The 144,179-nt window shown below is 45.1% G+C and overlaps 1 protein-coding gene and 1 pseudogene across 5 annotated transcripts; one reads left to right on the top strand and one right to left on the bottom strand.

Annotated features, from left to right (window-relative positions):
• Positions 1–31,544: 31,544 nt before the first annotated feature.
• Positions 31,545–119,227, top strand: LOC311148882 (leucine-rich repeat-containing protein 7-like; the record flags this gene model as incomplete). Of its 4 annotated transcripts, none has more annotated exons than XM_084185890.1 (27): positions 31,545–31,739; positions 34,731–34,848; positions 35,044–35,122; positions 46,224–46,313; positions 57,038–57,094; positions 65,911–65,974; positions 70,455–70,529; positions 70,830–70,974; positions 71,930–72,002; positions 72,923–72,940; positions 74,184–74,313; positions 76,431–76,546; positions 77,470–77,539; positions 77,673–77,772; positions 82,703–82,827; positions 82,913–83,101; positions 83,278–83,412; positions 90,850–90,936; positions 95,430–95,541; positions 97,888–98,071; positions 99,110–100,895; positions 102,747–102,899; positions 104,052–104,171; positions 114,583–114,855; positions 115,206–115,298; positions 116,545–116,619; positions 119,120–119,227. In XM_084185890.1, exons 1-27 carry the CDS (start codon positions 31,551–31,553, stop codon positions 119,225–119,227), a joined length of 4,764 nt encoding a protein of 1,587 aa, XP_084042016.1. In that variant the 5' UTR covers positions 31,545–31,550. The 4 variants fall into 4 exon arrangements, with proteins under 4 accessions (XP_084042016.1, XP_084042018.1, XP_084042017.1 ...); XM_084185892.1 differs by having other exon boundaries at positions 104,052–104,175; positions 114,626–114,855; XM_084185891.1 differs by lacking the exon at positions 72,923–72,940 and having other exon boundaries at positions 104,052–104,175; positions 114,626–114,855.
• Positions 119,228–128,055: 8,828 nt separating this feature from the next.
• On the bottom strand, positions 128,056–138,040 carry LOC311149116 (leucine-rich repeat-containing protein 40-like; annotated as a pseudogene). The gene is made up of 9 exons: positions 137,898–138,040; positions 137,481–137,654; positions 137,157–137,247; positions 136,933–136,978; positions 136,659–136,764; positions 136,333–136,457; positions 136,064–136,139; positions 128,403–128,588; positions 128,056–128,161 (listed from the first exon to the last, which is right to left on the bottom strand). The product of its transcript is annotated as a leucine-rich repeat-containing protein 40-like (transcript).
• Between the last annotated feature and the right edge of the window lie 6,139 nt (positions 138,041–144,179).

The raw sequence follows: 144,179 nt of genomic DNA, 5'->3' as shown, positions 1-144,179 counted from the left end.
TTTCCTCCATTTCCGCTCGGCTGCCCGGAGCCCTCTTCTGTGAGCTCGCAATGAGTCGTCAAGCCACGGAGCAGGAGGGGAGGACCGAGCCGGCCAGGAGGATAGGGGACATAGAGAGTCAAAAGATGCAGAAAGGGAGGAGAGGAGGGCTGAGGAGGCAGAATCAGGAGATCGGAGGGAGAAGGATTTAGCAGAGGGAAGAGATGATAGGATGGAAGAGGAGAGAGTAGCGGGAGAGAGAGAGCGAAGGTTGCGACGGCACATTACCATCTAAGTAGGGGCAGAGTGAGTAGTGTTGGAGGAGAGCGAGAGAGAAAAGGATACAAAGTAGTGGTCGGAGACTTGGAGTGGAGTTGCAGTGAGATTAGTAGAAGAACAGCATCTAGTAAAGATAAGGTCAAGCGTATTGCCTGCCTTGTGAGTAGGGGGGGACGGTGAGAGGGTGAGGTCAAAAGAGGAAAGGAGTGGAAAGAAGGAGGCAGAGAGAAATGAGTCAAAGGCAGACGTAGGGAGGTTAAAGTCACCCAGAACTGTGAGGGGTGAGCCATCCTCAGGAAAGGAACTTATCAAGGCATCAAGCTCATTGATGAACTCTCCAAGGGAACCTGGAGGGCGATAAATGACAAGGATGTTAAGCTTGAATGGGCTAGTGACTGTGACAGCATGGAATTCAAATGCGGAGATAGACAGATGGGTCAGGGGAAAAAGAGAGAATGTCCACTTGGGAGAGATGAGGATTCCTGTGCCACCGCCGCACTGACCAGATGCTCTCAGGGTATGCGAGAACACATGGTCAGATGAGGAAAGAGCAGTAGGAGAAGCAGTGTTTTCTGTGGTAATCCATGTTTCCGTCAGTGCCAAGAAGTCGAGGGACTGGAGGGTAGCATAGGCTGAGATGAACTCTGCCTTGTTGGCCGCAGAACGGCAGTTCCAGAAGCTCCCAGAGACCTTGAACTCCACGTGGGTCGTGCGCGCAGGGACCACCAGATTAGAGTGGCAACAGCCACGTGGTGTGAAGCGTTTGTATGGCCTGTGCAGAGAGGAGAGAACAGGGATCGACAGACACATAGTTGACAGGCTACAGAAAACGGCTACAATAATGCAAAGGAGATCGGAATGAAATGAACTAAACATCTGGGAAAGCGAGAGAGCGGGGCCTCCCTCACGTTTCACTGAAACACTCAAATATAACTCTCCCAACTTCCACTTTAGAAATTATAATTGTAAACTACAGCGGTTCAATGTTTTCTAGGAATAGACTAACTTAGTTTATTAAGCTAGCTAACTTGGTACAGTATTGTTCCCTGAAAACCGTCCAGGGCACCGAATCCTATGACGCCATAGCCAACGAGCATGCCAGCCTCCAATAACACGGTTTAGCACCAATACTCGGTTACAACAAACCACCAGTGTGTTAACACACCAAGCAGATCATTCGTGTCCGTGTCTAACATTGTGTACAGTTTTGGGTTAGTTTTGACAGTTTGAGTGAGTACGTCGTCAACTTATTCAGCCAGTTAGTTAGCTAGAATAGTTAGCATACTAGCTAGCCATTGCTCTCTGCCAACAAACCAACCCCTCCTCCCACGGCACGAACACACAGAGAGAGCCAAGCTAACGTTAATTAGTCACCCATGTCCCGAATTCCCTTCAACGACTCTGGTTACCAGTATGTAAAAACAAAACACAAATCTAGGTTATAACTTACCCTTAGTAGCTACTGTTAGCCAGTTAAGTGCAAAGCTAGCCACTGAATCGATTCAGCCAGTTTGCGTCTGTCCCAACGGAGAGAAAGCGTGTCCAAATATTAAAGCTAGGTCATTCCAGCTATTGTTTAGTTAGCTATCCAGGTAGCAACAAGCTAGCTACATTTCGAGTACTAACTACCTAACGTTAACGCTTCAGATAATGAGGTTAGAAAAACAGCTGAATGGTAGGCAGCTAGCTGGCATAATTACAGGTACTCTTAAGTGTGAAATAACATTGGAAACAACTATCCACAGTTGCTAATAGTTACCAGTAGCTACCCGCTAGCTAGTCCAGGTAGTGGGTTAGCTAGCCTCGTGCTTCACCGGGCTCAGTCGAATACAATAATTACCTACAATAACCTAAGATAACTACCTAGATAAACTACCTACAATACCTAACTACAATACCTACCTACAATCTAAATACATGGTTTAAGCTTTACTCGACACCATATAAGCCAAGCTTACCTCCCGCCAAAGAGAGACACAACCTCACCCGACGCCTCCTTCCGCATTCGGAATCCCAGGTCAGATGGGATTGCTCCTTACTTGTAAACTGTGCAGAGGAGAGATTTATTCTTCTTCTTTTTTATTTTATTTTTATTTAACCTTTATTTAACCAGGCAAGCCAGTTGAGAACAAGTTCTCATTTACAACTGCGACCTGGCCAAGATAAAGCAAAGCTGTCACGAATTCAGCCGAGGCTGCCCCTCCTCCTTGCTCGGGCAGGCTTCGGCGTTCGTCGTCACTGGAGTACTAGCTGCCACCGATCTGTTTCTGTGTTCCACTTGTTTTGTCTTGATTGCACACACCTGATTCCCATCACTTTAATTTGTTTCCCTATTTTACCCTCTGGTTTCCTCATGGTGTTGCGCGTGATTGTTCGTTGTTTTGCTGTCTTTCTTGTGAGCTGGTATTTTTCTTCCCTGCGTGGAAGATATGCTCCGTTACTTTTGTTAAGTAAAGTACGTTGTTTACTAAGTTCTGTGTCCTGCGCCTGACTCCGTCCTACCGCTACACACTGACGCATGACAAAAGCAGTGCGATTAAAAACAACAACAACACCGAGTTACATATGGAATAAACAGAAACAAAACGTACAGTCAATAACACAATAGAAAATCTATAAAATCTATCTACAGTGTGTGCAAATGTAGTAAGTTATGGAGGTAAGGCAATAAATAGGCCATAGTGCAAAATAATTACAATTTAGTATTAACACTGGAGTGATAGATGTGCAGAAGATGATGTGCAAATAGAGATACTGGGGTGCAAATGAGCAAAATAAATAACAACGTCAATAACAATATGGGGATGAGGTAGTTGGGTGGGCTAATTACAGATGGGCTGTGTACAGGTGCAGTGATCGGTAAGCTGCTCTGACAACTGATGCTTAAAGTTAGTGAGGGAGATAAGTGTCTCCAGCTTCAGAGATTTTTGCAGTTCGTTCCAGTCATTTGCAGCAGAGAACTGGAAGGAATGGCGGCCAAAGGAGGTGTTGGCTTTGGGGATGACCAGTGAGATATAATCCTTTCCCAGAGTTCTGAATGTTATGGCCCACTGCATCACCACTGGAATCCTAATTAAACCATGCAGTTGATTATTTTCCAATGCATCGTTCCCCAGCCTGCTTTCTAATGCACACTGGTGACCAGCCTTTCATCACTTTAGGTTCACACACGTCAACATAAAATCACTATTCTTATCTGATGAAAGACAAAAAACTTTTCATCGTTCCTCTGTTGGGTGTGTGATGTAAGGTCAGTAGTTTAGCAGGAGCTCTCCTCTGTCAGTCCCAAATCATGGAGGTGTCAGTAGAGAACTTCACTGATTAAGTGTAACAAGATTTTGATCACCAGAATCAGTTTTGTAGATCACCAGTCAAAAGAGTCCGTTTTGTAGATCACCAGTCACTCTCAGGGTGAAGTTGGTGCGAGGAGGAGAAGAAGAGATCTGAATGCTCTCCAACAGAGCCATTTTTAAACTTTATTTTCGATTATCTCTGAAAGTGGTTCTAGGCCACTCAGGAGAATGAGGTGTCATGTGATGCTGCCTGAGCATGCAGGCTCTATCTACTACATTAGCTATGCACTGGAAAGTCGTCGATAAACAACATTATCTATTTAATTATTTCTAAGTGGGCTTTTAAGTTTTGTTTTAATGTTTATCAAGGCCCTGTATTAATTATTTCCTCTTAACTGCTGCTGGGCAGCAACCAAGTCCAAGTGTATCAGCGTTGTTTGTTGCAGTCATCTATAACACCGGCGTAGATCACTGTAGTGGTAAAACAGATTTACAAAGCCTTGTTGACGACATGTTCTGAAGCCACAAGCACTAGTTACTGTTGTGCTGCGTATCAGGCCTGGACCACTCTATGGTACAGAGACTGTCTGGTGTCAGGCCCATTGTTGTCTAGCATGGACCTGATTACTGCTGCCTCAATGAGATTGCAGGCTGTTTCAGCTACCTCCACCAACTTCCATGTTTCCACACACACACACACACACACACAAGGTTCCCCTCTCAGGCAGATTGGGATGTGAAGTGGGACAGGCTTAGTGTACAGTGCATTCGGAAAGTATTCAGACCCCTTGACCTTTTCCACATTTTGTTACATTACAGTCTTATTCTAAAATGGATTAAATTAATTGTTTTCCTAATTAATCTACACACAATACCCCATAATGTTAAAGTGAAAACAGGTTAAAAATAAATAATAATAATAATAATACTGAAACCCTATACAGACCCTTTGTTATGAGACATGAAATTGAGCTCAGGTGCATCCAGTTTCCATTGATCATCCATTGATTCACCTGACAGAGCTTGAGTGTCACGATCGTCGGTAAGAGAGGAGGACCAAGGCGCAGCGTTGCAGGCAAACATACTCTTTATTTAGCGATATTACAACAAAATAAACACAAACGATAACGTGACAGTTCACGGTCTAACACAAACCAACTCGAAACAAGATCCCACAACTAATGTGGGAAAACAGCCTCTATAAGTATGGCTCCCAATCAGAGACAACCAGCCACAGCTGACACTCGTTGCCTCTGATTGGGAACCACTCTGGCCAACACAGAAATACCATACCTAGACTCCCGACATAGAAAAACAACACATAGATCTACACACCCTGGCTCAACATAACAGTGTCCCCAGAGCCAGGGCGTGACAGTACCCCCCCCCTAAAGGCGCGGACTCCGACCGCGTCAACCAAATACCACAGGGGAGGGACCGGGTGGGCACTCCGCCTAGGCGGCGGATCCGGCTCCGGGCCTGATCCCCGCTCCCTCTCCAACCCCCCAAAGTACCCCTGGTCCGGTCTGACCCCGCTGGCCGGAGCTGGACTGCACACTGGTGGAGCGGATTGCTCTAGCTCCGGCGTGAAGCATCTGACCGGTGCCGGACCAGGCGTGCCGGACTGGACCAGGCGTGCCGGACGGGACGTGCCGGACTGACGACGCACACCACTGGCTTGGTGTGGGGAACAGGCACGGGCCGTGCCGGACTGACGACGCACACCACTGGCTTGGTGTGGGGAGCAGGAGCGGGCCGGACCGGGCTGGCGACGCGTCCCATTGGCTTGGTGCGGGGAGCAGGAGGGACCGGACCGGGCTGGCGACGCGCACCATAGACCTGGTGCGGAGAGCAGGAACAGGACGGGCCGGGCTGGCGACGCGCCCCATTGGCTTGGTGCGGTGAGCAGGAACAGGACGGGCCGGGCTGGCGACGCGCCCCATTGGCTTGGTGCGGTGAGCAGGAAAGGGCCGGACCGGGCTGGCGACGCGCACCATTGACCTGGTGCGGAGAGCAGGAACAGGACGGGCCGGGCTGGCGACGCGCACCATTGGCTTGGTGCGGGGAGCAGGAAAGGGCCGGACCGGGCTGGCGACGCGCACCATTGACCTGGTGCGGAGAGCAGGAACAGGACGGGCCGGGCTGGCGACGCGCACCATTGGCCTGGTGCGGGGAGCAGGAACAGGACGGGCCGGGCTGGCGACGCGCACCATTGGCCTGGTGCGGGGAGCAGGAACAGGACGGGCCGGGCTGGCGACGCGCACCATTGGCCTGATGCGAGGAACAGGAACAGGCCGGACCGTACTGGGGACACACACCACTGGCCCTATGCAGGGATCAGGAACGGGCCGGACCGGACTGGTAACACACCCCAGTACCTCTCGCCGTGCCTCCACACTTTCCTTCCCCTTTAATACCAGTGGCCCCCGTAACCTGGCGGCCTCCTCTGCCAACCCGCTGGACCGCTCTATCGCGGCCTCCTGCTGCCCCGACGTCCACGTCGTGAGCCCCCCCCTAAAAAATTTCTGGGGGTCTCTCCTCCCTGTGGGCCAGGCCTAAATTGTTCTCGCCCAACTCTGGCTCTTCTGCTTCCAACTCCAGCCATTCTGCTCTTCATTTGGTTTGACCCAGTCGAGACTCTTCCTCCACTGTTCCCAAGTCCACCCTCTCTGCTCTTCATTAGGCTTGACCCAGTCGAGGTTGCCACGGAGATCTGCTAGCGACTCCCCTGGCGATGGCTCCTGGACACGCTGCTTGGTCCAGTTTTGGTGGGATCTTCTGTCACGATCGTCGGTAAGAGAGGAGGACCAAGGCGCAGCGTTGCAGGCAAACATACTCTTTATTTAGCGATATTACGACAAAATAAACACAAACGATAACGTGACAGTTCACGGTCTAACACAAACCAACTCGAAACAAGATCCCACAACTAATGTGGGAAAACAGCCTCTATAAGTATGGCTCCCAATCAGAGACAACCAGCCACAGCTGACACTCGTTGCCTCTGATTGGGAACCACTCTGGCCAACACAGAAATACCATACCTAGACTCCCGACATAGAAAAACAACACATAGATCTACACACCCTGGCTCAACATAACAGTGTCCCCAGAGCCAGGGCGTGACATTGAGAGGATCTGCAGAGAAGAAGATCAGCATACTCCAGAGGGGGTGTCATATTGAAAAGTCAGTACTAAGTGATCATGTCAAATATAGTAATTGATACAAATAAAATAAAATATTTTAGCTGAACAGCGTACCACTTACCTTAAAACCCACATACCATTGCATTACTTTACTTATAATGGTTTGGGACACCTGGGACCATCACGTGACCTAAACTGCCAGGGGAGCATTACACAATGTCCCAAGAACGTCCTACAAACGTCTTCGGGGACGTCCCCGGGACAAACCGGGAACTAGACAAAACCTCAAGGGGACCATGACACAACATCCCAAGAACGTCCTCGGGACGTCCCCGGGACAAAACGGGAACTAGACAAAACCTCAAGGGGACCATGACACAACGTCCCAAAAATATCCTAAAATGTCCTAGGGGATGTCCCCAAGACAAACTGGGAACTAGACAAAACCTCCAGGAGACCATGACACAACATCCCAAGAACTTCCTGAAAATGTCCTCGGGGACGTTCCCGGGACAAACCGGAAACTAGACAAAACCTCCACGGGACCATGACACAATGTCTCAAGAACGTGCTAAAAACATCCTCAGGGACATTCCCGGGACCAACCGGGAACAAAAAAACATCCATGGGACCATGACACAACATCCTTTATCTGTATGTGCTCTGCCTGTTTCCTCCTAATGGAGACATGTCATAATGCTTCTCTTCAGATTAAGTTATCATTCCTTAATGTTAGAAACTACATTTTTACTTTAGTAATTTACATTTACATTTTAGTCATTTAGCAGACGCTCTTATCCAGAGCGACTTACAGTTAGTGAGTGCATACATTTTTCATACCGGCCCCCGTGGGAATCGAACCCACAACCCTGGCGTTGCAAGCGCCATGCTCTACCAACTGAGCTACAGGAGGCCAAACTACTGCACTGTTGGAGGTAGGAACACAAGCATTCCACTACACACACAATAACATCTGCTAAATATGTGTATGCGACCAATAACATTTGATTTGATTTGACCTGGGTCAGCTGAGTGATTGTTTCTCTGAATGTTGTGACAGGGTGAAATGGATCAGTACTCCACTATAGTTGCCTGTTACTCTCTGGTAGCCTTGCTCTGTTCATTCACATAGCCGGTGAACAGATGTTGTGATGAATGATGACAACACAGCTTCACTGAAGCCCTCAACCCACCGGTTCCCTGCCTGCCTGCCCACTGACCTGCGAAAGATCACAGCAGCAAAGTACTCCTCCTCAACAACCACGTTTACTCAAAGAGCACAAATTCCCTCTGCCTGTCTGCATTGTGAGAGGGCACGGCATTATCTGCAAGGACACTGGCTAAGGAAAGATATTCCGGTACATCAAGGCTTGTTCACTTGCAGATGTTACATTTGAATACATTCTTGTCATAGGAAATCATTTTTGGCAATTAATTGTCCCCTGTGCCTCAGTTGGTAGAGCATGGCGCTTGCAACGGCAGGGTTGTGGGTTTGATTCCCGTGGGGGACCAGTACGAAAATGTATGCACTCGCTACTGTAAGTCGATCTGGATAAGAGCATCTGATAAATGAGTTAAATGTAATGCTCAGTGTTGATAACAGTGATACCTTGGTTTGAGTGCCACAGAACAGTCCCAAATGTCAGGAGGTGTTGCCAGATTCCAGCAGGGTGAGTTACCTGTTCTAGTTTCCTTTCATCTTCTCTGTAAAGGTCTGGTGTCCTGGATCTGTCTCCATTATCTTGAGCGTCCCTGGCTCCCAGGGCCCGATCAATGTGACCTAAAATACAGCACCAATCACCACCATCCTCAGTCCTAACTTTAATGCTCAGCATTGCACTCTCTCCAGACATTTAGCTGTTGTCAACACTATTACAGTAGTGCACACAACAAGCTCATTTTAAAAATAGACTTTCTAATGTAAAGGGAAATAATTCCATTATAAAAGTATCTACGTAAATGATTATTACCTAGACATGAATTGATGTTATAGCCTCTCTGTACTGTGTGTAAAAGCACTGTGCTGTATGGTTAAAGTTCCTCCTTAGTCGCTACACCAGTGGCAGGAGTAGGATACTCCCGTCTCTGATCTTTTTCGGAAGTGAGCTCCTGTTCATGTCAGGATTTGAACATAGGCCTGCTTCTCAAGAGAGGACAAAGTGTATCCTCCCTGCATAGGAAGCATACTGCCTTTGCCAAGAGACCGGTATCTTTATGGCACAACATAGCGTGCTTTTACCCTGTAATAATAGGTTGTTGGTTCATGCCCTGTCTGGCTGTTCCCCCATATTCACTACACCAATTCACCCCAAAATGTAGTCTTTCTCTATAGTCAGTGATAGATTCCCTCTTTCTAGCAATGGAGAGTGCGACATCATTATGCTCCTGTCCCTGCCCACTCTCATGCTCAAGGATCCTCTGCAACAGAGGCAGAACTGGGCCATGGATCACAGGCTTTTTGCCAAGAAAAGAGAAAAAACAAAAGGGGTGGTGAGATTGGCCTCAAAAGAGGCACACTCAAATATAGCTAAATCCCTCAGTGCTGTACCATACGATGAGGTTGTTGGTAATGCTAGAATGTTCTAACCAGCTTTTTGTCACTCACTTCAAGGCTTGGATATCTCCTTGGTTTAAGAGTCCGTGACCTGACTGCTATATTTAAGAACACAAATGATTCAGTTTTAAGCCATGAAACCTCTCTCCGCACTTGTAATTCAGACAACTGAAGCCAGTAAATCCCAAGTATTCAAGGACATTCTCAACTTCACTTCACTGAGTTTAAAAACGTTCTACAGTGAATGGTCCCAGGCTTTGTGATGTTGAGCATTTTGCCTGTAATTATTGCAGAGGCCTATGGTCTGACATTTGCGTGAAGAGTCAGAGTAGTAACAGATGATTCCTTCTAACCACCTAGAGCTATAAAGGAGGATGGGCAAGCAGGCAGGCAAGGACCAGAGTCCAAGTGAAACATGAGGGTGCGTGTGTATGTGTCTGTTCAGTGTGGCTAAAACGGTGACCTATTTAGTGTGGCTAATTAGGCAATTCTGCAGCCGACCAATGGCAGTGCCAGTATCTATGACTGCAGAACCTTGCATACAGACTGCAGCCAATAGTAGACCTGAGCCTTATTTGCACTAATGTTTTCTCAAAGTGAATAGCACACCTGGTGATTGAACATATGAATGTTGTTGTGATGGTAAATACACTACATGACAAAAAGTATGTGGACACCTGCTCGTCGAACATCTCATGGGCATTAATATGGATTTGGTCCCCCCCATGAAAAACAGCCCGGGTGTTTGAGTAGGCTAAACTAGCTAGCTGCATTCGCTAGCTAAGTTAAAGTGAAAAAATTACACAATGAAATATAGCTAGCTCTTTCTCTCTTGCTTCTCCTTCATTTTTAAAGAATTGTATTTGTTCAAAACTGTTCAACTATTGTCTTTCTCATTTAGTCAACTACTCACCACATTTTATGCAGTGCAGTGCTAGCTAGCTGTAGCTTATGCTTTCAGTACTAGATTAATTATCTGATCCTCAGTTCATGCTGCAAGAGCTCTGATAGGTTGGAGGACATCCTCTGGAAGTTCTCATAATTACTGTGTAAGTCTATGGAAGGGGGTGAGAACCATGAGCCTCCTAGGTTTTGTATTGAAGTCAATGTACCCAGTGGAGAACGGAATCTAGCTGTCCTCTGGCTACACCATGGTGCTACCCTACAGAGTGCTATTGAGGCTACTGTAGACCTTCATTGCAAAACTGTGTTTTAATCAATTATTTAGTGACGTGAATATGTTTAGTATAGTTTTATCTAAAAAGGATAACTTTTTTAAGGTTTCACTATTTTTATGAAATTTACTGAGGCCCGTCCTCCTCTGAGGAGCCTCCACTGGATGACTCACGGCACGGTACACGACAGGATTTCCCTTGTTCAGTCAGACTATTATTGTAAATCATTGCGTTAAACCCACTGAATTGGTCATTCTACTTGGAGTATTTTTAAGTGATGTCAGAGTTTTTAGAAACAAACTGCCTTTGAGGTTGACCTGGATTCTAGGATTAGAATAGCTCAGTCAGAAGCCCAGTCCTGTTATGTAGCATATATCTTCATTGTCTAGATCTACTGTAGACTGAGTGACCTTTTTAAAACGGTATCACAGTCAAGACTGCATGGCATCAGCTTCCTGCCCGCCTTCAACCAGCTACACAGTCATTTATTTTATTTTTGTATCACCAATTGAGGGTGTAGTCCGTTTTGTAAAGTTGCATGTAGAATTATCAGTGTTAATCTTTCATCTCTATCCGCACAGATGTTTGTTTCTGCAGCCAGCTGTGGCTGTCATAAAGTGTAATATGAATTATGAAACCAAGATTTTCTCTCTTGCAGTTCAATGTTCTTTATAGACAGATGCTGTTGTATCAACTGATACATGCTAGATATGATTTGCTCCAGATCAATGCAGTATATCGATATCATCGTTGGAACCACATGCAGTATAGTATGTTCAAATCCATATTCCATTGTAAATGATGATGGTGTTGACTGGCCCATGATGAGAGGAGAGGCAGCTGTGATGATCTCATTCTGAAGATGCCTAGTCCCTACACTCTGCCACTGCCTGTGTGTCTGTGTTTGTGTGTGTGTCTGAGAGAGCATCAGAATGATAGACTGCAGTAGACCCTTTGGCACCATGTTTAAATGGAGAGAGCCTCCACTCTCATGATGTATGGCTCTCTAAGGTATGGAGTCAGTCCACCAATTATTTTATGGCTGAGTCTGACTGCATTTCATGTTCTTGAGAGTCTTACAAATAACCTCTCAGCAAACATGTGTACTACTACTAACAAGTCATTTTACATTTAGAAATGTGAGACTAGAGATTCTACATGCCTTTTATGGACAATTATATCATATTTTCTTAGATAAAATGTCATATCCGGTACTATCAATGTACACCCATGCTAGGGGTTAATTTCAAATGAATACTTTTAATGGTTTTGTATATTTTATGTGTTTACACAGTACATGAGTAGTTTTACTCTAAGTGGACTATAATTTTAATTAATGTATTACAACTGTTGGTTGGATACACTTTGAATCTTAAAGTGAATCCTTCCTAAGGGTGTTATCATGTAGATGTGTTGTTGGAGGTGTCACGGTCGTCTATGTCGTCTAAGTATGACCAAGGCGCAGCGTGTCCAAGAAACATGACTTTATTAAACAAACGTTATCGAACTACCAAACAAAAGACGACTCAATGAAGTCCACGGTACACTGACCGAAACGGAACAAAAACCCACCACCCCAAGGTGAAAACACACAGTATAAATATGGCTCCCAATCAGAGATAACGAGCCGACAGCTGACACTCGTTACCTCCGATTGGGAGTCACTGACCAAACACGGAAACAAAACCAAAACCAAACACAACAAATGAACACACCCTAACCCAACACAACCAAATGAATACACCCTGGCTCAACCAACACAGTCCCGGAGCCAGAGTGTGACAGTACCCCCCCCTAAAGGCGCGGACTGCGACCGCGCCTCAATACGGGCTAAACAAGGGAGGGCTGGGCGGGCATACCTCCTCGGCGGTGGTTCTGGCTCCGGTCGTGGTCCCCACCCCACCATAGTCACTACCCGCTTTCGTCGCCTCCTCCAACTGACCCCCACCGGATTAAGGGGCAGCACCGGACTAAGAGGCAGCACCGGACTAAGGGGCAGCACCGGACTGAATGGCGGATCCTGGCTGGCTGGCTCTGGCGGATCCTGGCTGGCGGAAGGCTCTGGCTGATCCTGTCTGGCGGAAGGCTCTGGCTGATCCTGTCTGGCGGAAGGCTCTGGCTGATCCTGTCTGGCGGAAGGCTCTGGCTGATCCTGTCTGGCGGAAGGCTCTGGCTGATCCTGTCTGGCGGAAGGCTCTAGCGGCTCCGGTCTGGCGGACGGCTCTGAAGGCTCATGGCAGACGGGCGGCTTATGCAGCGCTTGGCAGACGGACAGTTCAGACGGCGTTGGGCAGACAGGCAGTTCAGGCGCCGTTGGGCCGACGGGCAGTTCAATCGCCGTTGGGCAGACGGGCAGTTCAGGCCCCGTTGGGCAGACGGCAGACTCTGGCCGTCTGAGGCGCACTATAGGCCTGGTGCGTGGTGCCGGAACTGGTGGTCCCGGGCTGAGGACACGCATCTCAGGGCTAGTGCGGGGAGAAGGAACAGGCCGGACCGGGCTGGCGACGCGCACCGTAGGTTTGGTGCGAGTGGCAGGAACAGGCCGGGTCGGGCTGGCGACGCGCACCGTAGACTTGGTGCGGGTGGCAGGAACAGGCCGGACCGGGCTGGCGACGCGCACCGTAGGTTTGGTGCGAGTGGCAGGAACAGGCCGGGTCGGGCTGGCGACGCGCACCGTAGACTTGGTGCGGGTGGCAGGAACAGGCCGGACCGGGCTGGCGACGCGCACCGTAGGTTTGGTGCGAGTGGCAGGAACAGGCCGGACCGGGCTGGCGACGCGCACCGTAGGTTTGGTGCGAGTGGCAGGAACAGGCCGGGTCGGGCTGGCGACGCACACCGTAGGTTCTGTGCGTGGAGCAGGAACAGGCCGGGCTGGGCTGGCGACGCACACCGTAGGTTCTGTGCGTGGAGCAGGAACAGGCCGGGCAGGGCTGGCGACGCACACCGTAGGTTCTGTGCGTGGAGCAGGAACAGGCCGGGCTGGGCTGGCGACGCACACCGTGGGCTTGGTGCGTGGAGTAGGAACACACACCACTGGCCTTAACTGAGGATCAGGAACGGGCCGGACCGGACTGGTAACACACATCAGTCTCTCACGCCGTGCCGCAACAACTTCCCTTCCTGTACTCGCCAATGGCTCCCGTAATCCGATAGCCTTCTCTCCACGTCTCCCTGTGGCAGCCTCCTGCTGCCCAGCCGCCCAAGCCATGTGCCCCCCCCAAAAAACTTTTTGGGGTTGCCTCTCGTCCATCCGACGATGGCCCTGCTGACGCCGTTGCTCCTCTCCTGCCAGGTTCTCCCCCTTCATCGCCCTCCGGTACCGGACGGCCTCCTCCTGCGTAATATGTCCCCAGCCGAGGAGGACATCCACCAGCGTTCTCTCCTGCGGGTGTTCCCGTATACGCTGCTTGGTCCTTTGATGGTGGGTTTTTCTGTCACGGTCGTCTATGTCGTCTAAGTATGACCAAGGCGCAGCGTGTCCAAGAAACATGACTTTATTAAACAAACGTTATCGAACTACCAAACAAAAGACGACTCAATGAAGTCCACGGTACACTGACCGAAACGGAACAAAAACCCACCACCCCAAGGTGAAAACACACAGTATAAATATGGCTCCCAATCAGAGATAACGAGCCGACAGCTGACACTCGTTACCTCCGATTGGGAGTCACTGACCAAACACGGAAACAAAACCAAAACCAAACACAACAAATGAACACACCCTAACCCAACACAACCAAATGAATACACCCTGGCTCAACCAACACAGTCCCGGAGCCAGAGTGTGACAGGAGGATTAGACTCCATTTAGCTTTGCAGACACCCTGAGGTGAAAATACCTATCACAGATAATCCAAACATATAGTTGGAGCCCGAGATAAAAGGTTAATTCAATGTCCTGTTATTGATTAGCTCCTGTCTAATACAGTTGTGACATTCCCCTCATTAAGCTGTGTACTTAACACCCTGCCTCCAATGCTGGCTAGGCCAAACTTCTTGGAGCTGCAGAGATGGAGGGCTCAGTAACTTGATCTGACTCTGCTCTCATTCAACTGCTCTCTCCCTCCTACTGCTAGTTAGAGGTATTTTCACACGCTCTGCTGTCTGACACATCCACATCCTGGTCTACCACACTAGGCTATATAGTGTGGTGTAGCACTGGTCTACCACACTAGGCTATATAGTGTGGTGTAGCACTGGTCTACCACACTAGGCTATATAGTGTGGTGTAACACCAACCCCACAGCACCAAGGCTATTGAAATGTATTTCTAAAAAGATGTTCACTAGTGTGACTGACTGGGGTTTGAACCCGAGTCTCCTGCACACCACAAGACTGTATACGTCTGCTGAGTTAAGCTGAGCCATTCCAATAGCACAGACATAATTATAAATTCTCTTCAGGAAATAGTATGCCTCATACATGCTGCTGTGTGTGTGATTCATACCCATTTTAATGTTTCTAAATGCAGTTAAACCAACAAGAAGTCTGTTTCTGGTGACTTTGTGTGCCCTCCATAGTCTTATCTGTAAACTGCTGTAATCCACTGTTGACTAATGTCCAGCTGGAGAAGCTTGTGTTGTATGACTGCACATTGTGACTGAGCCGTGCAGGCCTGACTCCTCATAACCTGGCTGGGACTTCCACAGGGCCCTGTTCCCAACCCAACCCAACCCAACCCAACCCAACCCAACCCACCCAACCCAAGGGCCTCACAGTGGAGGTAGGGGACCAGTCTAGAAAATCAAACAGGCCCATGCTGCTTCAGAGGGATGTGCTGCTCACTGTTAAATAAACTGCATCTCCTCTGACAGGGCAGGAATAGAGTGAGTAGAACAAGTAGGGGAGCTGGATGAGAGTTAGGCATGCTATATTTGTACGAACTTCCCTCTTGTGTGTATCCCTTGAGAAGTATGTAGGCATACAGTTGAAGTCGGAAGTTCACATACACTTAGGTTGGAGTCATTAAAACTCGTTTTTCAACCACTCCACAAAATTCTTGTTAACAAACTATAGTTTTGGCAAGTCGGTTAGGACATCTACTTTGTGCATGACACAAATAATTTTTCCAACAATTGTTTACAGACAGATTATTTCACTTATAAATCCAGTGGGTCAGAAGTTTACATACACTAAGTTGACTGTGCCTTTAAACAGCTTGGAAAATTACAGAAAATGATGTCATGGCTTTAGAAGCTTCTGATAGGCTAATTGATATCATTTGAGTCAATTGGAGGTGTACCTGTGGATGTATTTCAATGCCTACCTTCAAACTCAGTGCCTCTTTGCTTGACATCATGGGAAAATCAAAAGAAATCAGCCATGACCTCAGAACATTTTTTGTAAACCTCCACAAGTCTGGTTCATCCTTGGGAGCAATTTCCAAATGCCTGAAGGTACCACGTTCATCTGTACAAACAATAGTACGCAAGTATAAACACCATGGGACCACGCAGTCGTCATACCGCTCAGGAAGGAGACGTGTTCTGTCCCCTAGAGATGGACGTACTTTGGTACAAAAAGTGCAAATCAATCCCAGAACAACAGCAAAGGACCTTGTGAAGATGCTGAAGGAAACAGGTACAAAAGTATCTATATCTACAGTAAAACGAGTCCTATATCGACAAAACCTGAAAGTCCGCTCAGCAAGGAAGAAGCCACTGCTCCAAAACCGCCATAAAAAAGCCAGACTACAGTTTGCAACTGCACATGGGGACAAAGATCGTACTTTTTGGAGAAATGTCCTCTGGTCTGATGAAACAAAAATAGAACTGTTTGGCCATAATGACCATCGTTATGTTTGGAGGAAAAAGGGGGACCTTGCAAGCTGAAGAACACCATCCCAACTGTGAAGCACGGGGGTGGCAGCATCATGCTGTAGGGGTGCTTTGCTGCAGGAGGGACTGGTGCACTTCACAAAATAGATGGCATCATGAGGAAGGAAAATTATGTGGATATATTGAAGCAACATCTCAAGACATCAGTCAGGAAGTTAAAGCTTAGTCGCAAATGGGTCTTCCAAATGAACAATGACCCCAAGCATACTTCCAAAGTTGTGGCAAAATGGCTTAAGGACAACAAAGTCAAGGTATTGGAGTGGCCATCACAAGCCCTGACCTCAATCCTATAGAACATTTGTGGGCAGAACTGAAAAAGCGTGTGCGAGCAAGGAGGCCTACAAACCTGACTCAGTTACACCAGCTCTGTCAGGAGGAATGGGCCAAAATTCACCCAACTTATTGTGGGAAGCTTGTGGAAGGCTGCCCAAAACGTTTGACCCAAGTTAAACAATTTAAAGGCAATACTACCAAATACTAATTGAGTGTATGTAAACTTCTGACCAACTGGGAATGTGATGAAAGAAATAAAAGCTTAAATAAATCATTCTCTCTGCTATTATTCTGACATTTCACATTCTTAAAATAAAGTGGTGATCCTAACTGACCTAAAACAGGGAATTTTTACTAGGATTAAATGTCAGGAATTGTGAAAAACTGAGTTTAAATGTATTTGGCTAAGGTGTATGTAAACTTCAGACTTCAACTGTACGTGTTCATATTGATGTGACACTTTGACTGCTTTGGGACTTCTTCTCTGTGTCTCCATTCAAAGGAGCAATTCACAAAGTTGTCAACCTTCAACTTGGGCTCAGCCAGCTGTTGCAAATTCCCAACGCTGCTAGACACTACAAAATCATGAAAGTACATATTAATTGACTGATGTCTGAATTGTAGGTGGCAAACAACATACCTTGCTAAGCGATGCTAACAAATTATGACAGAGGGCTTTGGGGTTGTAAAAGTAGAGCTTTGAGTGTTTCAAACGAGTTCAACTGCTCTAGTGTTTCATTACAATGTTTTGTCTTTTCTTTTGCTGTTACTTTTGTTTCATTTATTCTCCATGCTGGTCTCCGCCCCAAACCTGGCTGTCATGAAGCATGCCTCACTGAGACCTTCCTAACCTATTTATGGCTCATGATGTGACATGACATACACTGTATATACAAAAGTATGTGGACACCCATTCAAATTAGTGGATTCGGCTATTTCAGCCAAACCCGTTGTTGACAGGTGTATAAAATCGAGCACACAGCCATGCAATCTCCATAGACAAACAGTGGCTGTAGAATGGCCTTACTGACGAGCTCAGTGACTTTCAACATGGCACCGTCATAGGATGCCACCTTTCCAGCAAGTCAGTTGGTGAAATTTCTTCCCTGCTAGAGCTGCCCTGGTCAACTGTAAGTGCTGTTATTGTGAAGTGGAAACGTCTAGGAGCAACAATGGCACAGCCGCGAAGTGGTAGGCCACACAAGCTCACAGAACGGGACCGCCGAGTGCTGTAGCGCGTAAAAATCGTCTGTCCTCGGTTGCAACACTCACTACCGAGTTCCAAACTGCCTCTGGAAGCAACGTCAGCACAATAACTGTTTGTCGGGAGCTTCATGAAATGGGTTTCCATGGCCGAGCAGCCGCACACAAGCCTAAGATCACCATGCGCAATGCCAAGTGTCGGCTGGAGTGGTGTAAAGCTTGCCATCATTGGACTCTGGAGCAGCAGTGGAAACGTGTTCTCTGGAGAGATGAATCAGGCTTCACCATCTGGCAGTCCGACGGACAAATCTGGGTTTGGCGGATGCCAGGGATCGGTGTGGAATAACTTGACTGGCCTGCACAGAGCCCTGACCTCAACCCCATCGAACACCTTTGGGATGAATTGTAATGCCGACTGCGAGCCAGGCCTAATCGCCCAACATCAGTGCCCGACTTCACTAATTCTCTTGTGGCAGAATGGAAGCAAGTCCCCGCAGCAATGTTCCAACATCTAGTGGAATACCTTCCCAGAAGAGTGGAGGCTGTTATAGCAGCAAAGGTGGACCAACTCCATATTAATGCCCATTATTTTGGAATGAGATGTTCGACGAGCAGCTGTCCACATACCTTTGGTCATGTAGTATAAGTGTTACCGTAAACCATCATTAAATGTAATCTCACGGTCTAAGCTAAGTTTATGACAACCTTGTATAGTAGGCATTATGACAGAACATTCACATAAAACTTTACATATCATTTGAATATGTACGATTAGACCTACACGATGCATGGAGATGCCAGCTAGGGAGCAGAGGGTGTGTGTTTTAATACTGGTAGCCTAGTCACTGTGTCCCACTGTGTCTGCCTGTCTGTCTGTCTGTCTGTCTGTCTGTCTGTCTGTCTGTCTGTCTGTCTGTCTGTCTGTCTGTCTGTCTGTCTGTCTGTCTGTCTGTCTGTCTGTCTGTCTGTCTCTGTCTGTCTGTCTGTCTGTCTGTCTGTCTGTCTGTCTGTCTGTCTGTCTGTCTGTCTGTCTGTCTGTCTGTCTGTCTGTCTGTCTGTCTGTCTGTCTGTCTGTCTGTCTGTCTGTCTGTCTGTCTGTCTGTCTGTGTCTATCTTTCAGTCATTGGGCCTTGCTCTGCACAGGCTCTGTGAATAAGCCCCAGTGCTACGAGGACCATTTACAGATTACTTGATTTATTTCCCATAAACCCAATTTCCTTCATGTCCATTGTAATCTTTCATTATTTACAGCCAGGCAAGGCATAGCTCTCAATCCCTCCCACAGCATGTATCCTTATTACCATATTGTTCACAGAGGAAAAAGCCATTATTTTTTAGCCTTCTTCTCTAAACCAATAATATGCTGTAAACATTGGATATTTTATATGGTGCAGTCGCAACGTTCTCTGGATATCTTAATCAATGCTAATTTGCCTTGGCTCCTAAATGTGTGTAATATTGACTGTCCTATAAATAAATAAATGTCTCTATAAAAGTACATGTTGACCCTTTAGGTATGGTTACCTTGGTAACGGATTGGAGCTTTTGTGAGGAGCTGCACATGTCACGTTGGCTGCTAGCTGACACTGGGGAATTCAGCTGTTGACTACACATGCATTTTTAATGAGTATGTACAGTGTTCTGCTGTTCCACATTTCCTGGGAGAGAAGCTTCGCTCTCCGGAGCCATTAACATAGACACAAATGACAACTTTAATTTCAAGGAAAAGACCGAGCTGGCTGTTTATTAAAATCTTCAGCCAGGAATAACTCCTCTTTACAGGCAACATCTCCATTGATGAGTATATTCTCTGAAATGTTCTTGAAAAGCCAACAAAAAAATGCATATTTTATTTCTTAAAAGTTTAAACCATTGAGGAGGGGGGGTTCTAAGCTGACATATGGTGAATGCACCTGTGCGTCAATCGACTCTAGATACACTATATACACAAAAGTATGTGGACACCCCTTCAAATTAGTGGATTTGGCTATTTCAGCCACACCTGTTGCTGACAGGTGTATAAAATCGAGCACACAGCCATGCAATCTCCATAGACAAACATTGGCAGTAGAATGGCCTTACTGAAGAGCTCAGTGACTTTCAACATGGCACCGTCATAGGATGCCACCTTTCCAACAAGTCAGTTTGTAAAATTTCTGCCCTGCTAGAGCTAACCCAGTCAACTGTAAGTGCTGTTATTGTTCTAGGAGGAACAACGGCTCAGCTGAGAAGTGGTAGGTCACACAAGCTCACAGAACGGGACCGCCGAGTGCTGAAGCGTGTAGCGCGTAAAAATCGTCTGTCCTCGGTTGCAACACTCACTACCGAGTTCCAAACTGCCTCTGGAAGCAACATCAGCACAATAACTGTTTGTCGGGAGCTTCATGAAATTGGTTTCCATGGCCGAGCAGCCGCACACAAGCCTAAGATCACCATGCGCAATGCCAAGTGTCGGCTGGAGTGGTGTAAAGCTTGCCGCCATTGGACTCTGGAGCAGTGGAAACGCGTTCTCTGGAGTGATGAATCACGCTTCACCATCTGGAAGTCCGACGGACTAATCTGGGTTTGGCGGATGTCAGGAGAATGCTACGTTCCCCAATGCATAGTGCCAACTGTAAAGTTTGGTGGAGGAGGAATAATGGTCTGTGGCTGTTTTTCATGGTTTGGGTCCTAGCTTCCTGCCATCCAGGACCTCTATACCAGGCGGTGTCAGAGGAAGGCCTTAAAAATGGTCAAAGACTCCAGCGACCCTAGTCATAGACTGTTCTCTCTGCTACCGCACGGCAAGCGGTACCAGAGCGCCAAGTCTAGGTCCAAGAGGCTTCTAAACAGCTTCTACCCCCAAGCCATAAGACTCCTGAACATCTAACCCCCCCCCCCCCCCCCCCTTTTACGCTGCTGCTACTCTCTGTTTAACGCTGCTGCTGCTCTCTGTTTATTATCTATGTATATTCACTTTAATAACTCTACCTACATGTACATATTACCTCAATTACCTCGACAAACCGGTGCCCCCTGTGATGGGTGATTTGAAGGAGTCAGGCGCAGGAGGGTAAATCACAGAATAACAGGATTTATTCTGGAATACAGAGTGCGTCAAAACAGTCCGGTGCGCACTGGAACCAACAAGGCACACAGGGAAAATAACCCGGCAATACAAAATACAAGGAGCTCAACCGAGCTTCACTCTCCTCACAATAAACAATCACACACAAAGACAAGGGGGCAGAGGGAACACTAATACAGGTACTGATGAGGGGATATGAACCAGGTGTGTGTAATAAACAAGACAAAACAAATGGAATGATGAGATGAGGAGCGGCAGTGGCTAGAAGGCCACTGAACCAGGAGAGGAGGAAGCTTCGGAGGAAGTCGTGACAGTAACCCCCTTGACGCGCAGCTCCAGCAGCGCGCCGACACCAGCCTCGGAGACGGCCAGGAGAACACGGAGCAGGGCGAGCCGTATGGTGATGGTGGAAATCCCACAACTGGGAGGGATCGAGGATATCCCTCACCGGGACCCAGCAACGCTCCGCCGGACCGTACACCTCCCACTCCACGAGGTGCCCGTCGCCTCGAATCCAGGATGGAACGGACGGAGTACGCTGGGGGCCCCTCGATGTCCAGAGGAGGCGGAGGGACCTCCCGCACCTCAGGCTCCTGGAGCTGACCAGCCACCACCGGCCTGAGGAGAGACACATGGAACGAGGGGTTAATACGATAATCTGGCAGGAGTAATAACCTATAGGTAACCTCGTTTATTCTCCTCAGGACTTTGAACAGCCCCACAAACCGTGGGCTCAGTTTCCGACAGGGCAGGCGGAGGGGCAGATTCTGGGTCGAGAGCCAGACCCGATCACCTGGTACAAAGACCGGGGCCTCATTGCGGTGGCGGTCAGCATTGGCCTTCTGAAGACGCACGGCGCGTTGGAGGTGGACGTGTGCAGCGTTCCACGTCTCCTCCGCGCGCCGAAACCAGTCATCCACCGCAGGAGCCTCGGTCTGGCTCTGATACCACGCTGCCAGAACCAGTTGATAACCTAAAAAACATTGGAAGTGCGTTAGGTTAGTGGAGGAGTGACGGAGAGAGTTCTGGGCATATTCGGCCCATGGCAAGAACACCGACCACTCCCCCGGCCGGTCCTGGCAGTTGGACCGCAGGAACCTACCGACATCCTGATTCACCCGTTCCACCTGCCCATTAGACTTGGGGTGAAAACCAGAGGTCAGGCTGACCGAGACCCCCAGACGTTCCATGAACGCCTTCCAGACCTTGGATGTGAACTGGGGACCCCGGTCAGACACTATGTCCTCTGGTACCCCGTAGTGCCGTAAGACGTGTGTAAACATGGCCTCCGCAGTCTGCAGGGCCGTGGGGAGACCGGGCAGAGGATGGAGGTGGCAGGCTTTGGAAAGGCGGTCCACAACGACCAGGATGGTGGTATTACCTTGAGAGAGGGGAAGATCAGGAAATCAATACTCAAGTGGGACCATGGCTGTTGTGGAACTGATAAAGGCTGTAACTTACCCGCTGGGAGGTGCCTAGGTGCCTTACTCTGGGCGCACACCGAGCAGGAGGAGACATACACCCTCACATCCTTAGCGAAGGTAGGCCACCAGTACTTTCCGGTCAGGCAGCGCACTATACGACTGATACCTGGGTGACCAGAGGAGGGGGACATGTGTGCCCAATAGATCAGACGGTCACGGACAAGAGCAGGCACGTACTGCAGCCCAGCTGGACACTGAGGTGGAGATGGCTGTGTGCGTAACGCCTGCACTATATCTGCGTCCATCGCTCATACTACCGGCGCCACAATGCAGGAGGCCGGGAGTATGGGGGTGTTGTCTCTGGGCCTCTCCTCTGTGTCGTACAGCCGTGACAGTGCGTCTGCCTTCACGTTCTTCGTACCTGGGATGTATGATAGTGTAAAATAGCCTCCTCGCTGCCCGGATGTACTCCAGGTTACGGTGGTCCGTCCAGACGAGGAAAGGGTGTTTCGCCCCAGTGCATCCCCACGGTCAGGGCTCGGACAACAGCCAACAGCTCCCGATCACCAACGTTGTAGATCTGCTCTGCCGGGCTGAGCTTCTTGGAGAAGAAGGTACAGGGGCGGAGCTTGGGTGGTGTGACTGAGCGTTGAGATAGGACCGCATTTACCATGGTTGGAGTCAGCCAATTACGCACGGCTGAAATGCGATCTCCCTCCATCTCCACACCTGAGGTGGTAATGCGGTATCCGAGGAAGGAGACGGACTGTTGGAAAAACAGACACTTTTCTGCCTTGGTATAAAGGACATGTTCCAACAGTCGGGCCAGCACTTTGCGAACCATGAACACATGCTCAGCGCGCGTAGCGGAATACACCAGAATGTCATCGATGTAGACCACTACACAGCAACCAAGCATGTCCCGAAACACCTCGTTCACCAGGTATTCGTAATGCCCCGTGGTTGTGCTGAATGCTGTCTTCCACTCGTCTCTTTCTCGGACACGCACCAGGTTGTACACACTCCGGAGATCTAATTTTGTGAAGAAGCACGCCCCATCCATTGACTCGATCACAGATGGAATGAGGGGTAGAGGATGACTAAATCGCATTGTCCCCTTGTTCAGTGATCGGTAATCAATGCAAGGGCACAGACCTCCGTCTTTCTTCTTCACAGAAAATAAACTTGAGGAGGCGGGCGAAGTGGAGGGACATATAAACCCCTGGCACAGGGACTCGGAGATGTATGTCTCCATAGCCTCCGTTTCAGCCTGTGACAGGGGATACACATGACTCCTGGGAGGCACAGCGTCTATCCAGAGGTGTATCGCGCAATCCCTCGCCCGATGAGGTGGTAATTTGGTTGCCTGCATTTTGGAAAACGCGTGCGCCAAATCGAGGTATTCGAGGGGAATGCGCACGGTGGAGGTACTGTCTGGACTTTCCACCGTTGTTGCACCAACGGAAACACCTAGACACCTACCCTGACACTATCGTGACCACCCTGTGAGAACCGTCTGCAGCCATTTAAAGGTGGGGTTGTGGAGTGCTAACCAGGGAAGATCTAACACAACAGGGAAATCAGGAGACTCAATAATAAAAAAAAGTGACTTGCTCTTTATGAGTCTTGTGTGTAACCATAGTGACTGGTGCTGTAACCTCCCTAACGAACCCGGACCCTAATGGTCGACTGTCAAGTGCTCTGATGGGGAGTGGAATGGATAGGGGAACCAATGTAATGACTAGACTATGTGAAAATGACCTGTCCATAAAGTTCCCAGCTGCGCCTGAATCGACCAGCGCCTTACACTGGGGAACTACAATGTAATCAGGAAAGTGGATGGGTGGGGTATGAATGAGAGTGGGTGCTCAATACCTGGGGTGACGCGAGAGTGCCCTGCCTGCCGCCTCCAGACCCAAAAGAACGCTGACGCCATTGTGCAGTGAAATGTCCTCTCGTGCCACCAGAGTGACACTGGCGCTGTCGTCCTCCGCTCTCCCGGATCGCCGCTCCACCCAGCTCCATCAGCTCGTGATCCGGGTTGGGGGGGTGGAACGGGCAGGCCCCCTTCAGGATGTCCTTTGGCCGCCAGCAGGTTGTCCAACCGGATGGCAATGTCAACCAGTTGAGTGAAGGACAACATGGTGTCCCGGCAGGCTAGCTCCCTTCGGACATCCTCCCGTAGATGGCACCGGAAGTGGTCGATGAGGGCCCACTCGTTCCACCCGGACCCAGCTGCTAGAGTCCGGAACTCCAGGGCGAAGCCTTGCTCGGTCCACGTCCCCTGCCTCAGGTGGACCAGCCACTCTCCCGCCTCTCTACCCTCGGGTGGGTGATCAAAGACAGCCCGAAAGAGGTGAGCGAACTCCCCGTAGTCGTTCAACGCGGCTCCTCCTTCATTCCATACCGCGTTGGCCCACTCCAGGACTTTCCCCGAGAGGCTGGAGACGAGGGCGGACACCTTCTCCCGCTCCGTTGGGGCCGGGCTGATGCTTGAATAGTATAGCTCCAGATGGAGGAGTAATCCCTGGCAGAGAGCAGCAGTCCCATCGAAATCCCGTGGTCGGGATATATGGATCCCTCTGGGTGCTGGGGTGTGGCGGGCTGGATCCGGTCTCCCAGCTGGTCCCGACAGATCGGGTCCTCTCCTCTCCAGGCGTTGGACGACCTGGAGAACCCGATCCATCGCTTCTACCAAACTGGCTAGCATCGTCGAATGCTCCCGGACCCGTGCCACGACTCCAGGCATGTGCTCCTCTCCTGCTGACTCCATGGCAGTGTGTGATTCTGTGATGGGTGATTTGAAGGAGTCAGGCACAGGAGGGTAAATCACAGAATAACAGGATTTATTCCGGGAATAGAGAGTTACGCAGTAATGCGTAAAAACAGTTTTGCGCACTGGAACCAACAAGGCACACAGGGAAAATAACCCGGCAATACAAAATACAAGGAGCTCAACCGAGCTTCACTCTCCTCACAATAAACAATCACACACAAGGACAAGGGGGCAGAGGGAACACTTATACAGGTACTGATGAGGGGATAGGAACCAGGTGTGTGTAATAAACAAGACAAAACAAATGAAATGATGAGATGAGATGAGGAGCGGCAATGGCTAGAAGGCTGGTGACGATGAACGCTGAAGCCTGCCTGAACCAGGAGAGGAGGCAGCTTCGGAGGAAGTTGTGACACCCCCGCACATTGACTCGGTACCGGTACCCCCTGCATATAGCATTGCTGTTGTTATTTTTACTGCTGCTCTTTAATTATTTGTTACTTTTATTTCGTATTATTTTATATTGTATTTTTTTGTGATTTTTTTTGGTATTCTTTCTTAAAACTGCATTGTTGGTTAAGGGCTTGTAAGCATTTCACTGTAAGGAATACCTGTTGTATTTGGCGCATGTGACAAATAACATTTGATTTGATTTGATTTGCCTACAGCGGCCTTTCTCAATAGCAAGGCTATGTCTGTACATAGTCAAAGCTTTCCTTAAGTTTGGGTCAGTCACAGTGGTCAGGTATTCTGCCACTGTGTACTCTCTGTTTAAGGCCAAATAGCATTCTAGTTTGCTCTGTTTTTTTGTTAATTCTTTCCAATGTGTCAAGTAATTCTCTTTTGGTTTTCTCATGATTTGGTTGGGTCTAATTGTGTTGTTGTTGTTGTCCTGGGGCTCTGTGGGGTCTGTTTGTGTTTGTGAACAGAGCCCCAGGACCAGTTTACTTAGGGGACTCTTCTCCAAGTTCATCTCTCTGTAGGTGATGGCTTTGTTTTGGAAGGTTTGCGAATTGCTTCCTTTTAGGTCGTTGTAGAATTTAACGGTTATTTTCTGGATTTTGATCATTAGCGGGTATCGGCCTAATTCTGCTCACCATGCATTATTTTGTGTTTTACGTTGTACACAGAGGATAGTTTTGCTGAATTCTGCATGTGGAGTCTCAATTTGGTGTTTGTCCCATTTTGCGAATTCACCATAGTGCCCTCAAAGCTCATCACTAAGCTAAGGACCCTGGGACTAAACACCTCCCTCTGCAACTGGATCCTGGACTTCCTGATGGGCCGCCCCCAGGTGGTAAGCGTAGGTAACAACACATCTGCCACACTGATCCTCAACACGGGGGCCCCTCAGGGGTGCGTGTTCAGTCCCCTCCTGTACTCCCTGTTCACCCATGACTGCATGGCCAGGCACGACTCCAACACCATCATTAAGTTTGCAGACGACACAACAGTGGTAGGCCTGATCACCGACAACGACGAGACAGCCTATAGGGAGAAGGTCAGAGACCTGGCCGTGTGGTGCCAGGATAACAACCTCTCCCTCAACGTGATCAAGACAAAGTAGATGATTGTGGACTACAGGAAAAAGAAGAGGACCGAGCACGCCCCCATTCTCATCGATGGGGCTGTAGTGGAGCAGGTTGAGAGCTTCAAGTCCCTTGGTGTCCACATCACCAACAAACTATTATGGTCCAAACACACCAAGACAGTCGTGAAGAGGGCACGACAAAGCCTATTCCCCTCAGGAGACTGAAAGAATTTGGCATGGGTCCTCAGATCCTCAAAAGATTTTACAGCTGCACCATCGAGAGCATCCTGACTGGTTGCATCACTGCCTGGTATGGCAACTGCTCGGCCTCCGACCGCAAGGCACAGAGGGTAGTGCGTACAGCCCAGTACATCACTGGGGCCAAGCTTCCTGCCATCCAGGACCTCTATACCAGGCAGGGTCAGAGGAAGGCCTTACAAATTGTCAAAGACTCCAGCCACCCTAGTCATAGACTGTTCTCTCTGCTACCGCACGGCAAGCGGTACCAGAGCGCCAAGTCTAGGTCCAAAATGCTTCTTAACAGCTTCTACCCCCAAGCCATAAGACTCCTGAACAGCTGATGAAATAGCTACCCGAAGTATTTGCATTGTCCCCCCCCCCCACCCCCTTTTTTACGCTGCTGTTACTCTCTGTTTATTATCTATGCATAGTCACTTTAACTCTACCTACATGTACATAAATTATTACCTCAATTACCTTGACTAACCTGTGCCCCCGCAAATTGACTCTGTACCGGTACCCCTATATATAGCCGTGCTACTGTTATTTTACTGCTGCCCTTTAATTATTTTCTATTTTTATTTTGTACTTATCTATTTTTTACTTAACACAATTTTTCTTAAAACTGCATTGTTTGTTAAGGGCTTGTAAGTAAGCATTTCACTGTTGTATTCGGCGCATGTGACAAGTAAAATTTGATGTGATTTGATTTGGTTGGTGAGCGGACCCCAGACCTCACAACCATAAAGGGCAATGGGTTCTATAACTGATTCAAGTATTTTTAGCCAGATCCTATTTGGTATGTCACATTTTATGTTCCTTTTGATGCCGTAGAAGGCCCTTCTTGCCTTGTCTCTTAGATCGTTCACAGCTTTGTGGAAGTTACCTGTGGCGCTGATGTTTTGGCCGAGGTATGTAGACATTTGACTTCAGATTCTCTCGCCCCATTGGGAATTCTCACATACACAGGCAGCTGAGCCTAGAGTCCTGCAGGTCTGATCTGTGTGTAGAGGCCCTATATAATCAGTATTATACTTCTATGAGAGGCCCTCTGGCTGTAAGCTATGCAGCCATAGTCATCAGAGCAGGGATTCCACTCAAAGGCTCTGATTAGGAGACACATGAAGCTGCTGGGTATTTCTAAGGGTATTTTGAGCTATCTCACTTGCTTAATAGATTTGCTGCTCAGACAGCCTCTTCCCTGCGTCTTGATTGGCTGCTGACACCTCTCTGACCTATCTGTGGGTGTGACCCCTGATGCTGTGTTGTTGAGAAGAGAAGAGGAGAGGAGAGGGAACTGGCAGCTGCTGCTGTTTTCCTGGAAGTAGGAGTGGGGAGATGATAGAGGGATTTCACTGTGACCTTGTCTGATATACTCCTGAGAGCCCGGCTCCATACAGAATTTATGTCTCCCAAACTGAAATGTCATTAATCTCCCTGCTCTGCTCTGCTCTACCCTACAGCATCTGGGAGAGAGGCACTCCGATTGAAACAAGGTTGTTTGTCTCCTTTACAATGGGACTGCAGAACAATACAAAGACTAATACATGGAGAATGTGGCTTCTGGAAAGCAGGTTGTTCTGCCTGTGCCATTTCTATTGTTTTTGTTGTTGTGTGTTTTGGGTGGAAAACAAAAAGGAGTGGTGGGCGTGGTCTGTTGGCTGTGAATCATCACCCAGCTGCCCCTGGTCTCAACCTGCTCTGCTGACAAAATACTAAACTTTGTAAGTTACAGTAAACTCTTGATTTGTACAGGGACAATGTAATTCACGGACTACTTATAGTTACATAGAGCAGCCCAATGTTTGGGGACAATAACAGCTTTACAAGATAATTGCTGCATCTTGGTATTTTTTGTGGTATTTAATGTGGTATTTACAAGGAATAAAACCGGAAAAACTAAAAGGATGAACAAGTATCTTGTTAATTTAATTTTCCTGTGTTTGTGATGCTGTGACTACTATGGGACTTAGTTATCAGCAGAGGCTGAACAATGGCTGTATTGATTGAGCTTCAAAGGATTGAGTATAATAGAAAAACGTTTTAGTTATCACAAGGGTACATTCACATTTTTACCACTATTTTATCAGAATTTTCATTTTCATGGGGGAATGATTGACTTCTATTTACAAGACCCCTCTAATACAACCTCCAAGAGAGAGGAATATGGCCTTACAGACACTATAAACTCAGACACAGCTCAGATCTTACCTCGTCCTTACATGGAAATAGGACACACTTACATTCAAACTAATTATCTTAAATAATTTTGAGCGCAGATGGCAGAGCAGCTAATTATTTAGTGCAAATTGTCTTCACACAAACATGTTCCTCACAGTGTTCGTTGGCGCAGTGGGGATGTGCAGGGAGCCTATCAATATTTATTAGTGAGAGACTATTCTATTGCTGACTGAGCACCAACCCATAATGTCATGATGTGTGATCCAGCACGTTTTGGTTTCAGAGCAGTATCTGTTTATTGCATGTTCATAAGTCCACCCAATGTTGGGTGGATGGTATGAAGGATGTAGCCGTACAGTGAGGGAGTAAAGTATTTGATCCCCTGCTGATTTTGTACGTTTGCCCACTGACAAAGACATGATCAGTCTATAATTTTAATAGTAGGTTTATTTGAACAGTGAGAGACAGAATAACAACAAAAAAATCCAGAAAAACGCATGTCAAAAATGTTATCAATTGATTTGCATTTTTTAATGAGGGAAATAAGTATTTGACCCCTCTGCAAAACATGACTTTGTACTTGGTGGCAAAACCCTTGTTGGCAATCACAGAGGTCAGACATTTCTTGTAGTTGGCCACCAGGATTGCACACATCTCAGGAGGAATTTTGTCCCACTCCTCTTTGCAGATCTTCTCCAAGTCATTAAGGTTTCGAGGCTGACGTTTGGCAACTCGAACCTTCAGCTCCCTCCACAGATTTTCTATGGGATTAAGGTCTGGAGACTGGCTAGGCCACTCCAGGACCTTAATGTGCTTCTTCTTGAGCCACTCCTTTGTTGCTTTGGCCGTGTGTTTTGGGTCATTGTCATGCTGGAATACCCATCCACGACCCATTTTCAATGCCCTGGCTGAGCGAAGCAGGTTCTCACCCAAGATTTGACGGTACATGGCCCCGTCCATCGTCCCTTAGATGCGGTGAAGTTGTCCTGTCCCCTTAGCAGATAAACACCCCCAAAGCATAATGTTTCCACCTCCATGTTTGACGGTGGGGATGGTGTTCTTGGGGTCATAGGCAGCATTCCTCCTCCTCAAAACACGGCGAGTTGAGTTGATGCCAAAGAGCTCGATTTTGGTCTCATCTGACCACAACACTTTCACCCAGTTATCCTCTGAATCATTCAGATGTTCATTGGCAAACTTCAGACAGCCCTGTATATGTGCTTTCTTGAGCAGGGGGACCTTGCGGGCGCTGCAGGATTTCAGTTTTCTTGGTGACTATGGTCCCAGCTGCCTTGATATCATTGACAAGATCCTCCCGTGTAGTTCTGGGCTGATTCCTCACCGTTCTCATGATCATTGCAACTCCACGAGGTGAGATCTTGTATGGAGCCCCAGGCCGAGGGAGATTGACAGTTATTTTGTGTTTCTTTCATTTGCAAAGAATCACACCAACTGTTGTCACCGTCTCACCAAGCTGCTTGGCGATGGTCTTGTAGCCCATTTCAGCCTTGTGTAGGTCTACAATGTTGTCCCTGACATCCTTGGAGAGCTCTTTGGTCTTGGACATGGTGGAGAGTTTGGAATCTGATTGATTGATTGCTTCTGTGGACAGGTGTCTTTTATACAGGTAACAAACTGAGATTAGAAGCACTCCCTTTAAGAGTGTCCTGCTAATCTCAGCTCGTTACCTGTATAAAAGACACCTGGGAGCCAGAAATCTTTCTGATTGAGAGGGGGTCAAATACTTATTTCCCTCATTAAAATGCAAATCAATTTATAGCATTTTTGACATGCGTTTTTCTGGATTTTGTTGTTGTTATTCTGTCTCTCACTGTTCAAATAAACCTACCATTCAAATTATAGACTGATCATTTCTTTGCCAGTGGGCAAACGTACAAAATCAGCAGGGGATCAAAAACGTTTTTCCCTCACTGTATTTGTCATGTGTCTTTTCTATTATTCAATGTATTAAAGATGACTGTGCAGTGTGGGTAGACACATAGACTAGAGGTCTTACACCTACAGAGTTATTTCAGCTAGTACTACCTTGTTAACATACTTTGTACATTTTTGCAATAGTGAAAAAGTCAAATGGAAAATCTATGCCAACAGTAAATTGTATGAGCCCTAATATTTACCATTGACTTTCCCCAGTAAATCTCCTTTGCCCAAGAAATATAGCTATAGCAGTTGTTGTCAAGAGCAGAATATGACATTTTTAAATGTGTGAAATGACTCTATACTTCACCTTGGTGAATTAGTAGTGTGTGGGACTGGCAGTGAGGTATGCTGGTATTACTGTGCTGTGTAACAGTGTGAATGGAGACTTTGACTCAGGTTGGCTAATTGCACTTAACTTTATCTGAGAAAATTAAGTGTGGTTCAGCATGGCTGCGGCTAATTACATTTCATCTTCTGCGGTGCTGTCCTGACCTAATCAGGAGGCTGGTCAGGCGAGGGCCAAGCAATGGGGAGATTATTTAAAGCAGAGTGGGTCAGAGGAATGCTCGGCTAGTTTATGTTGTCTCACTTCTCTCTCTCTCCTCCCTCTCCCCGACCCCTCCCCCACTACAGTGCAGTGTCTGGAGATGACGACTAAGAGGAAGATCATTGGGCGCCTGGTGCCGTGCAGGTGCTTCCGGGGTGAGGAGGAGGTCATCTCAGTGCTGGACTACTCCCACTGCAGCCTGCAGCAGGTGCCCAAGGAGATCTTCAGCTTCGAGCGCACGCTGGAGGAGCTCTACTTGGACGCCAACCAGATCGAGGAGCTGCCCAAGGTGGGTTCTGATGGGGCTGGGGCCTGAGGGCCGGGCTTGGGCCTGAGGGGCTGTGGCCTGAGGCCTGGGGCTGAGGCTGTGGCCTGTGGGCCAGGGCTGGGGCTGAGGCTTGGGTCTGAGAGCTGGGGCTGGGGCCTGAGGGGTTGGGGCTGAGGCTGGGGCTGGGGGGATGAAATGGGTGAAGTGTAGAAAAGGGGCTCTATAAAGCCAAGTCATAGTTAAGACCACACAGCCATTCCCTTGAATTTCCCCCACATTACAAAGCATGGCATAATTATTGATGTCAACATTATCTGTCTCTCTTCATGTGGCGCTCAATGTTGATTGTCTAAATAAGTTGCCAAGCCAACCAAACCCCCACAGAACAAAGAGTGGCGTAATGACCTTCCTGTCTGTAAATGAGCTGTTAATAAAGCAGAGAGCAAAACACACACAGAGATGGAGAGAGAGAGAGAGGGAGAGGGAGGGGGAGAGGGAGGGGAGTGAGGGAGGGAGGGGGAGAGTGAGGGAGGGAGGGAGGGGGAGGGAGGGAGGGAGGGAGGGAGGGAGGGAGGGAGGGGGAGAGTGAGGGAGGGAGGGAGAGAGAGAGAGAGAGAGAGAGAGAGAGAGAGAGAGAGAGAGAGAGAGAGAGAGAGAGAGAGAGAGAGAGAGAGAGAGAGAGAGAGAGAGAGAGAGAGAGAGAGAGAGAGAGAGAGAGAGACTATGTGATCAGGAGAGAAGGGGGTTGGGGCTGAATAAGCACCATGGACAGCTCCCAGTCAGTGAGAGAGCAGTTTAAGAGTTTCTTTCCAAAATGCTATATTTTCAGAAATGTTGGTAAATTAACTTTTATTTTTTAAAGAACTTATGAAAGAGATTGTTTTTTTTCTTCACTTCAATGACAGACATGTATTTGTTTGAAATCTATCACTTGATGGTTTCATTTCAGAGAGACAAATAATCATGTTTTTTTGCAAAACGCTATATATCCGACTCACTCTCAGAGAAATACGTAGTACTGCTAGGTTTTACATAGTCAAATGTAGCAAATAACTACATTTTTTATAAAGAACTGTACAATTAATATATTTGTGACATCAATATTTAAGAAAAATATGTTTAAAAAAATGAATCAATACAGTAATCTGTATGTAAAACATTTACATTTGACATTTTAGTCATTTATGCAGTAAGTGCATTCATCTTAAGATAGCCAGGTGAGACACCCACATATCACAGACAAATATACAATATACAAAGTTCATTCCAGCTAAACAATGGAGATGTAGAGTTTTGTAAAAAAAAAACATTTTATACACACAGTTAAAATATATGAATAAAAAGTAATATTTCACACACACATGAAGGTACCCATAAGCAATCATTTCTGATTTAAAAAATACATGTGTGAAAAATTGGTGGATATAGCGTTTCGAAAATAAACTCTTCAGTTTCTCATAGAGCAAAGGAGTATATGGGGGATAGTTGCTGTGGCACTCTGCGTCTGAATCCCCCACTCAATGGACTTGCTGACTTTTATCTAACCTTCACATTGAATAGAAGACAATACATTCAGTGAATGTAGCTTTCATTAATACTTTCCAAGGAGATCTATTACAATCTAGATTATATTCTGTTCTGACAATAGTGTCTTTGTTTGAAATAGAAACTCCTGGATGAATACATCGTAGCATTTAATACAATTATGACATTCAATGAAGTTCAATACAAAATTGTCTGAATGTGTACAGTTATATCCTTCAGAGAGGTTCAGTGGAATTACTTAATTATTATTAGTTTTATACATTTCACAGTGTATTGTGTTCATCAGCCAACTCCCAATTAGATGCATTAAGTTATGAACAAATCAAGGTTTTCAGTGAGGTTTGTTCAGAGTCCAGAGTGGTTCCTCACAGGGTTGTGTAAGAACCAGGCATTGATAGATCCAAAGTGTGTGGTCTTTTATGTAAGTGTGGCTTGTGTATATCAGAGTGATGCCTTGGGCAAGACTGGACAGCGCTGGCTCTCCTGATCCTCTCCAGTACCCATTGTTGTAGATACTCCCCCTCTGGCTATTATAGCTCTTAAAGAGTAATGGCCTCTCATAATGGGCCTGTTACAGTAATGTCCTCACTGGACTGTAATGTCTCCCTGGCTGTGTCTCAAATGGCATCCTCTTCCCTATGTAGTGCACTACTTTTGACCAGAGCCCTATGGGCCCTGGTCAAAGGTAATGTACTGTATATGGAATAAGGTGCCATTTGGGATGCAGACCCTTAGAACTTCTCCCTCTCTAATCTCTCCTCTACATGGAGAAAGGAATGGACTACAGAGATGGGAGGAAGCGCTTGTTGATACTTTATTGGCTGGCTTTGTTTATTCGTTTTCTGTACATTTATCAATGTAAAAGTTGATCTATTCATTATTTATGTTAGAGTTAGAATGGTAATTGTTAACCTGTTATCTCAAACATACTGCATACGGCATGATGCACATGCACATTAACTCTGCATAGCACCCTTTTCACCTTCTACCTCCCTCCCTCCCTCCCTCCCTCCCTCCCTCCCTCCCTCCCTCCCTCCCTCCCTCCCTCCCTCCCTCCCTCCCTCCCTCTTTCTCTCTATGCTTTCTCTCTCTCTCCCTCCCTCCTCTATGCTCCATCTCTATCTCTCTCACCCTCGCTCTCTCTGAGGAGGACTGATGTGGCTCTCTCCCTCCCTCCATATGTAGCTGTGGAGTACTAATGTTGTCCTAGAAGGTTACTCAACAGAGAGTTGCTGCTCTTACAGTGAACAAGAGGAAACATGTCAGAACATTGAAAGAGATGTTGCCTCAGCGTTTCTCTCATGTTTCTCATTTAATAACAGCACAGCAGGATCATTAGAGACCGGCCTTATTGAAACTCAATGCATGAAATCTCACGAAGTCTACACTCTTTCAACTCAGGAGGCTAAGAGATTGATATAACACCAGTATAACTTGTGTTTCTGTTCTGCCCCTCTCTCTCCATAGCAACTATTTAACTGTCAGGCTCTCCGGAAGCTGAGCATACCTGACAATGACCTGTCAAACCTACCAACCACCATAGCCAGCCTTGTAAACCTGAGGGAGTTAGACATCAGTAAAAACGGTAAGCGAGTGAGATGTGATGTCCACAGGAATCTCTGCTAGTTTCTATTCTGATATATTCTAAATTGTTGACTCTAAACTGATACTGTCACTCTAAATATTAGCATGATGTACAATATGACGAGGCATGAGTGTTAAAAATGTGTGTTCATTTGTTATGAATGACAAACATGTTTCCATTCCATTCCATCTTTAGGTATTCAAGAGTTCCCAGACAACATTAAATGCTGTAAATGCCTATCTGTTGTGGAGGCCAGTGTAAATCCTATTACCAAGTAAGTGAAGAGAGAAGTGTATCATTGTGGTGGAATGGCTGTAGTCTATAGGGACAATGGTAATGTTGTATTATCAATGCCAACAGCTGTGTCTGTTGCTACAGTGAGGGAAAAAAGTATTTGATCCCCTGCTGATTTTGTATGTTTGCCCACTGACAAAGACATGATCAGTCTATAATTTTAATGGTAGGATTATTTGAACAGTGAGAGACAGAATAACAACAAAAAAAATCAGAAAAACGCATGTCAAAAATGTTATAAATTGATTTGCATTTTAATGACGGAAATAAGTATTTGACCTCTCTGCAAAACATGACTTAGTACTTGGTGGCAAAACCCTTGTTGGCAATCACAGAGGTCAGATGTTTCTTGTAGTTGGCCACCAGGTTTGCACACATCTCAGGAGGGATTTTGTCCCACTCCTCTTTGCAGATCTTCTCCAAGTCATTAAGGTTTCGAGGCTGACGTTTGGCAACTCGAACCTTCAGCTCCCTCCACAGATTTTCTATGGGATTAAGGTCTGGACACTGGCTAGGCCACTCCAGGATCTTAATGTGCCTCTTCTTGAGCCACTCCTTTGTTGCCTTGGCCGTGTGTTTTGGGTCATTGTCATGCTGGAATACCCATCCACGACCCATTTTCAATGCCCTGGCTGAGGGAAGGAGGTTCTCACCCAAGATTTGACGGTACATGGCCCCGTCCATTGTCCCTTTGATACGGTGAAGTTGTCCTGTCCCCTTAGCAGAAAAACACCCCCAAAGCATAATGTTTCCACCTCCATGTTTGACGGTGGGGATGGTGTTCTTGGGGTCATAGGCAGCATTCCTCCTCCTCCAAACACGGCGAGTTGAGTTGATGCCAAAGACCTCGATTTTGGTCTCATCTGACCACAACACTTTCACCCAGTTCTCCTCTGAATCATTCAGATGTTCATTGGCAAACTTCAGACGGGCCTGTATATGTGCTTTCTTGAGCAGGGGGACCTTGCGGGCGCTGCAGGATTTCAGTCCTTTACGGCGTAGTGTGTTACCAATTGTTTTCTTGGTGACTATGGTCCCAGCTGCCTTGAGATCATTGACAAGATCCTCCCGTGTAGTTCTGGGCTGATTCCTCACCGTTCTCATGATCATTGCAACTCCACGAGGTGAGATCTTGCATGGAGCCCCAGGCTGAGGGAGATTGACAGTTATTTTGTGTTTCTTCCATTTGCGAATAATCGCACCAACTGTTGTCACCTTCTCACCAAGCTGCTTGGCGATGGTCTTGTAGCCCATTCCAGCCTTGTGTAGGTCTACAATCTTGTCCTTGACATCCTTGGAGAGCTCTTTGGTCTTGGCCATGGTGGAGAGTTTGGAATCTGATTGATTGATTGCTTCTGTGGACAGGTGTCTTTTATAAAGGTAACAAACTGAGATTAGTAGCACTCCCTTTAAGAGTGTGCTCCTAATCTCAACTCGTTACCTGTATAAAAGACACCTGGGAGCCAGAAATCTTTCTGATTGAGAGGGGGTCAAATACTTATTTCCCTCATTAAAGTGCAAATCAATTTATAACATGCGTTTTTCTGGATTTTTTTGTTGTTATTCTGTCTCTCACTGTTCAAATAAACCTACCATTAAAATTATAGACTGATCATTTCTTTGTCAGTGGGCAAACGTACAAAATCAGCAGGGGATCAAATACTTTTTTCCCTCACTGTATGTGCCAAGCAACAATCACAGATTACTTCAATAAAAAACAACCATGAATATTCCTATGAATATGCTTTCTGTCAAATTGGCTGTAGAAATAATGGCTAAACAAAAAAACAAAAAAATGGTCACCTCATGGGAACTTTTAAATTAACTGATAAAAAAGAATGAGGAAAATAACTACATGGGAGACTGTTGTATTTGTGTATCTGAGGCTTTTGTCTGAATTGAAATGTTTAGCATAGAAGAATAGAAACAATGTCATCGCTGTTTACGTAAGACATTTCTTTCCTGCATTGTGTAAATACTGTATGCCATTTGTTAAATATTGAGTAGTTTCCTGTCCTTACAGAGGGTAATGCAGGTCTCTCTGGTAGTTCTTGACATAATGTGCTTCATGCTATAAAATACATTGGACAACCAGAAGGGAGTTACCCCTGAGCAATACGTCATACATTTTGCATTTGTTGTTGGGAAATCATAGGTTGACAAATAAATGGGTCCTCGTAGACTTCTAACTGCCTCTCTCTTTCAATTCAATTCAATTCAATGGGGCTTTATTGGCATGGGAAACATACAGTGGGGAGAACAAGTATTTGATACACTGCCGATTTTGCAGGTTTTCCTACTTACAAAGCATGTAGAGGTCTGTAATTTTTATCATAGGTACACTTCAACTGTGAGAGACGGAATCTAAAACAAAAATCCAGAAACTCACATTGTATGATTTTTAAGTAATTATTTTGCATTTTATTGCATGACATAAGTATTTGATCACCTACCAACCAGTAAGAATTCCGGCTCTCACAGACCTGTTAGTTTTTCTTTAAGAAGCCCTCCTGTTCTCCACTCATTACCTGTATTAACTGCACCTGTTTGAACTCGTTACCTGTATAAAAGACACCTGTCCACACACTCAATCAAACAGACTCCAACCTCTCCACAATGGCCAAGACCAGAGAGCTGTGTAAGGACATCAGGGATACAATTTTAGACCTGCACAAGGCTGGGATGGGCTACAGGACAATAGGCAAGCAGCTTGGTGAGAAGGCAACAACTGTTGGCGCAATTATTAGAAAATGGAAGAAGTTCAAGATGACGGTCAATCACCCTCGGTCTGGGGCTCCATGCAAGATCTCACCTCGTGGGGCATTAATGATCATGAGGAAGGTGAGGGATCAGCCCAGAACTACACGGCAGGACCTGGTCAATGACCTGAAGAGAGCTGGGACCACAGTCTCAAAGAAAACCATTAGTAACACACTACGCCGTCATGGATTAAAATCATGCAGCGCACGCAAGGTCCCCCTGCTCAAGCCAGCGCATGTCCAGGCCCGTCTGAAGTTTGCCAATGACCATCTGGATGATCCAGAGGAGGAATGGGAGAAGGTTATGTGGTCTGATGAGACAAAAATAGAGCTTTTTGGTCTAAACTCCACTCGCCGTGTTTGGAGGAAGAAGAAGGATGAGTAAAACCCCAAGAACACCATCCCAACGGTGAAGCATGGAGGTGGAAACATCATGCTTTGGGGATGCTTTTCTGCAAAGGGGACAGGACGACTGCACCGTATTGAGGGGAGGATGGATGGGGCCATGTATCGCGAGATCTTGGCCAACAACCTCCTTCCCTCAGTAAGAGCATTGAAGATGGGTCGTGGCTGGGTCTTCCAGCATGACAACGACCCAAAACACACAGCCAGGGCAACTAAGGAGTGGCTCCGTAAGAAGCATCTCAAGGTCCTGGAGTGGCCTAGCCAGTCTCCAGACCTGAACCCAATAGAACATCTTTGGAGGGAGCTGAAAGTCCGTATTGCCCAGCGACAGCCCCGAAACCTGAAGGATCTGGAGAAGGTCTGTATGGAGGAGTGGGCCAAAATCCCTGCTGCAGTGTGTGCAAACCTGGTCAAGACCTACAGGAAACGTATGATCTCTGTAATTGCAAACAAAGGTTTCTGTACCAAATATTAAGTTCTGCTTTTCTGATGTATCAAATACTTATGTCATGCAATAAAATGCAAATTAATTACTTAAAAATCATACAATGTGATTTTCTGGATTTTTGTTTTAGATTCCGTCTCTCACAGTTGAAGTGTACCTATGATAAAAATTACAGACCTCTACATGCTTTGTAAGTAGGAAAACCTGCAAAATCGCAGTGTATCAAATACATGTTCTCCCCACTGTATGTTTACATTGCCAAAGTAAGTGAAATGGAAAAACAAAAGTCAAATAAACAATAACAGTAAATATTACACTCACAAGTTCCAAAATAATAAAGACAATTCAAATATCATATTATGTCTATATACAATGTTGTAACAATGTGCAAATAGTTAAAGTACAAAAGGGAAAAGAAATCAACATAAATATGGGTTGTATTTACAATGGTGTTTGTTCTTCACTGGTTGCCCTTTTCTTGTGGCAACAGGTCACCAATCTTGCTGCTGTGATTGCACACTGTGGTATTTCACCCAATAGATATGAGTTTATCAAAATTTGAATTGTTTTGTAGGTCTGTGTAATCTGAGAGAAATATGTGTCTCTAATATGGTCATACATTTTGCAGAAGGTTAGGAAGTGCAGCTCAGTTTCCACCTCATTTTGTGGGCAGTGTGCACATTGCCTGTCTTCTCTTGAGAGCCAGGTCTGGCTACGGCGACCTTTCTCTGTAGCAAGGCTATGCTCACTGAGTCTGTACCTACACTACCAGTCAAAAGTTTGGACACAGCTACTCATTTAAGGGTTTTTCTTTATTTGTAAAAAATGTTACGTTGTAGAATAATAGTGAAGACATCAAATCTATGAAATAACACACATGGAATCATGTAGTAACCAAGAAAGTGTTAAGAGCCAGTTTCTTCATAGCGCTTGATGGTTTTTGCGACTGCACTTGAAGAAACTTTCAAAGTTCTTGAAATGTTCCGTATTGACCGACCTTCATGTCTTAAAGTAATGATGGACTGTCGTTTCTCTTTGCTTATTTGAGCTGTTCTTGCCATAATATGGACTTGGTCTTTTACCAAATAGGGCTATCTTCTGTATACCCCCCCTACCTTGACACAACACAACTGATTGGCTCAAACGCATTAACTTTTAAGAAGGCAGACCTGTTAATTGAAATGCATTCCAGGTGACTACCTCATGAAGCTGGTTGAGAGAGTGCCAAGAGTGTGCAAAGCTGTCATCAAGGCGAAGGGTGGCTATTTGAAGAATCTCAAATAAAATATATTTTGATTTGTTTAACACGTTTTTTGTTACTACATTATTCCATAAGTGTTAATTCATAGTTCTGATGTCTTCACTATTATTATACAATCTAGAAAATAGTAAAAATTAAGAAAAAACTTTGAATGAGTAGGTGTGTCCAAACCTTTGACTGGTACTGTAGTCGAAGCTCTCCTTCATTTTGGGTCAGTCACAGTGGTCAGGTATTCTGCCACTGTGTACTCTCTGTTTAGGGCCAAATAGCATTGTAGTTTGCTCTGTTTTCTCATGATTTGGTTGGGTCTAATTGTGTTGCTGTCCTAGGTCTCTGTGGGGTCTGTTTGTGTTTGTGAACAGAGCCCCAGGACCAGCTTGCTTAGGGGACTCTTTTCCAGGTTAATCTCTCTGTAGTTGATGGCTTTGTTATGGAAGGTTTGTGAATCGCTTCCTTTTAGGGGGTTGTAGAATTTAACGGCTCTTTTCTGGATTTTGATCATTAGCGGGTATCGGTCTAATTCTGCTCTGCATGCATTATTTTGTGTTTTACGTTGTATGCTGAGAATATTTTCGCTGAATTCTGCATGTAGAGTCTCAATTAGTTTTTTTGTCCCATTTTGTGAATTCTTGGTTGATGTGTGGACCCGAGACCTCACAACCATAAAGGGCAATGGGTTCTATAACTGATTCAAGTATTTTTAGCCAGATCCTAAATGGTATGTCACATTTTGTGTTCCTTTTGATGGCATGGAAGGCCCTTCTTGCCTTGTCTCTCAGATCGTTCACAGCTTTGTGGAAGTTACCTGTGGCGTTGATGTTTAGGCCGAGGTATGTATAGTTTTTTGTGTGCTCTAGGGAAACGGTGTCTAGATGGAATTTGTATTTGTGGTCCTGGCAACTGGACTTTTTTTAGGACACCATAATTTTTTGTATTACTGAGATTTACTGTCAGGGCCCAGGTCTGACAGAATCTGTGCAGAAGATCTAGGTGCTGCTGTAGGCCCTCCTAGGTTGGGGACAGAAGAACCAGATAATCAGCAAACAGTAGACATTTGACTTCAGATTCTAGTAGGGTGAGGCTGGGTGCTGCAGACTGTTCTAGTGCCCTTGCCAATTCGTTGATATATACAGTACCAGTCAAAAGTTTGGACACACCTACTCATTCAAGGGTTTTTCTTTATTTTTACTATTTTCTACATTGTAGAATAATAGTGAAGACATCAAAACTATGAAATAACACATATGGAATCATGTAGTAATCAAAGAAGTGTTAAACAAATCAAAATATATTTTATATTTCAAATAGCCACCCTTTTCCTTGATGACAGCTTTGCATATGCTTGGCATTCTCTCAACCAGCTTTACCTGGAATGCTTTTCCAACAGTCTTGAAGGAGTTCCCACATATGCTGAGCACCTGTTGGCTGCTTTTCCTTCACTCTGCCGTCCGACTCATCCCAAACCATCTCAACTGGGTTGAGTTCGGGGGATTGTGGATGCCAGGTCATCTAATGCAGCACTCCGTCACTCTCCTTCTTGGTCAAATAGCCCTTACACAGCCTGGAGGTGTGTTGGGTCAATGTCCTGTTGAAAAACAAATGATAGTCCCACTAAGCCCAAACCAGATGGGATGGTGTATCGCTGCAGAATGCTGTGGTAGCCATGCTGGTTAAGTGTTGCCTTGAATTCTAAATAAATCACAGACAGTGTCACCAGCAAAGCACCCCCACACCATAACACCTCCTCCTCCATGCTTTACGGTGGGAACTACACATGCGGACATCATCCGTTCACCCACACCGCGTCTCACAAAGACACGGTTGTTGGAACCAAAAATCTTAAATTTGGACAAATTTCCATCGGTCTAATGTCCATTGCTCGTGTTTCTTGGCCCAATCAGGTCTCTTCTTATAATTGGTGTCCTGTAGTAGTGGTTTCTTTGCAGCAATTCGACCATGAAGGCCTGATTCACACAATCCCCCACGATCAGTTGATGTTGAGATGTGTCTGTGACTTGAACTCTGTGAAGCATTTATTTGGGCTGCAATTTCTGAGGCTGGTAACTCTAATAAACGTATCCTCTGCAGCAGAGGTAACTCTGGCTCTTCCATTCCTGTGGCGGTCCTCATGAGAGCTAGTTTCATCATAGCGCTTGATGGTTTTTGCGACTGCACTTGAAGAAACTTTCAAAGTTCTTGAAATGTTCCTTATTGACTGACCTTCACGTCTTAAAGTAATGATGGACTGTCATTTCTCTTTGCTTATTTGAGCTGTTCTTGCCATAATATGGACTTGGTCTTTTACCAAATAGGGCTATCTTCTGTATACCCCCCCTACCTTGTCATAATACAACTGATTGGCCCAAATGCATTAAGAAGGCACACCTGTTAATTGAAATGCATTCCAGGTGACTACCTCATGAAGCTGGTTTAGAGAATGCCAAGTGTGTCCAAAGCTGTCATCAAGGCAAAGGGTGGCTATTTGAAGAATCTCAAATATAAAATATATTTTGATTTGTTTAACACTTTTTTGGTAACTACATGATTCCATATGTGTTATTTCATAATTTTTATGTCTTCACTATTATTCTACTAGGTAGAAAATAGTGAAAATAAAGAAAAACCCTTGAATGACTAGGTGTGTCCAACCTTTTTACTGGTGCTGTATGTTGAAGAGGGTGGGGCTTAAGCTGCATCCCTGTCTCACCCCACGGCCCTGTGGAAATAAATGTTTGTGTTTTTTTACCAATTTTAACCGCACACTTGTTGTTTGTGTACATGGATTTCATAATGTCGTATGTTTTTCCCCCAACCCCACTTTCCATCAATTTGTATAGCAGATCCTCATGCCAAATTGAGTCAAAAGCTTTTTTGAAGTCAACAAAGCATGATAAGACTTTGCCTTTGTTTTTGTTTGTTTGTTTGTCAATTAGGGTGTGCAGGGTGAATACGTGGTGTGTCAAATGGTAATTTGGTAAAAAGCCAATTTGACATTTGCTCAGTACATTGTTTTCACTTAGGAAATTTACAAGTCTGCTGTTAATGATAATACAGAGTATTTTCCCAAGGTTTCTGTTGTGGTGAGTGATTTTGAAGGAGTCAGGCGCAGGAGGGTAAATCACAGAATAAAAGTGTTTATTCCGAAAACACAGAGTACGCAGCAATGCGTCAAACACTCCAGTGCGTAAAACAGGCGCACTGGGAAACAACAAGGCACACGGGTGAAATATCCCGGGGAAACAAAATACAAGGAGCTCCATCGAGCTAAACTAACCTCCACAATAAACAATCACACACAAAGACAAGGGGGCAGAGGGAAGACTTATACAGGTACTGATGAGGGGATATGAACCAGGTGTGTGTAATAAACAAGACAAAACAAATGGAATGATGAGATGAGGAGCGGCAGTGGCTAGAAGGCTGGTGACGACGAACGCCGAAGCCTGCCCGAACAAGTTGAGGAGGCAGCTTTGGAGGAAGTCGTGACAGCTGTTGACGCATATCCTACGGTAGTTATTGGAGTCAAATTTGTCTCCACTTTTGTGGATTGGGGTTATCAGTCCTTGGTTCTAAATATTGGGGAAGATGCCAGAGCTGAGGATGATGTTAAAGAGTTTAAGTATAGCCAATTGGAATTTGTGGTCTGCATATTTTATCATTTCATGTAGGATACCATCAACACCACAGGCCTTTTTGGGTTGAAGGGTTTGTATTTTGTCCTGTAGTTCATTCAATGTAATTGGAGAATCAAGTGGGTTCTGGTAGTCTTTAATAGTTGATTCTAAGATTAGCATTTTATCGTGTATATTTTTTTGCTGTTTGTTCTTTGTTATAGGGCCAAAAAGATTGGAGAAGTGGTTTACCCATACATTTATGTTGTCGTAATTGTGCCTAGGGGGGCATATGGGGGAGGGAATGCTGTCTCCTCCAGGTAGGTGTTTGTCCCCCTGTGTGCTGAGGGTGTCAGGTTCTTGTCCAGCTCTGGCATTTAGGTCGCCACTGACTAGTACATGTCCCTGGGTCTGGAAATGATTGATTTCCCCCTCCAGGATGGAGAAGCTGTCTTCATTAAAGTATGTGGATTTTAGTGGGGAGATATAGGTAGCACACAGGATGATACCATCAACACCACAGGCCTTTTTGGGTTGAAGGGTTTGTATTTTGTCCTGTAGTTTATTCAATGTAATTGGAGAATCCAGTGCGTTCTGATAGTCTTTAATAGCTGATTCTAAGATTTGTAATTGATCATGTATATATTTTTGCAGTTTTTTCTTTGAGAGCAAAAAAGATTGGATAAATGATTTATCCACACATCTCCGTTTTGAATAGATAACTCTTCGTGTTGTTTTTTGTTTAGTGTGTTCCAATTTTCCCAGAAGTGGTTAGATTCGATGGATTCTTCAATTACATTGATCTGATTTCTGACGTGCTGTTCCTTCTTTTTCCGTAGTGTATTTCTGTGAAGGCATAGACTTTCTGGGTCTCTATGTTTTTGGTTGGATAGGTTTCTCAATTTCTTTCTTAGGTTTTTGCATTCTTCATCAAACCATTTGTCATTGTTGTTCATTTTCTTAGGTTGTGTGCTTGACATTTTTTGATTTGATAGGGAAGATGAAAGGTCAAATATACTGTTTAGGCTTTCTACTGCCAAGTTCACTATTACAGTGAAATGTTTTGTCCAGGAAGTTACTTGAAAGGGATTGAATTTGTTGTTGCCTATGTTTTTTGGTAGGTTTCTACACTACTTTCCTTCCATCTATAGCATTTCTTAATATTGTGCAGTTCCTTTGGCTTTGATGCCTCATGATTGAGTATTGATTGCCCTGTTCAGGTAGACTGTGATTTTGCTGTGATCTGATAGGTGTTAGAGGGCATAGGTCTGATCTGGGGAGGCCTAAATAGGGTGTGGCCAGGGTTTGTTTGGGGTGGTCTCAGCTGGTTGGGTTGTGGCTGGTGAAGCTGTGGTCTGGGTGTAAGTCCTGTTGGCGTGGGTTCTCTCGGTGCAGGTCCTTTGGGAGGGGGTCTTGCAGGTCTGGGAGGGTGTCTCGCTGGTCTGGGCGGGGTGTCCGTTGCACTGTTGCTCCTGTGTGAGGTGCTGGGGCTGCGGTTGAGGGTGACGTCCTTCAGGGTCCTGGCAAAGGTTGGGATTGCTGCCTTGTAGAGGTGGACCTGGTCATAAAGGCTGTTCAAGTCCTGGGTGGAGTGGTGGGCCAGGTAGACATTAGGTTTTGAGGCATAGTCCCGGGAAATGCTTGCGTTCACCCGCTGTATGGTGGCAAGGTGAATGTCTTTTCGTGGTAGCAGTGTGGAGATAACCGCTTGTGCGTTGGGGAAAGTGGAAGAAGCTTTTTCAATCACTCCCTTGAGTGCTGTGGCCACCCTTTCCTGCTGGGCCCTCAAGTCGTTTGTGCCTGTGTGAATTATAATGTGGCTGGGCGACCCTAGTCTTTCCTCTGATAACAGCTCCAGGGCATGCCTAGTGTTTGGGCACCAGAGTTGAGCCACTTTGTGTTTGGGAAAACGTTTATTCTCTAATGTATTTGCTATTTGAGTCAATGAGGAGCACAATTTCTAGCTTTTGTGTGTCCCTAGTGGATGTGTGGGGGTTGTCAGGAGAGCTATCAAGGGAGCTGACAGGGAGGGGGGTGGGGTCTGTTGGGTTGGTGGGTCCTGTGTTGTCTCTCCCATTGTGGTGTTGAGGTTGTGGTCCGGGTCTGAGGTGGGCTGTTCTGCTGGCTTCTCTGGGGGAGTGTCCTGCTCTCTGTCACACCTCAGCTTTCTCACCTCCTCCTTCAGTGCTGTTAGCTGTGCCATGTGTTCCTCTTCCTCCTCCTTCACTGCTGTTAGCTGTGCCATGTGTTCCTCTCCCTCCTCCTTCACTGCTGTTAGCTGTGCCGTGTGTCTCTCCCTCCTCCTTCACTGCATTTAGCTGTGCCATGTGTTCCTCTCCCTCCTCCTTCATTGCATTTAGCTGTGCCATGTGTTTCTCTCCCTCCTCCTTCACTGCATGTAGCTGTGCCATGTGTTCCTCTCTCTCCTCCTTAAGTTATCTCACCTCAGTCCGGAGTGCAGCCAGCTCTCTGACAGCCGTCCATCTTCTTTTTGTACTTATTCAGTTCAGTGTTATTTTTAATATCCAAGTGGTACTGTACTGTGATGACATCTGCACAGGGATACTTTCTCTCTCTCCCTTTCCATCTCTCCACTGCAGGCTCCCAGAGGGCTTCACCCAGCTCCTCAACCTGACACAGCTCTTCTTAAACGATGCCTTTCTGGAATACCTCCCCGCCAACTTTGGGAGGTGAGTTCAGCCAATGGACTCCCTTGTCCTGGGGCTGTGGGGCCTAGGGCACTCAGCTGCAGAAGGAGAGGCCCTCCTCTGTGTATGGATATGGTTTGGAGCTTTTATTCAGTTACAAGTATGCCTGCACACAACGCCTGGTAAACGTCACTTGCCTGGGGCTTCCATTAATAAAGCAATGGGTTTAGAGACAGATTGATATGTACTGGGGGGGAGGGGCTGATCCAACTCAAGGTGTCATTAAAAAATGCACCCCCCTCCCTAAAGGTACAAATATTTTCACATGACCCTTCCCTTGTACTGTAAAAATTAATTTCATAGAATTAACTCAAAATAATATTTACGACCACAAATAACAATAACTTTAGCGACCATGTGTTTATCAACGTGGATATCAACTTTGCCACTTCAGCATGCTTTTGTGGCACAGTCGATACCACGCAGGGCTACGGTCAGAAGGTTGAGGGTTCACTGACCACCACAGACTCTCTCTCCCTGCCTGTTTCATTACACTACGATCAGAGCCGGCTGCAGACAGTGATCAGCTGGGGGGAAATTAGATTTTCAACAGTTTGATACCACATTTATAATTATATAAAATATATGCAACACATTTTCCACCAACAGGTTTCTGTGCCAATGCACCACACAACCAATAAACAAAGCGTACTGACTTCGGGCACTTCAATATCATGGTTTGTGTTTTCAACACCACAATAAATAGACTATGTCAATTTCGACAAACAGAAAATAATTCCCTCCCTACCTTATAGGCTTACCCAGTATCAAAGGCTTGGCTTGACAATCTCTGAATGTCATTAAACTTTTTGGTGTTTTGTATCAGATGTCTCTTTCCATTCACGGCTGCACAGTTTGGATTGATTGATTGATTGATCAGGGATTTATTTCCATTGTGGTCCCTATTTTTTTTTACATTAATACATATACAATTACATATATACAGACACATTACAGAGATAGAGATAAAAAAAAATGATCAACCTCCAGATGAGTATGAGGGGGGAGTTTAAGTACAATTCTTACAAGCTTGTTTGGCTGGTAGCTTATTCTTTAGATGTTTGGGGCTGCTGGTGAATAATGATGTGCAGGCATAATCAAAGTAACACTGAACTAGCGCACTTGCCAGGGTCTTTAAGGTGTCTATAGCTAGGTTTCCATCCAATTGGCGACAGATTTTAATGTGAATATTCTAAAATCTTCATAAAAACAATATGTCATTTCAGAGTTTCCTTTAGGAAAATTTGGCGCCAGACAACATGACAGGGAATATTTTAATTTACCGGACATTTAAGAAATGTAATGGACATCTATATGCATTCAGATACAACCTGGCGCAGCCAGCGCCATCAATAAACGAGGGACGTTGGCCAAATGAGTCACATTTATTTTCCTAAAACAATAATTGTCCACCTCACGGTTCAGCTGTCAGAGATGAGCACTAAATGTGTCAGGGCATTGCACGCAAAGGCCTATAGGTAGAAAAGGTGCACATTTACATTTACGTAATTTAGCAGAAGCTCTTATCCAGAGCGACTTACAGTTAGTGAGTGCATACATTTTCATACTGGCCCCCCGTGGGAAACGAACCCACAACCCTGGCGTTGCAAGCACCATGCTCTACCAACTGAGCTACAGGGCACAATTGTCATACTTGAGTAAAAGTAAAGATACCTTTAAAAATGTAAAAGTGAAAGTCACCAAGTAAAATACCACTTGAGTAAAAGTCTAAAAGTATTTGCTTTTAATTATACTTAAGTATCAAAAGTAAAAGTAAAAGCATAAATCATTTCAAATTCCTTATATTAAGCTAACCAGACGGCACAATTTTCTATTTTATGTTTGTTTATGGATAGCCAGGGGCACACTACAACACGCAGACATGATTTACAAACGAAGCATTTGTGTTTAGTGAGTCCTCCAGATCAGAGCAGTAGGGATGACCAGGGATGATCTCTTGATAAGTGCGTGAATTTGACAATTTTCCTGTCTGGCTGAGTATTCAAAGTACTTTTGGGTGTCAGGCAAAATTAATGGAGTAAAAAGTACACTATTTTCTTTAGGAATGTAGTGAAGTAAAAGTAAAAGTTAAAAAAATATATACATAGTAAAGTACAGATACCCCAAAAAACTACTTAACTAGTACTTTAAAATATTTTTACTTAAGTACTATACACCACTATATACACTACCAGTCAAAAGTTTGGACACACCTACTCATTCAAGGGTTTTTCTTTATTTTTACTATTTTCTACATTGTAGAATAATAGTGAAGACATCAAAACTATGAAATAACACATGGAATCATGTAGTAACCAAAAAAGTGTTAAAAAAATCAAAATATATTTTAGATTTTAGATTCTTCGAAGTAGCCACCCTTTGCCTTGATGACAGCTTTGCGTTCTCTCAACCAGCTTCATGAGGTGGACCTGGAATGCTTTTCCAACAGTCTTGAAGGTGTTCCCACATATGCTGAGCAGTTGTTCGCTGCTTTTCCTTCACTCTGCGGTCCAACTCATCCCAAACCATCTCAATTGGGATGAGGTGGGGTGATTGTGGAGGCCAGGTAATAATAATAATAATATGCCATTTAGCAGACGCTTTTATCCAAAGCGACTTACAGTCACGTGTGCATACATTTTTACGTATGGGTGGTCCCGGGGATCGAACCCACTACCCTGGCGTTACAAGCGCTGTGCTCTACCAATTGAGCTACAGAGGTCATCTGATGCAGCACTCCACCACTCTCCTTCTTGGTCAAATAGCCCTTACACAGCCTGGAGGTGTGTTTTGGGTCATTGTCCTGTTGAAAAACAAATGATAGTCCCAATAAGCGCAAACCAGATGGGATGGCGTGTCGCTGCAGAATGCTGTGGTAGCTATGCTGGTTATGTGTGCCTTGAATTGTAAATAAGCAAAGCACCCCCACACCATAACACCTCCTCTTCCATGCTTCACGGTGGGAACCACACATGCAGAGATCATCCATTCACCTACTCTGCTTCTCACAAAGACACGGTGGTTGGAACCAAAAATCTCAAATTTGGACTCATCAGACCGAAGGACAAATTTCCACCCTCTAATGTCCATTGCTCATGTTTCTTGCCCCCAGAAAGTATCTTCTTCTTATTGGTGTCCTTTAGTATTGGTTTCTTTGCAGCAATTCGACCTTGAAGGCCGGATTCACGCAGTCTCCTCTGAACAGTTGATGTTGAGATGTGTCTGTTACTTGAACTCTGTGAGGTGCAATCTGAGGTGCAGTTAATTGCTGATTTCTGAGGCTGTTAACTCTAATGAACTTATCCTCTGCAGCAGAGGTAACGCTGGGTCTTCCTTTCCTGTGGCGGTCCTCATGAGAGCCAGTTTCATCATAGCGTTTGATGGTTTTTGCGACTGCACTTGAAGACATTTTCAAAGTTCTTGACATTTTCCGGATTGACTGACCTTCATGTCTTAAAGTAATGATTGACTGTCATTTCTCTTTGCTTGTTTGAGCTGTTCTTGCCATAATATGGACTTGGTCTTTTACCAAATAGGGCTATCTTCTGTATACCCCCCTACCACAAGACAACTGATTGGCTCAAATGCATTAAGAAGGAAATAAATTCCACAAATTAACTTTTAACAAAGCACACCTGTTAATTAAAATGCATTCCAGGTGACTTCCTCATGAAGCTGGTTGAGAGAATGCCAAAAGTGTGTAAAGCTGTCATCAAGGCAAAGGGTGGCCACTTTGAATAATCTCAAATATAAAATATATTTGCTTAACACTTAACACTTAACCACTTTTTTGGTTACTACATGATTCTATATATGTTATTTCATAGTTTTGATCTCTTCACTATTATTCTACAATGTAAAAAAATTGAAAAACCCTTGAATGAGCAGGTGTGTCCAAACTTTTGACTGGTAGTATATACGTATATATATATATATATATATATATATATATATATATATATATATATATATACAGTTGAAGTCGGAAGTTTACATACACCTTAGCCAAATACATTTAAACTCAGTTTTTCACAATTCCTGACATTTAATCCTAGTAAAAATTCCCTGTCTTAGGTCAGTTAGGATCACCACTTTATTTTAAGAATGTGAAATTTCAGAATAATAGTAGAGAGAATGATTTATTTTAGCTTTTATTTCTTTCATCACATTCCCAGTGGGTCAGAAGTTTACATACACTCAATTAGTATTTGGTATTGCTATTCAATTGTTTAACTTGGGTCAAGCGTTTCGGGTAGCCTTCCACAAGCTTCCCACAATAAGTTGGGTGAATTTTGGCCCATTCCTCCTGACAGAGCTGGTGTAACTGAGTCAGGTTTGTAGGCCTCCTTGCTCGCACACGCTTTTTCAGTTCTGCCCACAAATGTTCTATAGGATTGAGGTCAGAGCTTTGTGATGGCCACTCCAATACCATGACTTTGTGGTCCTTAAGCCATTTTGCCACAACTTTGGAAGTATGCTTGGGGTCATTGTCCATTTGGAAGACCCATTTGCGACCAAGCTTTAACTTCCTAACTATAGATGTTGCTTCAATATACCCACATAATTTTCCTTCCTCATGATGCCATCTATTTTCTGAAGTGCACCAGTCCCTCCTGCAGCAAATCACCCGCACAGCATGATGCTGCCACCCCCGTGCTTCACGATTGGGATGGTGTTCTTCAGCTTGCAAGTCTGCCCCTTTTTCCTCCAAACATAACGATGGTCATTATGGCCCAACAGTTCTATTTTTGTTTCATCAGACCAGCGGACATTTCTCCAGAAAGTACAATCTTTGTCCCCATGTGCAGTTGCAAACCGTAGTCTGGCTTTTTTATGGCGGTTTTGGAGCAGTGGCTTCTTCCTTGCTGAGCGGTCTTTCAGGTTTTTTCGATATAGGACTCGTTTTACTGTGGATAGAGATACTTTTGTACCTGTTTCCTCCAGCAGCTTCACAAGGTCCTTTGCTGTTGTTCTGGGATTGATTTGCACTTTCCTCACCAAAGTACGTTAATCTCTAGGAGACAGAACGCGTCTCCTTCCTGAGCGGTTTGATGACTGCGTGGTCCCATGGTGTATATACTTGCATGCTATTGTTTGTACAGATGAACGTGGTACCTTCAGGCGTTTGGAAATTGCTCCCAAGGATGAACCAGACTTGTGGAGGTCTACACATTCTTTTCTGAGGTCTTGGCTGATTTCTTTTGATTTTCCCATGATGTCAAGCAAAGAGGCACTGAGTTTGAAGGTAGGCCTTGAAAAACGAGTTCTAATGACTCCAACATAAGTGTATGTAAACTTCCTACTTCAACTGTATATACTCACTGTCAACTGAGTTTATTTTCAGCAAACTTAACATGTGTAAGTATTTATATGAACATAACAAGATTCAACAACTGAGACATAAACTGAACAAGTTCCACAGACATTGTGTCGAGTACTGAGTATACGAAGAGGCAGGACGCAGATGCAGGAATTAACAAGGTCAAGGTTTACTAAACGATGAGAAAGAGAAATAACAAACATAGAGTAAACGACACGAAGCTAAACGATCACACACAACATCATCCAGAACAGTCCAGGGCTAAATAGGGGTGGTGATGAGATGATGAGGTGCAGGTGTGCTGGAGGTGATTAGGGTGCGTTGGGTTTCCATTCCGGTGTTGCCGAGGTGGTGCGCTCAGACCGGTGGCTCAGTAGACCGGCGAATCAGAGCGCCGGAGGGGAGCAACGGGAGGAGACGTGACAGTACCCAACCCCCCCCCCCCCCCCGGACGTGCGACTCCAGCCACTGGACGTCGCCGGCCAGGAGGATGACCCCGAGGAGCAGGCCGGTCAAGGCGGTGGTGACGGTGGAAGTCCCAAATTAGGTTGGGGTCCAGAACGTCCCCAGCCGGAACCCAGCTCCTCTCCTCAGGACCATACCCCTCCCAGTCCACCAGGTAATGGAGCTGTCCCCCATGGAACCTGGAGTCCAGCAGGTCCCTCACCGCATTCGCCGGACTACCGTCAATGTCCAGGGGCGGAGGAGGCGTACCCCGGGGGACGGCATCCGCCAGAGGACCAGGAACCACCGGCCTGAGGAGCGACACATGAAAAGTGGGTGAGACACGGTAGTGAGGGGGAAGGAGCAGCCGGTATGATACCTCATTTATCTGCCGGAGGACCTTAAATGGCCCCACAAACCGGTGGCTCAGTTTCTTGCAGGGCAGGCGGAGAGGGAGGTTTTTTGTGGACAGCCAGACACGATCCCAAGGCTGGAATACAGGGGCCTCACTGCGGTGGCGGTCGGCTTGGTCCTTCTGCCAATGAAGGCCCTGTGGAAGCACTCGTCGACAGCAGGCGCATCGGTCTGGCTGGGTGTCCAAGGGGCCAGGGCCGGCTGGTACCCTAGGACGCACTAGAAGGGAGTGAGCCCCGTGGAGGAGTGAACGAGGGAGTTCTGGGCATATTCTGCCCAGGGAAGAAACCCTGCCCACTCACCCTGCCGGTCCTGACAGTGGCAACGAAGAAACTCCGTAGCTCCTGGTTCATGCGCTCCACCTGCCCATTAGACTGAGGCCTATACCCGGAAGTGAGGCTGGCCGTGGCCCCGATCTTCTCCAGTAAAGCCTTCCACATTCGGGAGGTGAATTGGGGGCCACGGTCCGAGACGATGTCCTCCGGAAGTCCATAATGCTGGAAGACCTGTTGGAACAGGACCTCAGCGACCTGATGAGCAGAAGGAAGACCAGTTAGTCGCAAAAAACTGCATGATTTGGAGAACTGATCTACGACCACCATGACTGTGGTGAAGCCGTAAGAACGTGGAAGGTCGGTGACAAAGTCTATGGACAGGTGTGACCAAGGTTGCTGAGGCACTGGGAGAGGAACTAGTTTGCCTGCCGGGGCGTTCCGAGGTGTCTTCGTTTGGGTACATACGGAACAGGAGTTGACATAGCTGGAGACATCAGAAGCCAAGGTGGGCCACCAGTATTTTGGGGCTAGAGAATGCAGGGTGCGCATAATACCAGAGTGCCCTGCCGTAAGGGTAGTGTGCGCCCAGATCAGCAGGCGGTCACGGACACTGGTGGGTACATACACGCGCCCCGGTGGGGCGTTGGCAGGCGCTGGGTCCTCCAGAGCCGCCAGGCGGATGTCTTCGTCCACATCCCAAACGACATGTGCAACGATGAGAGACGAAGGCAGGATAGGACCCCCCCAGATCCTTCCTTTCTCCGGTATGGTGCATCCTGGAGAGTCGTCAAGACGGATGGACGTGGTGATGAGGGTATCAAGTTCCATCTCGTCATTCCGACATGCGAGTTCCGTCTTGAAGTCCTCCTGTAAGCCTCTCCTGAAGACTGTGCGCAGAGCACGCTCATTCCAGCCGGAAGACGCCGCCACCATGCGAAATCTGAGAGCATACTCGGACACGGGCCCCTCTCGCTGTTGTAGATGGAGGAGACGCTCACCCCCGTCCTTTCCCTCCGTGGGATGATCAAACACCACCCTGAACCGAGCGAGGAAGGTGGGGTAGGGAAGCGCCACTGCCTCCTCTCCTTCCCAGACTGCCGTGGCCCAATCCAGCGCCTTTCCTTTAAGTAGCGAAATCACCAGCGCTATCCTGGCTTTGTCCGATGGATATATCCCAGGCTGACGCGCCAGATAAAGTGAAACCTGTAGCAGGAAGCCACTACATTTAGTAGTTTTACCGTCATAGCGCTCCGGTAGGGCGAGGGTTCCCGCAGAAGTGGGTGATAGCACGGGAACAGGTGGATTGGGGGCACTCGCCGCTCCCTGAGGTGGAACCGGAGCGCTGGGCAGATTATGCAGAGTTTGGAGCACTTCCTGCATGGTGGCGTTCAACTGGACAATCTGCTGCTGGTGCTGGTCGAGGCACTGGGAAACTACTGCTGCATCCATTATCGTTTGGTGTGTGATTCTGTGACGAGTACTGAGTATGTGAAGAGGCAGGACGCAGACGCAGGAATTAACAAGATCAAGGTTTATTAAACAATGACAAAGAGAAATAACAACAAACAGAGTAAATGACACGAAGCTAAACAATCACACACAACATCATACAGAACAGTCCAGGGCTAAATAGGAGTGGTGATGAGATGATGAGGTGCAGGTGCACTGGAGGTGATTAGGGTGTGTTGGGTTTCCATTCCGGTGTTGCCGAGGTGGTGGCTCAGTAGGGCGGCGAATCAGAGCGCCGGAGGGGAGCAACGGGAGGAGACGTGACAAAACATGTAACTAACAGAAATTGAATAATGTGTCCCTGAACAAAGTGGGAGTCAAAATCAAAAGTAACAGTCAGTTTCTGGTGTGGCCACCAGCTGCATTAAGTACTGCAGTGCATCTCCTACTCATGGACTGCACCAGATTTGCCAGTTCTTGCTGTGAGATGTTACCCCACTCTTCCACTAAGGCACCTGCAAGTTCCCTGACATTTCTGGTGGGAATGGCCCTAGCCCTCACCCTCCGATCCATCAGGTCCCAGACGTGCTCAGTGGGATTGAGATCCAGGCTCTTCGCTGGCCATGGCAGAACACTGACATTCCTGTCTTGCAGGAAATCACGCACAGAACGAGCAGTATGGCTGGTGGCATTGTCATGCTGGAGGGTCATGTCAGGATGAGCCTGTAGGAAGGGTACCACATGAGGGAGGAGACTGTCTTCCCTGTAACGCACAGCTTTGAGATTGCCTGCAATGACAACAAGCTCAGTCCGATGATGCTGTGACACACCGCCCCAGACCATGACGGACCATCCACATCCAAATCGATCCCGCTCCAGAGTACAGGCCTCGGTGTAACGCTCATTCCTTCAACGATAAACGCGAATCCGACCATCACCCCTGGTGAGACAAAACCGCCACTCGTCAGTGAAGAGCACTTTTTGCCAGTCCTGTCTCGTCCAGCGATGGTGGGTTTGTGCCCATAGGCAACGTTGTTGCTGGTGATGTCTGGTGAGGACCTGCCTTACTACAGGCCTACAAGCCCTCAGTCTAGCCTCTATCAGCCTATTGTGGACAGTCTGAGCACTGATGGAGGGATTGTGCGTTACTGGTGTAACTCGGGCAGTTGTTGTTGCCATCCTGTACCTGTCCCGCAGGTGTGATGTTCAGATGTACCAATCCTGTGCAGGTGTTGTTACATGTGGTCTGCCACTGCGAGGACGATCAGCTGTCCGTTCTGTCTCCCTGTAGCGCTGTCTTAGGCGTCTCACAGTACGGACATTGCAATTTATTGCCCTGGCCACATCTGCAGTCCTCATGCCTTCTTGCAGCATGCCTAAGGCACGTTCACATAGATGAGCAGGGACCCTGGGCATCTTTCTTTTGGTGTTTTTCAGAGTCAGTAGAAAGGCCTCTTTAGTGTCCTAAGTTTTCATAACTGTGACCTTAATTGCCTACCGTCTGTAAGTTGTTAGTGTCTTAACGACCGTTCCACAGGTGCATGTTCATTAATTGTTTATGGTTCATTGAACAAGCATGGGAAACAGTGTTTAAACCCTTTACAATGAAGATCTGTGAAGTTATTTGGATTTTTACGAATTATCTTTGAAAGACAGGGTCCTGAAAAAAATATTTTTCTTTTTTTGCTGAGTGTGTGTATATATATATATATATATTAAGGAAGAGAAGCTTAGGCCTAACCACAGAGAGATAGATATGCCGGTGGCATGCTACGACACCGACATTTGTACTTGTATTTGTATTTATTATGGATCCCCATTAGCTGCTTCCAAGGCATCAACTACTCTTCCTGGGGTCCAGCAAAATTAAGGCATTTATACAATTTTAAAAACATTACAATACATTCACAGATTTCACAACACACTGTGTGCCCTCAGGCCCCTTCTCCACCACTACCACATATCTACAATACAAAATGCATGTGTACGTGTGTGTATAGTGCGTATGTTATCGTGTGTGTGTATGCATGTGTCTGTGCCTATGTTTGTGTTGTTTCACAGTCCCCGCTGTTCCAAAAAGTGTATTTGTATCTGTTTTTGAAATCTAATTTTACTGCTTGCATCAGACATGCATTTCTTTATGTCAGATGGCTAATGCGTCTGCTATACAGATATAGACGTACAGAAGGAGGGTAATAAAGACAAGCATTATATTGTTAGATTATAGGAGTAACTCTGGTAGGTCTGAAACAGTCTTCCTCACCTCAAGTTCAACTGTCGGAGTCAGTTGGAGCGCCGGGGCGAACTGCCTTCATATCATAGGCCTGCAGTAGCTAAAGCTTAATAAAAGCTACACCATACCAAACCATAACAAACATTTCTAAACTTTATTATGGTAATATCAAAAGTAAGTCAAGCCATTGTTTATAGGGAAAATACGAGCAGAAGAGCTAATGTAAACCAGGGAAAAAACATACTACCCTCCCCTGTGCCCCTCCAAAAGACACACAACCCTCCCCAAAGCAAAGAAAATAGTTTTACAACCCTCCCCTATTTTGGACCATCCCGCCCCCCGAGTACATCTGTCTTAGCAACATCTCCTATCTGGTTTGGTGATGAATGGAGAAAAGGGCATGATTTATCAAAACAGCAGTGGTATTACTCTTGGGCTCAGTGTAATGGAATTTATGGTTGGGGTGTCATGTTTTTTTCTCCAATACTAACATCTATTAATACTGAGATGGAAAAATCTGTTTTCTGTCTTGTTATGGTTGCGTGTGTTTTTGACATCCTCTACCTTTCAGACTTTCCAAGTTACGGATCCTGGAACTGCGAGAGAACCACCTGAAAACGATGCCAAAGTGAGTGACTCAGCACACAGAGACCTCTCCTTACCTCACCTCACCTCACCAGGGCAGCTAGAGTTAGCTACAGAGACGTGTTTGATAATGGGATTGAAAGGAAAGGTCACAATAAAATACATCCCAAGCGCAAACTGAACTTAGCTCTTTGCCAACATCTTTGTCAACATACTTTTCACTGAACTTCATGGGTAACTTGCAGCCAATATCACTGATTCCTACAAATAGAGAGAACTATCATTTTTCAAATCAAATCAAATCAAATTTTATTGGTCACATGCGCCGAATACAACAGGTGCAGACATTACAGTGAAATGCTTACTTACAGCCCTTAACCAACAGTGCATTTATTTTAAACAAAAAAGTAAGAATAAAACAACAACAAAAAAGTGTTGAGAAAAAAAAGAGCAGAAGTAAAAAATAAAGTGACAGTAGGGAGGCTATATATACAATAGAATAAAGTGACAGTAGGGAGGCTATATATACAGGGGGGTACCGTTGCATAGTCAATGTGCGGGGGCACCGGCTAGTTGAGGTAATATGTACATGTGGGTAGAGTTAAAGTGACTATGCATAAATACTTAACAGAGTAGCAGCAGCGTAAAAAGGATGGGGTGGGGGGGCAGTGCAAATAGTCCGGGTAGCCATGATTAGCTGTTCAGGAGTCTTATGGCTTGGGGGTAGAAGCTGTTGAGAAGTCTTTTGGACCTAGACTTGGCACTCCGGTACCGCTTGCCGTGCGGTAGCAGAGAGAACAGTCTATGACTAGGGTGACTGGAGTCTTTGACAATTTTGAGGGCCTTCCTCTGACACCGCCTGGTATAGAGGTCCTGGATGGCAGGGAGCTTTGCCCCAGTGATGTACTGGGCCGTACGCACTACCCTCTGTAGTGCCTTGCGGTCAGAGGCCAAGCAGTTGCCATACCAGGCGGTGATGCAACCAGTCAGGATGCTCTCGATGGTGCAGCTGTAGAATTTTTTGAGGATCTGAGGACCCATGCCAAATCTTTTTAGTCTCCTGAGAGGGAATAGGCTTTGTCGTGCCCTCTTCACGACTGTCTTGGTGTGTTTGGACCATGATAGTTCGTTGGTGATGTGGACACCAAGGAACTTGAAGCTCTCAACCTGTTCCACTACAGCCCCGTCGATGAGAATGGGGGCGTGCTCAGTCCTCTTTTTTTTCCTGTAGTCCACAATCATCTCCTTTGTCTTGGTCACGTTGAGGGAGAGGTTGTTGTCCTGGCACCACACGGCCAGATCTCTGACCTCCTCCCTATAGGCTGTCTCATCGTTGTCGGTGATCAGGCCTACCACTGTTGTGTCGTCGGCAAACTTAATGATGGTGTTGGAGTCGTGCCTGGCCATGCAGTCATGGGTGAACAGAGAGTACAGGAGGGGACTGAGCACGCACCCCTGAGGGGCCCCCGTGTTGAGGATCAGTGTGGCAGATGTGTTGTTACCTACCCTTACCACCTGGGGGCGGCCCGTCAGGAAGTCCAGGATCCAGTTGCAGAGGGAGGTGTTTAGTCCCAGGATCCTTAGCTTAGTGATGAGCTTTGAGGGCACTATGGTGTTGAATGCTGAGCTGTAGTCAATGAATAGCATTCTCACGTAGGTGTTCCTCTTGTCCAGGTGGGAAAGGGCAGTGTGGAGTGCGATAGAGATTGCATCATCTGTGGATCTGTTGGGGCGGTATGCAAATTGGTATGCAAATTGGAGTGGAACCACCTGAAAACGATGCCAAAGTGAGTGACTCAGCACACAGAGACCTCTCCTTACCTCACCTCACCTCACCAGGGCAGCTAGAGTTAGCTACAGAGACGTGTTTGATAATGGGATTGAAAGGAAAGGTCACAATAAAATACATCCCAAGCGCAAACTGAACTTAGCTCTTTGCCAACATCTTTGTCAACATACTTTTCACTGAACTTCATGGGTAACTTGCAGCCAATATCACTGATTCCTACAAATAGAGAGAACTATCATTTTTCAAATCAAATCAAATCAAATTTTATTGGTCACATGCGCCGAATACAACAGGTGCAGACATTACAGTGAAATGCTTACTTACAGCCCTTAACCAACAGTGCATTTATTTTAAACAAAAAAGTAAGAATAAAACAACAACAAAAAAGTGTTGAGAAAAAAAAGAGCAGAAGTAAAAAATAAAGTGACAGTAGGGAGGCTATATATACAATAGAATAAAGTGACAGTAGGGAGGCTATATATACAGGGGGGTACCGTTGCATAGTCAATGTGCGGGGGCACCGGCTAGTTGAGGTAATATGTACATGTGGGTAGAGTTAAAGTGACTATGCATAAATACTTAACAGAGTAGCAGCAGCGTAAAAAGGATGGGGTGGGGGGGCAGTGCAAATAGTCCGGGTAGCCATGATTAGCTGTTCAGGAGTCTTATGGCTTGGGGGTAGAAGCTGTTGAGAAGTCTTTTGGACCTAGACTTGGCACTCCGGTACCGCTTGCCGTGCGGTAGCAGAGAGAACAGTCTATGACTAGGGTGACTGGAGTCTTTGACAATTTTGAGGGCCTTCCTCTGACACCGCCTGGTATAGAGGTCCTGGATGGCAGGGAGCTTTGCCCCAGTGATGTACTGGGCCGTACGCACTACCCTCTGTAGTGCCTTGCGGTCAGAGGCCAAGCAGTTGCCATACCAGGCGGTGATGCAACCAGTCAGGATGCTCTCGATGGTGCAGCTGTAGAATGCCCAGACATTTTTGACTTTCTTTGAGTGTTATCTATCCACATGTTAGTAGAGAGTCCTTTATTGCAATGTCTGTGTTTTTCCCAAGCGCCTAAAATAAATGATATCCCTCGTCCCATCGCACTCTACCCAGCCTACCCACCTCAGATCTGTCCCCTCTCTCCAATGGAGAAGCCACTGATGTAACCATGAAAAGTGTCTGTTAATGAAAGCCCTGACAGCTTTAGCAGCCAACATGCCCATACAGCCCCTATGAAACATCCAACCCTGCCCAAGATACTACTCCATACGGAAGGCTTAGATTTGTATCATTACCCCTGCACCACACAAACCCTAAACCTCAACTAAATCTTGTTATGAATAATGTGGAAATTGAGCAAGTTGAGGTGACTAAACTGCTTGGAGCAACCCTGGATTGTAAACTGTCATGGTCGAAACATATTGATACAACAGTAGCTAAGATGGGGAGAAGTCTATCAACAAGGCAGGTCCTACAGACCCTAGTTCTATATCGTGGAGCTCCGCCCCATAGGGGAGCTCTGCTCCTAGTGGTTTACCCTCTGCCCTAAGGCAGCAACAGCCTGAGACAAAATTATGCACACACCTGCAGCCAATAGGAGTACAGGTGTCCCTATAAGAGGGGATGCCTCCCCTCAATCAGCCTCCCTTTTTCTTCAGCGACTGGATGACTAGACTGAAGAGCCAAGAAGAGACGAAGCACAAGACTCAGGACGAAAACGCCGTTGATATTCCAGTCATCAACGTCGTCTAAATGAGCACACCGGGAGATTTTCCACCCCCAAAAGCTCTTTTCAGAGCTCAGTGCAGATGCACTTCCATGGCGGCCGGTGAACACCACGACCTGTGTTTCGTGTGTTTGGGATCCCAGCATGCCAAGGAAGGCGTCTGCAGTCCCCCGAATTGCGCCTCCTGCGCCCTCCTTTCTTTAAAGGAGAGGAAGCAGCGTTGGGCGTTTTTCAGGGAGGACATCCCCCTTGAGGACGTGCTGTCGATACTAGCCTCTGCTTCAGAGGCGTCGTCCGACGGCGCAGACTCGGGGGAAGATAGGGACTTTGAGGAGGAGTCTGGCATTCCTATGGAACAGTCGGACCCCATCCCTCATACTTTCAAGCCCCCCTTTCCTTTGGAGAGCGAGAGGACTTGTAGTCCCTATAGCGAAGGGGATACGAGCTCTGAGAGATCAGAAGCTCTCTCTTTCGCTGCAGCCTCTCTGAGATCGGATTTTCCGGGTCTCATTGAGAGAGCTGCTCAACGGCTGGCTCTGCCCCCTCTGGCTCTGCCCCCTCTTCCCTCCGCACCGGAGGTTGATATGATGGAGGGCGGTCCTTATTCTAGGCCAAGGAAGGCGGCAGAGCCAGTGGCTCCTGCCATGCCTTCTTTGGCTAGGTACGTTGAGGGCTCGTGGGAGGCACCTTTAGCGGCGCGTTCGCCAGTAAAAGCGTATCTCCCATTCACGAGAGTGGAAGGAAGGTTTCAGGGTCAGGGAATCCCCAGGTTAGAGAGCGCCATGGCGGCGTATCTCGTACCGGGTTCGAGCCCTTGGCCCTCTTCCAAGAAGGCCACGTTGCCATCCCAGAAGGACCGACTCACAGCGTCGCTGTTAGAGAAGTCCTTTGGGTTGGGAGCCCAAGCTGTAGCAGCAGCTAACAACATTGCCCTCTTGGCGGCCTCTCTGTCCCGTTTAACCACGGGCAAGACAGAGCTGGCACCGGAGGAGGTGGAGGAGGCGTCCAGAATTTCTGGCGCCATACTCCACCTGACACAGGCGTCCGCAGTCTGCGCGGGGAGGTCCATGGCCACTTCGGTGGTCGGGGAACGACACCTCTGGTTGTCCTTGACATCCATGAAAGAGGCAGACAGGACGTCTCTCTTGAACGCCCCCCTCTCTGACGACGGCCTCTTTGGGGTCGCAGTCAAAGAGGCGACGGAGCGTTTTTCCAAGCTGGAGGAGGATAAGAAGCAGCTGGCCAAGCACCTGCCGTTGGCAGGACGACTCGGCCCCCCTCCATCCCAAAGGCCATCTACCTCCGCCCCTCTAAGTAGACCGGGGTCTACGGCGAGGCGGCGTAATCGGCGTCATCCGGCGGCCACGAGCAGCAAGGGAACGGGCCCCGCCCTTCCAGCAGCTACGGTAGCCCCACTACAGCCGGCGAGGGAGGTGACGAGGACGCCGACCTGGCCCTCCAAGGGCCCCATGAGCTGTCAGGTGGAGAGTATTCTCTCTTTTCTACAGCTCATGTTTGATAAGCAAAAATCGCCTGCCACTATTAGGGTGTTTGCAGCAGCGATTTCAGCTTGTCATGAGGGGTTTGGCAGAGACAATGTCTTTAGCCACCCTCTAGTGAAACGCTTCCTATTAGGAACGCGGCGACTTAGGCCAACACCTAGAGTCACGCTTCCTCAGTGGGATTTGGCTTTGGTACTCGAAGCGCTATGTAAGTCGCCGTTCGAGCCATTGAATCAAATACCCCTTAAGATGCTGTCTATTAAGACAGCACTGTTGCTCGCTTTGACTACAGCTAAGCGGGTCAGTGATTTGTGTGCTCTTTCGACGAGACCTGACTGCCTGGCCATCAATGGTGACCTGAGCAGAGCAGTGTTACGTCCTAACCCGGCATTTGTGCCGAAGGTTATTAAGAGTTCATATAGGTCACAGACCGTGGAGCTGTGGGCTTTCCTCCTCCTCCTCATAGAGAGAGGAGTGAGGAAAAGCTCCATCGCCTGTGCCCGGTACGCGCTTTGGCGTGTTACGTCGAGCGCACAGCGGCGATTAGGTCATCGCCTCAGTTGTTTGTGTGTCACGGTGCGGCTGCACTAGGTAGATCACTTTCAAAACAGCGGTTGTCTCACTGGCTTTGTGAAGGCATTGAGACAGCTTATGAGGCAGCGGGCGGCAATTGCCTCAGGGTATCAGAGCTCACTCCACTCGTGGAGTAGCGGCTTCTACTGCCCTTTTCAGAGGAACAGGGGTAGAGGATATCTGTAGAGCAGCATCCTGGTCGACGCCATCTCCATTTATCCGTTCCTATCTCTTAGATATGTCTTCTAACTCTCTGGCTCGATCTGTACTCAGCGTGGCTGAAGGGAGATCTTGAGCAAGAAAGAGAGGAGAAGCAGGACTGTGGACACAGGTTTCCATCAGGTCCGCTTTGGTTAGGAAGACGTGTTTTTTGATAGATGTGTTTTCTAACTCTTTGGCTCGGTCTGTACTCAGCATAGCTGAAGGGAGATCTTGAGCTAGGAAGAGAGGAAAAAGCAGGACTATGGACAAGGTTTCCATCAGGTCCGCTTTGGATAAGAAAACATATTTTGTGGCATGAATCCTGACTGACAGGTTCAGTACAGTAGAGGCATGCGTTGATTGACAGAATGTGAGGTAATCTATCTGCTTGTTCAGTTTAGTATGACCCATGTTTTGTTCCTGCCCACTAATCTCTGGGATTCCATTGAGTGAGTGAGGCGGTCTACCGCGTTCACAATGTAGAGTGACACTTGGTGTCATTCCATTAGTGGTCGGTAGTGTTTTCACAGGATATTGAGGCACATCTATCTGCTAGTACAGATTAGTATGGCTTCTATTCTGGTGATCTGCCCACTAGTCATTGGCATTGCCATTGGACTAGGTGGGGCGGGTCTTTAACCGATGACGCGGTATATTGTGACGCCCGTAGGGGTTTTTAGTTGCAGTACTGCGGGACTTGGTTGCAGCCATTGCTAGGCCTGACCTTCTCGTTTCGATGGGAAGTGTTAGGCTCGGCAGGGAGTACATTTTGGAGCGCTACGCTCCGCCTTAAACCACTAGGAGCAGAGCTCCCCTATGGGGCGAAGCTCCACGATATAGAACGATTAGTTCTATATCGTGTAACTCCAGTTCTATGAGTGGAGCGGAGCCCCATAGGACTTAAGGCCCTGCCGACAATCTCTAGTCTCGCTGAAGAAAAATATCTCGGGAGGCTGATTGAGGGGAGGCATCCCCTCTTATAGGGACACCTGTACTCCTATTGGCTGCAGGTGTGTGCATAATTTTGTCTCAGGCTGTTGCTGCCTTAGGGCAGAGGGTAAACCACTAGGAGCAGAGCTCCCCTATGGGGCTCCGCTCCACTCATAGAACTGGAGTTACACTCCGGTAACTAATCGTTTTGTCGCACCTGGACTGTGTGGTCAGGTGCCACAAAGAGGGTCTTAGGAAAATTGCAATTCGCTCAGAACAGGGCAGCACGGCTGGCCCTTGGATGTACACAGAGAACTAACATTAATAATATGCATGTCAATCTCCTGGCTCAAAGTGGAGGAGAGATTGACTTCATCACTACTTGTATTTGTGAGAGGTACTGACATGTTGAATGCACCGAGCTGTCTGTTTGAACCACTGGTACACAGCTCGGACACCCATGCATACCCCACAAGACATGCCACCAGAGCTCCCTTCCCAGAACAGACTATGGGAGGTGCACAGTACTACATAGAGCCATGAGTACATGGAACTTTATTCCACATCAAGCAACACATGCAAGCAGTAAAATTTGATTTAAAAACTGATATAAATACACCTTATGGAACAGCGGGGACTGAGAAGAGACACATGCACAGACACATGCATACACACACACGATAACATACACACTATACACACATGTACCCATGGATTTTGTGTTGTAGATATGTGGTAGTAGAGTAGTGGCCTGAGGGCACACACTTAATATGTTGGGAAATCTGTTGTGAATGTATTGTAATGTTTTTAAAATTGTATAGCTGCTTTAATTTTGCTGGACCCCAGGAAAGTAGCTGATGCCTTGGCAGCATCTAATGGGATCCATAATAAGTACAAATACAAATATACAACTCTGGGGGCCAAATAGCCTGAGGAACATTCCAGGCTGGAATTCTAATGGGCAGATTAGAGTGAGAGCATGGTAAATAGCAGCTTCTAAAGCAAGCAAATGCCATCAGTCTCTCTCTGTGCGACGGAGAGCATGTGTCAGAGGAGGGGCACTGTGCTGTGCTGTGGCCAGTCCCTGTTGTCAGGCCTTGTTATTTGATGTCTAAATGAAATGTGAAGAAGACCCCATGTTGGAACGTGTGTGTACAGGTGTGTAGCCAGTGGAGCGCATCCAATGATGTTGCGATTTATCATAGTGGAGAGTGCTGAGCTGCGAGCCCCAGACACACACACACACACACACAAACACACGCACACTGCTCACATTAGTTGGTGCATGCTGGCTCCCTCAGGTGTCCTGATTGAAAACTATTTTTATCCCACCATGACCAATAACCCTATGCCCCACACTAGAAACAAAGTTGAATGAAGTAAATCATCCTCTTCCACCTCGAATGTGGCATAGAAAGGGATGTTTGTTCATTTGTGTAAACCAACTCAAATGTGTTTCCCCTTGGAGATAAGTGTAATGTCCTCATTCAGTTAATGAGTTTATCATGTTACCATGAAGTCATTGGAGGGGAAGTGTATCCTAGAGGAAGGGTATAGATAATAAATAGGCTTTGATATGTTATGAAGGATGGGGAGACATTCTGCCATGAGGGATCTGATCTGTTTGTTCTCACATCATTATTGGAATTGACTAATTGCTATGTGGCCCAGCTGCTCTATATCATGACATAAAACAGCAGTATCTGCTTCAGTGATTTGACTAATGGATGCTCTCCATTCACCACTCAAGACAAAGCTCCTCTGCAATACCAAGCCAATACAAACATTAATGATGTGCAATACATCTTAGATGGAATCATTCTGACATTGCTCTCCCCGACTGACATTGTGTACACTACATTGCAACAAGTTTAATTTGAGGTGTTGCCTGGTGCAATGGAGAAAGCCATTTCCTGTTATATTAATCATTAACTAACTAACTGCGTTGTTTTGATTTGAGCTATTTATATTTGCAGTGAATATTATGTGAATGTGTGGGGATGTCTGGCTAGCATGCCGTCCCCTCTTGGATGGCAGAGTTACAGGAAGCCTGGTTGGGAGGGAGTGTTGCTGATGATTGGCCTTTCTAAATGGTGACTTTGTTTCTATGCCAGAATCTGAGGCTCTTCCCTCTTGTTTGCTGCAGGTCAATACACAGACTGTCACAGCTGGAGCGATTAGACTTGGGAAGCAATGAATTCACTGAACTGGTAAGAAAAGAGGCCCTTTGAAGACGCCAGTCACATGGACAGCAGTTGTCACCACACAGGCAGCCATGGCCCAGCAGACCTGGGGGACAAGCCAGAGCAGGACCCCCCTCAATCTGCTCTGCACCCTCATTAGGTCTCCAGCACTGCTCCCCCGCCCGCCGTGTGTGTGTGCGTGTCTGGGCAGGCAGGCATTTGTGTGTGTGAGTGCATGCCTGTAGCGTGGTGGTGGGTGTGCAGGCAGGCGCGTGTGTGTGTACACTTGATGCATTATTTACTAGGGTAGCTCAAATGTGCACGACTTGGCACGTCAGGACGCCCACCACCGAGCACATTTTAATTGGCTGTTGGAGCTGGAGTAAACAATGGCAGGGAATTTATCAAACGATCCAGCCCTATCCCCCTGCACTGTGCTTGATGCTGACCATGTCACATTAATTGAGTGGTTGTCTAAATCAATCGCCTGGTCTGTAAGCGGTAAATGACTACAGTGTCTGGGGAAAACATTGAGACGGAAACCAAAGAGTAAGCCATTATTGTGTTTAGCTAATGATTGGACTAGTTAACCTTTCTTTTAACCCTCCATTTTCATCCTATTGGCTATGTTCTCTGGACCGTGTTCTGTGTATTTATCTCACTGATTAGTGGTCCAGAGGGGTATACTACAAAGCAGGATCAGTGATTTAGCCAGTTAACTTTGATAAACAACCAGAAATAACTATTGATTTTCTGGTTCATTATGAAAGCTAAACGTGTATATACAGTATGTGTTTTTGGTTGTTGAGTCAAATAGACCATGCCCATTTCAACCTTATCTTTCAAAAAAATTAAAAAGTTATTTCCAAATAGCTAGGCAAGTTAGCTGGCTAACTCATTGATCCTGCATTGTAGTATACACCTCAAGTCTAGAGCAGAGTAATAGAACAGAGGAGGGAGATGAAAACAGTCATACTATTCCTAGGTTCTCAGAATGGGAAATGGCTGATACACTAGAAAGGTACTGTGAGGGTAAGGTTTGATGCCTCATGGTCATTGACCAACAATCCGTGGGATATCTAAAAGTAGGCGATATGAAGTGTGAGGATGCAGAATGCTCAGGGAGGGAGGGAGGCTTTTTAAGGGTGTAACGTAACATCTCCAAGTCATCCTTGGTTAACAAGATCACACACTGTTCTGGGACTAGGGCTGAGGCTGGGGACTGGGGAGCCCTGGGGAGAGCTGCTGGCTGAAGCCATGCATGACATGCTCTGTGCCACAGGTCCACTAGGACGTATTTCTGCTTTGGAATTGGCTGTAGGTCTATACTTTGTGTCAATGTCTGATGCAGGTTTCACTATTTCCAGGACTTTGTCCTTGGGTAGTGAGAAAAGGGCATATTTGCACGGCCCCTTCCAAGGGAGCAGATGGTTTGGCATTGTGATAAGCGTGCTTTGCTGTTCGAAGCCTCCAAGTTACTGCAGAGTGAGCGAGCGCCCATCGACTCTTCCTCGTGCTATAGTCTGAACTCCCAATCTCTGTGTCCTACATAAGTACAAGCCTTTCTCCCTCCACTTATGACCTATCTCATCCTCCCAGTGGTTCCCAACCTTTTTCAGTTACTGTCCAACCAACTGAATTTTGCTCTGCCTGGAGTACGCCTGAAGTACCCCCTCAAGTGTATTTTACCAGTAGGTCTCATGAGTCTTCTCAAGTACCCCCTGTGGATAGGCTAAGTACCCACTGGGGTCCTAGTACCCCTGGTTGGGAACCACTGCTCTACCCCATCCCCATTCAAGGACTACTGTTGCTTTTTGCTGATGGTGTGAGCGACATTACCAATTGTCATCTCAATTCCCCTAAAATAGAACCCTCTAGTGTAGCTTTATTGCCTGGTGAATTTGAAGCCCAGGGAAAATAGAGTGCATTTTCTCGCATTCCTTAAGCTGTTGTTGTTTCCTTGTCTACCCTATACTTTGTGCCAACATGCCTAATGCATTTTCTTCAGCTGGTGGTTTTTGTGGTGAATCTTAGATTCTATCAGTGTTTTTCAGCCCTGAGAATTCATGGACTTTATCCACCCTGGTTTACTGGTATTGTTTTGTGGAGGGAGACAGCTTTTCCTCTTAACTGACCTGAGCACTGGAATGTAATTCAGTCAAAAGAGCCTTTAAGAGGCTGTCTGAACCAGAGGCTCTATGAAAGCTCTCTCCAACTGATTTAAGCTCATGCCTTATTTTAGTGGCAATCAGTCTTCAGCTGAGAAACTGTATATTAATACTCAGTTTTACTAAACTGCAAACATTTACATGTATAAGACCAGGATTCAGAAGACGTTATGCTTTTTTGACATAAGAAAACATTCAGCACAAGCAGCTCATTGATACTCTAGGCTAAACATGCAATGCAGAAGATGCAAATGTAAAAACGTCTACCACTGACAGAACTACTGGAAAGTGCAACATCAGAGGTGTTGTGATGAAACCAAACGATGACCTCAGCACATGTGGGTCCAGCTGAGCCAAGAACAGATGCTGAGGTGTGTGTCACAGTGGCAGAGAGTGATTCAGGGAGTACTGTAAGTGAGGAAAGTTTCCTAATTAGTCTCTGCCTGGGAAAGGAAGAAAGGGTTGAGGGGCAGAGGATGCTGGTGCTCAGTGGGCCAGCGTAGAGAGCAGAGCAGTGGATGACATCAGCAGAGAGGAAAGGACATCGCAGAGCTTCGAAGACGGACAAGAAGACATGCCTCTGTACAGGAAGCTCCGCGGTACCAAGCACCAGCCAAGTGTTTAATCTCCATCCGGAGAGAACAGGAGATATGGACAAGGTGCCAACACAGTCCACCGTGCCAACCAAACCCCTCTCTTTGTTTCTCATTCAAACTTACAAGCAAAACAGTGTGGTGCTACTGTACTGACTCCAGCTCTACTGTACTGTAGATTGTGAGTTGTGGAGTATTGACTCATACTACACTCAACACTTCATGAGTTTAATGGGGATTTTGAGATTTTGTGATGTTTTGGGAGGGTAGAGGGCAGGTAGGGGACACATAAACTACAGAGAGAGTTTTTAGCATTGCTTCCATTACCCAATGCCACTCGACCTTGTTTATACCCTTGGTGGGAAGGAAACGTAATTCGTTTTTGTTTGAAGTTTGCTAACAATATCTGGTTCAGTAGTTAATAGAATATGCATTGCATCAGTTTGATTTAGATTGCTATGTTGTAAAGGCTCTGTTGATACTGTAGGAATTTCAAAAATAAGTTAGGAAGTGGTTGTGTACCTCCTGTTTTTGTTGTTGTTGGGTTTTGCCTGATTCCATGCTGAGATTCTATCAACTTCTATCATGTAACTGAAGCAAGCACATCCAATTTTGTTAGGAGCATGCCCTTTCCAAACTTAATAAAACTTCACAACTTTTTAGTAAACACACAAGATACTGTAGCTACCTTCACAACTGTGAGTATAAATAATACTCTAGAATACCATTTGGAGTCCTTATCGACTGCCACACCAGTAAAACCACTGGCATAACACACCCCCACAGGTTTTGGGGGCCCACAGCCGCCCAGATATCATATGAACACGTCAGAAGCCATTACATTATTTGTTATTACAGAACATTTGCTTTTAAGCTGATAATCTTTCTGTCAGCCTCATGGCAATATGTATAGAATAGCAGGAAATTAGCTCTAACACAGCAACATTTGCTCTCAGCGTCATGGCAAAATGTGTAAAATAGCAAGAGATTAGTTATAAAACTGCAAAAATAATTCCGTGCCCCATGGCAAAAATAAAAAAACATCCACAAAAAAAAAGGTCCGGCCTTGCTCGAACCTTGCGGGGGGCCCCGCTAAACTGTGCTACGCCACTGAGTAAAGCCACACCATGCTGTGAAAAGAAATGCATGAGAGAGATTGGAATTGATTAGGGCAGCATGAAGGACTGTGAGGTCTGTCACTTAGTCTCCCAGGCTGGCCTAATGGAGTCCTTTCACATAGTCAGGTAGAGCCTTTAGTCCTGATAGTCACACACAGTCTGGCTAGGCCTCTCCACACGTCTGTATCGAACACAATCACTCACAGGACTCCATACGTTCATTACCCCACTCTGTGGCCTGTGCAGAGATTCAAACACACCGTTTCCATTATAGAATACGGAACGTGAGATGATTCTAGAATACATCTGGAGGAGCGACTGAGGATCGTAACTTTGCACCACTCATTGTGCAAATGCCATCATTGACATGCCTACTTTGTTTAGTAATTACGCCCATTGGATTTGTGGCATGAGATTATTAGCTTCTTATATTGATTGGTGTTAAAACCGCACTTCCTTTACTTAAAACGACATGCCACTTGTCAGCCTGCCCTAACTCCAATGAGATAAAGTGGCCAGGGCTTTCTTATCTCTCTGCACTAGTTCCTGGGCTATTATGTACTGTCCAGCCCTCTTGCGCTGGTTGTTCTAGACACCTACAGGATGTTGTGTATGTTTGGTGTTTCAGCCTGAAGTCCTGGAGCAGATCCATAACCTAAAGGAGCTGTGGATGGACAACAACTCACTGCAGACAATACCTGGGGTAGGCCTACAGCCCTTCACTACCACCTCCAGTCATTATCTGTCTGTGTCATTTGTCATTGGGCCTGATGAAATCTGTGTGTGGGCAGTGATGCACTAGTTAGGTCAGTGCATGGGGGTTAGTGATGCACCACCATAGGGCAACCTTTGAAAAAAGTTCCCTTAAACCCCTGTGTTCTCTCTCTCTCTCTCTCTCTCTCTCTCTCTCTCTCTCTCTCTCTCTCTCTCTCTCTCTCTCTCTCTCTCTCTCTCTCTCTCTAACATCCATCGCTCCATGTCTCTCCCTCCCCTGCTGCTGAAGTGTATAGGGAAGCTGAGGCATCTGCGCTACCTGGACCTGGCTAAAAACAGGATTGAGAGCCTGGACACTGACATCTCTGGCTGTGAGTCCCTGGAGGACCTCCTGCTCTCCTCCAACATGCTGCAGCATCTGCCTGACACCATAGGTGAGGCCATATAACCTCTCTGCTCTCTCCCCTCTGCAACAATAGTGTCTCCTGATTGGATTGTCTCAGTTCTCTCACCTCTGCAACAATAGTGTCTCCTGATTGGATTGTCTCAGCTCTCTCACCTCTGCAACAATAGTGTCTCCTGATTGGATTGTCTCAGCTCTCTCACCTCTGCAACAATATTGTCTCCTGATTGGATTGTCTCAGCTCTCTCACCTCTGCAACAATAGTGTCTCCTGATTGGATTGTCTCAGCTCTCTCACCTCTGCAACAATAGTGTCTCCTGATTGGATTGTCTCAGCTCTATCACCTCTGCAACAATAGTGTCTCCTGATTGGATTGTCTCAGCTCTCTCACCTCTGCAACAATAGTATATCCTGGTTAGATTGTCTATGCTCTCTCCCTTCTGCAACAATAGTATCTCCTGATTAGACTGCCGCAGCTCTCTCCACTTTGCAACAATAGTATATCCTGGTTAGATTGTCTCTGCTCTCTGTCCTCTGCAACAAATGGTATCTCCTGGTTAGAAAGAATAGAGAAAGGATCAAGAAAGGATGATTAGGAAGGAAGGGGGAGAGAGGATGATTAATTCTGTAATGACTGCATTCATCATGGTGGCTCCTCTCGGAGGTTGTTATCTGAGAGTGCATTTCCCTGAGTAGTTTTGTCATTAACAATCAAATGGCTTGCGTCATTAAAATGTCATTTGTATTTGGAGAGAAAAATTTATTTGTTTGAATCCTGGGATTTCATTTGCACAAACTATCAAGTTATTTTGTACTTAGTAAGTTTATAAATCATTTCCTGGCTGTAAATGAATGAAACGGTAAAAGGATTATGTTGACAATAGGTTTGAGTAATTCCTTTTAACTGTGTTCTTCGCTTTTAGTTTTTCATAATTTGTTTGTTCCTTTTTTTTAAATAATCAGATGAGTGTTTGTTTCTATTGCAGGAATGTTGAAAAAGCTCACAACGTTGAAAGTCGATGACAACCAGCTCACCTCACTGCCTAACACCATTGGAAGGTGAGTACCTTATGATACCGATTATGAGACCGATTGCACTATTTTGTTTACATACACTTCTTAGATTGCAATCCCTGAACTTCCCTCAAGTCGAATAAAATGATTTGAAATGATGTCGCCAAAAGCTAAACTACATTCCAAGTCTTGTTTATTAGTTAATATCTACCATGAAACTGGATGGCAGTCAGTTTTAGGGCATCTATTGCATAACCAAATTAAAAGGCATCAGAGACAGTGATTTTAATGGTAAAACCAGTTGACACGTTGAATCTTAATCTGAGCTCGTCTTCTCTGCCTCTGGTTTGTTGCTGAGCTGAGCTGTAGTCAACACGGCCTGTGGATAGAAGGGTTCTGAAACTCTGAGTCTGGCACCTTCTCCTTGCTGCTCCTTCTCACCTCACATCGACTAACGCTGATTGGTTCCATCACTGTTCACACCAAGTAGAGTGATGCAGTACATTGTGTCTCAGTTGGCGGCACTGAGAGGAGATATATATATATATATATATATATCTCCGGCTTGCCATTGTTCCAAAATGTGCACTGACATTTTGGGTGTGTGCTATTTATTTGTTGTGGAATATGGCTGCCTGAGAGGACTTGACTCTGTGCCAGTATTGCAGTTTCAACAGCCGGCCAAATGTATTTGTTTTGTTTGATATATATATATTATAGCAAAAGTTTAATCTGGAAACTATAATGAGTCAGAGGGACTTCTGGGGGTCAACTCTGAACATGCCCTGTCATTGAGACTGTGATCTAATAGGTCAGGGGTCACCACCTTACAGCTCATCATGTCATATTCATTATTATCCCCAAGCCTGTGATACTGTTTCCAGTGCACCTTTTTTTCTTGGTTTGTCATTGGTCGGTTTTGTGTGTTGTGGTTATTTCACATGCATCTAAAATGGGCCATTTAGTGGACGCGCCAAATTAGGGTAAGTAGACTGTGAATCACTGTCTCCTGTACACGTTCCTCCTCGCCACAGCATGTTTATTCAGGCAAGTGCTCACCTTAACATTCCCTGTCTGTATGTTCCAGCCGGGGAAGGGGACCCAGTAAAAGTCCTGCATATGGGAGGCCAGCTGGGCCAGCCTGCTCGGACAAATGTTGAGCTAATGACACTGCTGTGTGTACAATAAATACAAATGAACTCTGTCCAGTGAGGGGAGGCAACTCTTCTCCTCGTCCTCTCCTGGTCATATACACTGACATTGTAAACGCTCTGTTGGAGCTTGAATTTAGAACATTTTAAAACTGGACAGTTGTTGTTGATTTTGCTCACTAATCCATTGTCCTTTCAAATCCAACAAAGAGGCAAGGGCATTTGACTCAATAAACACTGTGGGTTTAGAGTTTAAGATATATGATAAGATATAGAGTTAAGTTTGTCATGAAGTTCAATTGGAGAACAATATTCAAAAAAAAAAATATCAAAGCATACTGTTGATTATATTCTGATTGAAAAGAGATACTGCACCACCAGATACTGCTAGTGAAAGGGAGTCAGCAACATCAATGATTAATTTCCCCTCGTGGGATTAATACAGTTTATTCAATTCATGGTTTGTTAATTTTGGTTTGCCTTCTAAAGGAATATCTCATTCTATCAAGTCATGGTTTTTGAATATTGTCATGATCCTCATTAATCCATTTGATTGATCATTTTCACCTCTCTGTAGCCTGTACATGTCTTAGATGCATCTAGTCTTAAAGGGAACCAAATTATTATTTATTTCCATGGACACCAAGGAGGGATCAAATATCTGAGCCTCCATCTGTCAACCACAAATAATGCAACCTGTGGCTGAAATGAATCTACCTGTGGCTTTTCCTCAAAATGTTTGAGTGAAATAATATTTATATCATTATGATATATGTAAATGTAAATGTTCCACTTCAAGAATTCACAGCAAATTTTTAGCAGACTAATTAAGTAGGTCTGTGCTTTGCAGGTTCTTAACAAAATGATATGTACATATTAACATGGTACATCAAAGACATGTGAAGTAGAATATCTGTGCAGAATTGTGGTTGTTTTGACTGTATTGTTGTAGATAGTGTTTTGGTTATAGTGCCTCTACAAATGTTGATCTTACACCAATAACTAACCAAGTGAAAGTAGCTGTGACACGAAGGATTCTTAAGGGGCTCTTTCTCCTCTCTCTTCCTCTACCCAGTTTATCGCTTTTAGAGGAGTTTGACTGCAGCTGTAATGAATTGGAGTCCCTTCCCCCAACCATTGGCTACCTGCACAACCTCCGCACGTTTTCTGCTGATGAGAACTTCCTTGTTGAACTACCCAGGGAGGTACGTCTGTCTGTCCCACACCAATAACCACATACTGATCCGATACACAAATACACATACAGTGGGGTTGGGAATGATTGGATCCCTTGATAAAGATGAGCAAAAAAGGTCAGATGACATGAACTCTTTTGCCACGCACACCAATGGTGGGTTTGGCCTTCGAAAGACAATGCATATGCAGAAAATACCTCATCCCTACTGTAAAATATGGTGGTGGATCTTTGATATTATGGGGCTATTTTGTTACCACTGGTCAACGGCATCATGAACTTTACCAAGTACCAAGACATTTTTGCCAAAAACCTGGTTGCCTCTTGGCCGCAAGTGAATCTTCCATCAAGGCAATAACCCCAAGCACACATCAAAATCCACAAAGAAATTGTTAATTGTCCACAAAATCAACATTTTGCAATGACAATCTCAGTCTCCGGACTTGAACCCCATTGAAAACCTGTAGTTTCAATTGAAGAGGGCAGTCAATAAGCGCAGACGAAGGATATCAAGGATCTGAAATTATTCTGTATGGAGGAATGGTCTAAGATCCCTCCCAATGTATTTTCCAATCTCATAAAACATTATAGAAAAAGGCTCAGTCGTTATCCTCGCAAGGGGAGGGTGCTGGGGAATTTTATTTGTATTACTTGTTAAACAAAATCTCTTTCTCTGAGCAATTGTATATAGTGTAAAATAATGTATATATATAGATATTTTTTTTTGCATACAATATAAACTACATGACCAAAAGTATGTGGACACCTGCTCGTCGAACATCTCATTCCAAAATCATGGGCATTAATATGGAGTTGGTCACCCCTTTGCTGCTATAACAGCCTCCACTCTTCTGGGAAGGCTTTCCACTAGATGTTGGAACATCTGCAGGGACTTGCTTCCATTCAGCCACAAGAGCATTAGTGAAGTTGGGCACTGATGTTGGGCGATTAGGCCTGGCTCACAGTCGGCGTTCCAATTCATCCCAAAGGTGTTCGATGGGGTTGAGTTCAGGGCTCTGTGCAGGCCAGTCAAGTTCCTTCCACACCGATTTCGACAAACCATTTCTGTATGGACCTCGCTTTGTGTACGGGGGCATTGTCATGCTGAAACAGGAAAGGTCCTTCCTCAAACTGTTGCCACAAAGTTGGATGCACAGAATCGTCTAGAATGTCATTGTATGCTGTAGCGTTAAGATTTCCCTTCACTGGAACTAAGGGGCCTAGCCCGAACCATGAAAAACAGCCCCAGACCATAATTCCTCCTCCATCAAACGTTACAGTTGGCACTATGCATTGGGGCAGGTAGCGTTCTCCTGGCATCCGCCAAACCAGGATTTGTCCGTCTGACTGCCAGATGGTGAAGCATGATTCATCACTCCAGAGAACACTTTTCCACTGCTCCAATGGCGGCGAGCTTTACACCACTCCGGCCGACTCTTGGCATTGCGCATGGTGATTTTAGGCTTGTGTGCGGCTGCTCGCCCATGGAAACCCATTTCATGAAGGTCCCGATGAACAGTTCTTGTGGTGACGTTGCTTCCAGATGCAGTTTGGAACTCGGTAGTGAGTGTTGCAACCGAGGACAGACGATTTTTATGTGCTACGCGCTTCAGCACCGGCCGGTCCCATTCTGTGAGCTTATGTGGCATACCACTTCGCGGCTGAGCCGTTGTTGCTCCCAGACATTGCCACTTCACAATAAAAGCACTTACAGTTGACTGGGACAGCTCTAGCAGGGCAGAAATTTGACGAACTGACTTGTTGGAAAGGTGGCATCCTATGACGGTGCCACGTTGAAAGTCACTGAGCCAATGTTTGTCTATGGAGATTGCATGGCAGTGTACTCGATTTTATACACCTGTCAGCAACGAGTGTGGCTGAAATAGCCGAAGCCTCTAATTTGAAGGTGTGTCCACATGCTTTTGGATACATACTGTATCTCACTATTTGTATTATTTATTTTATACTCTTTTTTTGCTCATCTTTATCAAGGGATCCAATAATTCCAGACCCCACTGTACACTCTCACACACACACAATGCATTTGGTTATGTAATTGATATGGTTTGGTGCATGGAAGATGGAAAGTGATCACTGAAATGTATGCTTGCCTCCCTTTTGTTGCAGATTGGGAACTGTAAGAATGTGACAGTCATGTCGTTGCGCTCCAATAAGCTGGAGTTTCTACCTGACGAGATTGGGCAGATGACCAAGCTACATGTTCTCAATTTAAGCGACAATAGGTTACTACTGATTGCTCTGCTATGCATACATAGCACACACCACACACACACACACACACACACACACACACAGACCACACACACACGCACACAGTGAATCCATATGTTCTTCATACTCTCATTGATAAGGAAGCAGCTTAATAGGCTTGTGTTATGTGTCTATTTATTTACATAGAGCGTAGGTGGAATGGGACATTATTCTGAGGAGTTTATATAAACTAGTGGTTATTATTTTGCTACTGGCACATTAAGATAGCTGCACAGCATTAGAAAGCACTTCCCCTGCCCGGGCTAATTAAGTTCTTTATGAGATGTTTGGTTGCTCTGCCAGTGATTAACTGGATCCAAGGTAATTAAACCATACTATTACTGAACACACGGCACCCATTAGGCAGACCTGCGTCCACACGCAGCACCACACACCACAGAGCTAAGCACTCAACCACATAGGCTGCCTCAGAACGAGGATGCAGTCACCCCAACCCTACTTCGTTATACCTACGGTAGCCCACAACACTGTCTCCCACTGACAGATTTCTGTTGTCAAAGCGAAGTTCACTGAGCATGTTGCCACGGTAACTGGCTTTTTCCCCTTTGTGTGTTGGTTAACTGTCCTGTGTGGTGGGTGTCAGTCAATCAGAGGCAGGCAGGCTGTGATTGTTCCTTGGCAGAGGAATAGTCTTGGCTTTTCACAGGGGACTATATGATGATCTGTGTCCTTGAACACAATATGCCTTTCACACTCTCTGTGGAGAATGATGTGAAGTTGAGCTCAAGCCACTTGTCTGAATTGTTTCCACATAATCACTTCTCATTTTTAAATCGCAAATGAAATAACCTTTGAATTTTGATAAAAATAAACATGTACTCAATGAGATGATATGCATTCTTACTCCCATTCCGTCTTCTTCCCCCTTACACAGATTAAAGAACCTTCCATTCACTTTTACAAAACTAAAAGATCTTGCTGCTCTTTGGCTATCAGACAATCAGGTAAATATGATCTTATGTGTTGTTTTGTTGGGAAGAAATTACTTTACATTTACTAATAAATTAGAATGATGTATAACCTGTGTATCAGTGGTACTTGAAGAGTTAATGATGTGTGAATGTGTGCTGTGTGCAGTCCAAGGCCCTGATCCCCCTCCAGACAGAGGCCCATCCAGAGACCAAGCAGAGGGTCCTCACCAACTACATGTTCCCTCAGCAACCACGACATGATGAGGGTGAGGTAGAAATGACATGTAACACATGCTGACATGTGGGAAAATCCTCACAGCCAACTATTCCCTCAAAGTGGATGTAGTACTACTATGCATGTGTGATTTAGTGATGGCTAAGGTGTTATGGATATGTATCTACAATTGATTAATGGTGCTTGATATACACTGTTATCCATTATAGTAATGTATACATTTACATTTTAGTCATTTAGCAGACGCTCTTATCCAGAGCGACTTACAGTTAGTGAGTGCATACATTTTCATACTATAGTAGTACGTGTGCAGAGCACATGTCACTAAACTACCTTTTGAGGTAGAGGTCTTCACGGGTCCAAAAAGTTGTGGATGAATGGACCCGAGGACAGTCAGACCCATTCCGAAAAGGCCTGTGGAAAAACAGACCCAAACAGACCCGTGCTGGTTCGGATCCGAGAGACTCGCTCAGATCCAAAGAGAGAGAGAAAGAAACCTCTAACAAATGACAAAAAACTGTTCGATGTGTAGCATGTTAAAAACTTGATAGTCCTTTTTTTCCTAAAACAATAATTGTCCACTTCACGGTTCAGCTGTTGGAGATTTAAGCGCTAAATGCATCAGGGCATTGCATGCATTTAGGCCTATAGGTCTAGGCGTACACTCTATGATATTAATCTTTTAAAAAATTATAGAAAGGAGGAGAAGCTTAGGTCTAGCCCTAGAGCAACTGAGAGAAAGATAGAGATATGGCAATCACAGAGGTCAGACGTTTCTTGTAGTTGGCCACCAGGTTTGCACACATCTCAGGAGGGATTTTGTCCCACTCCTCTTTGCAGATCTTCTCCATGTCATTAAGGTTTCGAGGCTGACGTTTGGCAACTCGAACCTTCAGCTCCCTCCACAGATTTTCTATGGGATTAAGGTCTGGAGACTGGCTAGGCCACTCCAGGACCTTAATGTGCTTCTTCTTGAGCCACTCCTTTGTTGCCTTGGCCGTGTGTTTTGGGTCATTGTCATGCTGGAATATCCATCCACGACCCATTATCAATGCCCTGGCTGAGGGAAGGAGGTTCTCACCCAAGATTTGACGGTACATGGCCCCGTCCATCGTCCCTTTGATGTGGTGAAGTTGTCCTGTCCCCTTAGCAGAAAAACACCCCCAAAGCATAATGTTTCCACCTCCATGTTTGACGGTGGGGATGGTGTTTTTGGGGTCATAGGCAGCATTTCTCCTCCTCTGTCAAAGTGCGACGTGAATGTGGTAGGTGAAGTCAAACGCAGGACACCGAGCTACTGGAAACGATACTTTACTAACAAAGTAACCATAAATACAAAACAACCTCCAAACAGGGAGGGGAAATACCCGCACACTAGCAACTGCCGAAAATGACAAGAACAATCACACACAACACACAATGAACGACAGAGGGTTAAATAGGGAATAAAATACAACATAATAGGAAACTGGTTTACACAATCAAGACAAAACAAGTCAAACACAGAAACATAGATCGGTGGCAGCTAGTACCCCGGGGACGACGAACGCCGAAGCCTGCCCGAGCAAGGAGGAGGAGCAGCCTCGGCTAATTCCGTGACAGTACCCCCCCCCCCCCCCTTGACGCGCGGCTCCAGCCGTGCGCCGACCCCGGCCTCGTGGACGGCCAGGAGGACGCGGAGCAGGGCGAGTCGGATGACTCCGGTGGAAGTCCCTCAACATGGAGGGATCTAGGATGTCCCTCCTGGGGACCCAGCACCGTTCCTCCGGACTGTACCCCTCCCACTCCACGAGATACTGCAGGCCCCCCGTCCGACGCCTCGAATCCAAGATGGAACGGACTGAGTACACCGGAGCCCCCTCGATGTCCAACGGGGGCGGAGGAGCCTCTCGTACCTCACTCTCCTGGAGTGGACCAGCCACTACCGGCCTGAGGAGAGACACATGGAACGAGGGGTGAATGCAGTAATTAATGGGCAGTTGTAACCTATAGCATACCTCATTCAGTCTCCTCAGGACTTTAAATGGCCCCACAAACCGCCGACCCAGCTTCCGGCAGGGCAGGCGAAGGGGCAGGTTTCGGGTCGAGAGCCAGACCCGATCTCCCGGTGCATACACCGGAGCCTCACTGCAGCCTTTTGCCGCCTGATAGCCCGCTGCAGATGGACATGCGCAGCATTCCAAGTTTCTTCCGAGCGCCGAAACCACTCGTCCACCGCAGGGGCTTTGGTCTGGCTCTGATGCCAAGGTGCCAGAACCAGCTGATAACCTAGCACACACTGGAAAGGCGTAAGGTTAGTGGACGAATGGCGGAGTGAGTTTTGGGCTATCTCTGCCCAGGGAATATATCCCGACCACTCCTCTTGCCGGTCCTGGCAATACGACCTCAGAAACCTACCCACATCCTGGTTCACTCTCTCCACCTGCCCATTACTCTCGGGGTGAAAACCTGAGGTAAGGCTAATCGAGACCCCCAGACGTTCCATAAGCAGCTAGTACTCCGGGGACGACGAACGCCGAAGCCTGCCCGAGCAAGGAGGAGGAGCAGCCTCGGCTGATTCCGTGACATCCTCCAAACATGGCGAGTTGAGTTGATGCCAAAGAGCTCGATTTTGGTCTCATCTGACCACAACACTTTCACCCAGTTCTCCTCTGAATCATTCAGATGTTCATTGGCAAACTTCAGACGGGCATGTATATATGCTTTCTTGAGCAGGGGGACCTTGCGGGCGCTGCAGGATTTCAGTCCTTCACGGCGTAGTGTGTTACCAATTGTTTTCTTGGTGACTATGGTCCCAGCTGCCTTGAGATCATTGACAAGATCCTCCCGTGTAGTTCTGGGCTGATTCCTCACCGTTCTCATGATCATTGCAACTCCACGAGGTGAGATCTTGCATGGAGCCCCAGGCCGAGGGAGATTGACAGTTATTTTGTGTTTATTCCATTTGCGAATAATCGCACCAACTGTTGTCACCTTCTCACCAAGCTGTCTTGTAGCCCATTCCAGCCTTGTATACGTCTACAATCTTGACCCTGACATCCTTGGAGAGCTCTTTGGTCTTGGCCATGGTGGAGAGTTTGGAATCTGATTGATTGATTGCTTCTGTTGACAGGTGTCTTTTATACAGGTAACAAGCTGAGATTAGGAGCACTCCCTTTAAGAGTGTACACTTAATCTCAGCTCGTTACCTGTATAAAAGACACCTGTGAGCCATAAATCTTTCTGATTGAGAGGGGGTCAAATACGTATTTCCCTCATTAAAATGCAAATCAATTTATAACATTTTTGACATGTGTTTTTCTGGATTTTTTTGTTATTATTCTGTCTCTCACTGTTCAAATAAACCTACCATTAAAATTGTAGACTGATCATTTCTTTGTCAGTGGGCAAACGTACAAAATCAGCAGGGGATCAAATACTTTTTTCCCTCACTGTAAGCCAAATAATAGGCATACCACACCAAACCAGGGTAATATCCAAAGTAAGTAAAGTCATTGTTTATAGGGAAAATACGAACAGGTTATTATATTGCGGCATTAAATTAAGTTTGCATCTCGCCCTCTTTGGTTTTTCCTTTTCATGCTTTAAGTGTGAGTAGCCCTAGACCGTTAATTCTATTATATTGTGGCAAACACAACATTACAGTTGGAACTTAATTTGGCCAAAGAAAATGGCTCAACAATATGAAACAAAACACTTGTTGCATATTTAAAGAACTGGTTTAAACCTTCACAAAAGTTTTGAACAGGCTTATATTGCAGCAATTACCAACAAAGGCGAGTGCCTACCATAGGCCTACCCAACAAATGACAGCAATAGCCTAACGCTATTTATTTTACAACAGGCCTACTTTTAACCAATCCGTGGGTGGTTCTCTGTAGCTCAATTGGTAGAGCATGGCACTTGTAACGCCAGGGTAGTGGGTTCGGTCCCGGGACCACCCATACGTAAAAATGTATGCGCACATGACTGTAAGTCGCTTTGGATAAAAGCGTCTGCTAAATGGCATATTATTATATTATTATTAACTAAATACGGAGCACAAAATTTAAAAGACAGTTCAAACTTAATTTAGCCAATGAAAATGTCTCAACAAAATGAAACAAAACCACTTTTTGCATATTTAAATAACTTGTTTCGATTCTTAAATAGGCCTCCAATAATATAATTATATACAATCATAATAATGATACAACTAATTTATAAAAAATATGAAAATAAGTTAGAAAATTCCATCAAACTGAATAGCACACAGTCCATTTGGCCGTGCCAACGTTCTACTCATCTTTGTCCACTACAATATGGAAACTTGTCCCTGAGGACATTCCGCTTGTCGGCTTCTTTTCACTATACTCTTTCTCCTCTAACTTTCGTTTTACTTAAATGAAAAATCTACAGTAACCTAGGCCAAGACTCCTTTCACTCTCTCTCTCTCTCTCTCCTCAGCAGCAGGCGCACGTGAGGTGAGCAGCCGGAAGCATTTTCAGCTGGACATAAACTATACAATTTGCAATTGGCTGACACAGATTACAAGCTTGTGCAGTTCTCATCACCTCACACACATTAAATTAACAGAGGACTGGTCCAATTTGGTCCAGTCAGTAAATCCATTTTAATTGCACATACCTGAAACCCGTGGGAATTATATCAGACCCGACCCAGATCCAAAACAAAAGTCAGAGTTTAGGAGCCGTAGCCGCTTGGGTCCCGGGTCGGATCTCGGAATTTCAGGTCTGTTGGACCCGTGAAGACCTCTACTTTGAGGGTCAGATAGACTCATGGTGTACATTTACTCAGGGATCCATTCTGTGGTTCCACTTGAGGGAGTTGTCAGATGGTTAGGTTATGTGCCAGTGCACTCTATGCAGGTGGTGAAGTGAGCATGTCAGAATCGCATCAGTGTGAGACCAGTGCACAATAAGTCAGTGACACCTCCCTGTCTCTCTGCCCGTCCTCTGTAGACTACCAGTCAGACAGTGATAGCTTTAACCCCACCTTATGGGAGGAGCAGCGCCAGCAGAGGATGACTGTAGCCTTCGAGTTCGAGGAGAAGAAGGAGGAGGAGGACAACTCTGGAAAAGTCAAGGTTTCACAGGACTTTCTGTTGAGCTCCATTTCTCACTGTTTTTATTTTGTTATTCCCGCTCATTTTGCCCCTCCTCTCTGTCCAGGTTGAGATTAATCTGAAGCGCTACCCTACACCGTACCCAGAGGATCTGAAGAGCATGGTGAAGTCAGTGCAGAACATGGTGGGCAAGAACCAGCATCCCCTCAGCACTGGTATTAACTCCTCTGGTACCAACATGGAGTCACGAAAACAAGAACAGTATGAGCCCCCCTGGCCCATGCCCCCCAAAGAGGTAACAGACCAGGTCACACTACAGACCCAGAGACCCACACATACCACCACACTCTCTCTCTTTCTCTCTCTCTCACACGCTCATATACAAAAACAAATGCAAAGATTATACATAATCCTTTTTGGCTGAATGGGATAGAAATGTGTCAATCAGTCACTCAGAGTGTTCTGTTCCAGGTGATGGAGAGAGAGATGAAAGAGAGAGAAAGAGAGTTCAACAAGACTCAGATGGCAGAGCAGGGCATAATCCACAACTCTGCCATTGACATCCCAAAGCGCAAGGACAAGGAGGATCTGACTGAGAGCTCAGAGGTACAGGAGCAATCTCTTTATCTCTTTGTGGACATGTTATTAAGAAGTTTGTAGTGCTTATTACGCTCTTGTAACACCAGGAAAACAAAACAAAACAACAGCTTGTATTGGGCACTATGAGGGAGGGAGTAATGACATGAATGTTTACACTGCAGCCTCAAGGTCCTCTCAGGCCATTATGTCAGATTTAGTTGTCCTCAGTTGCCTCTAATGTTTCAACGTGTGAGTTCAGGTAGAGGTGAGACCATTTGTATTGAGCGTGTGGAAACTGAATTTCATTGACAGAACTGAGGTCATTTCGAAAGATATAGATTAATTTAGTCTCAGCCCACTGGGCGCAGACGTCAGTTGTCATCAAATGTGAATTCAACTCGAAATCAACCAAAAATGTGACCGACCAGCTTGATTCGGTCTTATGAAGCAACATTTGAAATTGTGTTTTTTACATTGGATAAAAGTAGAGAAAATTGTATATCAGAGCCTCCCAAGTGGCGCAGCGGTCTAAGGCACTGCATCACAATGTTGCAGTGTCACTACAGCCTGGGGTTTGTGTCGTTACTGGCCGTGACCGGGAGTCCCATAGGGCGGCGCACAATTGGCCCAGCATCGGTTAGGGGAGGGTTTGGCCGGGGGGGCTTTACTTGGTTCATCGCGCTCTAGCGACTCCTTGTGGCATGCCGGGCGCCTGCAGGCTAACTTCGGTCATCAGTTGGACGGTGTTTCCTCTGACAAATTGGTGCGGCTGGCTTCCGGGTTAAGCGAGCGGGTGTTAAGAAGCGTGGCTTGGCGGGTCATGTTTCAGAGGACGCATGACTCGACCTTCGCCTCTCCCGAGCCTGTTGGGGAGTTGCAGCGATAAGACAAGATCGTAATCAAGAAATTGGGAGAAAAAGGGGGTAATTTTTTAAATAAAAAATGGTATATCGTACACTACAGTTGAGGAACAATGGGAAAGTAATTCTGCTTTGAAAGTTGAGAAACTTGTAACCCCACTTTTGAGAAAATGGCCCTTGAAAGTTTTGGTACACCTACTGGAGAGCTCTTCTTTGTCTACACCCATTCAGCATTGTTCACACCCTCTTAAGCCTTAGCCCCACCCATCTCCATAAGGATTCACATGTGAGGCCATGTTCTAAACAGTGAGTACGGTAGCATACAACCAAAGATTTCAAGACTAAAGGCTGGTTTATACTACGTCTATCGACATGTCTGTATACAGTTGTCGCGGTGACATCATAAACATTCTATTGTCGTCCGACATCAAACTTGTCGTTGTCATTATGAAAAATTATAAACACATGACATCAGCAGCCTGGTGGTCCAAAATAGCATAATTGGTGTATTTTAACACCAATAAACCCATCCGTTTAAAAATGAATTTAGGATATGTCAATCTAGAAAACCAGGCAACTAAAAGCAACTTTCTAAACAATGTTTCGGTTAGTTTCTAGCTTGTTAATGAAAGCAGTGCATTCTACCGGAGAATTTTAGAACTTGGACACATTCTCGTTGGCCTAACGTTATATCCTAATTTGACTTTGGTGCAGGTCATGTTGTTCTTCACATCATGGAGTACACCACATCAGTCACTGGCTTAATCAATAAGTGCATCGATGATGTCGTCCCCACAGTGACCGTACGTACATACCCCAACCAGAAGCCATGGATTACAGGAAACATCCGCACTGAGCTAAAGGGTGGAGCTGCCGCTTTCAAGGAGCGGGACTCTAACCCGGACGCTTATAAGAAATACCGCTATGCCCTCCGACGAACCATCAAACAGGCAAAGAGTCAATACAGGACTAAGATTGAATCGTACTACACCGGCTCTGACGCTCGTCGGATGTGGCAGGGCTCGAAAACTATTACAGACTACAAAGGGAAGCACAGCTGCGAGCTGCCCAGTGACACAAGACTTCCAGACGAACTAAACCACTTCTATGCTCGCTTCGAGGCAAGCAACGCTGAAGCATGCATGAGAGCACCAGCTGTTCCAGATGACTATGTGATCACGCTCTCCGTAGCCGATGTGAGTAAGACTTTTAAGCAGGTCAACATTCACAAGGCCGCAAGGCCAGACGGATTACCAGGACGTATACTCCGAGCATGTGTCTTCACTGACATTTTCAACATGTCCCTGACTGAGTCTGTAATACCAACATGTTTCAAGCAGACCACCATAGTCCCCGTGCCCAAGGACTCTAAGATAACCTGCCTAAATGACTACCGACCCGTAGCACTGACGTCTGTAGCCATGAAGTGCTTTGAAAGGCTGGTCATGGCTCACATCAACACCATTATCCCAGAAACCCTAGACCCACTCAATTTGCATACCGCCCCAACAGAGCCACAGATGATGCAATCTCTATTGCACTCCACACTGCCCTTTCCCACCTGGACAAGAGGAACACCTACGTGAGAATGCTATTCACTGACTACAGCTCAGCATTCAACACCATAGTGCCCTCAAAGATCATCACTAAGCTAAGGATCATGGGACTAAACACCTCCCTCTGCAACTGGATCCTGGACTTCCTGACGGGCCGCCCCCAGGTGGTAAGGGTAGGTAACAACACATCTGCCACACTGATCCTCAACACGGGGGCCCCTCAGGGGTGCGTGCTCAGTCCCCTCCTGTACTCCCTGTTCACCCATGACTGCAACACCATCATTAAGTTTGCCGACGACACAACAGTGGTAGTAGGCCTGATCACAGACAACGATGAGACAGCCTATAGGGAGGAGGTCAGAGACCTGGCCGTGTGGTGCCAGGATAACAAACTCTCTCTCAACGTGACCAAGACAAAGGAGATGATTGTGGACTACAGGAAAAAAAAGAGGACTGAGCACGCCCCCATTCTCATCGACAGGGCTGTAGTGGAACAGGTTGAGAGCTTCAAGTTCCTTGGTGTCCACATTACCAACGAACTATCATGGTTCAAACACACCAAGACAGTCGTGAAGAGGGCACGACAAAGCCTATTCCCCCTCAGGAGACTGAGAAGATTTGGCATGGGTCCTCAGATCCTCAAAAGATTCTACAGCTGCACCATCGAGAGCATCCTGACTGGTTGCATCACCGCCTGGTATGGCAACTGCTTGGCCTCCGACCGCAAGGCACTACAGAGGGTAGTGCGTATGGCCCAGTACATCACTGGGGCCAAGCTTCCTGCCATCCAGGACCTCTATACCAGGCGGTGTCAAAGGAAGGCCCTCAAAATTGTCAAATACTCCAGCCACCCTAGTCATAGACTGTTCTCTTTGCTACCGCACGGCAAGCGGTACCGGAGTGCCAAGTCTAGGTCCAAAAGACTTCTCAACAGCTTCTACCCCCAAGCCATAAGACTCCTGAACAGCTAATCATGGCTACCTGGACTATTTGCACTGCCCCCCCACCCCATCTTTTTACGCTGCTGCTACTCTGTTAATTATTTATGCATAGTCACTTTAACTCTACCCACATGTACATATTACTTAAACTACCTCAACTAGCCGGTGCCCCCGCACATTGACTCTGCACCAGTACCCCCTTGTATATATATCATCACTACTGTTATTTTATTTGACTTCTGCTCTTTTTTTCTCAACACTTTTTTGTTGTTTTATTCTACTTTTTTATTAAAAATAAATGCACTGTTGGTTAAGGGCTGTAAGTAAGAATTTCACTGTCATGTCTGCACCTGTTGTATTCGGCGCATGTGGCCAATAAAATTTGATTTGATTTGATTTAATCAACTAGCTAGGTTCAATGTTAGCTAGCTAGCTAACATTAGGCTATTACTAGCAATGCAAATGGTGCTGAGATACGAATAATATTACTACACAGATCATGCACGTAACGTTAGCTAGCGAGCCAGCCATAGAGCCAGCTAACGTTAGCTAGCTAGCTTTAACTTGCAATGAAAACAACTTTCTGACAAAATTAGAAACGTACAATATCTGAAAATGTAGCTATATAGACTATCTTACCTGTATACATGGATATGTAAGGGTTGGTGTGAGGTGTGACCCAGGTGCGGTGCAGGATAGACAGTAGGCAGTAGGCAAAGATGGTGAAACAAGGATCTTTACTGGGGGTCCAAAAGCCAGGATACAAAACAACGGTCTATACACGAAAACAAATGAGGAGCACATAGGTCTCCAAAAAACAAACAATACGAAATACTAACTCTGACTGGAAAAACACAATGACACAGGGAGAACACTTCTTGAGGACATGTAACTCCTTCACGTGATCCGACACTGATACGTACTGCTTGACATCAAGGAACTAGCAGAGAAAACTGAGCAAGGGAACACAAGGAAGTGAGGGCATAAATACACAGTTGAATCAGATAGCCACAGGTGACACCAATAGGCAGATAATTAGTCCCGACTGTGAGTGAGGAGGTGCCAATGGTTGTCGGAGGATGACACCTAGTGGGTCGCTCCGGAACTGCGACCCACTCCTGTAACATGGATGAACGCTTCTCCCTCACTGTCACGGATGCCATGGTTGCCCTAAGTTTTAATATGTAATCCAGAGACAGGTGTTTTATATAACAGCCTTCTGTGTTCTCTTTTCGACTCCCTCCGCATTTGCAATCAAACGCCTGAATTTTCTCTATCTCCTTAGCTATCATACTCTGCTTCCACCGGGCATTCCACTGATTTCAAAACTCGGTCCTCCAGAAAGTGGAGAGCATTAACAACACTTTTACAGTTCTTCATGACATCTTTCAAAAAAGCCACTTTAGAAAAAGGATTAACTACATATACTAAGCAGCTCATGTTATAGATAGAAGTGTGCTACATGGTAGACTAATCCAAACTCATCTCTCAGCATGTCCAGCCCATCCATTATCTCAGCCCATCATGGCTAGCGGGAAGGTTCCTGTCTTTTTCCGTGGCTAAACCAACTAGGCTCGTTATTTAACATTTTGATAAAAAAAATTTTTTTTTACGTTCAATACCTCTCCTGTGAAGGCCTAGTTTCCTGAAATGAGTCACAAATGTCACTCTGTCATTGGCTTTAGGTACAAATGTCAGTGAAAAAAAGAATAAATTCCCATACGTTGATTTACTTTTTGATTCAACATCATCACATTGCATTTTTTGGTTGAAATGACGTGGAAACAACGTTGATTCAACCAGTTTTTGCCCAGTGGGAGGTTTCAGTGTTTTTGACTCACGGCCAGGTGTGACAGAGTTTGAGAGGACGATGTATTAAATCCAGGGCCATGGAACTGTGGCTCAGCAGCTTTTTAGAGGTGATGTGAATAAAACCTGCAGAGATCATAGGATCCTTTCATCTTGAAGCCTCAAAGCCCCCATGATGGCCTCAACTGGGTCTTTGTTAAATCGTTAGCTCTCTCTCTGAATACGCAGAGGAGTCAGTGTCAGAGGAGTCCTTCTCAGAGGAGTCAGTGTCTGCTGAGGTGCTGTTTTCAGTGTTTTTTTTTATACATTGTGCAAAAAGGTGCATTATCTTGGCAAGCATAATATCATATTGTGGCTAAAATGGAAGTTAACTCGGTCATAACTCAAATGTTAAGTATTAGTGCATTTGCAAGTCCCCAGGGGGTGACCTGGTGCTGAAGTTTTGGCTGTGATAAGTCTTGAAAAATACTGCACAACGAACAGCAGAGGCTGTTGAACAAACAGAGCAAAGATCAGTGTTAAATGTCAATTGTATTCAGAGGATAGATCTGAATAGGTGATCTCTAAACGCCTGTTCCCAGAGTTCCCAAAGTGGCCAGCATCTGGAGATGAATAAAACAGGTCATACAATATGTAGTGTATCTTGTATCTTCTTACTGGCATTTCTTTTTAAGCTCAGGCTATCGTTATTGATGGTGTTAAGTCCGAATTTCTTGAATTACATAAAGGTGTTCCGCAGAGGTCGATACTATGACCTGTTCTTTTCACTATTTATATAAATGCTATTGGTCAATCTGTTTTTGTTTTTTTATTTTAATCTATATGCGGATGATACTATTATGTATGCAATTGCCCCGACTGCTGACCTGGCTGTGACAAGGCTACAGTCAGATTTTGCACTTGTGCAGGAAGCCCTTACTTATTTAAAACTCATACTTAATACGGGCAAATCTAAATACATGTTGTTTTCAAGTTTTCGTAAGATTGTCTCAGATGGATTACATCTTTACTCATCGGATGGTTCTATAATCGAACGAGTCCTTACATACAAATACCTTGGTATTTGGATTAACAATGATATATCGTTTAAAAAACAAACGACTGAGCTTGTTAAGAAGCTTTTTTTTACAGAAACAGATCTGGTCTCTCTCTAGTCAGCAGGAAGCAGATTGTGCAGTCAACCTTTCTACCTGTTGGTGATTATGGTGATACTATTTATCAAAGTGCAGCTGCCTCTACTCTTAAACCCCTGGATGCCGTTTTTCATAGCGGCCTTTGTTTTATCACAGGAGACAGTTATATTAGTCATCACTGTATTCTTTAATAAAAGGTTTTGAAGTCACGTAGATCACATCATTACACTCTTTTTGTTTACAAAGCCCTGCTCCACAAACTTCCGACTTACCTAACATCACTGTTAAGATTTTAAATGACAAGTTATGAAACCTGGTTTGGTTAACTCTGGAAACTCCTTTGGTGTCTAGAAAGTTAGGTCAGTCAGCCTTTTTAATTTCCTTGCACCTTATGTGTGGAATGATCTACAGTACACTATTGGTGCCTCTATGGCATTTCAGACCTTTTTACTGAATAATGTGTCTGTTTTTTATGATTGTGTTTTGCTTTTTGTCTATTAGTGTGTATAATAACGTGTATTTTATTGTGCATATGGGGTCATCTTGAAAAGAGACCTTGGTCTCAGCATTGACTCCATGTCAAAATAAAGGTGAAATAAAATTCAAATAAATATATGAGCCCAGGGTTTGGGACAATTACATCACGGGTGTAAATGCACTTATGCTGGTTGTTAGTCCTTTTAACATAGCATAGATTTAAGTTAAGATGATATGTAGATTTTTGTAAATGTATTTTTTACCTGTAAGATGAAATAACATCTAGAATCCCTTTTCCAGTGGAAGTAGGTTCCAAGGTGTCAGCTAGAAACGGCTTATTTTCATTATAGCTGGAAGGTCCTCCTATGCTTGGCAAACTCTGCTATATCTCTACCTCTCTGTGAAGTGCTTTGACAGAGCAGCAATGTCCTGTGCACTTGTGTCCATTACTGCTTTGGATTGCCTCATGCTGTCTCCCCCCGCAAAGCTCCAGGAAAAGAGACCCTTGGGTGCCATGGTGATGCAACAAGAACTGGGGCACTGGGTGGGGGATGGAGGGGTGGGGGTGCTGATGCCATAACCCATGCTTCTTTACCTCACACATACTTTTTTTTGTAGAACCGTGAGAACTTCCTCTCCATTTTTTATTTGTTTGTATGTGTGTGTGTTTGTTTGTTTGTTTGCTTAGATTTCTTTACATCGCGTCGTTCCCAAGCTGCCACAGCCAGAGAATACGTCATCGGCCGTTACAGCTTCTTCCTGTTTCTGCCTCATAGTAAGTGGCTGTGAGATCAGACATTAGACAGTCTGCTCAACCACGGCTCCGCTGGCGTGACTTCACATTGCCTCTTTGCACCCTGACAAAGTCTGGAAGGATGAAAGAAAGCTAACTGCCACACTCTCTATTGCAAAGATGAATGAACAATGAAACTGTTGATATGTAATGTATATAATGTACAGTACTACAGCTGGCCTTGAATTGTTTCATGCAAAGTCTGTGCATCATGACAGGTAAGACTCAGCTTATACAGTATACTGTAGTATAGCTTATATAGATGTTTGTTTTGTGTGCAAATGGGCAGTAGACTGCCAGTGCCAAGGCTAACTCCAGCACTTATTGGCATCACACACTACAGTCTCTTCACAGCTGTTTGTTTGGAGTTAATCAAGAATTCCTCTGAGACGTGGCCAAAGCATCAAGCCTGCCTTATCAATTACTCACAGGAACAGAGAAGGTGCTGGTCAAATATGGAAACATAGCCTTGGGAGTGATTTAAGGTGGCATTTTTACCCAAAGCAGAAAACGGTGCAGCTGTCACAATATACTGAATCACTTTGAATACATGGAACGGAGGTATACATATCAAATTGAGCTTTGAATGCAACAGTTACACGACAGCATCGTTGCGTGTCATGGACAGTGCCTTGCAAAAGTATTCATCCCCCTTGGCGTTTTTCCTATTTTGTTGCATTACAACCTGTAATTTAAATTGATTTTTATTTGGATTTCATGTAATGGACATATACAAAATAGTCCAAATTGGTGAAGTGAAATGAAAAAAATAACTAACGGAAAAGTGGTGCGTGCATATGTATTCACCCCATTTGCTATGAAGCCCACAAATAATATCTGGTGCAACCAATTACCTGCAGAAGTCACATAATTAGTTAAATAAAGTCCACCTGTGTGCAATCTAAGTGTCACATGATCTGTCATATGATCTCAGTATACAGTTGAAGTCGGAAGTTTACATACACTTAGGTTGGAGTCATTAAAACTAGTTTTTTAACCACTCCACAAATTACTTGTTAACGAACTATAGTTTTGACAAGTCGGTTAGGACATCTACTTTGTGCATGACACAAGTAATTTTTCAACAATTGTTTACTGACAGATTATTTAACTTATAATTCACTGTATCACAATTCCAGTGGGTCAGAAGTTTACATACACTAACTTGACTGTGCCTTTAAACAGCTTGGAAAATTCCAGAAAATTATGTCATGGCTTTAGAAGCTTCTGATAGGCTAATTGACATAATTTGAGTCAATTGGAGTTGTACCTGTGGATGTATTTCAAGGCCTACCTTCAAACTCAGTGCCCCTTTGCTTGACATCATGGGAAAATCAAAGGAAATCAGCCAAGACCTCGGAAAGAAAATTGTAGACCTCCACAAGTCTGGTTCATCCTTGGGAGCAATTTACAAACGCCTGAAGGTACCACGTTCATCTGTACAAACAATAGTACGCAAGTATAAACACCATGGGACCACGCAGCCGTCATGCTGCTCAGGAAGGAGATGCGTTCTGGATCCTAGAGATGAACGTACTTTGGTGCGAAAAGTGCAAATCAATCTCAGAACAACAGCAAAGGACCTTGTGAAGATGCTGGAGGATAGAGGTACAAAAGTATCTATATCCACAGTAAAACAAGTCCTATATCGACATAACCTGAAAGGCCGCTCAGCAAGGAAGAAGCCACTGCTCCAAAACCGCCATAAAAAAGCCAGACTACGGTTTGCAACTGCACATGGGGACAAAAATCGTACTTTTTTGAGAAATGTTCTCTGGTCTGATGAAACAAAAATAGAACTGTTGGGCCATAATGACCATCGTTATGTTTGGAGGAAAAAGGGGGTTACTTGCAAGCCAAAGAACACCATCCCAACCGTGAAGGACGGGGGTGGTAGCATCATGTTGTGGGGGTGCTTTGCTGCAGGAGGGACTGGTGCACTTCACAAAATAGATGGCATCATGAGGAAGGAAATTTATGTGGATATATTGAAGCAACATCTCAAGACATCAGTCAGGAAGTTAAAGCTTGGTCGCAAATGGGTTTCCAAATGGACAATGACCCCAAGCATACTTCCAAAGTTGTGGCAAAATGGCTTAAGGACAACAAAGTCAAGGAATTGGAGTGGCCATCACAAAGCCCTGACCTCACCCTATAGAACATTTGTGGGCAGAACTGAAAAAGCGTGTGCGAGCAAGGAGGCCTACAAACCTGACTCAGTTACACCAGCTCTGTCAGGAGGAATGGGCCAACATTCACCCAACTTATTGTGGGAAGCTTGTGGAAGGCTACCCGAAACGTTTGACTCAAGTTAAACAATTTAAAGGCAATGCTACCAAATACTAATTGAGTGTATGTAAACTTCTGACCCACTGGGAATGTGATGAAATAAATAAAATCTGAAATAAATCATTCTCTCTACTATTATTCTGACATTTCACATTCTTAAAATAAAGTGGTGATCCTAACTGACCTAAGACAGGGAATTTTTACTAGGATTAAATGTCAGGAATTGTGAAAAACTGAGTTTAAATGTATTTGACTAAGGTGTATGTAAACTTCCGACTTCAACTGTATATACACCTGTTCTGAAAGGCCCCAGAGTCTGCAACACCACTAAGCAAGGGGCACCACCAAGCAAGTGGCACCATGAAGACCAAGGAGCTCTCCAAACAGGTCAGGGACAAAGTTGTGGAGAAGTACAGATCAGGGTTTGGTTATAAAAAAATATCCAAAACTTTTAACATCCAACGGAGCACCATTAAATCCATTCTTAAAAAATGGAAAGAATATGGCACCACAACAAACCTGCCAAGAGAGGGCCGCCCACCAAAACTCACGGACCAGGCAAGGAGGGCATTAATCAGAGAGTCAACAAAGAGACCAAAGATAACCCTGAAGGAGCTGCAAAGTTCCACAGCGGAGATTGGAGTATCTGTCCATAGGACCACTTTAAGCCGTACACTCCACAGAGCTGGGCTTTACAGAAGAGTGGCCACAAAAAAGCGATTGCTTAAAGAAAAAAATAAGCAAACACGTTTGGTGTTCGCCAAAAGGCATGTGGGAGACTCCCAGAACATATGGAAGAAGATACTCTGGTCAGATGAGACTAAAATTGAGCTTTTTGGCCATCAAGTAAAACGCTATGTCTGGCGCAAACCCAACACCTCTCATCACCCCGAGAACACCATCCCCACAGTGAAGCATGGTGGTGGCAGCATCATGCTGTGGGGATGTTTTTCATCGGCTGGGACTGGGAAACTGGTCAGAATTGAAGGAATGATGGATGGCGCTAAATACAGGGAAGTTTTTGAGGGAAACCTGTTTCAGTCTTCCAGAGATTTGAGACTGGGACGGAGGTTCACCTTCCAGCAGGACAATGACCCTAAGCATACTGCTAAAGCAACACTCGAGTGGTTTAAGGGGAAACATTTAAATGTCTTGGAATGGCCTAGTCAAAGCCCAGACCTCAATCCAATTGAGAATCTGTGGTATGGCTTAAAGATTGCTGTACACCAGCGGAACCCATCTAACTTGAAGGAGCTGGAGCAGTTTTGCCTTGAAGAATGGGCATAAATCCCAGTGGCTAGATATGCCAAGCTTATAGAGACATACCCCAAGAGACCTGCAGCTCTAATTGCTGCAAAAGGTGGCTCTACAAAGTATTGACTCTGGGGGGGTGAATAGTTGTGCACGCTCATGTTTTCTGTTTTTTTGTCTTATTTCTTGTTTGTTTCACAAAAAAAATTATTTTGCATCTTCAAAGGGTAGGCATGTTGTGTAAATCAAATGATACGAACCCCCCCCAAAAAATCCATTTTAATTCCAGGTTGTAAGGCAACAAAATAGGAAAAATGCCAAGGGGGGTGAATACTTTCGCAAGCCACTGTAACTTCTGCACTGAACATGCTAAACCCTCATAGTAGCCCCATCATGGATATGATTGTATTTCTCATGAAATTATAGGTTTTAAAACATATACCGCATGAGTATTGGAAATTGTTGCAGCCTCTTTTCAGACTAGCACCACTTATTTGCATTGTAAAAATGGAAACTGGCTAGGAAAACATGAGGGAGGACAGAGGAGACAGGAAATGGAGTGAGATACAGATATGTCAGTGAGACTGCTGTGTGTTCTTGGGATGTGGTTCCTGGGGATCGCCAGGCAACCTGGGCTGGTAATAGCAGGAAGTCACAGATAGGACATGCTCCAGTGGACCCCACATCACTGAGAAATAGAGAAAATATATCAGTTACTGTAGACACTATGAGTGCAGTATATATAAGCAGTACAATAATGAACAGTTATGTATTATATTTGTGTCCTTTAGTTAGCTCCTGCCTCAGGAACCTCACCAAGATTGTGGAGTTAAGTTGGTGAAGCTGTTAAAGAAGTTTTGTATGTATATGTGTTTTGTGTTTCTGTCTTTTGTTCAGAAATAACGATGGTGTAATAACACATTATTTTTTCTCAGGATTCTATGGGCGGCTCTCCGAATGACATCCGTATCTCTGATATGAGGCCCACCCTGGTGGAACCGCCCATGTACAAACCAAAAGTTGTATTACTAGGAAAAGACAAGAAAGGTAGGCCCTAAACTTTTGTCGCTGGTATTCTAATTCAGTACAAACACGACCAATACAATTTAAGGATATGCAATCACTGTTCTCTGATCCCCTATCAGAACACTATAAATGTGCCTATTAGTGATGTTAGAGCAGTTATGGTCAACTTTGACAGTTGATGAAGAGCTGTTACAGTATGCTTCAATTATAATAACTACACTATACAGTATATACAGTACCAGTCAAAAGTTTGGACACACCTACTCATTCAAGGGTTTCTCTTTATTTTTTACTATTGTTTACATTGTAGAATAATAGTGAAGACATCAAAACTATGAAATAACACTTATGGAATAATGTAGTAATCAAAAAAGTGTTAATAAAATCAAAATATATTTTATATTTGAGATTCTTCAAATAGCCACGCTTTGCCTTGATGACATCTTTGCAAACTCTTGGCATTCTCTCCACCAGCTTCACCTGGAATGCTTTTCCAACAGTCTTGAAGGAGTTCCCACATATGCTGAGCACTTGTTTGCTGCTTTTCCTTCACTCTGCCGTCCGACTCATCCCAAACCATCTCAATTGTGTTGAGGTCGGGGGATTGTGGGGGCCAGGTCATCTGATGCAGCACTCCATCACTCTCCTTCTTGGTCAAATAGCCCTTACACAGCCTGGAGGTGTGTTTGGTCATTGTCCTGTTGAAAAACAAATGATAGTCCCACTAAGCCCAAACCAGATGGGATGGCGTATCGCTGCAGAATGCTGTGGTAGACATGCTGGTTAAGTGTGACTTGAATTCTAAATAAATCACAGACAGTGTCACCAGCAAAGCACCCCCTTACAATAACACCTCCTCCTCCATGCTTTATGGTGGGAACTACACATGCGGAGATCGTCCATTCACCCACACCGCGTCTCAAAAAGACACGGCGGTTGGAACTAAAAATCTTAAATTTGGACTCCAGACCAAAGGACACATTTCCACCGGTCTAATGTCCATTGCTCGTGTTTCTTGGCCCAAGCAGGTCTCTTCTTCTTATTGGTGTCCTGTAGTAGTGATTTATTTGCAGCAATTTGACCATGAAGGCCTGATTCACACAGTCCCCTCTGAACAGTTTATGTTGAGATGTGTCTGTTACTTGAACTCTGTGAAGCATTTATTTGGGCTGCAATTTCTGAGGCTGGTAACTCTAATAAACTTATCCTCTGCAGCAGAGGTAACTCTGGGTCTTCCATTCCTGTGGCGGTCCTCATGAGAGCCAGTTTCATCATAGCGCTCGATGGTTTTTGCGGCTGCACTTGAGGAAACTTTCAAAGTTCTTGAAATGTTCCGTATTGACTGACCTTCATGTCCTAAAGTAATGATGGACTGTCGTTTCTCTTTGCTTATTTGAGCTGTTCTTGTCATAATATGGACTTGGTCTTTTACCAAATAGCGCTATCTTCTGTATACCCCCCCTACCTTGTCACAACACAACTGATTGGCTCAAATGGATTAAGAAGGAAATACATTCCACAAATTAACTTTGCATTCCAGGTGACTACCTCATGAAGCTGGTTGAGAGAATGCCAAGAGTGTGCAAAGCTGTCATGAAGGCCAAGGGTGGCTATTTGAATAATTTGTTTAACACTTTTTTGTTTACTACATGATTCCATATGTGTTATTTCATAGTTTTGATGTCTTCACTATTATTCTACAATGTAAAAAAAAAAGTTAAATAAAGAAAAACCCTTGAATGAGTAGATGAGTCCAAACTTTTGACTAGTAGTGTATGTCTTAAAGCCAGTATGTATATCCTGAGGCCATACTTTCAAACTGTATTTTCTATCTCACACTGATAAACCAGAGTAAGCTGATTGACTAGTTGTTACAGGCTATTTGTGCTGATATCTCAATCAGTGGGAGGCTGACCCTCTATCAGTAAAAATACCTACTCTCTGCTCTAATCCTGTTCTGACATGAAAAAGCCTCAAGCTTTCTAAGCTCTCCAGTGAAAAATCCTATGTTTGCTATTGTTATTTCTAAATGCATGTGTGTTTCCTCCTGTGAGATTACAAAACATAGTCCTGCAATGCACAATTATTATATAATATCCTTGGGGAGTGTTGTATCCTAATGAGGTATGGTATAAAGCATATTAATTGCAATTTATTACATAATGTCTCGCTTTTGGATTGAGGAGAAAAGGCATCCAATTCTCTCCAGTAGCTTTTGCCCCCCAGCTTTAACCCACATTTTAAGTGGAAACATGAGCAGTGACCTTTTGAAAATGAGATGTTCCCTTAAGCCCCTATTCAGATTAATTTCACAGGTAGCTATCATCAGAGACATACCAATGCTTTTCTCTCCCACTCCCCTGTCAGAATCTATAGATGAGTCAGACCCAGATAAGATGCATTGCCTGAACAACAGTGGCTCGTCAGCCACCTACTCAGACTACTCTCCGTCCCAGGGTTCTTCTGGCTCCTCCAACCCCCCGGGGAATGTGGCCACCCTGCAGGCTGCTGGGAAGGATGGAGGAGTGCCTCAACAACACTGGACCAACAGGTGGGTAGTGGCTCACTGACTCTCAATATACAGTCCCACACTGAACCAGAGACTAGACACTCGCCTGATAACAAACTTACGGTGACCTAGGATCGGAATCGGTCCGCCATCAGCAAAATCAGAGGCTCAGTGGTCTCACAGCCACCTGTGGTCTGATAAGTGCTTGCTAGCTGGGTCATTTCCAGTACTGTTCTGTACTGTGTCAATATGTCGTCCAGCAGGCATCGATTCCACCTGTTGGTTTCCTGAGACAGAGGGGTGTTGTGTAGGGCACCTGGGTGAACAGGAGGTGGAACTCCAGCTGTCAAGCAGCTGTGTGAGGGAAGAGAGTGGTGCACCAAGTCTCTTTTACATCTCTCATTAACATACATCTCCATAAGACTGACAGAGCGTAGCACATCTCTCTCGCTGTCTCTTTCCTCTCTTTCGCTTTCCCTGTCTGTCTGTCTGTCTGTCTGTCTGTCTGTCTGTCTGTCTGTCTGTCTGTCTGTCTGTCTGTCTGTCTGTCAGCCCAGCCAAGGTCAGAGGGACAGTTCCTCTCCACTCTCTTCTTCATTGAAATGCAGCTGAAACACTACCATTGGGGCTCTTGAAACTGTTTTAGTCAGTCCGTGCCAGAACTTCCGAGAGCATTGTTATTTTTTCCAACTGAATCCTGGCTGAAATTCTACAGATGGAGGTCTCACTGAAAAATACTTCTATTTTTTTTATCTGTGGATACAATTATAGTTGACTTCTACTGATACTTTCAGACCTCTATGGAAAACAGTCCAGCTCAAATCTGTGCATATTTCCCTTTTATGATATATTGGTAAAAAAGCAATTGGATTCCCTTTGAAATGCCAGCAGTATAGCTTCAGGCAAACATGACTTTAAAATACACAGTACCTTTCTATTTTAATGCAGCCTTTGATTTGACCTATCAAAACTCCAAGTCAAGTTGGAGGTCCATTATGAATGTTACCCTCTATTCTATGTAGTAAATATACCTTGATGAAATGATATGTTATGATACCTGTGCCCACTCTCTTTCTGCAGGCTGGCCCAGCAGTTCCCCAAGCCCATTGAGACCAAGCCCTTACTGAGAGACCCCAGAGAGACCCCTCCCTCCAGCACACTGCAGCAGCGCAGCGAGCGACGCCCCCTCAGCGACACCTTTGACCAGTGGAACGACACCTCCCACTACGACAATACAGGCTTCGTGTCTGAAGAGGCTCCTCTGGAGACCCCCAGTGGTAGCAGCAGTGGTAACCCCATGCTGGGCTCAAAGTCCTGCAGCGCCTCCACCTCCCACGGGGGCCGCCGGCCCCTCATGAGGCAGGAGCGCATCGTGGGCATCCCCCTGGAGTTGCAGGATGCCCCTCACCAACACCAACACCCCTCCCACCAATTCCATAATGTCCGCAACACGCCCGAAGCTGAAATGCCTCAGCCTCCCACCCCCAACCCGTGGCAGAACTGGACGAGGACGCCCAGCCCCTTCGAGGACCGCACAGCTTTCCCCTCCAAACTGAGCTCCCCATGCAACAGCCCCAATCCTGACCGCAAGGACTTTGAGCAGGAGCTGCCGGGCACGTTCCCCTCCACAGGGACGTGGGGTTACTTAGACTCCAGAAACTCAGGGCAGGGGCAGGGGCGCAGCAGCCAGCAGGCCAACATGTCCAACATGTACCAACATGTCGAATCCAAGCCCACTAGACCAAGCTCTGGGGCCATGGTGATGAGCAAGAGCTCTGAGCGCCTCTTTCCCATGATGAAGGAGGTGAAGGCTAAGTTCAAGAAGTCCCAGAGTATTGATGAGATAGACATGGGCTCCTACAAGGTGTACAGCATTCCCGTGGACACCTACAGCTCCAGCATAGAGAACCAGGGGAGTGTTGACCGTGCAGACATGCCAGCCCCCATGGAGCAGAGCATGTCCCGGAGCAAGTCTGCCCCCATGCTGGACGATGATGATGCCTACGGAACTAATAGCCAGCAGCAGAAGCCTGCCATCCCCAAGAAGGTCTACCACTTCGACCAGAGCTTCAACCCTCAGGGGGCTATGGATATGAGGAATCAGCAGCAGGAGAGGAGGGCCCCTCCGCCCTTCCCGAACACCCCTGAGTATGTCAACCATCCGGGGAAGACCCTGCCCAAGGAGCTGGTGAGCCCCAGGGGTTACCGGGGTTACCCTCCCATGGACCAGATGTTCTCCTACTCTCAGCCCTCAGTCAACGAGGAGAACCAGCCACCCCAGCAGCAGCAACCCTTCCCCATTCCCAGTCAGCGCTCCCGGCCTGGGTTCCTGAGGCGGGCCGACTCCCTGGTCAGCTCCACAGAGCTGGCCCTGTTCCGCAGGGTTCAGGAGGCCCAGGAGATGCAGCAGAAGTCGGACCACTATGGCCGGCAGCACTTCAAAGGCATGCTGGAGCACCAGAACAGTCTGGCCAGCATGGCCCAGCAGGACCAACAGTACAACAAGAGGAATGGCAGGTACGAGGAAGACTACTCCTCCTACCAGGAGCCCAAGAAGCCCATCATGGGCTACCCCACTAAGAGCCTGACACAGCGGCGGCCTCTGTCGGCCAGGAGTTACAGCACGGAGACGTTCGGGGCGTCCCAGGCCAGGCCTGTGTCTGCCAGACCCACCATGGCTGCCCTGTTGGAGAAGATGCCCCCAGATTATAATCTGAGCACTTGCACTGAGAATATAAAGAGCCCTGATGAGATGAAAATGCGCACCATGCAGCTGCAGCATAAGCCTGACGATATGTCCTCTAACATGCCAGTAGACTGGAGGCAACAGCTGCTTAGACATATAGAGGCCAAACGAATAGACCGGGTAAGTCCGACAACTTCTTATTCACCTTGGGAATAAACCGTTTATTACACGATTGCACACCATCTACATGTGAGCTTCTGTTGTCTTGACCCACACGCCACATGACTGCATGACCGTCAGTATTGACTGCTTAGTTATGTTCTCCAGTTATGGCACCAGTCTCACTTGGAGTTTCACTGTATGTATAAGTTGCACAAACCATGTTTGGTACGTTTTCCTCTCAACGTTCTCTTTCTCCTCTCTTTTATTTTCTTTCTACTATTACTATTAGTATGATATCATACTTTAACAAGACAAGTATATCTGTCTGTACTACTACAATTTGGGTCAGTTTTCCTAAAGCAGGGTCCCCCAACTGGCGGCCCGCAGGGGATTTTATTTGCCCCCACAAGTTTTCTGAGCAAAAACCGAACAAAGCAAAAAACATTGTTAAAATTGTTTTATTGTTGGACATAAAATACTGTAAAAACACCAGCAAATCAGCTCCAAGTGATTTTAATTTAGGAAATCTTTTCCAAAATATTCCCACACATAATAGAGAGATATACACTGAGTATACCAAACATTAGGAACACCTTCCTAAAAATTAGTTGCATCCCCCCGCCCCCCCTTTTGCCCTCAGAACAGTCTCAATTCGTCTGGGCATGGACTCTACAAGGTGTCGAAAGCGTTCCACAGGGATACTGGCCCATGTTGACTCCAATGCTTCCCACAGTTGTGTCAAGTTGGCTGAATGTCCTTTGGGTGGTGGACCATTCTTGATACACACAGGAAACTGTTGAGCGTAAAAAACCCAGCAGCGTTGCAGTTCTTGACACAAACCGGTGCGCTTGGCACCTACTACCATACCTTGTTCAAAGGCACTTAAATATTTTGTCTTGCCCATTCACCATACACAATCCATGTCTCAATTGTCTCAAGGCATAAAAATCCCTCTTTTACTTGTCTCCTGCCCTTCATCTACACTGATTGAAGTGGATTTAACAAGTGACATCAATAAGGGATCATGGCTTTCACCTGGATTCACCTGGTCAGTCTATGTCATGGAAAGAGCAGGTGTTCTTCATGTTTGTACACTCAGTGTATGTGACCGTATACACATGTAAGCAAGGTTTGAAATTAATATGTTTTAGTCAAATATTTTATCTGTTTGGGCTTCTTGCGGTCAATTCGCAGTCTGCTAATTATTTGTACTTATGTTCTGGCGCCCTGACCATCTACTCAAGAAAAAAATCTAGTTGATGATTTCTGCCCTAAAGGGTCTATCAGAGTCCAAAACGTGTATGTGTACGCACAGCAGTGTTCTAGAATATCGGAACGATGGCTTTCATACTTTCAAATCCTCATTCAAATGGAGGATGCGTTTGTGGAGCAGCGTTGGTTGGGAATTCTGGGCAGGTGCGCGTTTGGGCTGTGTATCCCCCGCGGACGGTGGTCTCAGAGCCAAGTAGCTGTGTCGCGATCGGACGCCGAACTATCTGCATCTGTGGACTCTGAATTACGCTTAACACTGATTAAACCTAGTTCTGAATTAGAAAACACTCCAGGACTAGGCTTAATCTGGGTCCGGGAAACCGGCCCTTGATAATATAGGCAAGTACTTCAGTGCTATACATCTCTTAAAGAAAAGTACATACTGTTGCTTTTATGATATACGTAGTCATACTGTATCCATGAGTGTGTTTTAATGTGTTTGTGCTGGTAGCCTACTGTAGTAACTCTGTACTGTTGTTGTTCTGTTTGTCAAGCTCACTTTATCTGTTGCAGCTACGCAATGTGTCTTGGTGCAATCCCGTTAACCCAGTGGCTCACCCATTTACTCATGTCACGTGATTGTTTCCCTCCAATCAGAGCGCTGTCCTTAAGCACAACACAGTAAACTTCGGCATGCTGTGCTCTGGAGGCTATGCTGCACCGCATGCAAGCAGAAGCATGACAATAAACTTTTACAATAACATGAATAAGCATGAAAACCAAACAACACAGTGGCTACCTCTACCCAATGTGAGTATGAACCAGAAAACACAGAAACAGTCTCAGTGCAGTTGAACCCTTTCACATTCATTTCATACAGTGTACTGCATTTCTATTATTTTGTAAGGATAAAAGCTTAAAAACAACATTTATCATAAGCAGAACAATATTACCCATAGCTGCATTTTCCTTACAATGGAGAATGTTTATTTTTATTTGTATCACTTGCCTTAAATATTGAAATGCTATGCCTGTATATCTTTGTTTTATTATAGTCCACTTTATATTCCAATTATTTTACATTCTAATCTTGAGGGATGAAACTTGAGCCCAGAAATAATACCAGCATTAAGAAAACGAGTCTAGACCCGAGACTCATGTATCACGGTAACAGTATAAAATGCATACAGTGAAGCCGAGTATTATACAATTTCTTAGCCAAATGACACCAGCGGTGTCGGTGTGAAACAAGCCTTAAGATGACTGACATGGCAATCCCTCACATTTCAACTTCAAGCCAAGCGCTGTCTTTTATCTGTTGTCTGAAATATTAAAGTGTCTGCAGTGTGTTGCATGTGTGCAATCAATGTGTCAGCTCCGGTGTCTGCTCTGTGCTATTATTACTGTGTAAAGCTATTAATGTACCCTGTGTCACTCAGTAGCCTCAATGCAATGGGGCCTAGTTTATAGGCACTATGCATTTAAGGACACAGACAAGCACATTGTAATGAAAAGCAGAGATTGTATCAGAGTTTCTCGCTTGCTTATCTTTCTTGTATAGGTATTTTAGTGCCTATAAGCCAACCTATCATTTTTAGCCTGTCCCAATCTCTCTTAACCTGTCAGTCACAGTCTATTCTTATCAAATAAGTATTGTAAGTGGACGAAATGACAGGAGGTAAACAACCCAACTGATATATTCATACTTATAGGACTTTAAGCTTACCATTATAAAGAAGCTAAGGTCATGATATTGATCCAAGGATACCCGCTGGTTTACTATCTGCAATACTCCGCCGATAGTATTATTATTATCAGTGACTATAACCTTATAATCAATAGAGCAAATTAATTTACCTTTATCTCTGCTAAAACTGTAGTCACGTTAGCAGCAAATACAGGTTACCACCATAGCGGTGATGATACTCTAAATTGTGTTCCTTTACCCTGTTCTCTCTCCAGACCCCCTCTCAACAGAGCAATATATTAGACAACGGCCAGGAGGTGGTCTCTCCCACTACTCAGTGGGCCCCCTACTCACTGGGCAGGAGAGACGTGCCCCCAGAAAACATCATGAAAAAGGTTGGTGCTTTACACAGGCAAAGGACTGGGTGGGAGGCCTGTTTGGAGTGTTGTAATGCCATTGTTAGTTTTAGCCTGAACTATACTGATGACATAGTGCTCATTATCACCCAGCTTGCTGAATGAAACACTGGGCTTGTAGCTCATTCATATATTGAACAAAAATATAAACGCAACATGCAACAATTTCAAAGATTTGACTGAGTTACAGTTCATATAAGGAAATCAGTCAATTGAAATAAATTCATTAGGCCCTAATCTATGGGTTTCACATGACTGGGCAGGGGTGCAGCCATGGGTGGGACTGGGAGGGCATAGGTCCATGTACTTGGCAGCCAAACCCACCCACTGGGGAGCCAGGCCCAGACAATCAGAATGAGTTTTTCCCCACAAAAGGGCTTTATTACAGACAGAAATACTCCTCTTTCGCAACAGCTCTGGTGGACATTCCTGCAGTCAGCATGCCAATTGCATGTTCCCTCAAAACTTGAGACATCTGTGGCATTGTGTTATGTGACAAAACGGCACATTTTAAAGTGGCTTTTTATTGTCACCAGCACAAGGTGCACCTGTGTAATGATCATGCTGTTTAATCAGTTTCTTGATATGCCACACCTGTCAGGTGGATGGATTATCTTGGAAAAGGAAAAATACTCACTAACAGGGATATAAACAAATCTGTGCATAACATCTTTGTCACGGTTTACTAAGCCAGAACCCAGAAGCAGACCAGGACAAGGTGAGTTGAAACGAAGGTGAGTATTTATTTAACAGATTCAAAAAACGATGCAGAATAATCCAGGGGACAGAGCGGGCGGCGGAGATGAGTTGGTGGAGGTGCAGTGGCAGATCCAATAATGGCTCAGCAGCCGCCGACAACCAGGCAGGGGTTGGGTGAAGGTTCCGGGAGATTGACTGCAGATAGAAACAAAACGGAGGTAAGTACACGGCAAGCCAACAAGGTGCAAAACAACAAAACTAACGCTAGAAACTCCAAGGCTGATACACTGACAAACATACTGTTCATGGCTAACGATCCGGCAGGGAATGGATGTCAGGTCAGAGCTTATGAAGGGTGATGATCAGGACCAGGTGTGCAGACCGCTGATGAGATGCAGGTGCGGTTAATCGGGAGATCTCCCGCCTAGCAACGTCGCCCGGCAACCAGGCCGGGAGCGTTCAAGAACCCTCAGGAAACTGGAGATTCCGAGCAGAAAAATGGCAACACAGGCAGGAACCGACTCAGGATGCAGGGTTCATGACAATCTTAGAGAAATAAGCTTTTTGTGCGTATGGATTTCAAAAAAAAATTCACCTTATGAAACATGGGACCAACACTTTACATGTTGCATTTTTGTTTTTCTTCAGTGTATATTTATGACATATCAGTACATTTAATGTCAAATCGCAATCCACCCCCACACATCCATTGTTTTTGAAACAACGGTGACATTACAAGCACATACAGTGCCTTCAGAAAGTATTCAAACCCCTTGACTTTTATCACATTTTGTTGTTACAGCCTGAATGTAAGATTTTGTGTCACTGATCTACACACAATAGCCCATAAAATCAAAGTGGAATTAGGTTTTTTGAAATGTTTACAAATTAATTAAAAATTAAAAGCTGAAATGTCAATAAGTATTCAAACTTTTGTTATGGAAAGCCTAAATAAGTTCAGGAGTAAAAATGTGCTTAACAAGTCACATAATAAACTGCATGGACTCACTCCGTGTGTAATAATAGTGTTTAAATGAGTACCCCATTTCTGTACCCCACACATACAATTGTCTGTATGGTCCAGTGCTTGACTTGGGCAGGAGCTCACCGGAGCTGAATATTAGCTCAAAAGTATTGTGGCGCTCCTGCACCTAGATATAAACTGTTCCAGCAACCAGCATGAGTAACGGCACCTATTTCAGTCCAAGTCAAGCACTGGTAGGGTCCCTCAGTCGAGCAGTGAATTTCAACCACAAAGACCAGGGAGGTTTTCCAATGGTTCGCAAAGAAGGGCACCTATTTGCAGTTGGGTAAAAATAAAACAAGCTGACATTGAATATCCCTTTGAGCATAGTGAAGTTATTAATTACACTTTGGATGGTGTATCAATACACCCAGTCACTACAAAGATACATGCACCCTTCCCAACTCAGTTGCTGGAGAGGAAGGAAACAGCTCAGGAATTTCACTATGAGGCCAGTGGTGATTAAAACAGTTACAATGTTTAATGGCTGTGATAGGAGATAGCTGAGGATGGATCAACAACATTGTAGTTACTCCACAATACTAACACAAATGACATAGTGAAAAGGAAGCCTGTACAGAATAAACAATATTCCAAAATATGCATCCTGTTTGCAATAAGGCACTAAAATAATACTGCAAAAACAAATGTGGCAAAGAAATGAACTTTTTGTCCTGAATTCAAAGCGTTATGTTTGGGGCAAATACAACACAACACGTCACTGAGTACCACTCTTCATATTTTCAAGTGTGGTGGTTGCTGCATTATGTTATAGGTATGCTTGTCATCAGCAAGGACTAGGGAGTTTTTTAGGATAAAATTAAACGGAATAGAGCTAAGCACAGACAAAATCCTAGAGGAAAACTTGGTTCAGTCTGCTTTCCAACAGACACTGGGAGTCTAATTCACCTTTCAGTAGGACAATTACCTAAAACACAAGGCCAAATATACACTGGAGTTGTTTACCAAGACGACATTGAATGTTCTTGAGTGGCCTAGTTACAGTTTTGACTTTCATCGGCTTGAGAATCTATGGTAAGACTTGAAAATGGCTGTCTAGCAATGATCAACAACAAACTTGACAGAGCAGGAAAGAATAAAACATTTAATAATGGGCAAATATTGTACAATCCAGGTGTGCAAAGCTCTTAGAGACTTACCTACTTTGACGTTAGAGTATTTTGTGTCGATCATTGACAAAAAATTACAATTAAATCAATTTTAATCACACTTTGTAACACAACAAAATGTGGAAAAAGTCAAGGTGTGTGTATACTTTCAGAAGGCACTGTATAACCACATTACATTTACATTTTTACATTTACGTCATTTAGCAGAGGCTCTTATCCAGAGTGACTTACAAATTGGTGCATTCACCCTATAACCATTTTTTTTTTTAAGAGGGGGGGGGTTTCAAATGTCTCCGGAAGGTGGTGAGTGACTCCGCTGTCCTGGCGTCGTGAGGGAGCTTGTTCCACCATTGGGGTGCCAGAGCAGCGAACAGTTTTGACTGGGCTGAGCGGGAACTATGCTTCCGCAGAGGAAGGGGAGCCAGCAGGCCAGAGGTGGATGAACGCAATGCCCTCGTTTGGGTGTAGGGACTGATCAGAGCCTGAAGGTACGGAGGTGCCGTTCCCCTCACAGCTCCATAGGCAAGCACCATGGTCTTGTAACAGATGCGAGCTTCAACTGGAAGCCAGTGGAGTGTGCGGAGGAGCGGGGTGACGTGAGAGAACTTGGGAAGGTTGAACACCAGACGGGCTGCTGCATTCTGGATGAGTTGTAGGGGTTTAATGGCACAGGCAGGGAGCCCAGCCAACAGCGAGTTGCAGTAATCCAGACGGGAGATGACAAGTGCCTGGATTAGGACCTGTGCCGCTTCCTGTGTAAGGCAGGGTCGTACTCTCCGAATGTTGTAGAGCATGAACCTGCAGGATCGGGTCACCGCCTTGATGTTAGCGGAGAACGACAGGGTATTTTCCAGGGTCACGCCAAGGCTCTTCGCACTCTGGGAGGAGGACACAACGGAGTTGTCAACCGTGATGGCGAGATCATGGAACGGGCAGTCCTTCCCCGGGAGGAAGAGCAGCTCCGTCTTGCCAAGGTTCAGCTTGAGGTGGTGATCCGTCATCCATACTGATATGTCTGCCAGACATGCAGAGATGCGATTCGCCACCTGGTTATCAGAAGGGGGAAAGGAGAAGATTAGTTGTGTATCATCAGCGTAGCAATGATAGGAGAGGCCATGTGAGGATATGACAGAGCCAAGTGACTTGGTGTATAGCGAGAATAGGAGAGGGCCTAGAACTGAGCCCTGGGGGACACCAGTGGTGAGAGCACGTGGTGCGGAGACAGCTTCTCGCCACGCCACTTGGTAGGAGCGACCGGTCAGGTAGGACGCAATCCAAGAGTGAGCCGCGCCGGAGATGCCCAGCTCGGAGAGGGTGGAGAGGAGGATCTGATGGTTCACAGTATCAAAGGCAGCAGACAGGTCTAGAAGGACAAGAGCAGAAGAGAGAGAGTTAGCTTTAGCTGTGCGGAGAGCCTCCGTGACACAGAGAAGAGCAGTCTCAGTTGAATGACCAGTCCTGAAACCTGACTGGTTAGGATCAAGAAGGTCATTCTGAGAGAGATAGCAAGAGAGTTGGCTAAAGACGGCACGCTCAATAGTTTTGGAAAGAAAAGAAAGAAGGGATACTGGTCTGTAGTTGTTGACATCAGAGGGATCGAGTGTTGGTTTTTTGAGAAGGGGTGCAACTCTCGCTCTCTTGAAGACGGAAGGGACATAGCCAGCGGTCAAGGATGAGTTGATCAGCGAGGTGAGGTAGGGGAGAAGGTCACCGGAGATGGTCTGGAGAAGAGAGGAGGGGATGGGGTCAAGCGGGCAGGTTGTTGGGCGGCCTGCAGTCACAAGTCGCAAGATTTTATCTGGAGAGAGAGGGGAGAAAGAAGTCAAAGCATAGGGTAGGGCAGTGTGAGCAGGACCAGCAGTGTCATTAGACTTAACAAACGTGGATCGGATGTCGTCAACCTTCTTTTCAAAGTGGTTGACGAAGTCATCCACAGAGAGGGAGGAGGGGGGGGGGGGGGGGGGGGGGGGGGGTTCAGCAGGGAGGAGAATGTGGCAAAGAGCTTCCTAGGGTTAGAGGCAGATGCTTGGAATTTAGAGTGGTAGAAAGAGGCCTTAGCAGCAGAAACAGATGAAGAAAATGTAGAGAGGAGGGAGTGAAAAGATGCCAGGTCGGCAGGGAGTCTAGTTTTCTTCCATTTCCGCTCAGCTGCCCGGAGCTCTGTACTGTGAGCTCGCAATGAGTCATCAAGCCACGGAGCTGGAGGGGAGGACTGAGCCGGCCGGGAGGATAGGGGACACAGAGAGTCAAAGGATGCAGAAAGGGAGGAGAGGAGGGTTGAGGAGGCAGAATCAGGAGATTGGAGGGAGAAGGATTGAGCAGAGGGAAGAGATGATAGGATGGAAGAGGAGAGAGTAGTGGGAGAGAGAGAGCGAAGGTTGCGGCGGCGCATTACCATCTGTGTAGGGGCAGAGTGAGTAGTGTAGGAGGAGAGCGAGAGAGAAAAGGATACAAAGTAGTGGTCGGAGACATGGAGGGGAGTTGCAGTGAGATTAGTAGAAGAGCAGCAGGGAGGAGAATGTGGCAAAGAGCTTCCTAGGGTTAGAGGCAGATGCTTGGAATTTAGAGTGGTAGAAAGAGGCCTTAGCAGCAGAAACAGATGAAGAAAATGTAGAGAGGAGGGAGTGAAAAGATGCCAGGTCGGCAGGGAGTCTAGTTTTCTTCCATTTCCGCTCAGCTGCCCGGAGCTCTGTACTGTGAGCTCGCAATGAGTCATCAAGCCACGGAGCTGGAGGGGAGGACTGAGCCGGCCGGGAGGATAGGGGACACAGAGAGTCAAAGGATGCAGAAAGGGAGGAGAGGAGGGTTGAGGAGGCAGAATCAGGAGATTGGAGGGAGAAGGATTGAGCAGAGGGAAGAGATGATAGGATGGAAGAGGAGAGAGTAGTGGGAGAGAGAGAGCGAAGGTTGCGGCGGCGCATTACCATCTGTGTAGGGGCAGAGTGAGTAGTGTAGGAGGAGAGCGAGAGAGAAAAGGATACAAAGTAGTGGTCGGAGACATGGAGGGGAGTTGCAGTGAGATTAGTAGAAGAGCAGCATCTAGTAAAGATGAGGTCAAGCGTATTGCCTGCCTTGTGAGTAGGGGGGGACGGTGAGAGGGTGAGGTCAAAAGAGGAGAGGAGTGGAAAGAAGGAGGCAGAGAGAAATGAGTCAAATGTAGACGTAGGGAGGTTGAAATCCCCCAAAACTGTGAGGGGTGAGCCATCCTCAGGAAAGGAACTTATCAAGGCGTCAAGCTCATTGATGAACTCTCCAAGGGAACCTGGAGGGCGATAGATGACAAGGATATTAAGCTTAAATGGGCTAGTGACTGTGACAGCATGGAATTCAAATGAGGAGATAGACAGATGGGTTAGGGGGAAAATTGAGAATGTCCACTTGGGAGAGATGAGGATTCCTGTGCCACCACCCCTCTGACCAGATGCTCTCGGGGTATGCGAGAACACATGGTCAGACGAGGAGAGAGCAGTAGGAGTAGCAGTGTTTTCAGTGGTAATCCATGTTTCCGTCAGCGCCAGGAAGTCGAGGGACTGGAGGGTAGCATAGGCTGGGATGAAGTCAGCCTTGTTGGCAGCAGAACGGCAGTTCCAGAGGCTGCCTGAGACCTGGAACTCCAGGTGTGTGGTGCGTGCAGGGACCACCAGGTTAGAGAGGCAGCAGCCACGCGGTGTGAGGCGTTTGTGTAGCCTGTGCGGAGAGGAGAGAACAGGGATAGGCAGAGGCATAGTTGACAGGCTGTAGCAGATGGCTACAATAATGCAGAGGAGATCGGAATGAAATGAACTAAACATCTGGGAAAGGAGAGAGCAGGGCCTCCCTCACCAAAACTCCCAAATATAACTCTCCCAACTTCCACTTTAGAAATTAGAATTGTTGTAAACTACAGCGGTTCAATGTTTCAAGGAATAGACTCAACTTACTTAATTCAGCTAGCTAACTATGACGCCATAGCTAACTAGCATGCTAGCATCCAATAACACACAGTTTAGCACCAATACTTGGTTACAACAAACTACCAATAGTGTGTTAACACACTAAACAGATAATTCGTGTCCGTGTCTAGTTCCTTTCATAACGCAGCAATAATTAAACGTTGGCTAGCTAGCACAAAGATATTGTATTTAGCTGCTACAGTACAGCTAGCTGGTAGTGTTGGCTAGCTAGCAATGGCTGCTGTGTTGACTTTGTTTGAAAAACGGCGTCGCTGCGAACGAATGTAGCTGGCTAAAAGGATATTATATTTAGTTGCTACCGTTGCTAATAGCTACTCGCCAGCTAGTCCAGGAGGTGAGTTAGCTAGCTAGCTAGCTTCGTGCTACACCCGGCACCGCCGAATACAATACTAACCTACAATAATTACATACAATAACTACCCACAACAACCCACGATGCCTACCTACAATACCTAACTACAATCTAAATACATAGTTTAAGCCTTACTCGACAAAGCCCAAGCTATGTATAAAGCCAAACTTACCCGACGCCAGCTGTCTGGGTGGCAGACAAGAAGACATTGGTCTTCTGCAATCAGTAGCTGTAATTAAGTATAGTAGCTACTAACTACCTAACGTTATGCGTCATGATTCCCGGTCTTGTCCCTTTTGGTTCCTCCACATTTTTATTTTTATTTTTAAATGGGCTTGTTTATTTAGTTTTATACAACAGGTGGGTCTAATCCTGAATGCTGATTGGTTAAAACCGCATTCCAGCCGGTGTCTATTCCACAAGTTACCACTGGCTACAGTAAATCTATGACGTTAAAATGCCTATTTACTCTGTTCCAGCTGACTGCGCAATCCACTGTCTCATCAGCCCAGCCAAGCAATTAATAAACTTCATCTCCACTATAAAAAACATCTAGACATTATCTCACATTTCTTTTAGTTTTTACAGCGGAGATTTGTATAAACCTTGCTGTCTGTTTCTCCGACATTTGAAACATGGTTTCAATATTCAAATTTGATCTTCAGCTGCCCCATAGTAAGGAACGTGTCGGTAGTCGGGATGAGACAGACAGGCAGGCAGCATTTCTCAGCCAGTCGAAATCATGAATCAGCTGGTATCGTTTTTATGGATATATACAAATAAATGTATTTACAAAAAAAGTTTAAACGAAATGAAGTGCAGCTAGTTTGCAGTCTTTCCAGCTTCATTTTGAAGTGATCGTGTTAGCTGTGTTGTTGGCTAGCTCCTCTGAACAACAGTGTCCTGACGAGTGAGCACATATTCTATGCCAGGCGAAATCGCGCCTCATTAGCTCTTTGTTATGGATGTATCCAAATAAATTAGAAAACAGTTTAAACGAATGCAAATGCGGCTGCTTTGCTGTTATTCTGGCTGCAGTTTTTGACGTGACTGTAAGTTAGCCGTAGTTGGCTAGCTAGCAAGCAAGGGATAAGAATGTTGCCAGCCAGTATGGCAATGGAACATTTAGAACGAACGACTGGGTCGTGTCCATAGATACAGAACAAAAAGACTGAACAACTGGGTCGCGTCTCTAGCAATCGAACCAATAGAACGAACGACAAGCCGGTTTAGGTAGCAACCCTAGATTTGTGTCGGGACTATATCTTGTGGAAGGATGAAATAGTATGAATAAATTAATCCAAATAACGTTTTTTATGAAAATATGTCAATCATTATTTGAATATGTTGGTAACCTGTTGTATAAAAGTGATAATGCCCTCGAAGCCTGTGTTTGAAGGATATATTGGCACAGTTTGCCGGCCCTCGACTTCGTCTCGGGCTTAACCACACCCGTGCCAATTTATCCTCCAAACACCGGCTTCGAAGGCATTATCACTTAAGCGATTGCTACAGTATGGCAATTTTTTAAAATGTCAGGAGTCATTTCTAAGCGCCATGATTCATTCCAGCAGCGCGCCATTCTTGCTTGGTCTCCATGGCAACCTCTGTTTGTCAGTGTCTTAGTCACATCATTGTGGTCACATTCTAACCATCAGTGCAAGAATAATGAAAAAGTTAGACCAGGGACTTAAATCTGCTTGGAAATCTATGGCCTTCATGTACATATCTCCCTCAAATACTTCGTACCTCTTCACATTGATCTGGTACTGACACTCCCTGTTTACTGTATAGCTCCATTCTTGTGTATTTTATTTTATTCCTCTTGTGGAATTTCTAAGCGCCATGATTCATTCCAGCAGCGCTCCATTCTTGCTTGGTCTCCATGGCAACCTCTGTTTGTCAGTGTCTTAGTCACATCATTGTGGTCACATTCTAACCATCAGTGCAATAATAATGAAAAAAGTAGACCAGGGACTTCCTATGAATTATTAATGCACAGAGAAAACTGTGGGTTGTGTATCCTGTTTTATTACTTAAACTGAACAAAAATATAAAAGCAACATGTAAAGTGTTGGTCCCATGTTTCATGAGCTGAAATAAAAGATCCCAGAAATGTTCCATACGCACAAAAAGCTTATTTCTCAAATGTTGTGCCCAAATTTGTTTACATCCCTGTTAGTGAGCATTTCTCCTTAGCCAAGATAATCCATCCACCTGACAGGTGTGGCATATCAAGAAGCTGATTAAACAGCATGATCATTACACAGGTGCCCCTTGTGCTGGGGACAATAAAAGGCCCTCTAAAATGTGCAGTTTTGTCACACAACACAATGCCACAGATATTCAAGTTTTCAGGGAGCGTGCAATTGGCATGCTGACTGCAGGAATGTTCACCAGAGCTGTTGCCAGATAATTGAATGTTCATTTCTTTACCATAAGCCGCCTCCAACGTCCTTTTAGAGAATTTGGCAGTACGTCCAACCGGCCTCACAACAGCAGACCACGTGTATGGCGTTGTGTGGGTGAACAGTTTGCTGATGTCAACGTTGTGAACAGAGTGCCCCATGGTGGCGATGGGGTTATGGTATGGGAAGGCGTAAGCTACGGACAACGAACACAATTGCAGTTTATTGATGGCAATTTGAATGCACAGAAATACAGTGAGGCCCATTTTTTAAAAGTTATCTGTGACCAACAGATGCATATCTGTAATCCCAGTCATGTGAAATCCATAGATTAGGGCCTAATGAATTTATTTCAATTGACTGATTTCCTCAAATGAACTGTAACTCAGTAAAATCTTTGAAATTGTTGCATGTTGCGTTTATATTTTTGTTCAGTATATATAATGTAGACGACACTGAAGTGGCCTTGTTAGAGTTTTGACTTAAATCGGTTTGAAAATGTATGGCCTTCATGTACATATCTACCTCAAATACCTGTACCTTTGCACATTGATCTGGTACTGGTACTCCCTGTATATAGCTCCATTCTTGTGTTACTTTGTATTATTACTTTTAAACTGCATTGTTGGGAAGGGCTTGTAAGCAAGCATTGCATGGAAAAGTCTACACCAGTTGTATTCAGGGCATGTGACAAATAACATTTGATTTGATGACAGGATTTGCAGGGAAGTTTCTATATGGTCATTCAGGCTTGAAGAAGCATGCAGCACCTCATCTGTCTTATATCCGCCATTTTGTAAGACGTGACGTTTGCATCTTTGCAGCTTCCTGACTCTTTGCCTAACGGGTTGAATTACCCACAGGCAGGCGGCCACCACCCCCACCCCCACCAATCACAGACCATGATCGTGACGTCCGCATCGGCCACACCCCCACACCGCTCGGTGCGGGACCAGCAGTACGAGGGCGCCATCAACAAGATCTCCATCCAGCAGTACCAGTCTCCTCTGCCCATGGCCACCACCACCCGGCCCCAGAGCGCACGCTGCCTCATACAGACCAAAGGCCAGAAGAGCATGGACGACTTCCAGGAGCAGGTTGGCCATTACACTATCTGTCTCTCTCTCTCTCTCTATCTGTCTCTTTGATTGTCTCTGTGTTTCTCTCTCTCTCTCTCTCTCTCTCTCTCTCTCTCTCTCTCTCTCTCTCTCTCTCTCTCTCTCTCTTTCTCTGTGTTTGTCTCTGTGTGTTGGTCTCGCTCACCCCCGCCCTTTCAATCATCCTTTCATTCTTTCTCCCTTTCAATCTGTCACCAACAGATCTCTGAGAGGCCTATATTATGGCTAGCGGCATATAGAGAGGAGAGATGTTGCACCATGTAATTACACAGTTATACAATACCAAATGTCTATTTTTGGCATGATGTTGTTTTTGTGTCATTTGGTAGTTCTGTCTGCGGATAGAGAAGAATCCAGGTTTAGGGTTCAGCATCTCAGGGGGAATCAGTGGCCAAGGGAACCCCTTCAAGCCTTCTGACATGGTAAGATTAAAGCAGCTAAATGTTCTCTGTGTGCATGTGATACTGTGCAGTCTGTGCCAAGGAACATGTTCCATTTTTCTCTTATTCCTTAAGGTGTTTGAATAACCACTGCACAGCACTGTATGTTTCACTTCCGAGTTTCCATGGTAACAGGTGCTACTGCAACACTGTATGGGGTGCTGCAGTTGACTTGGTTAACTTTGAACCTTTTTATTATACGCCAATAATGAGCAAGAATGAAGAAAAGACAACACTTATGTAGCAATGATTTGTAATGTAGTCATAAGGTTGGCAAATGTCCAATAGTTCAATAGTGTCTTGTTGCCATGTAACAGCAAAGAAAAGACCCGGTGAGAAAAATGTCCATAGCTTTGCATTTACAATTTTTCAAAATCAGTTACAATGTTGCCGCTGGCAATTTTTACCCTTATTATCGTTTTAAAAGATCAAAGCCTTACATTGACATTAGATTTGTATGGGGAAGGTCTTGTAAGCCATAGGAATAGAATTCAGATTCAATGTTGTAAACATTGTTATAGCCATTGAATGTGTTGTATATTTTGTATGCATATCATCTCCCATCTTAACACCCCACTGAAAGGTGGTGCATGCTGATTGCTGAGGATATCTTCTATGGGCCTGCTTTCCTGTGATGCCTCAAGGACTACCTGCTGTAATAATACTTGAGTCATTAGATGATAGTAATGTTATTCGGGTTCAAGTGAGGTTTAACTGTTTAACTGTGTTGAATGAGGCTCTTCATATAGTATTATGAGCATTTTCATATGGTTTAAACGCATGCAAAGATTGGTATACTTATAATCTCTGCCTTGACTAGCCATTTTTTGGAAACATGCAATGTAAAAAACATCCCCCAGTGTCCATATTTTTGTAAATAGCTGAATTTTTTATATTAACTGTATTAGTACTGTTAATATGTTTAAATTAAAGGTAGACATAAATGCCATGTAAGTACATCTAGTTCTTGAATTTAACCAACAGCACACATAGACAAGCTTTTAAAAAATATATCTTGTGAAAAATCCTTATGGTAGTTGTCTGCTTTTTACAGACTAGCTAAATCTACAAAGTTAATCTTGGCAATGGCATATCAATCAAAATCAAGCACAGAATTTGAGTTCGAGAAAAACACAAACAAAAGCACCAAACACCCAGTTTCAAAGGCAAAGATTCTAAACCATCTTCACCATGTGGTTCCTAATCTCATATCACTTTTGACTTATAGGGTATCTTTGTTACTAGGGTACAGCCTGATGGACCGGCCTCCAACCTGCTACAGCCTGGGGACAAAATACTGAAGGTAACCATGTTCTTCATCACCGCATCGATCATCATTGTCCTCTGAGTCTGTGAGAGCGCATCCTCCCTCCGCCACATTGCCAGTAGAGGCTTTGCATGTGGTATTTTGTGCTGGACGTACGTGTGTCTACCAAGTGAGCATGGTCCTCTGTTTTGACCTCTGTCAAACCTCCAACATGCTTTACTTGTTCCCATGTCAGACAAAACTAATAGTGCTTATTGTGTCCTAATAAAGGCCCATAGAAACAGATTAAAACACCTAAGTGGATAACATACAAGTAACTTTACTGATATGATAGGATTCCTAATGTGATGTTTTATATGCATGAAAACTAAGTAGCAACCAGCAATTTAATGTGCTGGATGAATTGGTTTGTTTCTGAAATACTAGTGAAGGTCAAAGTACAACCTGGGCCCGTATCTACAAAGCGTCTCAGAGTAGAAAATTGGTCGTGCTGGGAATAGAGACATTTTTACTCCTATTCTTATGAGTAAAAATAAAAGCTATGCATGAAGCCTCTTTCATAAGAGTCCCACCTGAGGGGCAGCGAGTCAGTGGTTACTAGCTGGCTTTGCTAATAGCTACTTTATTGAGGAAAAATGTACTTACTATGACTGTGATATGTGGTTGTCCCACCTAGCTATTTTAAGATTAATGCACTAACTGTATGTTGCTCTGGATAAGAGCTTCTGCTAAATGACTAAAATGCTAAATGTTCCTGTGCCACATGTAATTGCTTTGGAGTTGTTAAAATAATGTCTTGATATTTCTATATGATCAATCCATAAATAATCTAGACCTAGACCATGCAACAGTACCTCTTGCGCATTTGACAATGATTTCACATGAGGGCTATTTCACATGATATGCATAAATACTTACAGTATAACCACTAGGCTAATAAATAAACACATATTTTTCTTTCAATTATTTAATTAACCTACATAATGTTATTTCAAGTTATCCCTTTGGAGCACAATATCACATTGGTAAAGAAAAGATGCCTAAATTGACCATGCCTATCGTTGGGCAATTGAAGGCAACTAGGGCCAATGTTAGCTTTGATTGTGTTTGATGAAAATGATAGAACCTTAAAACATTTTATGCAACATTATCGGCAACTGACTTGTTGCCTACTGTGCCAAAGTGATATAACGGTAATATTATATAAATGCCACTTTTAACAAACATCAGAATTGGTTAAAAAAAGGTTATGCATGCCAACATGTTAGGCAGGAATTAAGAATAGGCAAAGTAATTGTGTCAGGTGAAAATATATCAATTGTTTTACCATTTCAACATTTCATGTAGCCTACAGTCACATTCAATGTTGTTATCTGAAGTCTGATATAGTTCACAGCTGGCAATGCTTCATCGCGATTGGTTATTCCCAATCATTTGCAACAATATCAATGAGCGTCATCACTATATTTCCTTAGCGGCACCTCAAACTCTCGTGATTACCAGCTGAGTGAAACTTTGATGAATTGATTAAATTACACCTGGCTCAGAGTTTGTCTGAGCAGTGTCTTAACATCATCCTAAAACCTACTCTGAGCTGGGTTTTTGTTGTTGTCTTAAACCAGGTTTTAACAGGATTCCTAGCATATTTTCTGAGATGCTTTGTGGATATGGCCCTTGATTTAAACTTTTTTGATAATCTTGAAAGCCCTGCAGCCATTTCTTCTCAACTATTTTCTCTATCTTTTCAACTTTGCATTGTGCAGCAGAGATTGCATCGGGTCTTCTTTTCTCCTTCAGTATCATCAGATCCCCCAAGTCTCTTTTTCTAAATACTTCAGGAGTAAACCTTTTAGGAAGAGCATAAGAGCTCTTCCACCCCATGCGATAAGAAACAAATTACACACTATGATGTAGTGTTGTATTTAGCTTAGGTAGAGGGCTGTTATTTTAAAGGGAACTCACCATCACACATACAGTACATATGGATGACGTTGTCAAAGTAAGTGTTTCCCATAGTGCAGAGAGGGAACTGTACCCCTGTAGATTGTCCGATTCCTGGTCCATGTGAAGCTACTGTCCAGGCTAGTCAAACACCTGACAGTGAAGCCTACATGAACAAGCCAGGCTCTCTGTGCCAATACAATTTAATGGGATTGGAATAGTCCCTACAGTAATTGGCATGTCTCTTGTATCTGTGTGGCTTTAAATGTGTGCTAGTAGAAGCCCTCGCCCCTCGCCCACCTGTAGCCTGCAGAAGCAGGAACCTCTCTACTCTCTCCACAGATGCAAGTGTTAGCTGAAGGACAGACCTCTAAAGATCCACTTCTCTCCTCCTTCTCTTCTTTACAGCATGACCTCCTCCTCCTGTGTGCATCTCTCTGCTTTGTCTCTCCTCTTTTCCTTGACAGTGTTGTTTGTTTATCTCCTCTGAGCTAGGGCTATTCCCAGTCCTCTCCGTGCCACCCTGCCCCGCCCCGCCCTGCCCCTTCTCACCCACGTCACTCTGTTCACCCTCTGCTTAATTTTTGCATTGCAGGCCAATGGACATAGTTTTTTACACATGGAACATGAAACTGCTGTGTCTCTTCTGAAGAATTTCCAGAAAACTGTGGACTTGGTAATCTTAAGGGAGAGCACAATTTAAATATTTTTTATAACATTAGTGCTTCTCACCCAAACGGGTTGTGGAAATGTGTAAAACCGGTTTTTATCTAGGAACAGTGACATTTGCCGATTGCTGGACCAATGGCAAATACTAGTGCCAAATGTACTATAGGATACATATCTTATAACCTATCTATTAATTTTATGTAAACAGGAATTGTATCTCTTGAGTTGATGTGAACGAAAGTAATTTTTGTCATTCAGACTGAGGCTGTAGGTTGGAGCAATTTTCTTAGTTTTTATTTGGACATTTTTTGCGTATTTATATTGCCTTTTATTTTGTACCTTTTTCATTGTAGCTTCTCATTTTACTCTCGAGCATGAAAACACACTAGCTCTTTAGGAATTACATTCACCATAAACACTGCCTCAACTTTGTATATGCCTTGGGTAAATATTTTCATTTACAATAAAGACATGAACAGTAGCGAGAGGAATGGTACAGAAAATAAATTTTTTCAATGTTCTTGAATTGTTGAAATTAATTGTGTAAAAAAAATCCTACCTTAATACATGGCCAATTTATCAACAGTATAAAAAATAAAAAAATCATTATAGGTTTTCCCACTGGTTTATTTCATGAATGTATTAACACTATATTGATCGTTATTCCCAACCAGTCACTACATTCTATAAGGTAGATTTTTGGTAGTTGCTCAATAATGTATATGTTTGCACAAATGAGCTACATTTTAAAAGTAGAGCAATATTCTATCCCACATCTGAAAGTATTTTTGATTACAAGACTACCCTAGAGGGCCATCTGCTGGCTACATTATGTGTTTACACGTATGTACTGTAATTGCTCCAAGGAGTATGTAATGTCACATACCTCCACATTCATCTCCTAAAGAATTTACATACAGAAAAGTTGTAACATTGTTTCTCTTCTGTTTATGTATTTTATTTAATTTTTTTTCGCACTGATTTGAAGTGGTGTGAGTCATTTTACTGAGCTTTTCAGCACCACTCTGTAGAACACAAAATTACTTTTGATGTCTTCATTTTAAGCACAGTTTATTATGAGAATGTGCTATTGGAAAAGTATTCATGTGAGAATTATGTATAATTTTTTTAACAATGCTACTGACCAGAATAGCCATTTCACTTTGTTCCATTTCTGGATGGATGTTCATTTTAAGTTCTGATGTTACAGCATGCTTTCATGTTTATAATGATCTTTGGATCTATTTTTGGGATACATTCTCTGTGTTCAAATTTTAGGGTCTCTCTCATAAATACATTTCTCTCATTGCAAACCGGTGAGGTTTGCAAAGAGACAAATTTTTACATTGTGACATTTGATGCCATTTTATTACAATCAAAAACATACACCTTATAAGCCCTAACAATGTTTCATAACTATTTTTGTCAAATGTAGCATCAATTGTGACATTCTTGAGCAAAACCAAGCACCTATAACCCTATGGAGGGACCCTGGTTGAATTTGTGCCAAGCTTAGCTGGTATGTGGTACTTCAATATCCAGTCAATTATGAGTTAAAATGTTCAAGATATTGTGAGATAATATAATTATTTTTAATAAATGTTTTCAGGTTATTATTCATAATTTATTGATATACCTTAGCTTTGCTCAAATTGCGCGATTTTATAAGGACAATGAAAAAGTATGGATGAAGTACTTATGTCTTGGAGAATAAAAGCTGTACTATCAAATGTATAAAACATATTTCTACAGTAATTGTGAATTTGTGTTATACAAATATATTATATATGAATATAAAAATGGTCATTTTTGTATATGTTTAAAATACAATTAAATATTTAAAAAAGCGAATATATGGTACTATTCAGTCTAATTGCAGTGTTGATGTAAATAATTGTGACTGAAAACACATTGAGATAATTTATTCCCATAGATTGTGAATGTACTCCAAGATTTTGCAGTATGAAGACTAACTGGACTTGAATGCTGCTTCATTTTTTGTGCTAAAAGTAATTTTAACTATTGAAAGAGAATTATTCTGTTTAGTTGGACAAATTTAGTGACACTTTATTATACTATTTATTTGCACATGCAAGTTTAATCCTTCCATTTCTTTTTATGTATTAACACAAAGACGTAATTGTTGAAGTGTATATATATATATATATATATATATATATATATATATATATACACTACCAGTCAAAGGTTTGGACACACCTACTCATTCGAGGGTTTTTCTTAATTTTGTTCTATTTTTTACATTGTAGAATAATAGTGAAGACATCAAAACTATGAAATAACAAATATGGAATCATGTAGTAACCAAAAAAGTGTTCAACAAATCAAAATATATTATATATTTGAGATTCTTCAAATAGCCACCCTTTGCCTTGATGACAGCTTTGCACACTCTTGGCATTCTCTCAACCAGCTTCATGAGGTAGTCACCTGGAATGCATTTCAATTAAGAGGTGTGCCTTCTTAAAAGTTAACTTGTGGAATTTCTTTCCTTTTAATGCGTTTGAGCCAATCAGTTGTGTTGTGACAAGGTAGGGGAGGTATACAGAAGATAGCCCTATTTGGTAAAAGACAAATCCATATTATATTAACCTTTATTTAACTAGGCAAGTCAGTTAAGAACAAATTCTTATTTACAATGGTGGCCTACCCTGGCCGAACCCGGACGAAGCTGAGCCAATTGTGCGCCGCCCTATGGGAGAACAGCTCAAATAAGCAAAGAGAAATGACAGTCCATCATTACTTTAAGACATGAAGGTCAGTCAATCTGGAACATTTCAAGAACTTTGAAAGTTTCTTCAAGTGCAGTCGCAAACACCATCAAGCGCTATGATGAAACTGGCTCTCATGAGGACCGCCACAGGAATAGAAGACCCAGAGTTACCTCTTCTGCAGACGATAAGTTCATTAGAGTTACCAGCCTCAGAAATTGCAACCCAACAAATTATTCACAGAGTTCAAGTAACAGACACATCTCAACATCAACTGTTTAGAGGAGACTGTGTGAATCAGGCCTTCATGATCGATTGCTGCAAAGAAACCACTACTAAAGGACACCAATAAGAAGAAGAGACTTGCTTAGGCCAAGAAACATGAGCAATGGACATTAGACCAGTGGAAATGTGTCCTTTGGTTTGGAATCCAAATTTGAGATTTTTGGTTCCAACCGCTGTGTCTTTGTGAGACGCGGTGTGGGTGAACGGATGATCTCCGCATGTGTAGTTCCCACTGTAAAGCATGGAGGAGGAGGTGTTATGGTGTGGGGGTGCTTTGCTGGTGACACCGTCTGTGATTTATTTAGAATTCAAGGCACACTTAACCAGCATGGCTACCACAGCATTCTGCAGCGATACGCCATCCCATCTGGTTTGGGCTTAGTGGGACTATCATTTGTTTTTCAACAGGACAATGACCCAACACACCTCCAGGCTGTGTAAGGGCTATTTGACCAAGAAGGAGAGTGATGGAGTGCTGCATCAGATGACCTGGCTTCCACAATCCCCTGACCTCAACCCAATTGAGATGGTTTGGGATGAGTCGGACCGCAGAGTGAAGGAAAAGCAGGCAACAAGTGCTCAGCATATGTGGGAACTCCTTCAAGTGTTGGAAAAGCATTCCAGGTGAAGCTGGTGGAGAGAATGCCAAGAGTGTGCAAAGCTGTCATCAAGGCAAAGGCTGGCTATTTGAAGAATCTCAAATATAAAATATATTTTGATTTGTTTAACACTTTTTTGGTTACTACATGATTCCATATGTGTTATTTCATAGTTTTGATGTCTTCACTACTATTCTACAATATAGAAAATCGTAAAAATAAAGAAATACCCTTGAATGAGTAGGTGTATCCAAACTTTTGACTGGTACTGTATATATATATATATGTGTGTATATATATGTGTGTATATACAATGGGGAGAACAAGTATTTGATACACTGCCGATTTTGCAGGTTTTCCTACTTACAAATCATGTAGAGGTCTGTAATTTTTATCATAGGTACACTTCAACTGCGAGAGACGGAATCTAAAACAAAAATCCAGAAAATCACATTGTATTATTTTTAAGTAATTAATTTGCATTTTATTGCATGACATAGGTATTTGATCACCTACCAACCAGTAAGAATTCCAGCTCTCACAGACCTGTTAGTTTTTCTTTAAGAAGTCCTCCTGTTCTCCACTCATTACCTGTATTAACTGCACCTGTTTGAACTCGTTACCTGTATAAAAGACACCTGTCCACACACTCAATGAAACAGACTCCAACCCCTCCACATTGGCCAAGACCAGAAAGCTGTGTAAGGACATCAGGGATAAAATTGTAGACCTGCACAAGGCTGGGATGGGCTACAGGACAATAGGCAAGCAGCTTGGTGAGAAGGCAACAACTGTTGGCGCAATTATTAGAAAATGGAAGAAGTTCAAGATGACGGTCAATCACCCTCGGTCTGGGGCTCCATGCAAGATCTCACCTCGTGGGGGATCAATGATCATGAGGAAGGTGAGGGAACAGCCCAGAACTACATAGCAGGACCTGGTCAATGACCTGAAGAGAGCTGGGACCACAGTCTCAAAGAAAACCATTAGTAACACACTACGCCGTCATGGATTAAAATCCTGCTGCGCACGCTAGTTCCCCCTGCTCAAGCCAGCTCATGTCCAGGCCCGTCTGAAGTTTGCCAATGACCATCTGGATGATCCAGAGGAGGAATGGGAGAAGGTCATGTGGTCTGATGAGACAAAAATAGAGCTTTTTGGTCTAAACTCCACTCGCCGTGTTTGGAGGAAGAAGAAGGATGAGTACAACCCCAAGAACACCATCCCAACCGTGAAGCATGGAAGTGGAAACATCATTCTTTGGGGATGCTTTTCTGCAAAGGGGACAGGACGACTGCACCGTATTGAGGGGAGGATGGATGGGGCCATGTATCGCAAGATCTTGGCCAACAACCTCCTTCCCTCAGTAAGAACATTGAAGATGGGTCGTGGCTGGGTCTTCCAGCATGACAACGACCCGAAACATACAGCCAGGGCAACTAAGGAGTGGCTCCGTAAGAAGCATCTCAAGGTCCTGGAGTGGCCTAGCCAGTCTCCAGACCTGAACCCAATAGAAAATCTTTGGAGGGAGCTGAAAGTCCATATTGCCCAGCGACAGCCCCGAAACCTGAAGGATCTGGAGAAGGTCTGTATGGAGGAGTGGGCCAAAATCCCTGCTGCAGAGTGTGCAAACCTGGTCAAGACCTACAGGAAACGTATGATCTCTGTAATTGCAAACAAAGGTTTCTGTACCAAATATTAAGTTCTGCTTTTCTGATGTATCAAATACTTATGTCATGCAATAAAATGCAAATTAATTACTTAAAAATCATGTGATTTTCTGGATTTTTGTTTTAGATTCCGTCTCTCACAGTTGAAGTGTACCTATGATAAAAAATTACAGACCTCTACATGCTTTGTAAGTAGGAAAACCTGCAAAATCGGCAGTGTATCAAATACTTGTTCTCCCCACTGTATATATATATATATATATATACAGTGAGGGAAAAAAGTATTTGATCCCCTGTTGATTGTGTACGTTTGCCCACTGACAAAGTCATGATCAGTCTATAATTTTAATGGTAGGTTTATTTGAACAGTGAGAGACAGAATAACAACAAATAAATCCAGAAAAACGCATGTCAAAAATGTTATAAATTGATTTGCATTTTAATGAGGGAAATAAGTATTTGACCCCTCTGCAAAACATGACTTAGTACTTGGTGGCAAAACCCTTGTTGGCAATCACAGAAGTCAGACATTTCTTGTAGTTGGCCACCAGGTCTGCACACATCTCAGGAGGGATTTTGTCCCACTCCTCTTTGCAGATCTTCTCCAAGTCATTAAGGTTTCGAGGCTGACGTTTGGCAACTCAAACCTTCAGGTCCCTCCACAGATTTTCTATGGGATTAAAGTCTGGAGACTGGCTAGGCCACTCCAGGACCTTAATGTGCTTCTTCTTGAGCCACTCCTTTGTTGCCTTGGCCGTGTGTTTTGGGTCATTGTCATGCTGGAATACCCATCCACGACCCATTTTCAATGCCCTGGCTGAGGAAGGAGGTTCTCACCCAAGATTTGACGGTACATGGCCCCGTCCATCATCCCTTCGATGCGTTGAAGTTGTCCTGTCCCCTTAGCAGAAAAGCACCCCCAAAGCATAATGTTTCCACCTCCATGTTTGACGGTAAGGATGGTGTTCTTTGGGTCATAGGCAGCATTCCTCCTCCAAACATGGCGAGTTGAGTTGATGCCAAAGAGCTCCATTTTGGTCTCATCTCACCACAACACTTTCACCCAGTTCTCCTCTGAATCATTCAGATGTTCATTGGCAAACTTCAGACGGCCCTGTATATGTGCTTTCTTGAGCAGGGGGACCTTGCGGGCGCTGCAGGATTTCAGTCCTTTACGGCGTAGTGTGTTACCAATTGTTTTCTTGGTGACTATGGTACCAGCTGCCTTGAGATCATTGACAAGATCCTCCCATGTAGTTCTGGGCTGATTCCTCACCGTTCTCATGATCATTGCAACTCCACGAGGTGAGATCTTGCATGGAGCCCCAGGCTGAGGGAGATTGACAGTTCTTTTGTGTTTCTTCCATTTGCGAATAATTGCACCAACTGTTCTCACCTTCTCACCAAGCTGCTTGGCGATGGTCTTGTAGCCCATTCCAGCCTTGTGTAGGTCTACAATCGTGTCCTTGACATCCTTGGAGAGCTCTTTGGTCTTGGCCATGGTGGAGAGTTTGGAATCTGATTGATTGATTGCTTCTGTGGACAGGTGTCTTTTATACAGGTAACAAGCTGAGATTAGGAGCACTCCCTTTAAGAGTGTGCTCCTAATCTCAGCTCGTTACCTGTATAAAAGACTCCCGGGAGCCAGAAATCTTTCTGATTGAGAGGGGGTCAAATACTTATTTCCCTCATTAAAATGCAAATAAATGTATAACATTTTTGACCAGCGTTTTTCTGGATTTTTTTGTTGTTATTCTGTCTCTCACTGTTCAAATAAACCTTCCATTAAAATTATAGACTGATCATTTCTTTGTCAGTGGGCAAACGTACAAAATCAGCAGGGGATCAAATACTTTTTTCCCTCACTGTATATATATATATATGTGTGTGTGGGGGGGGGTGGGGGGAGGTTAGAATGCATTCTGTACATATTTAAGATCCATTTTTATAAATAATATATAAAATTTAACAAAAAATGTTGTGCAGCAAATAACAGAGCCATTTTCGGCTTTGGATGTAAATTTTTTCAGTATGTAAGAAGTGTTTTGAATAATGTATGAAAGTCTATTGTACAAATAATAAAAATGTCACTATTGTTATTCTCATGGTCCTCTGTGGTCTTTATACTGTACAATCATCATATCAAAAACAGTATTTCCTTATTTATGAAGTTCCTACATTATGAAGTTTATTTGAACATATTTCATATAATGCAGTTGTATGTGTATGTTTATGAGATGTTTATATTTTAAGGCTGGTACATTCTCAATGCCCTCCACACTTCACTTCGCCACCACTAGGGGGTGATGTAACACGTGAAACTGTAGATAAAGAACATAGACAACACTAACAAAGGATCAAAGCACCAAACACACGGCTGCCATGTACACTTTTAATGTGGATGGATTTGAATCCATAGAGTTGTTCGAAAGCGACTGAAGACATATTACTTATTTTTTTTTAGGCTAAAAGGTACAGTAAACAATCAAATATACACTGAGTGTACAAAACATTAGGAACACCTTCCTAATATTGAGTTGCACCCCTTTTGCCCTCAGAACAGCCTCAATTCGTCGGGGCATGGACTCTACTAGGTGTTGAAAGCATTCCACAGGGATGCTGGCCCATGTTGACTCCAATGCTTCCCACAGTTGTGTCAAGCTGGCGGGATGTCCTTTGGGTGGTGGACCATTCTTGACACATGGGAAACTGTTGAACGTGAAAAACCCAGCAGCATTGCAGTTCTTGACACACTCAAACCACCTGCCACCTACTACTATACCCTGTTCAAAAGGCACTTATCTTTTTTTCTTGCCCATTCACCCTCTGAATGGCATACATACACAATCCATGTCTCAATTGTCTCAAGGCTTAAAATTCCTTCTTTAACCTGTCTCCTCCCCTTCATCTACACTGATTAAAGTGGATTTAACAAGTGACTTCAATAAGGGATCATAGCGTTCACCTGGATTCACCTGGTCAGTCTATGTCATGGAAAGAGCAGGTTTTCCTAATTTGTACACTCAGTGTATCTCCACAGTGTCATTCGACATTAATTATTGAGAGTTATAGAACATTTAAAAAGTCTGTCTGGATCTGAGTATCAAACAGGTCAAGGAAAATCAGTAGAATTTCATCAGATTATCTTGCAATAACCATACATTCAGAAGTAAACCCATGCATTATGTTATGAAACATTGAATGCAAAACTTTCCAAAATAATAAGCTTGCTAGTACACATTTTGTTGAAAAATATCACATTTTTTTCTCTCCATATATTGAGAAAAAGAACCCACAATAAGACAGGCTTTTCAGTTTGGAATGCCATGAAATATTGCTATTGGTTGATGATCTTGTAAACAATATTACAGCAGCGTCTCCCTGTAGTAGTCGTTCATATTGTATATCTTAAATCAAACAACAAGATAAGTTACGCTTCAAATCATAGGCTCCAATGTCATGAACATTTACAGAACAATTGCAGTAAGTTTCAAGGCAAATATCAAACTGATTAATCATCAAATTCTATTTTCTCACCTATCTCATCTTGAGTGTTGTAGCCTTTAATGCAATTCACTATGTAGGGATCCTGCTTGGTAGGAACTCTAGGACATCATCAGTTCCTCTGGCTACGATGGCTGCTCAGGGGTTGCGTAAAGGATTTCCATCCAGCATGAGGGCCCTGAGGAGAATACAAGGGAGAAATGAGTGAGAGACCAGATTCAAGCCAGCTTAAAAGATTGATATACAACAAGTACATACTTCTCTCTGGACAACAACAGCTCAGACAAAATCACAACTACAGTATATGGATCACTTTAATTGGATGTCCTAAAGCTCATACTTTTTCTGATTGCTATTCAACATCACACCTGACCCAAATATAGTGTCCCCTAAACCCAGTGTCACATCCTGGTACCTACCCCAGGCTGGTGCAGTTGCCGAGTTCAGGTGGCACCTGCATGATGTCATTGTTCTGCAGGTCCAGAGTGGAAAGCTTGTCCAGAGCTTTAAGCTGCAGTGGGTCGATGGCTCCCACCTTGTTGCTACTGATCAAAATGGTCTCCAGGGTAGGAACCTGGTACAGCACTTCCGGGAACAACTTAAACCTGTCAAAATATGACATGTCAAATGAATCATCAGTATTACCAATTATCTGTGAACAGCACGATGATTACATCCCTTTAATGTAAGCATTTCATTATACTGTTTTACACCTGCTATATCCTGTGCACGTGATAAATAAACGTTGAAACCATTAAGATCTGAGTGCTTACATGGTGAATGACAGTGTCACGACTTCGGACGAGGCTGCCTCCCCTCCTTGTTCGGGCAGGCTTCAGCGTTCGTCGTCACCGGAGTACTAACCACTGCCGCCCCAATCATCATCACAATTGTCTTGTCTCGTTATCACACACACCTGGTTCTAATCCCCTAATTCGTCTGTGTATAAGTGTTCCCTCTGCCCCCTTGTCCTTGTGGGTGATTGTTTATTGTGAAGGTTAGTGAAGCTCGGTGGAGCTCGTGTATATTGTTAGACGGGAGTATTTTCCTGTGTGCCTTGTATTTTCCAGTGCACCTGTTTTGTGCCCTGGAGTATGTTTGACGCAGTTCTGCATAAACATGTATTTTGCGGATTAAAGCCTGTTATTCTGTGATTTACCCTCCTGCGCCTGACTCCTTCAACACCACCTCATCACAGAATCACCCACCCGAATATGGAGTCAACGGGAGAAGAGTGCATGCCTGGAGTCATGGCACGGGTCCAGGATCATTCCACGATGCTGGCCAGCTTGGGGGAAGCGATGGATCGGGTCCTTCAGGTCGTCCAACGCCTGGAGAGGAGAGAACCCGATCTGTCGAGACCAGCTGGCCAACCGCATCCAGCCACCTACACCCCAGCACCCGGAGGGATCCAGATATCCCGACCACGGGCGTTTGATGGGACGACGTGCCAGGGATTCCTCCTCCAATTGGAGATTTACTTCGCCAGCTTCAGGCCGGAACCATCGGAGCAGGAGAAGGTGTCCGTCCTCGTTTCCTGCCTCTGTGGGAAACCCCTGGAGTGGGCCAATGCGGTGTGGAACGAAGGAGGAGCTGCGCTGGAGGACTACAGGGAGTTCGCTCGCCTCTTTCGGGTGGTCTTCGATCACCTGCCCGAGGGTAGAGAGGCGGGTGAGCGACTGGTCCATCTGAGGCAGGGGACGAGGACCACGCAGGACTTCGCGTTGGAGTTTTGGACGCTGGCAGCGGGGTCCGGGTGGAACGAGCAGGCCCTAATTGACCATTTCCGGTGCCATCTGTGGGAGGACGTCCGACGGGAGCTAGCCTGCCGAGACACCATGTTGTCCTTCAACAGACTGGTGGACATGACCATTCGTTTGGACAACCTGCTGGCAGCCAGAGGACGTCCTGGTAGGGGTCTGCCCGTTTCCACCCCGGACGACTCGGATTCTGAGCCGATGGAGCTGGGTGGAGCCGCCGGCCGAGAGAGCGGAGGAGGACAGCGACAGTGCCACTCTAGTGGTACGAAGGGACAATACACTACACGTCGTAGTCAACATTCTTTTGGGCCGGGAGGTGGCAGGCAGGGCACTCACGCATCACCCCAGGTATTGAACACCCACACTTGTTCAGAGCCCTCTGCTGTGCACTGTACCCTACCTATTCCCTTTCCCGATCTCATGGTAGTTCTCCAGTGTAAGGCGCTAGTTGGGAACTTAATGGGCAGGGCATTCACACGCCATCAAGTCCTCTGTAGCTCAGCTGGTAGAGCACGGCGCTTGTAACGCCAAGGTAGTGGGTTCGATCCCCGGGACCACCCATACACAAAAAATATATATTATGCACGCACGACTGTAAGTCGCTTTGGATAAAAGCATCTGCTAAATGGCATATTATTATTATTATTATTATTATAACATTGGTTCCCCTATCCATTCCACTCCCCATCAGAGCACTCGATAGTCGACCAATAGGGTCCAGGTTTGTTACGGAAGTCACGATACCTGTCACCATAATCACCCAGGAGACTCATTTTGAGCAGTTTATTTTTTCGATTATTGAATCTCCTGCTTTCCCTGTGGTATTAGGTATCCCTTGGATAGCACTCCACAACCCCACCTTCTCATGGCCGCAGAGGGCTCTCACGGGGTGGTCGTGAGATTGTCAGGGTAGGTGTCTAGATGTTTCCGTTGGTGCAACCACGGTAGAAAGTCCAGACAGTACCTACACCGTGCGCATTCCCCCTGAATACCTCGATCTGGCGCAAGCATTCTCTAAAACGCAGGCAACTAAATTACCACCTCATCGGGCGGGGGATTGCGAGATAAACCTCCGGGTAGACGCTGTACCTCCCAGGAGTCATATATACCCCCTTTCACAGGCTGAAACGGTGGCTATGGAAACCTATGTCACCGAGTCCCTGCGCCAGGGGTATATACGTCCCTCCACTTCACCCGCCTCCTCGAGTTTCTTCTTTGTGAAGAAGAAGGACGGAGGTCTGCGCCCGTGCATTGATTATTGACCACTGAACAGGGAGACGATAAGATTTAGTTATCCTCTCCCCCTCAGTCCTTCGGTGATTGAATCAATGCATGGAGCGCGCTTCTTCACCAAATTAAATCTCAGGAGTGCGTACAACCTGGTGCGTATCCAAGAGGGCGATGAGTGGAAGACAGCATTCAGCACAACCACAGGGCATTATGAATACCTGGTGATGCCCTATGGTTTGATGAATGCTCCCTCAGTTTTCCATTCCTTTGTGAATGAGGTGTTTCGGGACATGCTTGGTCGTGGTGTAGTGGTCTACATCGATGACATCCTGGTGTATTCCGCTACGCGCGCCGAGCATGTGTCCCTGGTTCGCAAGGTGCTGGCCCGACTGTTGGAAAATGACCTTTATGCTAAGGCAGAGAAGTGTATGTTTTTCCAGCAGTCCGTCTCCTTCCTTTTATACCGCATTTCCACCACAGGTGTGGAGATGGAGGGAGATCGCATTTCAGCCGTGCGTAATTGGCAGACTCCAATCACGGTTAAGGAGGTGCAGCGCTTCCTTTGCTTTGCCAACTACTATCGGAGGTTTATCCGGGGCTTTGGCAAGGTCGCAGCTCCCATTACCTCCCTGTTGAAGGGTGGGCCGTCCCGGCTCCGCTGGTCTGCTGAGGCTGACCTTCAACAAACTGTGTGGTCTGTTCACCTCAGCCCCAGTACTGGCCCACCCCGATTCATCACTAACGTTCGTAGTGGAGGTGGATGCGTCCGAGGTTGGGATAGGAGCTGTCCTGTCTCAACGCTCAGGTACGTCACCCAAACTCCGCCCCTTAGCCTTCTTCTCTAAGAAGCTCAGCCCGTCGGAGCAGAACTACGACGTTGGTGATCGGGAGCTGTTGGCTGTTGTCCGAGCCTTGACCGTAGAGTTGAAATATATATGGCAAATAGAAATCCTATATGGATGGTGTTAAAAGATAGATGGGAGGTGTTGAATGGAATTGAAGGATGGGACTAATAACAACCAACAACAAATAATAACAAGATAACTAATAATGTAAGCATACTGTGTCCATAATAAGTATATAGGTTGTAGATTGGGAGCTTTTGTGAAAGAGAAAGAGCACAGTTAGAAAGATATGGCATATAGAAGCAAACCGGATGGACATCATGAAAATGATCGGAGAGGTTGAGAGTAGAGGAATTTCAAGAGAAAAAACAAACAAAATATAATTATTGTAAAATTGACTGTGTCCATAAAATGTAGATAGTAGGTATAAGCTGGAAGTAGAGGCCTAAGCATTGTTGTTCACTAGTTTACTCCAAGTAGGGAAAGGGAGGTGGGGTTGGAAAGTAATAAAGGGGAATATATATATTTGTTTAAAGGATATGTATTCGTATATATGTATGTATGTATGTGTGTATGTATGTGTGTATGTGTGTATATATATGTGTATATATATATATGTATATGTATGTGTATGTATGTATGTGTATATATATACACTGCTCAAAAAAATAAAGGGAACACTTAAACAACACAATGTAACTCCAAGTCAATCACACTTCTGTGAAATCAAACTGTCCACTTAGGAAGCAACACTGATTGACAATACATTTCACATGCTGTTGTGCAAATGGAATAGACAACAGGTGAAAATTATAGGCAATTAGCAAGACACCCCCAATAAAGGACTTGTTTTGCAGGTGGTGACCACAGACCACTTCTCAGTTCCTATGCTTCCTGGCTGATGTTTTGGTCACTTTTGAATGCTGGCGGTGCTTTCACTCTAGTGGTAGCATGAGACGGAGTCTACAACCCACACAAGTGGCTCAGGTAGTGCAGCTCATCCAGGATGGCACATCAATGCGAGCTGTGGCAAGAAGGTTTGCTGTGTCTGTCAGCGTAGTGTCCAGAGCATGGAGGCGCTACCAGGAGACAGGCCAATACATCAGGAGACGTGGAGGAGGCCGTAGGAGGGCAACAACCCAGCAGCAGGACTGCTACCTCCGCCTTTGTGCAAGGAGGAGCAGGAGGAGCACTGCCAGAGCCCTGCAAAATGACCTCCAGCAGGCCACAAATGTGCATGTGTCTGCTCAAAAGGTCAGAAACAGACTCCATGAGGGTGGTATGAGGGCCCGACATCCACAGGCGGGGGTTGTGCTTACAGCCCAACACCGTGCAGGACGTTTGGCATTTGCCAGAGAACACCAAGATTGGCAAATTCGCCACTGGCGCCCTATGCTCTTCACAGATGAAAGCAGGTTCACACTGAGCACGTGACAGACGTGACAGAGTCTGGAGACGCCGTGGAGAACGTTCTGCTGCCTGCAACATCCTCCAGCATGACCGGTTTGGCGGTGGGTCAGTCATGGTGTGGGGTGGCATTTCTTTGGGGGGCCGCACAGCCCTCCATGTGCTCGCCAGAGGTAGCCTGACTGCCATTAGGTACCGAGATGAGATCCTCAGACCCCTTGTGAGACCATATGCTGGTGCGGTTGGCCCTGGGTTCCTCCTAATGCAAGACAATGCTAGACCTCATGTGGCTGGAGTGTGTCAGCAGTTCCTGCAAGAGGAAGGCATTGATGCTATGGACTGGCCCGCCCGTTCCCCAGACCTGAATCCAATTGAGCACATCTGGGACATCATGTCTCGCTCCATCCACCAATGCCACGTTGCACCACAGACTGTCCAGGAGTTGGCGGATGCCTTAGTCCAGGTCTGGGAGGAGATCCCTCAGGAGACCATCCGCCACCTCATCAGGAGCATGCCCAGGCATTGTCGGGAGGTCATACAGGCACGTGGAGGCCACACACACTACTGAGCCTCATTTTGACTTGTTTTAAGGACATTACATCAAAGTTGGATCAGCCTGTAGTGTGGTTTTCCACGTTAATTTTGAGGGTGACTCCAAATCCAGACCTCCATGGGTTGATACATTTGATTTCCATTGATTATTTTTGTGTGATTTTGTTGTCAGCACATTCAACTATGTAAAGAAAAAAGTATTTAATTAGATTATTTCATTCATTCAGATCTAGGATGTGTTATTTTAGTGTTCCCTTTATTTTTTTGAGCAGTATATATATAAAAAAAACATGGGGAATTGGAAGTGATGCAGACAACTACATTGATGGAAGTTACAATCTATCTGCAATATTAAGCTGATCTACCCCCCCCCCCCAAAAAAAATAAATAAATAAAATAACTGTGGGGTCTGTTCACCTCAGCCCCAGTACTGGCCCACCCCGATTCATCACTAACGTTCATAGTGGAGGTGGATGCGTCTGAGGTTGGGATAGGAGCTGTCCTGTCTCAACGCTCGGGTACGCCACCCAAGCTCCGCCCCAGTGCCTTCTTCTCTAAGAAGCTCAGCCCGTCGGAGCAGAACTACGACGTTGGTGATCGGGAGCTGTTGGCTGTTGTCCGAGCCTTGACCGTGTGGAGGCATTGGCTCGAAGGGGCGAAACACCCTTTCCTCGTCTGGACGGACCACCGTAACCTGGAGTAAATCCGGGCAGCGAGGAGGCTGAATCCTCGCCAGGCCAGGTGGGCCCTATTCTTCACCCGGTTTGATTTTACACTACCATACATTCCGGGTACGAAGAACGTGAAGGCAGACGCACTGTCCCAGCTGTATGACACAGAAGAGAGGCCCAGAGACAACACCCCCATACTCCCGGCCTCTAGCATTGTGGCGCCAGTAGTATGGGCGATGGACGCGGATATAGAGCAGGCATTACGCACAGATCCATCTCCACCGCAGTGTCCAGCTGGGCTGCGGTACGTGCCTGCTCTTATCCGGATCGTCTGATCTTCTGGGCACACACGTCACCCTCCTCTGGTCACCCAGGTATCGGCCGTACAGTACGCTGCTTGAGCGGAAAGTACTGGTAGCCTACCTTGGCTAAGGACGTGAGGGTGTACGTCTCTTCCTGCTCGGTGTGCGCCCAGAGTAAGGCACCTAGGCACCTCCCAACAACGACCATGGTCTCATCTTAGTATTGATTTTCTGACTGATCTTCCCCTCTCCCAAGGTAACACCACCATCCTGGTCGTTGTGGACCGCTTATCCAAGTCCTGCCGCCTCCTTCCTCTGCCCAGTCTCCCCACGGCCCTGCAGACTGCGGAGGCCCTGTTTACTCACCTCTTCCAGCACTACGGGGTGCCAGAGGATATCGTGTCCAACCGAGGTCCCCAGTTCATGTCCAAGGTTTGGAAGGCGTTCATGGAACGTCTGGGGGTCTCGGTCAGCCTGACCTCTGGGTTCCACCCCGAATCAAATGGACAGGTGGAACGAGTAAATCAGGATGTGGGTAGGTTCCTTCGGTCCTACTGCCAGGACCGGCCGGAGGAGTGGTCGGTGTTCTTGCCATGGGCAGAATATGCCCAGAACTGTCACGACTTCGTCCGAGGCTGCCTGCCCTCCTTGTTCGGGCAGGCTTCGGCGTTCGTCGTCACCGGAGTACTAACCACTGCTGCCCCAATCATCATCACAATTGTCTTGTCTCGTTATCACACACACCTGGTTCTAATCTCCTAATTGTCCGTGTATAAGTGTTCCCTCTGCCCCCTTGACCCAGATTGTTTATTGTGAAGGTTAGTGGAGCTCGTGTATTTTGTTCGACGGGAGTATTTTCCTGTGTGCCTTGTATTTTCCAGTATACCTGTTTTGTGCCCTGGAGTGTGTTTGACGCAGTTCTGCGTAAACCTGTATTTTGCGGATTAAAACCTGTTATTCTGTGATTTACCCTCCTGCGCCTGACTCCTTCAACACCACCTCATCACAGACAGTTAACAGCGATATCAGAAGATTGTTTCTTAGGTAAAAGGATACAAAAAAAAAACATATTACAAAATGTTCACATGCACCAATGTACCATCTTTAGCGAACATGTTCCAATTTAAGAACAGGTTCAAAACAATGCCCCCACCAGAAATCTACACCACAGGGTCTAAAAAAGGTTTAGCCTCTCGCTTCACTGAACTCCGCTACGGAAACACTACTTTTATTTGGAAAGACAAGCCCTTTAGATATTTGTGCCGTAGAGGTAATAGTTGTGCTGTGGAGGCTGATTGTCAGTGTTCATGTACCTGAGGCCTATGTTTGCCAGTTGCTGGAGCATGCAGAACTCCAGGGGGAGGCTGGTCAGCTTGTTGAAGTCCAGTCCTTCATCTCCACAACCGTGAAGACCAAGCAGAGGCTCCCTCAAACACATCCAACAATATCATCACAACAGTCCTAGCTGACATTCTCTATCAACAATAGCATTTTCAACTGTGGTGACTTTTTGGAGTGGTGTGATTCTTATCACACTGTGTGTGTTTTTCCTCCAGAGGACTGGACTGTGGTGTGAAGTCACTGATATAAGCAGAGTACCTGGGAGGCACTGCAGCCGGCTGGTTCTTCCTGAAGTTGACACTGGCGACGGGCTCACTGCCCATAGCATTAAACACGTCATCAGGAACACACAACGCCTGCTTGTCACTGGGACCAGGGTCGCACACACAAAACAACAGTTTACTGACAACACTTCATTACATCACAACTATGCTCAAAGTGTGACTAAGCAATGCTATGGAATTGCAGTATAATTTTGTGGTAGAACGTTTGAGGAGTTTTTAACTTTCCTAAAATGTGTTAAAAACAGAGCTTCAAACACGACACAAAACAATAGTTGATACACACCTGTAGTCCAATGTCTTCAGTGTTTTAATGGCGTACACGTTGATCTTTGCTTGACTGGGTAGAGTCATGGCAGTGTCAGGATCATCTCCGTTGCCATATGGATCCTCTTTCGATCAATATGACGAAAAAAAATCTGTCCAATGATACGAGAGTCTAGTAAATCAATTGTGGCCTCTCCACATAACCTTGCAAAGTAAATAAAATGGTATATTCACTGATTATGAGAATGGGTCCTTCTGCATAGACAGAAAAAGACTGTGAAACATCCTTGTACCTTTTATTTGACCCCTCAAGTATTTCAGCATTTCATTGGTTCCTTTCTGTGAAGGAGACAAAAATCATCAGATCACAGAGTCTGAATTGGCTACATTGAAACTCTACATTGAGGTTCATTGAGGTTGTACTGTATTGGTAAAACAAGCAGGACTTTGTATGTATTTAGACATTGATGACAAGTAGCTTTGAGAAGGTAATGAGATGTCATCCTTACTAAGTCACAGTCAGCAGGTCTCTGTGGATGCGTCTCAGAGGGTTGCCCTCCAGGGTCAGGATCTTCAGCTTGGACAGGAGGCCAAGGGCAGCTGGCAGACTGGTTCACACATACAAGGAAGACATACAGTAGCACATTAACAACACTCAATGAGAGCTCCAGGCAGTTAAACATTACACAGGAAGGACATTTTGGGGTGTTTTGACTTGTTAGTGTTGTTGATATTTAATTTGTTGTTATTTGTGCTATGTATAAATGTGTTATGTGCACAGGTGAAAGAGTATAGAATGCACTGAGGAGAGACCAGGGGAGATCAGATCAGGCAAACTTACCTGCTGATGTCATTGTTGATTAGGTCTAGGCGCTCCAGGCCATGGAGTTCTGTGATTTCCTCAGGGACACTCTTTACCTTGTTATCCCTCAGCTCCAATACACTCAGAGTGTTCAGGTGTTTCACATGCTCTGCCTCCAGCACCTCAATCTGGTTATTACCCACTGGGCACACACTAGTTGAGTCAACGTTGTTTCCATGTCAATTCAATGAAATGACGTTGAACCAACACGAAATAGACGTTTAATTGACGTCTGTGCCCAGTGGGTACCAACATGCAGCTCCTACCAGACAGGTGATATAAAGCTGTCAGATATTGCATAGGCCACTTATTAATTTACAAATAATTCATACAAGTGATCTCATTGTGATTCAAAAGCTCTTCATCAAAGGAAATCTGACCATCAGTATCCTCATCTTGAGCCTTGAGGAGGACAGTTCAGGAAGAAAGAGCAGTTTGTTTTGACTCAGACAGAGCTGGTCTAGAGACAAGATGGGAGGTATGCTCTCAAGCTGGTTATGTGTGCAGTCCAGCAGTCTCAAATCTGTGGAGGCATTCATACAGGATGTTATGCTTCAGCCATATTTATGACAAGACATTTCTAACCGGCAGACAATACATAGAAAGACTAAACAACTTAGAAAGCAAAAACTTGCTGACTTGAAAATGTCTGTCTAGCAATGATCAACAACCAACTTGACAGACCTTGATGAATTGTATATTCCAGGTGTGCAAAGCTCTTAGACTTACCCAGATAGACTCATGTGTAATCACTGACAAAGGTGATTCTGAAATGTATAGACTCATGGGTGTGAATACTTACCTAAATTAGATATTTATATTTTTCATTTTCAATCAATTTGCAAGAATTTCTAGAAACATGTTTTTTTCACTTTGTCATTATGGGGTATTGTGTGTAGATGGGTGAGAAAAAAATATATTTAATCCATTTTGAATTCAGGCTGTAACAAAACAAAATGTGGAATAAGTCAAGGGGTATGAGTAATTTCCGAAGGCACTGTACAAGTTTCAAGTTTTATTCGTCATATGTACGGGATACACATGGTATACATTGTCCAACAAATTGCTTACTTGCAGGTCCCTTCTCGACAATGCAAACAACAATAAGAAACTGAGCAGTATAATAAGAGTCTGGTAGCTCCCTCACGACGCCAGGACAGCGGAGTCACTCACCACCTTCCGGAGACATTTGAAACCCCACCTCTTTAAGGAATACCTGGGATAGGATAAAGTCATCCTTCTACTACCCCCCCCCCCCCTAAAAAAAAAAAAAAAAAAAAAAAAGATGTTGTAAAGTGGTTATCCCACTGGCTATAGGGTGAATGCACCTATTTGTAAGTCGCTCTGGATAAGAGCGTCTGCTAAATGACGTAAATGTAATGTAAATGTAGCAGCAGTTGTGATGTGTGTGTAGCATGAATGTATACAGTGTGTGTGTGTGTGTGTGTATGTCTGTGTGGGTGTGTGCATGAGGGAGTGCAGGTGTGCTAAGGTGCAGAGAATCAGAGCAGGTGGTCAGTCCAGTTCAAGCGTTCATCAGTCTGATGACTTGTGGACAGAAACAGTCTCTGAGCCTGTTGGTATCAGACCTCTTGCTCCGATACCATCTGCCCGACGATAAGGGAGACAACAGCTTGTGGCTGGGGTGTGTGGGGTCCTTGATGATGCTGCATGCCTTCCTCAGGCACTGTTTCAAGTAAATGTCCTGGATGGGTGGGAGCACGGTCCCAGTGATGTACTGGGCCGTCTTCGCCACCCACTGGAAGGCCTTGCGGTCATGGACGGTGCATTTCCCATATCAGGCCGTGATGCAACTGGACAGAATGCTCTTGATGGTGCAGCGGTAGTATTTGGAGAGGATCCGGGGCGGCATGCAGAATTTCTTCAGCCGCCTTAGGAAGTAGAGACGCTGTTGCGCCATCTTGACAAGAGTGGTGGTGTTGTTGGTCCATGACAAGTCCTCGGTGAATGCGGACGCAGAGGAACTTAAAACTTGTGACTCCCTCTACTGCAGTCCCGTTGATGTGGATCGGGGCATGTTCCCTCCTCTGCTGCCTGAAGTCAACAATTAACTCCTTAGTTTTGCTGAAGTTGAGAGACAGGTTGTTGTCATGACACCACAATGCCAGTTCACTTACCTCATAGACTCTACGCACACATCCACACCCACATCACCATATTCGGTGCTGTTGCTATTTATTATATTGATCCTGCTGCTCAGTCACTTTATTAACCCTGATTACACAACTGCAACCAGTATCCCTTTCATTTACTGGTACTGATATTGATCTTGTGTAAATTCTTGTGTGTATTTATTTTATTCTCATGTGTACTTTTTTATTTCTTGTGTGCATTTATTTTATACGACATCTTTGAGGAGCTTTCAAGCAAGCATTTTACTATACTGTTTACACCTGTTGTATCCTGTGCATGGGATAAATAAACTTTGATAAAGGACACCAGTATCTTTGTTGTGACTGGGTATACCATCCAAAGTGTAATGAATAACTTCACCATGCTCAAAGGGATATTCAATGTTTGCTTTTTTTCTACCAATAGATGCCCTTTTTTGTGAGTCCATCCAACTTATTATGTGACTTGTTAAGTAAATTTTTACTCCTGAACTTATTTAGGCTTGCCATAACAAAGGGGTTGAATACTTATTGACTCAAGACATTTCAGCTTTTCATTTTTTATGAATTTGTAAACATTTCTAAATACAGTGCATTCGGAAAGTATTCAGATCACTTGACTTCTTCCATATTTTGTTACGTTACAACCTTATTTTAAAATTGATGAAATTTTCCTCAACAATCCAGACACAATACCCCATATTGACAAAGCAAAAACAGGTTTTTAGAATTTTTTGCAAAATAAATAAATAATAATAACTTCAGTCATTTAAGAATGATGGAGGCAACTGTGTTCTTGGGGACCTTCAATGCTGCAGACATTTTTTGGTACCCTTCCCCAGATCTGTGCCTCGACACATTCCTGTCTCGGAGCTCTACGGACAATTCCTTCGACCTCATGGCTTAGATTGATGAAAAAAAAATATATATTTAATCAATTTTAGAATAAGGCTGTAACGTAACAAAATGTGGAAAAAGTCAAGTGGTCTGAATACTTTCCGAATGTACTGTATATAATTCCCCTTTGACATTATGGGGTACTGTGTGTAGGCCAGTGACACAAAATCGCAATTTAATCTATTTTAAATTCAGGCTGTAACACAACAAAATGTGGAAAAATTCAAGGGGTGTGAATAATTTCTGACGTCACTGTATATCAGTTATGCTGTGCGAGCTTTTGTGCTAAACTCATTATGGTGTTTCAGGTGACAAGCATATGGTCATGTAGCAGCAGTGTTTAGGAAGAAGATCCAGTCCAGTTGGTGGCGGTAATGCAACATATTGGACGCCAACCGCTGTTAAACCTCACCGAAGAAGATTAAGAATACTGTATAGCTTCATTGTTTTTCACAACACAAAGCTTCTGGTATGTTCAATCCTGTTTAATAGGAGATGCTTGTAATTGTCCACTTAACTTCCTTAGGGTTGGTTGCTCCATGCCAACTCTTTTACCTAATTTTGTGTGAGGTATTGAGTTTCTTAAAGCTAGAATCCTTAGTTGCTTCATCCATTTCTGGACTTATATTCTTCAAGAATCAATGGGTATAAGTCCAGAAATGCCTCATGAGCTTAGTTCAACTGTCGTACCCCATCAGAACCCAAAATATACATTTGTTTTACTCCAATGTTTGTAAACAATGTATACAGTGTAAACAAACTCTGTACAGCCTCAAAACATGGTTAAAATTCTACATTTAACCTTTGTTTAACTAGGCAAGTCAGTTAAGAACAAATTCTTATTTACAATGATCGCCTACACCGGCCAAACCCGGACGACGCTGGGCCAATTGTGCGCCGCCCTATGAGACTCCCAATCATGGCTGGTTGTGATACAGCCTGGAATCGAACCAGGGGGTCTGTAGTGACACCTCAAGCACTGAGATGCAGTGCCTTAGACCACTGCGCCACTCGGGAGCCCATATAATATAATGGATGGTCAGTCATTTCATGCATAGGTCTATGAATTTGAGAGCGGTTACATTTCTCCAGCCAGGGGCAGGGAGAACGCTTTATTGTTTTAATTAAGGATTCTAGCTTTAAAGGACTAATCCTTTACCCCACACCCTTACCTTGCAATCACTTACCCAGACAGCAAGGTGATGCAGCTCTATACACTTGTACTGGATCTATTCGGTCAGTGTGTGTGTGTGTGTGTGTCTGTGTGTATAGATTGTGTGGCCTGCGCCTGCCCATGAAATTACCCCTAGCTCTCAGTCTACAAGGCTGCAAGATTCTACAAGACTTCACTAAACCTATGTCACAACATGGCACTGTGAATGGGGGGAAATGTAGGGATGATTCAGCTATTAGGGAAAAGGATAATGTCATGCCAGTGTAAATGGACCCCAGTGGCCTGTTCTGTGGTCTTCATGGTGGTATTTGTCAGGGCATGTGTGAGAACGGTGAATGATTTAAATGGAAGACCGGAGTGTAGAAGGCCAGGCAGGTAGACAGCTAACAAACAGAGGAGAGGGATAGGCCTACTCTGTGATGTGCTTCATTTCCAAAGGGACAGGTTGCTGCTTGATGAAGTCTAGGGGGAAGGTTACCCTGCTGACAGCCCCTAAACTCCTGTTGAGCCGACAGCACACTAATGGCAGCCAAGTGGAAGCCGAGTGATTGTGGGGTTAGCCTGGCAGACTGTGACACATTTCCTGTCTTGTAATGGGGGAAGATGGAGTGTGGTCTAGGACTCATTACTGATGGTGTTGGTGGTTTCAAATTGGTTGTCACGCCGGTGTGAAAGCGACCTCTGGAAACTTTAAGCTGCTGCACACACTCCACAATATGTACAGCTTTAATCTCCATGGAGGTTACAGTAAAAGTCTGTGCGGGACTGATTTATTCATCCTGCTCCTGCCCGCACGCACAGCTTTTCATACCGCAGTCCTGCAATGTTATTTTAGGCATAGCCTATGTGACCCAGCTCACTTGCCAGCCATGGTCCCAGAAATGTTGCGCCCTATAGGCAATATCAAAATTTATCAAAAATAACCTAAGAAATAGGTTAACGCTGCAATACAGTGCATTCGGAAAGTATTCAGACCCCTTCGCTTTTTCCACATTTTGTTACGTTACAGCTTTATTCCCCTCATCAATCTACACAAATTAGCCCATAATGACAAAGCGAAAACCGGTTTTTAGAAATGTTTGCAAATTTATAAAAAATACTAAACAGAAATAACTTATTTACATAAGTATTCAGACCCTTTGTATGCGATTCGAAATTGAGCTCAGGTGCATCCTGTTTCCATTGATCATCCTTGAGATGTTTCTACAACTTGATTGGAGTCCACCTGTGGTAAATTCAATTGATTGAACATGATTTGGAAAGGCACACACCTGTCTATATAAAGTCCCACAGTTGACAGTGCATGTCAGAGCAAAAACCAAACCATGAGGTCGAAGGAATTGTCCGTAGAGCTCCGAGACAGGATTGTGTCGAGGCACAGATCTGGGGAAGGGTACCAAATCATTTCTGCAGCATTGAAGGTCCCCAAGAACACAGTGGCCTGCATCATTCTTAAATGAAATAAATTTGGAACAACCAAGACTCTTCCCAGAACTGGCCTCCCGGCTAAACTGAGCAATGGAGGGAGAAGGGCTATGGTCAGGGAGGTGACCAAGAACCCGATGGTCACTCTGACAGAGCTCCAGAGTTCCTCTGTGGAGATGGGAGAACCTTCCAGAAGGACAGCCATCTCTGCAGCACTCCACCAATCAGGCCTTGATGGTAGAGTGGCCAAACGGAAGCCACTCCTCAGTAAAAGGCACATGACAGCCCACTTGGAGTTTGCCAAAAGTCATCTAAAGGACTCTCAGACCATAAGAAACAAGATTCTCTGGTCTGATGAAACCAAGATGGAACTATTTGGCCTAAATGCCAAGTGTCACGTCTGGAGGAAACCTGGCACCATCCCTACGGTGAAGCATGGTGGTGGCAGCATCATGCTGTGGAGATGTTTTTCAGCAACAGGTACCGGGAGACTAGTCAAGATCGAGGGAAAGATGAACGGATCAAAGTACAGAGAGATCCTTGATGAAAACCTGCTCCAGAGCGCTCAGGACCTCAGACTGGGGCAAAGGTTCACCTTCCAACAGGACAATGACCCTAAGCACACAGCCAAGACAATGCAGGAGTAGCTTCAGGACAAGTCTCTGAATGTCCTTGAGTGGCCCAGCCAGAGCTCGGACTTGAACCTGATCGAAAATAGCTGTGCAGTGACGCTCCCCATCCAACCTGACAGAGCTTGAGAGGATCTGCAGAGAAGAATGGGATAATCTCCCCAAATACAGGTGTTCCAAACTTGTAGCGTCATACCCAAGAAGATTCAAGGCTGTAATCGCTGCCAAAGTTGCTTCAACAAAGTATTGAAAAAAGGGTCTGAATACTTACGTAAATGTGATATTTCAGTTATTATTATTTATTTATTTTGCAAAAAATTCTAAAAACCTGTTTTTGCTTTGTCAATATGGGGTATTGTGTCTGGATTGATGAGGAAAACAAACAATTTAATCAATTTTAGAATATGGCTGTAACTAACAA

Source organism: Coregonus lavaretus, assembly GCF_964263955.1.
Source record: "Coregonus lavaretus genome assembly, chromosome: 21".
Classification (NCBI taxonomy): Eukaryota; Metazoa; Chordata; class Actinopteri; order Salmoniformes; family Salmonidae; genus Coregonus; species Coregonus lavaretus.
Note: the sequence above shows the minus strand (reverse complement) of the source record. Positions and strands in the feature narration are given on the sequence as shown.